This window comes from Eleginops maclovinus, chromosome 16, assembly GCF_036324505.1.
Source record: "Eleginops maclovinus isolate JMC-PN-2008 ecotype Puerto Natales chromosome 16, JC_Emac_rtc_rv5, whole genome shotgun sequence".
Classification (NCBI taxonomy): Eukaryota; Metazoa; Chordata; class Actinopteri; order Perciformes; family Eleginopidae; genus Eleginops; species Eleginops maclovinus.
In genome coordinates, this window is record NC_086364.1 from 558,139 (window position 1) to 680,973 (window position 122,835).

At 40.8% G+C, this 122,835-nt stretch overlaps 4 protein-coding genes across 4 annotated transcripts; 1 reads left to right on the forward strand and 3 right to left on the reverse strand.

The window, feature by feature from the left end:
* Window positions 1-36,716: 36,716 nt before the first annotated feature.
* Window positions 36,717-40,995, reverse strand: LOC134878621 (ADP-ribosylation factor-like protein 4D). The gene is made up of 3 exons (XM_063904781.1): window positions 40,801-40,995; window positions 38,552-39,257; window positions 36,717-37,679 (listed from the first exon to the last, which is right to left on the reverse strand). The coding sequence occupies exons 2-3, from the start codon at window positions 38,993-38,995 to the stop codon at window positions 37,515-37,517; spliced, it is 609 nt and encodes a 202-aa protein (XP_063760851.1). The 5' UTR covers window positions 38,996-39,257; window positions 40,801-40,995; the 3' UTR covers window positions 36,717-37,514.
* Window positions 40,996-45,243: 4,248 nt separating this feature from the next.
* On the forward strand, window positions 45,244-62,866 carry LOC134878555 (coiled-coil domain-containing protein 200-like). The gene is made up of 5 exons (XM_063904661.1): window positions 45,244-45,263; window positions 47,565-47,655; window positions 57,851-57,917; window positions 61,436-61,515; window positions 61,708-62,866. Exons 2-5 carry the CDS (start codon window positions 47,581-47,583, stop codon window positions 61,732-61,734), a joined length of 249 nt encoding a protein of 82 aa, XP_063760731.1. The 5' UTR covers window positions 45,244-45,263; window positions 47,565-47,580; the 3' UTR covers window positions 61,735-62,866.
* Window positions 62,867-67,880: 5,014 nt separating this feature from the next.
* Window positions 67,881-80,369, reverse strand: LOC134878192 (transmembrane protein 106A-like). The gene is made up of 8 exons (XM_063904072.1): window positions 80,216-80,369; window positions 75,879-76,052; window positions 74,882-74,945; window positions 72,590-72,743; window positions 72,182-72,322; window positions 71,194-71,237; window positions 70,541-70,594; window positions 67,881-69,210 (listed from the first exon to the last, which is right to left on the reverse strand). Exons 2-8 carry the CDS (start codon window positions 76,048-76,050, stop codon window positions 69,090-69,092), a joined length of 750 nt encoding a protein of 249 aa, XP_063760142.1. The 5' UTR covers window positions 76,051-76,052; window positions 80,216-80,369; the 3' UTR covers window positions 67,881-69,089.
* Window positions 80,370-81,855: 1,486 nt separating this feature from the next.
* On the reverse strand, window positions 81,856-121,644 carry nbr1b (NBR1 autophagy cargo receptor b). The gene is given in 24 exon segments (XM_063904442.1): window positions 81,856-85,403; window positions 86,426-86,519; window positions 93,032-93,104; window positions 94,351-94,436; window positions 95,126-95,362; window positions 96,793-96,988; window positions 97,870-97,900; window positions 97,903-98,165; window positions 98,522-98,698; window positions 100,904-101,014; window positions 101,274-101,349; window positions 102,845-102,958; window positions 103,095-103,280; window positions 103,372-103,455; window positions 104,146-104,305; window positions 104,935-105,141; window positions 107,829-107,954; window positions 108,715-108,962; window positions 109,045-109,122; window positions 112,899-113,087; window positions 114,661-114,683; window positions 114,772-114,790; window positions 116,030-116,092; window positions 121,425-121,644. Coding segments are annotated over 24 exon segments (3,117 nt in total). The 5' UTR covers window positions 121,527-121,644; the 3' UTR covers window positions 81,856-85,229.
* Between the last annotated feature and the right edge of the window lie 1,191 nt (window positions 121,645-122,835).

Sequence of the window (122,835 nt, forward strand, 5' to 3'; positions counted from 1 at the left end):
CTAAATGTATATCTACATACAATATACATTTCCAATTATAAATCGATTATATCATTATTACTACAATATATATATATATATATATTATTCCTTGGTAAGACAAATATGAAAGACTATCAAATGTGTAGAGTAGTGGATTAAAAAGTAAAATGTTTGCCGGTGAAATGAATTGGAGTAGAAGTATAAAGTAGCATTAAATGGAATTACTCAAGTACAGCACAAGTATGTCAAATTAGGAAGTACAATACTTGAGCAAATGTACTTAGTTACTTTCAACCACTGTTTAAAATGTTTGTCTTAGTACATGCTCATACAACAAGACAACTCAAAGACTACAGACTATACACTGCCTTGCCAAAAAAAAGGTCACACACTCTAATATTGGTTGGACCGCCTTCAGCTTTGATTACGGCACACATTCTCTGTGGCATCGTTTCCACAAGCTTCTGCAATGTCACAACATTTATTTCTGTATTGCATTATTTATTTTTTTGATCTTGTATTGATGATGGGAGATTCGGACCACTGCGCAAAGTCTTCTCCAGCACATCCCAAAGATTCTCAATCGGGTTCAGGTCTGGACTCTGTGGGGGCCAATCCATGTTGTCTCATGCTCCCTGAACCACTCTTTCACAATTTGAAGAAATCCATTGATGGAATAACCTGGTCCTTCAGTATATTCAGGTAGTCAGCTGACCTCATTCTTTGGGCACGCTGCTGAACCTGGACCAGACCAACTGCAGCAACCCCAGATCATAGCACTGCCCCCACAGGATTGTGAGCAGCAAAAAAACATTGCAAAACAATTCAAGAAACACAAGGAGGTTAAAGGTTTGATAATAAAAAAGTACAATAAAATAAATAATAATCCAAAATGCATGGCAGAAAGCGCAGTAAAATAAAATGAATAAATACAAATATAAAATACTATAAATAAAACAATATAAAAAATATTCTAAATAATAAACATTAAAATACCAATCAAAGGCGGATGTCGCTAGTAAGGAGCTAATTTTGTTAATATTATATAAATATCATATCCTGTGAGCCCTTCCTGATATTCCCCACTGTAAATGCACATTCTTCTGTATATTTTGCATATGCACAGCTCTGCCACTTTCAATTCTGTTGTAGTACACAATATTTTATTCCCGAGTTAATTGTCATGCTCACTTGTTTGTAAAGTTATACATATTCTAGACATTTCTATATGTAATTGTATAACAGTTTTTAAAACAGCTTATAACATAGTTATATATAGATAGACACGTGTTCCTTTTTGCCAACTGAATTCCTCTTATTGTGTTTATGTATGCACCTTTTCACACAAAGCGATTTCCTTGCATGTGTAAACTTACTTTACAATAAAGCTGATTGTGATTCAGATCAGGGGAAACCTTTAGTACAGTAGGACATTTCAACATAAATTAGCCCCTGTTTTGATAGATATGTTTAATGATTCATTTCACTCCCTCAGTTTGCCCCCAACACTCAATCAGGCTTCTGTCTCACTCATCTTAAAAAAGAATAAGGATCCCCTTGCATGCTCCTCTTACAGAATCAGTTTGTTATGTGTCGTTTTTAAATCGTTGTCTAAAATGCTCGCCCTACGTTTGGGAACCGTGTTACTGACCATTATCTCCCCTGACCAAACCGGATTCATCAGAAATAGACATTCTTTTTTTAACTTGAAGCGATTATTTAACACAATCTACCAACCTTCCACAAACTCTGTGCCTGAAGCTGTGATATCCTTGGACGCAGAAAAAGCCTTTGACCGCGTGGAGTGGAAATATCTTTTTTATACGTTGGAGAAATTTGGCTTTGGTAATAAATTTAACTCATGGGTGAATTTGTTGTATTCCTCCCCCCTAGCCTCAGTGAGGACAAACAATACCCAATCTGAATATTTCCCCCTCCATCGCTCCACCAGGCAAGGTTGCCCCTTGAGCCCTCATCTATTTGCCCTAGCCATTGAGCCCTTCTCCATCGCACTTCGTTGTGATCCCCATATCATAGGTATTTTCAGAAAAGGAATGGAACAAAGGGCTTCTCTTTATGCAGACGACCTTCTTCTTTATGTTTCCAATTTCTCTGTGTCTATCCCTGCAGCTCTCTCTATTCTTAATTCATTTGGTGCTATATCTGGTTACAAACTAAATTTAAGTAAAAGTGAACTATTCCCTTTAAATAAAGCGGCACGTGACTACCCCCTACATAATTTGCCATTTAAAACTGCGCCAAACAACTTCACTCACTTAGGGATTCAGGTAACTGATAGGTTCAAAGACCTTTATAAAGCTACTTTCGCCCCTCTTCTGACCCGTATACAGGAGGACCTTGACCGGTGGTCAGTGCTGAATCTGTCTCTAGCTGCCCGAATCAATTCTATCAAAATGAATACCCTCCCCAAAATTCTATACTTATTTCAATGTATACCCATTTTCCTCCCCCAAACATTTTTCCGTAAAATTGACACTATTATTTCAGACGTTATTTGGAACAAGAAAACTCCTAGGATACGCAAAGAACTTTTACAGAGACCAAAGGCGCTGGATGGAATGACTCTGCCGAACTTGAGGTTTTACTATTGGGCTGCCAATCTGAGAATTATACAATCCTGGCTACACTCTGATTCGCTTCACTTCCGGCCTGTTTGCCTTTAAATGGAGGCTGCTTCCTGTAGGCCAGCATCTCTCTCAGCATTGGCTCACTTTCCCATTAAGAGCCCCCCCTCTGTTTACACTAAAAATGTAATTGTCAAATCCTCCTTGAGAATCTGGAGTCAGTTCAAACGCTGCTTTGGTCTTCAAACCTACTCTATGTTAGCCCCTATAACTGCAAACCCTGTTTTCCCTCCATCCTTAGTAGACGGTTCATTTACTATCTGGTCCAACCAAGGCATCAACTCATTCAAAGACCTGTATACTGACAACACATTTGTGTCCTTCCAGCAGCTATCTGAGAGGTTTGCTCTACCTAGGCAGCATTTCTTTAGGTATCTACAGATCCGCAGTTTTGTCAGCAATAGATTTCCTCAGTTTCCTAACCTCCCCACTGATTCGTCATTAGACACATTCCTTAAACCAGTCCCCGCTCTGAAGGGATTGATGTCTCATATCTATGTTCAGATTTATTCCCTTCGTATAGTCACCTTAAACTCCATTAACGCTCTCTGGGAAGTAGATCTTGGTGAGGAGATCCCTGAGGATCTTTGGGGGAAGGTCCTTGCTAAAGTACACCAATCTTCTATCTGTGCGAAACATGCACTGATCCAGTGCAAAATTGTGCATCGCACACACTTCACAAAGGTCAGGCTCTCTAGAATCTATAATGATGTAGACTCAACTTGTGACAGGTGTCGCCAAGCACCAGCAAGCCCTGCACACATGTTCTGGTCTTGTCCGGCTTTCCCTTTTATTGGGTCAAAATCTTTAGATCACCGTCGGAAGTCATTGGAAAACCAATTGATCCTAATGCTATGACTGCACTGTTTGGTGTTGCTCCACCCACACTGCCACTCTCTTCCCTGGAGACAACCTATATAGCCTTTGTTACTTTATTAGCCAGACGCTTGATATTGCTCAGGTGGAAATCTTCAATTCCTCCCTCGCATACCTTGTGGATAAAAGAAGTGTTACATTTGGCTAAACTGGAGAGGATCAGATGCTTAATGAGGGGCTCCCTGAGGAAATGTTATAAGGTTTGGGACCCATTCGTTGAATATGTACGGGGGCTGGACATGCCAGATATCTGCCAGGCAACTGACTGACCAATAGTGATTTATGATTTATGTATACACAATGTTTATTTGTATTTATTACATTTTTTGTTGTTGTTTATTTAATCTAATTTTTATTTTTATATTATTATTTGTATTTCTTTATTTATTATTTCTCTATTTCTCTATTGACTGATTTCTTGTCTTTAGTCTTAGTCTAGGATTATATTCTTAGTGTGCTGTGTTTGTCCTGTCCTGTCCTGTCTTGTTTTGGTTCATTTAACTTGCACTGTTAATTTGGCACTTATATTTACCACATGTTATTGTATAGTATATTTGTTTTAATTGAAAAAAACAGAAGTATAAGAATGAATGCCATTGTCCCTTAGAGAGCACCTGCTATAAGTGTGTGTGTGTGTGTGTGTGTGTGTGTGTGTTACCCAGGGACAGGCTGACACATTGCTGGGTGGGGATTATGGTTTAGTACAGAGACAATCTAATTAGTTTAAAGGTCCCATGCCCCCCCCCCTCCCTGTCCCCATACAGAACGCCAAATCCTTTGTGCCCCCTCCCACTGTCACAGGAATGCTTCGTGCTGCTGGCTGGTTCCAGCTCAGTTAGGCTTTTCAAAAACAAACACATCAAAATATTGGGCACTAGTCTGCACTCTGAATATCAGAATGCAGCCGATAAATGTTGGGTCAGAGGGAAGGAAAACCCTTCAATCATTCAAAGTGATCTCAACATACATAGAGGAAATGAAAAGGCAGAAGAAGGAAAGGCAGAAAGAAATGTAAGCTGATGAGATGTGAAAAGACAAAAGAGTTTGGAGAAAATGAGGACAAACAGAGTCATGTCAGAGTTTTACAATATGCTCTCATCTTTCTCATTTGAGAATTCACATTGTAGGTTAAATGCACGGAAGGACAGCCTGCAGACTAAAGTTTCAGATGAAGACTGGAAAAAAGCTTGCTTCTACTAAATTACTACAGTATAAATGGTTGATGCGTACATACTGTAAGTTATTTGCCAGCTTAGTGAACCCGGAGATGTTGAGTAACCCAACGTTTTTTGTTACAAATGTATAGCAAGGGTCTCCAGCACATAGACACTGCCAGATGCTAACTTGCGTATGTTGGGCAATTTGCACAATTAGCATTAGTTGTGTTAGCTAGCATTACATTGCTTTATAGCCTATGTAGACAAAAAAAATGGCTTGGCCGATCTGGACAGTATTGGAGCGGTTGTGGGGCATTTTTGATCCTGAAAATGTTAGAAATGAATACAGCAACCTCCATAATCCCTAAAACCACTCCAAAACTGTCCAAATCAGCCATGACATTTTTAAAATTTTTTTTGCTATTGCCTGTATAAGCTATAATGCTTATTAATGCAAATTATGTTAATTGTGCAAATTGGCCAACATATGCAGGTTAGCATCTGGAAGTTTCTATGTGGCGGGGACCCCTACTATACATTTTTACTTAAACTTTGGGGTACTCAACATTTCCGGGCTCACTATAGGACTCGGGCAACTACACTAATATGTGACCCTGAACAAAAATATACCAGATATATGCACAAAATGCACAGACACTAGGGGAACATTGTCTCACTGTATTTGGCAGTGCAGAAAGATTAAGGTGTTCTGGGAAGAGGTTCGAGGTAAAAAAAACGTGGGTACAGATTTGACTGGATCCAAAGCTTTTTCTGTTGGTTTTATATCCAAAGCAGCATAAATATGATAAACATTTATAGACCAGCTGGCTATGTATTGCATTGGTTTGGTAAAACGCACACAGTACAAACACCACTCATTGGAGACTGATGCATTCAGGCCTCCCATTGGTGAAGATATCCTATATATTAGGGTCCAGACAGCAAGGGTTTGAGAACCTATGGAGGCCTTCATTGATGATGTAAAGGATCCGCATTTATCTGATGGTCAAGAAGATGAATAGATGCAGTGCTGAAGCAGTTCCTGAGACTGTGTAATTGGGTTTTTTCTATTGTGAAAGCCTGCCTCGTAACCAAAACCCTGAAAAGTTTCTGGAAGTTGCACTTTAGACGCCTCATGAGCAGAGCCCAAATTTAGTTTGAGGAACTTATCCCGAGAGCCAGCAGAGAACGGTGGAAACCAAAGCAGAACTCGTGACACACTCACACATGAAACACTATATGTTGCATTACATTAAGTCCCTAAAGTGGAAAAGGACTCTTCTTTAAAAAGTTCAAGCTGTCATAAGAAGACCGTCTGGCTGGCTGAATGACTGGTTCTTGTTAGAAAACTTTTAGAACCCTCAGAGGGTGTGTCTCATCACTTACTTACTCAAGATTTGGAAAAACTTGGTCATACATTAACCTTGAGTAGACTGGACTACTGTAACGTGTCTTTTCAGGACAGCTGATGCTCATACCTCAGTAACAATTGTAATTATGTCTTTTCTTTTATGCATAACAGTTTTCAAATGATTACCTTGTATTACACAGATGAAGTTTTTTCTTACTGTTGAGTAAAAAAAATATTGTGGGAAGAAAAGGATGAAAAAAAGATAAATGAGTGATGGAGAAGAGATTTAGGTCAGGAAGAGCATGAGAAATCCAAACACAGTGAGGGGGCCGGGGACTGCTGCATGATGCCGCTCCAGAAAACTGTGGGCAGCAGTGTGCCTTTGTCTCCAACAAACCAATCTGGTATCTCCCTGTGTGTGTGTGCACCTTACCTCCTGTTCTTAAACAAACATTTTCAATAATATCTTGTGTGTGTGTGTGTGTGTGTGTGTGTGTGTGTGTGTGTGTGTGTGTGTGTGTGTGTGTGTGTGTGTGTGTGTGTGTGTGTGTGTGTGTGTGTGTGTGTGTGTGTGAGCTCATTTATTTACATACAGCTGACATGAACACACAGTTATGTCACTTGCTGTGTACACACCACAAGTATTACATCAGCCTTTGCGAGTGAGTACACACAAACACACACCCAGCTGACAGTAAAATGTTCAGTAATATTAGTATTCTTCCTAAGCTGTGAGAGCTCATTTATTTACACTACGTCACTGCTGTGTACACATAACGTGTGTTACACACACACACACACACACACACACACACACACACACACACACACACACACACACACACACACACACACACACACACACACACACACACACACACACACACACACACACACACACACACACACACACACATTTCTAAAAAGCCTGTTTAATATCTGAAAGGTGAATGTAGGCAATGGGTCATCTAGCACAAGCTAATTCTCACTAACGCTGATGCTCTTGCCTCACGTTGTTAATGTCTGATTGTGCACACTCTTTCATTGCCAGCTGGCTATGTATTGTTCTGGAGCTGATAAAAGTAATATGTTTTGCCCTAACCCCTCCATAAATGCTTCCTGTTTTTATGTTGGATCAACCTCTGCCAGCTGGTGCCTCAAATGGCCGAACACTCACCCATGTTAAAGAGTCAGTTTTTATATAAATATCATTTAAAACACATGTTCTTTAACGTAATTGAAAATGTTGTTGTGGCTATTGGTGCACATTTATTTTGTTGACTGGAATACCATTTTAAATTGGAGCCAGTTTTCATTCCACTGTCTCAACTCAGCTGCTTTTTCTCCAGAACCTGAGAGGGTTGAGAAGTCCCTTGATCTGTTGTCCATTCCCCCCAAGGGACCCATTTCAGCCCACAGTACATTTCAGAGTTCCTTGCCACGGGTATTATCCGTCTGTCCACCGAGCCAGCAGGTTTAAACAGGATTTATTTGCAACTACTTTCGTAGGGCTTCTTTTCCTGAGATCCTCAGGCAAACGTTTTCCTAGCTCAAACAGTGCATCACTACTGCTCTTGTCGTAACAGTCCCTGACCCTTCTTCAGTTTTTAGTGGAAGTGTAAACAATTTCTCATGTCTGTCACATCAACTGCGCAACTACAACAATTGAGATTAGGAACCATTACCGGTCAAGTAAATGAACTTGACCTACACAAAGCCAAGTCCTGGACTATGACACATCCCTGGACTGAATATGCTCTAAATGTTCATAGGATTGTTAGACCTCTTTCTCTATGCCCCTTAACATGTTTCCCAGTTCAAGCCTGTTTTCTACAGGTAGGGGTCTAGCCTGTCCTGATACTCCTGTTCTGTAGTGCAGTGTGTGTGTGTGTGTGTGTGTGTGTGTGTGTGTGTGTGTGTGTGTGTGTGTGTGTGTGTGTGTGTGTGTGTGTGTGTGTGTGTGTGTGTGTGTGTGTGTGTGTGTGTGTGTTCCTTGAAGGTATATTCTCTAAGATCAGCCTTAGAGGTTAATACGTTTAACTCCAAGATCTCTTCAATTTCCCTCATTACCGTATTCCAGAATACCTATTGTTTTGGGCAATGCCAAAAGACGTGTGAAAGGTCTCCAATTAATCTGGATCTCTCCAACAGAGTGGGATAAACTTCTTGTCATAATTATATATTGCAAAGGGAGTTTTGAAATATCTCATTATCAACATCCACGCCAATGACCTACAATTCTTCAAGCCACTTTTTAACTAATATGACCTCATTTCTAACCCTGTTAGCCCCTGATGACGATTTTGCCCAGCCCCCGCTCCCATGTTTGCTTTAATGTCTACTTTTAAGTCCTCCCTGCGTTACTTGACAGCCTTTTCAAAAAAATGTTTTTTAAATGTTTTTCTTTCTACGTAAGATCCTAAAAGGCAAATGTTCTACAAGCCAATCCATTACTCCAGTCTCCTCACCTTTTCTTTCCACTTGACTATATAACACCAAAGACATACTGGATCATGCATGTGTTTGATAAAAATAATTCCATGAATAAAGGATTCCTGTGAAGAAATAGAGCCAGATATAAAGAGAATAGACAGCCCAGACCAACACTCATTGTATTATTAGCATAAGGTCGTACAAAGAGGACCCTAAAATGAGTAGGACAGCTGAATAAAGTGTGTTCCTCTAAACACATTGCACAAACAAAACAACAGAGATGATACATGCAGCTAATAATAAATGAGAAAGGCCACAGGCAGAGAGGGAGAGACCCAAAGTGTTTAAGGCAGGGTTGAAGGGATGTGAGGAATGCAGACGCCAAAACACCAGTTGTGCAGCATTCCCTGAATACCAGATACACTCCCTCCACCTCCCGCTGTTCACCTGTAAGAAACCGGCTTAACAGAAGACATTTCAGAGGTTGTGTTATGTTAAACTACCATACTGTTTATGTTACCTAGGTGACTCTCAGAATAGAAGGGATTGAGGGAGCTTCTTAATCCACAAAGGTCTCTAAAGTAATGTTTAGGTTGTTTTAAAAGGAAAACAGAAACAAATGTGTTACCACAGCAGGAGTTATGTCAGAGCTATCCTTCTTTATGTCGTGATTCGTTATGTCAGTAGGTGGAAGAGCTTAGCCAAGCTTTCTCTTGAGACTAAAGTTTTATGGTACAGATGCTGATCTGACTCCTAAATCTGTATTCACACTACTGTTCACGACTTTTTCACAGCTTTGTTATACCATAATGTCTTCATACTGGACTCCGTCGGGTCCGTTACAACTACACTACCAAACCGAGCCTGCAATATGGCTATCAATTTATGCTAGCTAACGTTGTATAAGCTAACTTGTGGCTAGCCAGAGGCCTTCCTGCTTTTGTCATGTTTAACCAAAATTACAGCATCCAACACTACCTTCTAGCTGTTTCAAAAAATGAAAGGATGTTTTGCTGCCTTTACGAGTTAACAGTTAGCTACCTAGACTGAGAAAAAGTCACCACAGTAGTTCCTGTGTCAAGGTTTGTCAGGGGTCGATAACAGGACCCAAGTGCAGTATTATAAACAAGGGGGTGCAGGTATTGGGGTTTAACGAAAAGCAAGCTTTATTAAATAAAAAGCAGTTAACAAAACACAAAACTAGGGAAGCAGGCAAAGTACAAACAAAAGGTAAAAGTATCAAAGAAAACTAAAACAAACCAGAATGATAGGAGGGCAGCCGAGGGGAATCCAGACAGGCAGACAGGACCGGGAAACAAACGGAACTGGATCACGAGACAAACATAGGAATGACGACGACACAACAAGGAACACAAAGGGAAGACAGGACTAAATACACAGGGACTAATCACAAGACAAGACACAGCTAGAGAGGGGAGGAGAAACACAGGGACAACAGGTGAACACAATCAGACAATCAGACAATCAGACAATCAGACAGGAGAGAAAACACAGACAGGAAGAAAATACAGAAATGACAGACTGGAGGGAAAACATTTCAAAATAAAACAGGAAACAAAACTCTATAATCATGACATCCTGAGCAGTTTTTCAACAACATAAGTGAGTTACCTCATAAAATATGTGATTCCACATGGATGTATGTTTAGATAGGTATGGATAAATTCTATTCCAGCATGTTACTGCCTTTTTGTTGGTGTCACTGTCCTGGTCTGGCTCAAAACAATGGGAACAGACACGAGGTACGGGCAATGTATTTATTATAACTAAACAAACAAAGGAAGCTCACAAAATTAGGTGTGGGATATCAGCAGTGTAGATGTGGATGAGTGAGCAGGATGTAGGGCCAAGTGCTGTACGCCAAAACCAAAAATGATGCCAAACAAATTAAGAAACAGATAGCTGCTCTCAGGAAGGATTAGGCCAGAAAAGAGAGAGACCGGCCAGACACTGGAAAGGGCTTTTTATCCCCAGGAGCGCAGCAACCAGGTGTTTGCAATTAATTCTCCAAGCCAAAAAGGGAGAAGCATTACACTACAGGGAGGAGGACTACAGTCATCACTATGTCAGTTGTTTTTGTGTATTAGGCATTTCGACCAGTTATAATAAATTACTGTTTCAGATCGTGCCTCTTGTTTTATCTTTCCTCACACACCTTGATAGATGCAAAAATGCTGCATTGTCACTGCAGAAAGACAACTCAACAGAAAGACAACTCAACAGAAAGACAAGTTTTTCAGACACTTGAGAATTTGCAAGAGGAGATTAAGAAAAAAGTGTTTTGGAACATTTTCCATTAGAAACGCAAAACTAGCATATTTCCCATCCTTGTTACTCAAGCATTAACATATATATATATATATTTTTTAAACTGCTGCCAGTCTGCTTGCAGCTCTGCAGAATAACACACCTTGGCACATTCATGGCAGAGCATGACTCAGCTGGAACTACAGACAAAGGGAAACCTCCTGCTTTGCCTGATCCTGACAGTACATATTAGATGTTTGCTAATACATAAAATATGTATAAGGATCTCAAAAAAGACGAGAATTAGTATTAATTAATCTATGTATCACTTCAAAATATAGCAATACTTCTAATTTGTGATGCAGGGGCTGTGGACTGATGGGAGACTTTACACATATATTTTGGGACTGTCTGAACATTCAGGTCTTCTGGAGGGATGTTCAAAAGGAAATTAAACGGGTGCTGGGCATGACCTTCACTTCGGACCCAGCACTAATATATTGGCTAAACTGCCCAGTGAGATAACGGACAGAAATGTAGTTTTCTTACTAAGAATTCTACTTCTTATTGCAGAAAAAATGATAACAGTCTTGTGGCTGAAGCCGCAGTCCCCCAGCATAGTCCAATAGCGAAACTGGGTAAAAAAAACTAAATTAATGGAGAAAATGACAGCAAGATTACAGCTCAAAACAGATAGGGTTGATGAAAAATGGTCCCCGTTAAAAAAGGCAACACCAGAACTCTAGCAGCACCTCTTTATTTATTTCTTATTCTTTTGATTCACTGCACCGATGGCAAAGCATTAGTTTTTAACATAATGGTCCAGGTACTGTACGACCATTATGTTGATGGGGGGAAAGATAATGTCTGTAATGTGTTGGTAACATTTGTACGGTGTGAACATTGATAACATCAACAAAATGTATGTCCTTTTGGGGTCCAAGAAGGACAGCAACAATTAATTAATTATAAGTGCAGTTATGTAAGCATCTCCATATATGTCGTTTTTATGTTATGTCTGTGAAAAACAATTAAGTGAAAAAATCAACAACAATATGTATGAGAGGTTTACACATGTCCAGCAGTATATTATCATGACTACAAAATATGAAATAAGCTCTGTGTGGGAAGCACTTTTCTTTATAGACTTTAAATGCAAGCAATGATTGATGTTCCAAACCGACCTAATCTTTTTGATGGCTGCGTCTGTAAATAAAATAATGTGAAAGGATAAAATGATTCTGAACTGAACTCTACAACAACAGCTGACTCACACAGCTTCACCTCTGTAATTAAATCCCTGTCGTCCATACTTCAGCTGACTCTTTGTTTTTATCATGGAGCTTATTCATCTGAGCAGGTGACACACTAACACACACGGTGGTTTTATATGTGTGTGTCTCCTCGTCCCACCGAGGCTTGAGTCCTTTGTTTTGTTCTGACTCATCTTTTCCCCGAACAACAGACCTGCTGTCTTACCATCATACCACCCTGTACACACACACGCACGCACGCACACACACACACACACACACACACACACACACACACACACACACACATACATACAAACTGCGCATATTACTTTCACAGGGGGAAAAGCAGTAAAATAAATCATCAGCCTACCTGGCAGAACAATCAAGAAAACACACGCATGCGTGCGCACGCACACACACACACACACACACACACACACACACACACACACACACACACACACACACACACACAGTTCAGCTTAAATTGTCAAAAGTTTGTGTCATTTCACCCAGAGGCCTCAACAGCTGTTTTCATCATAAGAGACCTACACTGTGTGTGTGTGTGTGTGTGTGTGTGTGTGTGTGTGTGTGTGTGTGTGTGTGTGTGTGTGTGTGTGTGTGTGTGTGTGTGTGTGTGTGTGTGTGTGTGTGTGTGTGTGTGTGTGTGTGTGTGTGTGTCTTCTGAGCATATTTTTCCAGACAGCTGGTAAAGCGAGATGAGGCATTTCAGTTTTGCTTCAGTGCAGTTCACAGGAAAACAATCTTCCAGCCATCAGGTGAGTTTAGTAGAAATTGAAGTTATTGTAAATCTTAATCTAAAAACAAGTTGTTGGGAAATGATTTTGTTGCAAGTCACAAAATGCATATTGTCCTGGCTATTGACTGTCCCCTCTGCAGACACACTATTGCAAGCTAACCTTTATGAAACTGTGAATTGTGGTGTAGACACAAGTGTTAATGTCAAACCTGGTGAACAGCTGCTTTTACTTTATTTTATTTCTTAGTTTGCACTCAGAAGCTGTTATTCAATATTAACAAATGTAAGATAAGATAAGAGTTACTTTATTGATCCCAAACTGGGAAATATTTGTGTTGCAGCCGCATAAAACAAAACAAAACAAGGCTTCCACATAATTAGAAATAAAAAGCAGACAAGCAATTCAAAAATATAAACATCTCAAAATAGATTAGAATAAACCAGCATTAGAGTAAATAATATATGTGGTTGAGTGCAAGGAGTGGAATGTTAAATTAAATAAAAATGTACAGTCTGGTCCTCATACATTTTGGTAGCAACCTATAGGTCTGGACTTGCTTAGCAGGACTTTTGAATCCCCAGTTAGAGAAATACCAATTGGGTTAGGGTGACCTGGTGTCCCACTTTTAAAAAAAATATTTAAAAAAATATATTTTTGGGCAACCAGTGCCTTTAATGAAGTGACAGCTATGAAATGGGGAGACAGAGGGGATGACATGCAGCAAATGGTCTCAGGCCGGATTCAAGCTTGGGTCCTCAGCATGGGGACCGAGCCCCAGTATATGGGCCACCAGCTCTACAAACTGAGCTATAAGATGGCCCAGGTGTCCCACATTTTTAAATCCTCGTCCAGTTTGCAAGTTGAGATGATCTCCCGCACTTGATTGACAGTCGCCCTGCTGAAATGTGGCTTTTACCCAAGAAGAAATCAAGAGAGGGTGATCATCATCACCTGGGTCAAGGGGTCCCAAAACTGTCACTATCCTTATTGCCTACGCCTTACTGCCACTTTTTGGCAGAATATGATGAAACCACGACAAAGAAAAAGGAGATGATGATACAGCAAAGTCCAGGAAATGATTTACTCATGGTTGAAGCCAGTAGTGGGTGATTTTTATTTTTTGTTTATTTTTTTGTCAAAACTTTGCACATGGGTGTGAATACAATTTGAAGCAACACACACCCTGCTAGACTCACAAGCAGAAGAATAATATTGATCTATAGGTACAGTCCTCCTGAAACCAAAGGTGTATTACCAAGAGATAAATAGCAGCAGCTGAGATAACAAACATTTGGAACATATTTAGATCATATTCCAACATACTGTATGCCAACTTCAGTACTAAGACAACACAATGTATTTAGCATCCAACCAGAAGTGCAAAAGAAGCAGTAAGTGCAGTGTTATTCAAGTATAATATACATATATAGTACACAGCTAATGGTTTAGAAATGTTTTTTAAGGGTTAGCTAGATATTATATTTAAATCTAAATTGCCTCTCTTCATCGCGGTAACATGTCCCGCATTGTCCCACACTAACATACAGGCTAGTTGGCACCTGGTCACCCAAATTGTAGGAGAGCCTGAAGTTGGTCATGTCAACCAGCTGTTCCAGAGAGTTTGGCTTATTTATTCTTTAGACTGCTGCTGCTAGAGCTGCCTCCGATCAGAGTCCTGCACTAGTTTGGGTTCCCATGGTAAAAAAAAGTATTTATATAAATTGAAGGGTCTGTTTAACTTTTCTGGAGAATCGGAACAATGATAATGTCACGAGTTCCCCACACTCTAAGTCTGGTTATCTGGTTTTGCATATAATTACTGTCCTGTCATTTCAGATCCTGTCTCCTTCTCTGCCCTGCCACCCTCCCCACAGCAGATAAACCTCTTCCCTCCCCCTGCCAGACGCTGTGTGCTGCCAAGCTCTCCACTGGTCAGTTAGTTTCTGCCTGTTTCTTTAGTGCATTTTGGTTCAGCCTGCCTGTACCGGTGAACTTTACACATTATTCTGTATTTTAACTTCTAAATGAGCCGCTATTACCAAGCATGATCGGGGTTTTTCATTTAACTATAACCCTGAAAAGTTTCTGGAAGTTGCACTTTTGACGCCTCATGAGCAGAGCCCAAGTTTAGTTTGAGGAACTTATCCGGAGAGCCAGCAGAGAATGGTGGAAACAAAAGCAGAACTCATGACACACTCACACACATACTGTATATGAAACACTATATGTTGCATTACATTAAGTCCCTGCGGTGGAAAAGGGATCTTAAGAAGTTCAAGCTGTCAAATGCAGTTCTCCCACAGGATTATAAAGACTATCTAAATGTGAGAAACTTTTAGAACCATGAAAAAACAGCAGAGGGTTGTGTTTCCAATTATAAGTACATCACTAACTTACTCACGATTTGGAAAAACTTGGTCATGCATTAATTTTGAGTAGACTGGACTACTGTAACGTGTTTTTGCAGGTCTCACTAAAGCTGATCCTGAGACCTGAGTAGCTATACCTAGAAATAAATCAGATCACTCCAGTTCTGAGGTCTTTAGACTGGCTTCCTTTCTGTCACACTGATTGGTACATCATGAACCATCCAGGACTCTCAGGTCTGTAGGGGTGGTTCTGCGTTCTGTCTCCAGTCAAACTGAACGTAGAGAGGCAGTGTTCAGCTACTATCTGGATCAAACTAGAACCAGAAATCTAGTCTGCTTTTACTCTCACAGTTTAATCTGTTTGCTACTGTCTTTTATTAAATCAGTAACACATTATGCTATATTTGAACAATATATTGTAGGGCTCACCCCCCTCTAATTCAGCCCTGTTCCTGAAGTGCTGATTCTGTGACTTAAATGAACTAGCTGCTGCTGGCCACGCCCCTTTGGAGCTGCGGCTGGCCACGCCCCTTTGGTGCGTCATGACCTCTCCTCTGCAGAGAGTTTTCTACCGGGAGAAACTCAGCTAAACGCTGCCGTGATTAAACGCCATATTATGTTCCAAACCACATCCAGCATTATCTCTGAAACAGTATGGAGCTCAAACGTCTCTCTCTCGGTTTACCACAAGGACAGGACCTTTATATTACACACAGTCTCTCCAGTACAGCGTTAGCTCTGAGTGTTAGCGATGCTTGCTATTGTCTGTAAACACAGACAATTTTGCATTATTGGGGACCTTTCATTATCTTAAACTGCACTGTCATTTGTGTTTCATACCTGTCTTGTTTTATTGTCTTTTCTGAGCTTTTTGTTTAAATATGTATCTTAGTGTGTTCTTCATGATTTTATTGTGTCTGTAAAGCACTTTGAATTCCCTCCTATTGGAATGATAAATAAACCCGCCTTGCCTGACATGACTGTCAATCCTGTTCAATGACTGTAATTTTGACTCTGATTTCTGCTCCAGAGTCAATAACAGCTTCTGAGTGCTCCATAACGATTCAGATGCGAGGGAAGCTTTTTTTCTGGCAGCTCTGTATGTTCTAGCTGACACTAACTTTCTCTCCGTACACCATGGAGCTCTCCCTCTCTTAACTTACTCCCTCCATCCTGTCAGTCACTGAGACAATTACAGTACCAGAGAAGAACTACACTAGCCTTTCTCCGTCCCACCCAGGCCGTCTCACTGGAAATATCTCTGTGCTCAATCTCTCCGCTCCAGGGACGGGATATTTCTTCAGAAAGATTACCCATCTTTCAGTGCAAGGGGCAGGTTTGGATTGCACCATTTTTACTCTTATATCCATCACCAAGAAGGTGTGCCGGTTAGGTCTACGCTGTTGATGATAGAAAGTTTGCTGGTAGTGATTACAGAGGCTATTAGCCAACGCTTCAAGCCACTGAGGATTTGCTATCTTGATGTAACGGAGGCACACTTAGACTTGTCAGGTGAATAAAAGTCTGATTCAAGTTTCCAGTTGAACACTGAGTCAATTTCTTTCGTCATAGTGTTGTCCATTAAACTATCATCAGTTTTCCATTCAGCAAAAGCATGCCCAGGTGTTTGGTCAAAAACTATTTGGCCTCCCAGCAGAACCCCAGTAAGTGCACATTAGTTCCTATTACACTTATATATCCAAGAGCGCTAACTGGCTCCTACAGTGATCATCTCATGTGGAAGCATCATTAAGATAAGGTAAGATTCACCTGTATTAATCCCCATAGGGAAATTCAGGAGTCTAAGCAGCAACAAAGTGAAAAACTGGACAGTACGGATTCACACAAGGATAATAAAAAGATGAAATCACATTTACATACAGGGGTCTAAGGGAACAATTCAACATTATGGGAAATATCTTTATTCACTCTATTGCAGTGTTCATATTGGCAGCTATTCTAGATTTAGTCTTAGTCTTAGTCTTTAAACGAAAATGGTTATTAGTTTTAGTCATATTTTAGTCCTTTTTATCCTTCATAGTTTTAGTCGACGACAACTCAAAAGGTTTTAGTCCAGTTTCAGTGGATGAAAAATCATTACATTTTAGTCAGCTTTTAGTCAAAATGTTTCCTCTCTATAAACTAATTCAGTTAGGCAAATACAGGTATCTGAAATTGGAATCAAGGTGACAGTATTAAGTGTTGAAATTCGTAAAGCAACATTTCACTCTCTTAACACTGTGTGTAATATCTGGATTCCTTTCCTTAGTTTAGTTGGATATCTCTAGACTCTCACATTGATGCGATGCTGCTGTGCTGTCCTTGCCGATCCGCTAAGGTGCATACTATCTATACTACTATCATAATATTATCATTAAAATATAATATATCAATAATATCAAGTTTAGATTTTGAATTATGTTATAACACAATACAACTAGCCTATTATATATGCCTACCTGGCCTTAGAGATAAGAGGCCACACACAAATAACTTCCAGATAAATTGCTGTGTCATCTTAAAAAAACAGCTAACTGCAGTGTGACCGGATAGTTACTGCAATGCAAGCCCAGCCAACATTAGCCTGGAAGCCAGGCTCATTCCTTTGCTACTGCAAAACGTTTTTGCAAGAAAGGCTAAGCCAACATGGCTAGCTAGCAAATGTGCCACTAGTTGCCGACTGCTCAGTAATATTGACTTAACGTTAGCGAATCGATATGCTTAGTGAGCATTACCACTTATTATGTATCATTACAGTTTACAGTTAGCTAACGTACCGTGGAATAAATAGCAGGATGGTGCGCCTTCAAGTGTCTCTTCAGGTTGGTCGTATTCTTCCCAACTAATTTGTAGCCACATGGTGTCTCTCCTCCTCCCACAGTAACAGTGCAGTGTGTCTTCCTTTCATAAATAAAGTGTGTCCATATATCTAGTCTTTTTTTCCGACCAAAGCCTTTTTGCACTGACGCCATCATCTTGTTATTTTCTCACTGTTTGGACATCATCACTAGTAGATTAGGGATGTGAGCAGGGACGGACTGTAGACACACTGGCCTGGCATCCCACAGGACCCAAAAATCTTCCTCAAGGCAACATCCTTGGCCCACCACCTTGTTTCTCCAATTATGGAGACGCTTATGTCGACTGTCTTGACTTTCCTGCTCCCACACATTCATCCTCTGGTATGACTCATGAAAGAAGACAGCAATATTGTTCATTAGTGAGAACAAGGATCCACTGGCAATAGCCACTTCAGTTGTGTCACCCAGAACCAGGTTTAACACATGTGCATAACACCACACATGCACTTGGTTTGGCGGAAAAACCTTTGTATTGGACTTGCATATTGGATGCACCATCAGTGGCATTACTGATGCAGTAGCTGATGTCCAATTCACATTTCTCAAGGACATCTGCAAGGACCGTGACAAAATCTTGGCCAGTTGATGCTTCACACTTCACCGCTGCAAGAAGCCTTTCCTGAACTGTCTTTGACATACCTTAAGACTAAAGAGCACTGGTCTTGGGATGTTATGTCTTGGGTTGTGTCGATCTGCACTGAAAACATCTGAGCCTCTCTAACCTCTTTTGCGATGGTCTCCTGTATAAGTTGCTGCACTGTAGAGATGACTTTATTCACAGTGGTTTTGGACAAGAATGTCACGAGAGCCCCGACCCTGATCTCCTGTTTGATGCACCTTCTTACTTTTCTCAATGCACTCAGTGAGATGTTCCTTCAGACATACATCATATTTCCCAAGAAGAATTACAAGCTCAAAAAGTTCCCATGGTCAATACTCAGGTCATCCAATGTGTAAGCTGCTTCAGATTGTGTCCCTCTATAGCTAAGTCCTCTCTTACCAATGACTTTAATTATTTCAACAACTCGTTCCAACACTTGCCGTCTTTTCCTTATTTTTGCCTACTCTGCGACACTATTTGGGGACCATGTAGCAGACTGGCTATATCAGCTTTTGATGCACGTAAGAAATATGCTTCAGCACACACCCTATGCATGGCCCCCCTTTCATGCTCCTCTACTCTTTGATTGACATGCTTCCAGTCCTGCATTCCACTTATGAAGGGATTTGTTTCATATGGCTTGGAAAATGCCAAACACACTGTACAATATAACGTGTGACTCTCCTCACAGTATGTGAGCCATTTGCGATTTGTGCCATCTTTACAAATGAACACTCTCTGCAGAGACAGATTTTTGGGCTTTTGCTGGGGGTGATTACAAAAAATTGTTCCAGTCTGTTACTGTCTGACTTTGGCCTTTGAAATGTTGTGAGGCTGAGCATCCTGGCACTTCCCTGCACTCTCCCTGTCATATTTTGAGCTGCAACTATCTTCTTCAACCTGAATAAACAAATGATAAATAAATAAATGAATATATATATATATATATATATATATATATATATATATATGTTTTTAGGCAATGTACATAGCCAGTTGATTGTATAACATCAGATGCTTATCCTTAAAAAACCTATTCAACATTTCTTCTATATCATAACTTTTAATAAACTATACTGTCTAGTAAGTATGGCTGTTCCTAGGATACTTTTAGTTAGGCTCTGCCAATTTGGAAAAAAAGAGGACAGAATAGTGTTTGCGTTTGTGTGTGTGAGAGGGAGAGGGAGGGAGAGGCGAGAGAGACTACTACTACGTTCCGTCTCCAAAACGCAAAAGTATTTTTTGTCATCTTCCCCTTTTTGTTGCACATCAGACGTGACACTGAAAATGATTGAAGTAATCACGCTCTACCCGAAATGACGGTGGTATTTTATTATTTTCCATATTGCAGTTTGTTCGTGATATTTCACGCATTAACGTTGTCAGCCACAAACACGTCAGGATGGACTGCCCTGAATCGTGCTGAAAACTCGATGTTTATAGCAACATACATAACCCAAATAAATAGGTGAGCCTATTATAGCCTAGCCTACTGATGTACTAGGTGCTTCTGCAACTTACCAGCGCCTCTAGCTCTTCTGCGCTCGTCTGTCCCTGCACTACCGGGGGATGCTCCATCTCAACCTCCTTCTCTTGGCCGTCCTCCGCAGTCTTGCGTGGCTCAATAGGCCTACTAAATAGCTCAGTAAGCTTTTGACATTTTGATGCGTCCGCCTCCAATGATTTGGCCTTCTTCTCCTTCTCCTTCTCCCAGCCACTTTTCTCTTTACGCTTCCTACCTGACATTTTCTCTAGACCTATACCTCTTTGTGTGTTTTTTTGTTTTGTTTTATTTCAAGTTTGGTACCTTTCCCCACGTAATCGGCCTGCAATATCGTATTGGCGCCCTCTATGGTTTTAATACCGCTGATCCTTTTTTTCTTTTTCTGATGAGCCGTAGCCCACATAAAGGCACGGCTGTTCTGGACTTTGACAGAACGTCCTACTGGTCAGTCCGCCCCTGGATGTGAGTGACGTGTGCAGATTCCCAGAATGCCAACTTATTCAACCAATAACAGGGATGCATTTTGACAGACAAGACGGGGGAAATAAAATATCCTGCATTTTGAATGTCTGATAGTCCACCATTAACACTTTAGTTCCGTCTCGTCTCGTCAACGAAAACAAATATAGATTTCGTCATTTTTATTATCAAAAATCTATTTTAGCTCGTCATCGTCTCGTCTTTGCCATGTTAAAAAGGTTGTCGACGAACACTTTTCATTGTCAAAATGAACACTGCTCTATTGCAAAGATAACTTCTTACAAATAAGCTTTAAACTCAAGGATTATACATACCTGACAATCCAGGTATTTTGTATTAACGGCTCTTCACACAAAAAAAGTAACCTTAAAAATGATATTGTAGTTTATATTAAATACACGTGTTCTCATTATAGTGATAGCTACTGAACCGAGAAAAACTGTCTCGGTCAACTTCCCAGTTTTCCAAAAGCCGTAGCGAGATATTGGAAATAAACATGTACAAAATTAGAAAAGTCCAACGAATGTCGCCATAGCTTCATTGAAGGTGCTTAGAAAATGATGCAAAGTTGGGCTGGTATCTGTTAATTGAAGTTTAAAATGAGGCTGTTTATTTCTGTGAGACATGCAGCATTGCGTGGGACACCATGTCCGTATGTCTGTTGCTCCATCACTGTGATCCAGATTGAAATACCTCTGTTATATTAACTAATTAAGTCTGGATCACAGCAGGTACCTGAGCAGAACATTCCGGTTACTCAGGCCTCCTCTGCTGCTCCTCTGCTGCTCCTCTTGTTCCCTATTGTCATTCCCTCTCTTGCTTTACACCGTCAGTGCATCACAATGGAAAGATGAGCAGGCTCGGCAGCTGGACTGACGTCAGAGGGCTGTTCCAGCATTCCACTCTGCAACTCCACACCCACCTGAGCTGAGAACAGGCCGGTCTGGATCCACCGCAGCATCCCTGCAGGCGTCAGTCTCTGCAGGTCTGTTTTAAACTCAGCTCAGACGCAGGCTGAAGGATGATACATAACCATGTGGATGTGATGAAGGAGTATTTATGGAGCTGCTGACACTCAGTCAGTCTAAAAACAGGTAATTTACAGCAAGTAGTCTTTAAAACATCACCTTAAATCAGATAGAAGAGAAATTAAGATCATTAACAGATAGCATTACTGATGAACAAAGGTACATGTTCTGCAGTGATGAAAGAGCCAAAGGTCGAATAAGGAGGACACATTCAGCTCATTTTCATTAGTATGTCGTACCTCCGGGACATGTCTCCATACTTTAATGTTCAAAAAGGTCTTTATTTTTCTCATACTGCCATACTTTTCACCCTCTGTCTGAAACCAGAGCCCACCTCCTATTGGTTAGATGACCGGCTCTGTTGTGATTGGTCAACCACTTAGAGATGTCCCACCACTTGCCTATCACAAACAATGCAGGCCATTTACATGCACAATAACCTGTATAGCACACCTCAGGAAAGGGAAAACCCCCAAAAGCATAATAAGGTCTCTTTATAGTAAGTCTGAGTCTATTGATAATAACATTCTGCACTTTTTTTTCCAACATTAAAAAAACCTATGAAGTAGAGTTTATACTGATAATAGAGTGTAATGTAATTCAAAACAAAAGTGTTGGATAATTTACTAAATGTGACACCAGTGATAGAATTACAATTCATCCTGAGGGGAACACGGTCTGGCATGTTGGCTCAAGTTTACCTCTTCAACATTATAGGACATGACTTGTATGCCTGGACTGGTACTGGAGAGGTGTCAGTTAACCTCCTGGGCCCTGCCGAGGTGCCCTTGAGCAAGGTACCGAACCCCCAACTGCTCCCTGGCGCCAGATGCATGTGAATGTGTGCAACCTACAAAAGTGTATAGTGTGTATCAAACTGTGTGTACTAAAAATGCATGTACATTTGTGCACCTACCTGTGTACTGTGTGGGTAATCTATATATATATGCATGTAAAAAACAGAGTGAAAACTGAATTTCCCCCTAAGGGGATTAATAATTCATAGTAATTCATAATAATAGTTCATCTAATTTAAGATGTTTAACAAATCACAACTGGCTGGCAGAGAACTCACTGTCCCATAGAGTACTCCATTTATTCAATATTTCCTTATATATATGTATTCATTTTAGTTTCTATTCTTTGAGCTTATATTCATTTCGTATTATATCTGTATCTTATTGGGTTTTCTTTTTAACTTGGTTTTTATTTCACATTCAGATTGGTTACACATGTTCATATTTTGGCCAACAGTTTTTGTAGTTTCACACACGGTAGCTGTGTCTACATAGCCAACATATGAACAAAAAACGTACAAATAAAAACAACAACAATAAAATAGACATATGAAAATATAATACATACAAATAGTAATAATAAAATAAAACAGCAAAGGGGGGGCATCCATAAGTGTGTGTGTGTGTGTGTGTGTGTGTGTGTGTGTGTGTGTGTGTGTGTGTGTGTGTGTGTGTGTGTGTGTGTGTGTGTGTGTGTGTGTGTGTGTGTGTGTGTGTGTGTGTGTGTGTGTGTGTGTGTGTGTGTGTGTGTGTGTGTGTGTTTGTGTGTAGTTGTGTGTGAGCAAAGGTGCATTCAGAGCCATTCAATACACCTTGATCAGGAGGTTAAAGACCCTGAAGTGCTTCGAGAGAAGTGGGGGAATCAGAATGAACTTGATGGATCAGCACAGTTGCGGCGTGACTCCACCTTTTGCAAAATTGTTTTAAAATGTTTAAACTTGTGTAATGCTTGACGTTACTGCTGCTGTGACAAAATACATCACAAATTTTGGAATTAATAAAATATGTATCTATCTAGATGTCTTGACCTCTGCTAGCTGAAGCATCATATTCTCTACAGCCTTCAGAGGGGTTTTATCTCCTCATGTAACTATTTCTTTAAGATCTGAACCTGATGGTAATCTTATTTTATTACATTTTTGTGAATTAATGGGTGCTTCTGCTTTGATGTTTAGCACTCTTTTATTAATCTGTCTTTGGTTAGATGTTCATCTTTATCAACACTCAGACACTGGAGCAGCCCTTTGTATTTAATTTAATTGTTTCTCTTTTGAAAAATCATTAAAAAATGTAATTGTTTCAGATAAAAGCAAAGAAGAAACGCATAAATATCCAACACTTTTAGTGTTAACTCAGAAGTGACTCTTTCCTGCCTGATGGCATTTAAACTAAAGAGCAGCAGTGATTTGTTTAACTCATGTGGATCTGTTTTTGTTTTGAAAATGGAAGGAACACTGAGTGATTCCAAAGAATGTGTGAATGGCCTTTGAGATCAGCAGCTCGATACCTTGTGTGACATGACGAGTAGCCTGAGGCATGTCAGAGTAGCATGCTTCACATACCGGAGAACAGCCCGAGCTCTGAGGTCATTCCTGAAATAACACTTGCCTTTTAACTTGTGACAGGACACATGGGACCAGAAGACATGAGGAGGATGTCAACTGCATACAACATGAGTACAGATTACTACTGTCACATGACTGTCAGTCAGTAAATCTGTCAGAGAATGGCCTAGAATTACACAAATCAAGAGGTACTTATGATTTTAAGGAATGAAAGTAAATACTTCAACACAACAGAAGTCAATGACTGAACTGTGGAGCAACAAAATACTTTTATGATGACATGTTCCAACAGTTTCACTCACTCAATCTCAACCCACCCAAACGTGTGTGTTTAAAGTACACTGTTGGCCATAAAGTTGGAATAATTTAGTTTTCAGACACATAGATCTTTGAATAAATCACATTGTCCAAATCAATTTATGAGAGATGAAAAATGGAATTCCAACTTTAAGGGCAACAGTGTTTATATAACATTCTTAAATAATGTTGTAACATGGCTAAGGGGGTTAATGCACCACTTTACCAGTCAATGGTTTCGATCTCACCCCCAGCGTTCATCATGAAGGCATATCTACGTTATAGAAGTGTATGTAAGACACTTTGGATGTTACTCACAACTGATGAAAATTAACACACCATTACTGTGGTTTGGACTGCAATTTGATTACTTTTACATTTCAAACGGTAAATGGACTGTATCTACGGAGCACTTTATCCAGTCTTTACGGTGCTTTACATTCTACAAGTCATCATTCATCCATTCATACAAAGTAATGTGCCCTTTGCTCAAGCTAGCCAACATTTACAAATGTTCACACCCCGTTGGCCATCGGAAGCAATTTGGGGTTAAGTATCTTTCCCAAAAATACATCGACATGTTGAGTGCAGGGGCTGGGATCAAACCCACAACCTTCAGATTGAAAAACGACCGCACAGTCACAGCCACAGTCGCAAGATTTGAAAAAACAGAATGCATGATGGGTAAAGGCTGGACCACAAAATCGCTGAAACCAAAGCAAATACTTTTTTATCATTAAGAGCGGCTTATGTATTTTCATGTTGCTTTCCACTGTTAGTTAATCACATGCATGTTCAGAAACAAAACAACAAAAATACATTTTCTTTAAATTGGAAATGGTGCGCCAACATCCTCTTCTTTGGTTCAGCCATTAAATGTCAGAGTAACCGGTCAAGGTGGGCGGCTTGTGTTCCAACGTTGCTCCCGTTGATGCTATGATTGATTTTCAAACAGGGCGCTGGTATCTGTAGTATCCGCCTACCCATAAAGACCAAATTGGGTCATAAAACATTGAGGGCCTGTTTTCAGTTATTTTTTAATTAAAGACTCAGTCTTTATTTGAGGAAATAAGGCAAGCAAAGCGGAACATAAGAGGTTGTGTAACTGTAATGGAGGATGTTCCTCATGGATGGAAGAGTGTCTGACCTGCAGACACATGACCAGTTGTCCTTCCTTGACCTGTTTAGTGCTGGATTTCCTGACATATCTTACAAAGATTGTCAGGCATAGATCAAGCAACAAACAGATTCTTTACCGGCTGATTTACAAGAGGACAGACGGATGTTAATTGGATCACTGTTGTATTTTTCTCCCTTCACTGTCTGCCAGATTACACTTCCAGACACTGGTACGGGCCTACCATGCGTTGGAGGGATCATGTCCTTCTTACATGCAAGACTTGGTCGAAACCATACACTACAGCACTTCGGCCAATCAGCTTACTACTCTCTCAGCGCAAAGCGGAGCCAGGTCCACCTTCAACAAAGCCATGCCTTGTTGCTCCAAAATGGAGGAATATTGTGGACAGCAGATAATCTACACATCTTCTGTCACAAACTGAAGACCCACCTGTTTCGCTTGTGAATAGGTCAGCATTTTTCTTCTTTTTTCTGTTTGAATCTTAATGGTTTATTGCACTTATCGTAAGCCGTTTTGGATAAAAGCGTCAGCTGAATGCTACGTAGTGTACTGTATTTCTACAGCTGTATGTCTCCTGTTTTTCCTGTTCTCTGTCCCATCAAGGCCTCCGCAGCTATGATAGTGCAAAGGTTGCCACGCAAGATCAACAGTAAAAGATTTATGGATTACGCTCCTGCGTTGCTCATGCTCATAAAAAGTGAAAGGCCGGTTTACTGTGGGCGCAGTATGACAGTAGGAGATTGGGATGTGATTGCCTCATATACTATCATTCACTGTAATCCGTTGCAATTCCATTTACAACTGTTGTGAAGTTGTATATGTTCTTATACACAACGCAACGTGGATTCTACAGCATCAAAGTCTTCAATGGTTTTCCTTTGTGCAGTTTGGAGGTTTTTCTTCAAATCCTTTAATATATGGTGGTAGAATTGTGTTTTGGACGCTCTCCCTTCGTTCTATTTTGAAAGTCATGTCTCTTCTGAAATGGTGCGTAAAGCCAGAGCCTCCCTTTTTTACCGGCCCTGCCCTGGGACTGACAGACATGTAGATACTCATCAAAAACCACGGAGCGTTCTACAATTACTGCTGTAGGGAGGGAGGGAAGGGAAGCAGCATGTCAACATATCTCTGTATGGATGTGAAAGTAATCAAATGGAGTGACTCATGTGTCCCTGACTTAAGATCTTTGTCCTAATGAAGGAGTGGTTAGGAGGCAGTTAATGTCTCACACAAAGAAGAATGGATCCAAATGTTAGGTTCTTTGCATGTAAGCCTGGAGCTAAGAGCTTTAGCAGAGGCAGAATGGGAGTGATATAAAGTGTAGAGCAGGGCCAGCTCAACATCTGGTTGTGTGTGGTTCTGATCCGGTGTGGTGAGGCCTGCTGACATCTTCACCAGGGTAACTCCAGAGAGATGTAGCCTCACATAATGGGACACAGCTGGCCACAGCTGCCCTGAGTTGGACTGAAACTGTGTTAAACCCGTCTAAGAATAGATATACACAGATGCTACTTTGGAACAGAAGCTACGCTTATATGCTACTAACACCGGGAAGCTACACTACAGCAACACGAAAGTAGCAATGACACATCCATTGTAACATTACACATTTGCTAAATACTTTAAATAATATGAATAACTTTATTCATACAGCACTTTTCAAAACAACGTCACAAGTGATTTACATGGATAATGCATGCAGTCAAAAATCCCCCAAATCCACCTAATAAAATATACAGCATTTCAACTATAGCAGCAATAATACAAACAAAATGAAAACAAATACTATATGGATGTCGTGTAAAACAGAGTGGTGTCATCATTAGTTAAAATCTCTAATAAAAAGATGAGTTTTGAGAAGTGATTTAAAAGATGTCACTGCCAGCCTCAGATTCTCGGGCTGGGAGTTCCAGAGCTGCGGAGCTCTGACGGAGAAAGCTCACTCACCCTTTCTTTTTAGCCTGGTTTTGGGAACATCTAGCAGAACTCCTCCTGAGGATCTGAGACTGCGCACAGTTCCATACGGGCACAACAAATCAGTGGGGTAATCATGAACCAAACCGTTAAGAGCTTTAAAAGTAATCAGTAAAATCAATTTCAAATCAGACAAGTAGCAAGTGAGGAGGGATTAAAACAGGGGAAACAGCATTTTGCACAAATTGAAGGCGTTATATTGATATTTGGCCTAATCCAGAGTATAGGGAGTTACAGTAATCAAGACGAGAAGAGATAAAAGTGTGGATGACTGTCTAAATCAGACCAGGAGATGAAGGAGTTGATTTTTGAAATTATATGTAAATGTATAGTTTTAATGTTCCAATCTAAAGGCATTAACATATATTTCAGCAACGGAACCAATTAAGACACCACTGCATAATTCCAGAGAGTAGCAATTGGCTTTATGTCTGGAGATATCACTAACCATGACATCTGGTGGTCCTGCATCTACACCTTGATCGACCTGCGTGGCATGGAGAAGCCATAACTGAGAGTTTAAGAACGTTGCAAGAGCAGAAGGAAGCAAGCTCTCATAGCACACTAATGTATTTATTATATTATACCTCTCTGCTGGTGTGCAATGTGTTATCCTTCTTCTGATGCTTTCACTGATAGTCCATCCACACAGGACCAGAGCTGTACATACTGAAGGTTAGATCCCTGCCAAACCCTGTATGCTAAACCCTACAGTCTCAGTCCCAAGTCCACTTCAGGCCAAGTTTTCTTCCTTGTGGCTTGATCCATGTCCCCCCCCAAAAAAAGCATTCTGTAGCATTGTAGCTGTAGCATTCCCAGATGATCTCGTATCCTCCGCCAATGTCTCAGTGGGAGCTGGACACTGTGGCCTGAGGTCTCTGCTGGTCTCCGTCTAACTGTTAGAGGACCAGATGTTGGGAAAAGCTGAGTCATCAGAGAAGCCAGCCTTGCTGCAATCTTCTACAATTATTGTGGTCTTGTGGAAACCTTAGAATGGATCATATTTGCTTCTCTTTGATGAACCGAGGAGAGAATCGAAGCCTCATTGCTGTGCACTTCCCCCAATGGCTGTGATGACTCCTGAGTGACATTCAAATGACTCGAACCGCATTGAAAACCTCAGGAATCATCAGGAGGAAGATGTATGTTCACAAGCCATCAAACAAAGCCAAGCTGCTTGGGTTTTTGCTCCAGGAGAGACATAAAGAAAGCCAACAGCAGAGTGACTGGAGCAGAGAATGCCATCACACATGAAGGCTGTGTAAAGTAGTACACAGCCTTCACCCTGAAGTAAATCAGGGTTATTCCTCCAGTTATAGCTCTCTGAACTCTTCCTAAGTTACAACCTTAGTAATATGGTGTTTTCTTTGCATTATCCAAGAAAAAAATGAATAGTTTTTCTTAATTTTTGCAAATTAAATTCTATAAATTACAACATTTGTATTTGGAATTTGGGGGAAATGTTGTCAATAGTTTGTAGAATAAAACTACAATGTTCATCACTAAATCAACATACCTATAAATAGTAAAACCACAGAATAGGAACATTTTGCAGAGGTCTTTTGATTTTTTTCAGGAGCTGCATACGGCACATATACTGTACATACATTGTTATCACACATAACGAAAAAGCATCATTTTTATTCCAGAACCAAGGTTGCCTTTTCTGGGCACTACCAACGAAAGCATCAACCAATCATCTGGCATGGTTGGGATTCTTATTTTTTAAATTGGAAATCCTACACCCTTTTGCCAACAACAAAGGAAAACATAACAATAATGATCTTTCTTTTCTGGAAAGAGAGAAGCATTTTTGACAGTAGTTGGCTCTTTAATGGAAGCAAATTAGAGAAAAAATCCACAAATGGAGAAATAGATGACAACAATGACTGAAAACCAGAAAAATGGAAACAGACCGGTCACAGATCACCTAAGAAAGTAAAAGATTTAACGACAAGTAATTCAATTAAACGGAGTAAATAGAATGCTGGCTAATACTCTACGTGGAGGGTGGTCCTGTCCATTCTGCTGACTCACTAATCCTGCTACTTACTTATTGCTCAGACTGCTGAGTCGCAGCAGGAGGAAGCCTCCAATCAGGATAATTGGATTGGATTGCAGCGGTAAGAGGGCACAGTAGGACGGACCAGTGATTTAAAGACTACAGGGGGAGGGACAGAGACAGATCCAAGCCTCCACACATCAGCATGGACAATATATTCCATGCTGCAATGTGATTACAGTTGCAGCAGTCAAATGACAAGCTCGGTTACCTAAAAAAAGACAAATCTCTGTTTATTTACATTCAACATACAAATGTGCATGTTGTCTTTCAGTGTTGTTCTTTTTAAAGTGTGTTAACCAAGAACTAAAATCTTTGAATGTGCTAAATATACATCTCACGGTGAACAAACCTCCCATTGTCTAACGCTAACAATGCTAACAATGCTAACAGTTTACAATGAACACACACAGTTATACTTTTTGTAATTATTCTTTTTAATGATTATATAATTGTGGCGCACTTTGTAAAGTGATATAAATTCAGTGGTATTCCCATGGCTAAAAACAGGTCGGAAAATAGCTTGACATGGAACAAGAGCAGTCATTTTTAGGGGAGGAAATGAAGCAAAGCTATAAAATGACTGTCCGTAACATTACATCTTACAGACCAACCTACTTTTTAAGCTACCATACGAAGATGGGATTATTGACCAGATATTTGGTTTTGCTCATTTACCCTTTAATCTCCAAACAGTGTTAACTAATGTTGCTGAACGTGTTGCTTTATGCTGTGTTCGTGTCACTGCCTTCAAAGATCTCAGTAGTTATCTTAGTGGGTACATAGCATCATACTGTACAGCTACACAATAAACGTCAAGTGTTACTTAACTATATTTTCCCTCCAAAGACACACCATCTCAAAATTATAACTTGTTTCAGAATTGTAGTCAAGAAATCATGATTTTGACTGTATCTCATAATCTTTACTCTGTTTGAATATTTTGAGTTTATTCATTTCTAAAATGTCATTCTTTGTCCATTTACAGCCAGCAAATGTCATGTTCTATTATCTGACACTGAATCTAATTCTGCGTTTAGTCGATTAAACCAGCGTTCATTTGAGATTTGCATTAAATTAGCTATTATGCCCCAACTATCTGGAACAAACTCCCAGAATCCTGCAGGTCCGCTACAACTCTTTATTAACTATTTTTAAAACCAGACTGAAAACGTATGTTTTTGCTGCTGATGATGATTGATTTCATATGTCACACTGCAGTGTGGCTTTTATTCATGTATTTGATACCTGTTGTGTTTATTTTATTATCTTTGCTTTCTAATGCCTGTTTTTAAATGCCATTTTATAATGTGTTTCTGCTGCATTTGTTTCTAAATGTCTTTTATTTTATTTTGTAAAGCACTTTGAATTGCCTTATGTTGAAAGGCGCTATATAAATAAACTTGCCTTGCCTAAACAACCAGATATCACTTTTTAAATGTCCGATTTAGCATGTGTAGTGTCATGTGTTACACAAAGGATTCCTGTGGGAGAGAGAAAGCAGGAATAACTCAGATAACATATGGCTCTTGGTATAAAGTAAACCTGGGGATTAGGGTGCAGGTTGTAACAAAAACTGGCTGCTGGGGCAGTGATCCGACCTTCAGTATCCACTGGGTCTCAGTGGAGGGACCATCAGTGGAGTAACAGCAGCTTACATTATTGCCATAGCAACAGAAAGTTATATAAAACAAGCTCTTTGGATTAGTCTACCATTACAAAAGGTTGCATTACAGAAAAATAGGATGAAAAAATTATAAGTGAAACTCAAACTCAAGACTGACATTCATAAAGCTTGATCTTGTGTATCATTTAAAAAGTTCTCTCCATCTTAAGTTGTAGCTGAGCTGAAGATCTCTGTGTCCACATGCCTTTAATAATGGAATATCATGTGGAAAAACAGTTCTAGATAGTTCATTAAACAGCCTTTATAAGAATGACCTGATAAGTATGGGGTGTTTTTTGTTGTTATTTCTTTTAGCATCTACTGTACAGGAAGTACCACAGAGCTGCTTGTAGAATTACAGTGATGATGCCTGTGTGTCTGTGGACAGATTGAGGCGATCCAATAGCATCACTCACATGCATGACACTTTATACAGAGGTTAAGCTGAGATACAAATTAAAGCTGGGTTTGAAAATGGCTGTGGTCCAATCAAAGTTTCTGAAGTAGGAATCAATGATTTTGCAGTGTGGCCGATGTGCTTCTATTACAAGACGGGACCACAGGGTATATTCCCTCAGATGTGCTTGGTGGATGTTGGAATAGCTCCAGAAAACCCCACAGATGTCAGATGTCAGATTAGGGAGGCAATGGCCGATCATTTCTGTATTTTTCCGATGATCCAGCCATGACACCCACTCCATTGACTGTGTGGAGGTGAGAAGGGGGACTTTATTTTCATTCTATAACATCTCTTTCCGTCACTTCTTTAGGAACAGCTAAGTGCTAACAGAATGCAAGAAAAAGTGTGCCATTATCCGCACTTTAAACAATACCACCCCCCGTCTTTAAGACAGTCAGATCTTAAGGCCCAGGCTCCTCCAACAATACAACATACGTATATATTTATATAAGACATACAAAAATAAAATACTTTTAAAGTGCACAACATGCATGCAATTCACTTTAAAATGTTTTTTAAAAATCTGCCAGGGGAGCATGGACCCCTCTAGAGGATTTGGAGTCCACCCTACTCCTAAGACATGTCAACATGACTAAGGCCAGGTAACATGGACCTTGATAACATGACTAACATATTGACGACTCAACCAAAGCTGTGTAGTGGCTTTGATCAGTGCAAAACTCCCAGACTTAGTTATTCATCATCATGCCATCTGAGTTCCTTTAATGGTTATTGTACTACCATGCAGGTGCCCCGAAAATGTTTTAGTGCTAGCATTTGCACGCACAAAGCTCCACCTCACCTCTGGGCTAAACCCACCCAAACTTGAAAACCTAGCTACGCCCCTGCTGTATACAGTATTAAAAAAAATCCCAGTTTGGGATTCAGCTTCTCAGGGGATTTGTGGACAATAAGTAAAACTATGGAATATCTTCAGATTTTACAACGTAGGCATTTTAAATCAACACGTTTTCAGGCAGAACCAAAAGTTCTGGCTCAGTTTAATACAATCAAATCAAATGGCTTGCAATAGACGAGCTGTCTGGAGTGTTTTCTAAAGTCCGCTAAACTCGTATTCCTTCTATTGAAACTCTTCTAGATAAAAACCAGAACAGAGCGTGGCCTCCAGTCAGACAGGGTCACATATAGACTGCAGGTCTGGGTATCACAGTCAAGTGGTAGAGATTAAAAAAAGGAGGGGGGGGGGCGGCATTTGGTATCAGAGAACAGTCTAACAGGACATGTGGGTGGGGGTAGGCTGCTTTCACATTCCTGTGTGACTGGTCTTGCCTCTCTGGATTCAGGAGGCAAGGTCAGCACTGACACCACAGCTCTGAGAGATAAACAGCTGGTCTTCATCACGTTGTTGTTTACGTTTCGTTCACGTTTCATTACTGTTGTTTCTGTGTTTGAGAGCAAGTGTGTTTGTTCTACCTTGCCCAAGGCCTTGCTTTCCTTTCTCCTTCAAATATTTATGAAATGCCAAACTTGATTCCTGGTGTTCTTTGGATTGGATCATGACTCCACACATGTGAACAATTTGTCATCTGCAAGTGCCTTATCAAGAGAGTTGATTCAATAATGTGATGATGAACATAACACAACGAGAAATGCAGCACAGGCTTTCTGTCTTGTCAAAGGCACAAACTGTTCAGTCTAGGACCTTTGACATAAATCCTCTCAAGGATACTTGTGTGTATAACATATTATAAAAGGACATAAGACAAAATGAAATAATAAATATAAAAAATAAAATCAAGCAACAATGCTAAATGAAACAGAGTACTTTAAATTACAGTAAAATAGTGCAGTTATCAGAAAAATAAATAAATACAATAAGCTAAAATATGCATGGAATGTTGAAAGTGACCAAGTTTATGCAGGATTCAGAATCAGAATCAGAATACCTTTGATCGTCCCACAGAGGGGACATTTTCATTATTACAGCAGAGAGAGTCAAAGACAGCTTAATGTTACACCAAGATACTAAAGATATATACATACAATTTACAAAATACACAAAAATAAAAGTATAGCAGCAAGATATGTATTGCACAGTTATTAACACAGCAGGGGGTGTTATAGTCAGTGATGTTACATGTGAGGGGGTCTACCTGGGGCAGCAGGAAGGAAAGACCTGTGGTATCTCTCCCTGATACACCGCGGGTGCAGCAGCCTGTCGCTGAAGGAGCTGCACAGTGCGGACAGGATGTTCTGGAGGGGGTGGGACACATTGTCCAGCAGGGAGGACAGCTTAACGGCCATTCTCCTGTCTCCCTCCACCTCCACAGTGTCCAGAGGACTCCCCAGGACAGAGCTGGCCTTCCTTATCAGTCCGTTCAGTCTCTTCCTGTCAGCAGCCGAGATGCTGCTGCCCCAGCAGGCCACACCATAGAAGATGGCTGATGCCACCACAGAGTCATAGAGGGTCTGAAGGAGCGCCCCCTGCACCCCAAAAGACCTCAGTGTCCTCAGCAGAAAGAGTCTGCTCTGTCCCTTCTTGTACAGAGCAGTCTATGTACATGTAAATATTATTAAATATACAATAACCGAATATAAGATTAACGATTAAATATTGTACAGTGAAGTACATTAAATACTGTATTTCTGAGTATTGGCTATGTTAGGCATAATGTCCAGTGTCTGGCTCCATGTTGGGTGTTTGTTTTTCAATTATGACCGCCTCGTTGTACATTATCCTGCTAACAGCACGGCAACATACTGAAAAAATGTGCTATTTGACTTTTAGTGACTTAAAAATGATCATATTGCTTATGCTAAGAAAATAACATATATAATGGCAACAACGTCATTTAAAATGAACTGCAACATTGATCCATCCAGGTGTTCTCTAACTGTCCACGTGTGTTCAGTTTCTAATCCACTAACAAGTCCTTAATCGCCACAGAGTCCATCTTGTGTTCCAGTGAGTGTTTACTTCCTGTCTTGCTCCGTCTTTTCACCTCTTCCCTTCTCTCCCTTGGTCATTATTTTATTTAGCAGTGGTGTGTTATCGAGTGTTAATAACCTCTGACATATCCAATTTGACCAATCAGAATCAAGTACTCAACTAAGCTGCGTTTATATAACTCTGGCCATAACATCAAGCTCAGAAAAGTAACATGCTCCAAAGTGTGTGTCCAAGATAGATACAAATAATTTATGTATGAGGAAAACGTTATATTCCAAAATCAAAAGTAGTCCAGGCTCCGGTATCAGTACGACCCGGAGCCTCTCATACAGAGTGAAATATGAGCAGTATAGTTTCATGCTGAAAGTCCGCTGCAGGGCCCAAGCAGCTCCGTGATAGGAGCCTGAGCACCTGATAGCATTCAAAGGCAGAGAGAGGTGTGTGTGTGTGTGTGTGTGTGTGTGTGTGTGTGTGTGTGTGTGTGTGTGTGTGTGTGTGTGTGTGTGTGTGTGTGTGTGTGTGTGTGTTTGTGTGTGGGGGGGGGGCCTCCTGGGGACACTGATATTTAACCTGTTTGATCCACAAGTCCTACTACCAGAACAAACTCCTGTTGCCATTTATTTGGAATAGTTTATTACATCTGAAATAAAAAGTTGAATGACTGGAGAAAAGAGAGGCAAAACCAAAACCTACTGTTAACAGACCTCTGGGCTGCACCATGTGTAAAAAATAATAAGTTTAAGTATTTTTATTTACAGCAAATGCATTCATCCCCTTTGGCATTTGTTCATATTATATTCTATGAAAACTTGTAGTTTAAGTAGATTTTTATTTGGATTTGTGTAGTGGATACACTCAATATATTCTAAATTGGTGAAGTAAAAAAACGATGACCTTCAAATGATTGGATGACAGTCCACCTGTGTGCAGTTCAAGTATCACATTATCAAAGAGACCACTTCAGCATCATCAGTTTCTCTGGTTTTATTATTTATAGATATGTTTGAGTTAAAACCCATTTTTTATTATTGTATTCCTTAAACTACCTGACAGCATTTCTCTGTGTTGGAATTCAACACACACTGGAATGGCTGAAATACATGTAGAGATAAAGATTTATAGGCCGAGATCTCTCTGCAGCTCCAAAAGACTTGTATCTTAACACATGCAGCCTTTTAAAACATACTGTGCTTCCTGTGGTTCAGTGTTGCATTAGCCCATAGTGCAGTTTTGATAAAAGATTAAAAACTGGAGTGGCCTGTATAATATGCTGTTTATGCAAGCACTACACATGAACAGAGTTCCTCAGTAACAGAAACTAAACCCTCCCTTGTGTTGCTCCTACAACTTCATCTGCCTCATTTGAACCTTTTTAAAAAATGTTATGTAAGCTACATTGTTTTCCCACTGGAGTTAAAATAACAAACAAACCTGCTGAATGTCAAATTCCAAGACACTTCTAAAAACCAAAATGTACTGCGGGGTCACCTTTCCCCAGTGTTGGGTGCAACGCGTTACAAAAGTAACAGTTACAGTAATGTATTGCTTTTTGCTGTAACGCAGTAATATAACACATTACTTCTGAAATGTGGGTAATATATACCTGTTACAATTCTCAGTAACGCAGTTACATCACATTTTAACCCGAAATGAGGTGGTGTGTTGTTTCTAAGCGACGTAATGTTACCAGTATCACATATTATACAGCCCACTTAAACGGAGCAGGAGTTTAATATCTAGCTCTTTTCCTAATGTTCAGCATGTACTGCCAGATAGATAGATAGCTTTAATTATTGAGCTGCAATAAACTACATTTGAGCATTTAAAGCCAAACTTTAGAGGTTATTTTGGTGAAAGTAACTCAAAGTAATGCAAAAGTAGTGTAACGCATTACAGTTCAGAGACAGTAATGATGTAATGTAACTTATTACTTTAAAAAGACAGTAATAAGTAGTATGTACTGTATTACATTTTGGAAGTAACTTGCCCAACACTGCCTTTAGAGAGGCTCTACTAACAGAGTAGATTTCTTCACATTACACAGGTATTTTTTACTCGTTGTCCACTCCCTCTTCCAGCTGTAAATCTAATGTGTAAAGGCATGTGGCGATGAGTCACTGATAGGATAGTTCCCCAAGATCAGCAGCTGCTCACGCCTAAAGTCATGTTCTGACAACCGTCTGTGGATATTAAGGTTGTCATTTTTAAGATCAAGTACACTTTCCCATAATCAGCTGTCCTTAAAAAAAAAAGAGACACATTTCCAGCAGATAATGCCAAAGTCACTCAATAATTTATTCATGTTGACACTTTACAAAACAAAATGTACATAATATAAAAACCATGTCATGTTTGAATTTACCAACCAACCATTCAGCCAACCCTGAAATACACCGAACCGTGACGAGCAGAAATAACTTTGCTGAGGAGTGAAAAACACTTGCATGTCTGCCGTCTGTAAACGTTGGTGTCAACTACAGTCCCAGTGACATATAACAGGGCACTTCCTAACCTAGAGTCATCTAAATAGCCTTCTTTTGATCAACAAAAGTGTTGTCTAACTAAGCAGGTATTTGGGTGAACATCATGCAACATAGGATTTGACTTAGTGTGACACTGAAAGTTGACAGGAGCTCTGTTCAGACCAGGCCTGCCGCTTCCTGCTGCCACCACACTATACAAGCAGTGGTTCAAAATATCCTTCAATATTGGAGTGAGTGCATCAGCGAGTGTTCATCATATATATTGCAGGTTTCCTCTGTGGCCCCCTCTGGATCTGTAGCTCTCTGCTGTGCTCCTTTAAGGGTTGGGGAGGGGAATGGGGAGAGGGAGGAGTGCTCAGGAGCAGACCATGTCCCAAACAAAGCAGCTCTGTCCAATGTCCACAGAGTGAAGGAAGGTGTTTGGAACAGACTGGAGAACTTTGATCTTTGTTGGAGACATCCCAACTGGTCTGAAGGACGTACCCTCTGGTTTCACTTGTTTAAGTTCCAAAAGTGTCAGTCGGGTCTGCTGAGAAGGTCCTCAAACAGGTAGCGGTTCAAAAGTAATGTCTGTGGGGCCTCCGCCTCATCTCTTCTTCTTGCTGTTTCGGAGCATCTTCTTCCTCTTCAGGATCATCTCGTACAGCTTCTCCAGCCCGGGCTGCAGGCCCTGCCCGTCCAGCGCCGAGCAGCCCTGTGTGTGGTGCAGGGAGGACGAGCTGAGCTCATGGAGAGCCAGAACCTTCTCCACCTGAGACACAGGATACAGGGTGTCAGTCACAAGACATTCTACAAATTCTGATCACTCTAAAGCCATGGGACATTCCAAAACCAAGCTGCTGACAGTAACTTGATGTCACTTACACAGTTCATGAACAGGAACACAGGTTTAGTAATGTCTTCAATAATGGAGTCAAACACACTGAATACACATTTAGATTTCCTGAAGGCTGTTATTTTAATGCAAACGGTGGCTTTCATAACTTTCTGCATTCAAAGAAAATCCCAAACGAGGTTTAACAACAATAACACAATGGGATCCAATAGAGCTACTCCTTCGTGACAAATATATTTGAACGCACAAAGAGGCAACAAAAATACTCACATTGAGACGGTTAAATTAAAACACTACAACATAGTAAAAGTGCACTTCATCATTAAACAGAGCCAATAATGACATGTCTCTTTTGTCCACCCTACATTTAGCCCCAAAGATACACAGAGGGCAGTCAACTCGGGGGGGGGGACCTTACTCTTTTTCTTGTAAGGTCTCCCTCTCTGTTCTTTCGCTTGTTAGCAGACCCTACACACGATAGCAGAGCGAACAGGTACAGGAGGCGTAGAGCAAGGAGATCATTGTCCACTAGTTAATCGATCCCGAATGGCGTCGTGCTCGCGGACGGATAAAACTTTTTTTCAAACGGGGTCGCGAAAATACTTTGGCGGCCGTTAATATACGCGGGCGGCCCGCTCAAGTGAAGTGTATGTGTGGTAAACCCTGTACTCCATTGAAATACATTTGCAAAATGAATGTAGAAATATTTGAATCTCAACCCACTCAGTAACTAGGCGATAATTCAGCTCTATACAACACCACCAAGCCATTAATGCATCAATAATTACCTCTGCAGCTGACGCGGCTCCAGCCAGGTCCTGTTTGTTTGCCAGAACCAGCACCGGCACCCCCTGGTTCTCTGCGGACCGGGCGATCCTGTGCAGCTCCACTTTGGCTTCCTCCATGCGCTCCGTCTCGGCGGAATCCACCACGAACACCAGCCCGTCCGTCCTCCTGGTGTAGGACTTCCAGAGGGGCCTCAGTTTGTCCTGACCGCCCACGTCCCACACCTGTAACGTGGTGCTGTTGCTTTTGGAGTTCCCCATAGGCACTTTAATCCGCTCCATGTTGAAGCCTTTGGTGGGGATCGTCTCGACAAACTCCCGCAGCTTGAGTCTATAGAGGAGGGCGGTTTTCCCAGCAGAGTCCAAACCAATCACCACGATGTGTAAGGACTGGAAGCTGGGGAGGAATGGGGGGTTGGGGGCGATTTCTGTTAACTGGTTCCCCATGTTTAGCTCCTGTAGGTGGAATACTCCTTCTAGAGATGTATAGGACTTGAGAATCAGATTGGAATTATTTTCTTCCTTGAACTCCCACTGTCTCCCTGTTTCACTTGCTGTCAGTGACCTTGGCAGCTAAATAAAGTGTGCCTCTGGAGACACTTTGGAGGCAGCAGGAGAGAGAAGGAGGTGTCGTTTGGCTGGAGAGCAGGGCACACCTCTGTCCTCAATTCAAAGGCTGCTGCAGGACAGAGCTGCAGTCACTGAGGACCTGAGAGAGACAAGGAGGGGGAGGGAAACATCAGTCAGTTGTTTTAACAAGGGCTGCCAGTAATTAGTCTAGCAGAGACTTTCAGTCTAGCTGAAATGCCCTGTCTCGCCATTAAAAGACACGTTGAACCAAAAACAAGGGCTAAAATGATGCAGGGTTTACCGCAGTCTTTTTTTATAGTTTCACCTACTTCTTACCTCGCATCTGTACATATGTGATTTTATTGTGCTTACTTTTAAATGTAATATAGAACATATACCTTTTGTATTTCCCTTCATATCTGGACTTTCCCTTCCCCCAGTGTTACGATTAAAAGATTTCTGATTGAATTTATTAAACTAACTCACTTATATGCTATACTTAATTTGCCTCAAAGGAACAGCTTAAACATTTGAAGCTTTTTTTCCCCACTGCAGCTTCTGTTTTTGATACAATGAATGATGAGCCATTTGCAGGGCAGAAGTCATTGTGAGCAGTTGTAATGTGTGTGTGTGTGTGTGTGTGTGTGTGTGTGTGTGTGTGTGTGTGTGTGTGTGTGTGTGTGTGGTTCTATCTGTCTTCGCACACAACTGGAAAAACAGGGATGAGTAAAAAGAGCCTCCAGCAAAGGACAATCCCGCAAGGTCTGTTTGTAGTGTAAAATAATGTAGACATTCACTCTAACATTTTACTTGGTGTTTATCTGTCATTGAATTAGTGCGAAAGCGATTTGGTGTAGAAATAATGTGTATATTGCGACTGTGCTGAAACAACAGCCAACAACCTTCTTTTTTGTTTAAGTTGTATGCATTTTGAGGCTTTTCAGCTGGGTCTACATTATTTGCTTTTCAACCCAAATAAATTTGATTTACACATTTTTTCTCAAAATAACTTCATTTATGGACTTAGACACCCTGTAGATAGCTTTTTAGTCAATTATAGTTCTTCTATGCACATTTTAGATTCATAAAGCAAAACGTATAAAATCAAACCCTGCATGTAATGTATTTCACAATGATTTTTTATAAAGACCTTAAATTATTGAGAAATAAAAATGCAATTAAACTGTTTAGCAGAATTGAATAAATTGAATTTATTTATAAAGTCCTTGCCCATTGTTTTATGTACTTTATTGAATGTCTGTTGTTTATTGTTTTCTGTATGCACCTATCCCTTTTCGTTGTTTTCTTCAAAGACTCTGAAAGCCGTGTTGTTGTAAAAGTCTTTCTCCAATAAAGGTCTTAAAAGAGTAGTGTCAACTAATGCTAATGCTAAGTACAGCTAGTTATCCAACAGGCTGTAAGCGGTACCGTTTGTAATTCGGTTATTAACTCAGCTTCAAACACTAGCAGCAACATACAAATAATTATCAAACAGGTGTGCATCAACGTTTGATAATGTATAGTATAAAAAAACAAATAACAATTGAATTACGTTGATTAAATCCAATGAAAAAGTATGCAGCTTTTTTTCGTCTGTTTTTTTCGCGGAAGGACACACAGCTCCGCTCCAACAAAGTCAACACAAGGAGGTTATTTGTTATAAAACTGCTGATATATCTCACCTGTGAGCACTTCCAATATTGTTGAGCCTGTCAGCATTGTTGCAGTAAAACGAATTGTCGAACAGTACCGAAGTTTTAACTCCAAATAATCCCGATACGTTATTTTTAAAGCCGCAGCACCGAGACTATGCAGTCCCCAGGTTGGTCCTACTAAGACTGGCAGTAGGAGAGAGGCAGCGCTGGGAGAAGCACCAGCGACACCCCGCTGGTGACGTCACAATAGTGGGAGGGGCAAAGAGAAAGAGGGAATGCCGTAAATGTAAACCCATCCGAAACATGACTTACCAAAAGGATCTAATGCAATATAGGCATTTACATTTCAATACATTTGACCATTTGCAAATATTAATAATAGTGGGGGAGCTTAAAAAAAGCTTCATTATGGCAGGAAAGTGTATTTTCTTACAATAATCTACAATCCGCCCATATCAATCGTGTTGTTCCCTTTCTTATGTCACGTTACAGGGTTAAGGAATGGGTTGGGGTTTATTAGTTGAAGTTTGTTCAAAGTTCCTAAAAAACACATTGTTTTCCTCTCCAAGTTAATTCTGTTTATGTTCAACATGTATAAAAACACAACTATACTTTCCAAACGTCTTAATTGTCGTTATTTGTACAATACTTGGAATATTCTGTATGTTATTTAATGTTAATAAAGCAAGTTGAACTTAAAAATGGAATACAAAAGGTGCCTAAATAAAGTTTGTATTTTCAAAGCAGTCCATCCCTGTGGGATCTTCATTTTCTTTACAGACTTTTCTAATAGTTGGAATCTTAAAAGAGCAGTTGTTGAATTTGCTGGCAGCTAGGGAACAAGTTGGTGTTCTAGCTAGACACTAAATTCTAATTTACGTAAGTAAAAAGTTAAAGTGAGAAATCCAAAAGGAGTGGAATGCTGTTTGTTACCTAATAAGGTGTATTATACTATTGTGCAATAACTATTTTGCATCCTGGTGTAATCAGCATCACGTTTTTAGTTGAATTTGTTCCTAAAAAGAAATTGTAAAGAACACCTTAATTCTGCTTTTGTACAAAATTTATATAAACAACAATACATCCAAATGTCTATACATAAATACATTCTTTTATCCCACATTTTAGTTTTACCAGCCGTTAATGAGCCTTATAAACCCTAAACTCGACGTGTCCCGGCCTGACAGAGGAGGTCTATGACCTGGGGCAAGTCTGGACATGAATCATGGATCAGAATCAGAGAGTACAGTGTACAGAGAGCTAGGGAGTTCTGTGGACATGAACAAAACCAAGTGACCTTCCGACGTTTAATAATCATAGAGCCGTATTTTTTTTGTGTACACTGGAGCTGGTTTATCCTAAATCATACGAAAGTAAACCCCGAGGATTAAATCACCAGTGTATTTATTGCTATATACATTACACACTGTATGTTGAACAAGGTGCTTTAATTTCTTGAATACATATTTTATTTGATATTTTATTGGTCATTTAACTTTAACTTATTTTGTTTATATACATATATATATTTTATTATTTTAATATTGCTCATTCCATGTATAACATCTTGTGTTTTTATTTTATTTGATCTTTTATTGAACATTTTCATTTGAATGTTTTTACATACATTTTTTTATTTTAAAAAATTGAATACTCATTCTAACTTTAAATTCTTATGTTTGTATACATATTTTTATTCTATGTTTCTTTTTTCTATTTGTATTTTATTTTTTCATTTTAAAATGGAGCAACTAAACCCAAATTTCCTCCAGGATAAAGTGTAAAGTATTGTGATTCTTATTGACAGACTGCAGTGAGTGAGATGCGAGCCCCAGATGTGATCTCATGGCTTTAGCTTGATACATTTTCCCACGAAGATAAAGTGCATGAACTTCAGTAAAACAGTCAAAATAAATACCTGTGTTCAGAGACTCATTATGTCTGTTTCACCTGAGAGCAACATGTGTTGAAATTGAAAGGAGCCGGCTGATCTCAGTGACAGGAAGTCATCAGGTCAGTATGAGCCATCTGGGACATAATGGGTCGGCTGTATGGATTTGCATCATAATGATTTCTGTGCTTCTCCCTTGATACCCAGCACTCATTATGGTAATGCAGTAGGCCTGCAAATGTTTGTGTTTGTGTGTGTTTGTAACAACACATGACTGAGGGACTGGAGCCGGGCTGCTTGTTGTGGAAGCGTGGCAGTATTTAACATGAATAGAAGTGTATTAAAATGACACTAAATATAATCATGACATGTTGTTTTAAAAAATTGTTTGGTGCTGTTTGATTCTGCTGTGGAAAATTAGACAAGTAGGATGAATGAAATGGGATGATGCTGTTAGAAGCATTACAAGTATTAAACGTTGGCAGCAAATCCAACCGACTATATTTTTATATTTAATTCAGTTAGCCGTCAATTTAGCTTATATTTTATTTTATTTAGACAACATTTTGCTACAACAACATGTAAGACTTATTTAGACCAAACATTTCAAATGTAATAATGTTTTGTATAAAGATATGATTTATTTCTCCAAATAAAAACATATATTTTTGGGATAAGATAAGATAATAAGATGAAATCTACTTTATCAATCACATAATGATCGCTGGTTCGAGTCCCAGTGTAAGATACAGTAATATAAGATAAGATTATCTAGGGAAAATCAGGAGTTTAAGCAGCAACAGAGTGACAGGGAAAAACAGGACAGTACGTATTCACTCAAGGATAATACAATTTAAAAAGTTTAAAAGTCACTTTTAAAAGGAGATATCACAACAACGTAAAACGTTGATCAGTTGAAAGAACATATATACATAATTGGGATCTGATTGTTTGATATATTGATATGTTAGTGTGCAGATGTGAGGGCAGGTCACAGTAATTTGTACTAAAAGTGCAGCTTTTATGAATGTCCAGTACAAGTTTGGACAAAAACAAAAACATTGAGTGGACTGGTAGCTGGAGAGGTCTCAGATCACCTACTGGGGATTGAGAACTTGTCTTTGAGCAAGAACCTGATCCACTGAACCAAAACCTGGCAGCCACTTTGCTCCAACACCTTTATAAAGTGCATGTGTGTATTTCTCATGCTCATTGAAACCTGCCTTCACTCTCTTCTGTTATTCATCCAGACTGAAGCCATCCTTTCTCACTCTTTTAAAAGTAGATCATCTGGAATAACGACCATCCAAACACAGGTCACCTTCTTTGTCCTGCTAATCCAGGGGTGGGTATTCCGTTTAACTAATCCCAGAGCAGCAGCCATAGGGCCCTCTGTCCTCAATGCACAGGGTAGTAGTGCCCTCTGTTGTCTGCACGAGGAAAGGCAGCCCTGACCTCCCTGTGAAGGCAAATTTAAGTTAAGGATTAAGGTCCTTTAGTTAAGTGAAAGTACTACACTGTACACACCCTCTGGTACAAGAAAAAGTCCTGTGTGGAATAATTTTACTTCCTTCAAAGTAAGTATCATCAACAAAATGTACTTAAAGTACAAAACGTAAATGTTACCAATGCAGAACAATCTAAAATAAATTACAAAAACACCCAATAAGCCAAAAATGATTCAAAATATAAGAGAAGAATGGTGTAATCGTCAACAGACACAAGCAAACTTTCTCAACAAGCTGTTCTTGTATAAACCGTTGGTTAATTAATTAATAACAAAAGATGATATATGAACTGTTTTTCAGACAAAATCAAACAAATCTTGATATAAAGTATTTATTAACTAAAGCAGTAACATGAACATTGTGAAATAACCATATTATTTTATTGTAGTCGAGTTGAAGCCATATACCCAGCCGGTCGTATAAAAGTACCAGAGTGTAGGAATACTCTGTCACAGTAAAAGTCCTGCATTCTAAATGTTCCTCCAGTGAAAGTTGAAAGTACTCTCATCTAAATGTACTTAAAGTAGCGACAGTAAAAGTAGTCATTGTTTGATTGGTCCATTTCAGAATAATATCTCTGATATGTTTTATAATTATTGATCATTAAAGTGTTCTCAGAGCTGGTAAAGGTGCAGCTAGTTTGAATGGCTTTGTATACTGCAGGGTAGCTGCTGGATTTACTGCAGGTGAACTAAAGTCTGATTTAAGGGCTGATTATATTTACCATCATTAATCCAGATCTGTAAAGTAACTACAGGGATTAAATACATGTAGTGGAGAAGTACGTAGCATAGAATGGAAATACTCAAGTAAAGTACTATTTTCTCAAAATTGTAGTTCAGTACAGTACTTGAGTAAATCTACTTAGTTACTTCCCACCTCTGATTGGCTCCTGCCCCTCTAACGTCCTCTGCATGGGTGTCCTCACTGCCCTTCTGGATCTCTCTTTCAGAAGCTGCAGGAGGGCGTTGTGTTGCCTGGAGACTGTTAACAAGGTCAGAGGTGGAGAGGTAAAGAGAGCTGACACCTCCTCCTCCCTCCACTTCCCCTTCACCTCTCTCCACAGAAAACCGCCTCTCTTCAGCAGACAGGTGAGTAACTTATTCTCTCTTATTTCTCTGACATCTCTTTGGCTTCAAAACCCATACTTTGTTTTTCTACAGTAAAGGATAGCATGTTCTTACTCAAAGTAATGCATCTCACCTAATTACACTACATCACATGTCATCACTTTTACTCAAGTACAAGATCTGAGTACTTCTACTTTTACTCAAGAAGATCTGAGTACTTCTCACACCTCTGGTTATAGGCATGGAGGTCTAAAAAAGCAACTTGAAATGATACTCTTCACTTTTGAATCCTTTGCTTGTGTATCTGGTCAACATGCGGCCCACTGTGATAGGACAGTGACAGGGTTTGAACAATGATACAGGAAGAGATCAGTAATCAGAGGAGCTGTGGCAGTGGTTTGGAGTTAAAGGGTATCAGGTAGCTCTACTCATGAGAAACTGGAGATACAAAGACAGAAATAGAGAAGGTTTCCCAACTTTATATCTTGTTTTCTTATCGAGATTTAGCTAACTTGACCTAACCGTTCACGCTTACAGAGCTTTGTAAAGTTTAGCACCTACTCTGCCTGGTGCCGTTATAGGCTGGTACAGATGTCATGTTATACCAGCTTCTCTATGGCTGTGTGCATGTATGTGACAAATAAAGAGGGTTTCATCCTCCGATTCTAATTCTAATTCTAATATGCTGTCTGCGATACTTTAAAAGCAACATTTTTCTCATAATGGGATATATATTCATTGGATTTTTTTGGCCATAAATTACCTAGGAAGAATGATACCACTTATATGTCTGCACAACATGGGGCTGAAGCCAGTCAGCTCAGTTTATCCTAAAGACCGGCAGCAATGGGAAATCACATGGAATCAGAATCAGTATCAGAATCAGTAAGCCAGGGATTTCTCATGTCATGGCGGCAGAGGTACAAATAAAACACAGGTAAAAGGCAAAAAAAAGCAATTAAAATAGACTTCCAAATGTAATAAAAAGTCAAGCACACGTTAAGTAGTGTACCATGGTAAAAGTGGCTTTATTTTAAAAAGTATACTGTGCTGTATATATGTATAAATTCTACAAATTGAAAAAATAAATATAGCATTTATTGCACATAAGAGTATATTGCCCAGTTTTTTTAAATTTACAGGAAGTGACGGACACCTCAAAGGGTCTAGTTATTTTCTAAAGCAAATTTCCTTACATTTTTTTGTGACATAAAACAGAATGCTTAAAATCCATTCAGGAGTGGCTTATGTCAAGCTCTGAAAACACTACAATTCCCGTAATGCAACTCAGTAGCATTCGATAATAACTCTCGAACTCTGCCTTTTAAAGAAAATCTGTTAAACAATCTTCTTCTATCTTTAGAGCGGCTATTTAATGTTAAAACATGTCTACTTTGAGGTGAAAGGGGTCACTTACTCACAAGACAAGGCAGGCATGTTTATTGTTAGCATATTTCTGCATGACACATTCAAAACATATTAAAAGCATTGAGATATATTGCAGAAGACACCCAATATAGACATATAATAAAACTGTCCTTAAAAAGCCAAAACAATACAAATGAAACAAACTGAAATGAACTAATACAGCTAAAAAAAATAAATACAGGAATCAGACTTACAGTGCAGTGTAAGATATAGATAGATAGATAGAATCGGAGGATGAAACCTTCTTTATTAGTCACACACTGTACATGCACACAGCAGAGCACACACAGTGAAATTGGTCCTCTGCATTTAACCCATCCTAGTAATAGAAGCAGTGGGCAGCTATCGTGCAGCCATGAATAGTTCTTAATTTTGACCTGCAGTTTTCTGGGAGTTTTTTCCAGATATTTGGAGCATAATAACTGCTTCTCTAAGTTTAGTTCTGACTCTGGGGACAGAAAGCAGACCAGAAGACCTGAGAGTTGTATCAACCTGGGTTCCAGCAGCAGCTAGAAGAAAGAAGCTAAAGAGCCATGTGTTTAATGTGCTAATGTATGCTAATGTTGTTCTGTCTGCTGGATAAGTAAATGAGCAACTGTTTGCTGATAGCCTTATCAACTGAGCGAGTTATCATTGTATATCCATAGCCTCCAAATGGTCTCAAATTCCTTTATTGCAGGTCTTAATACTCCATTAACATTTGAATTGCAGTCCTGTTTTTATACACTCTAAATAATTCTTCATAATGTGAGAGCAACTCCAGTTGTTGTTGTTGTTGTTCTCAGTCAGATAGCGTGTGTGTGTGTGTGTGTGTGTGTGTGTGTGTGTGTGTGTGTGTGTGTGTGTGTGTGTGTGTGTGTGTGTGTGTGTGTGCGCTGTGAATCCCTCTTGCAGCTGCTTCTGTTTCAGGATGTCTGCGATGCACTGGGAGGCCAGGCGGCGTCAGAGTGCTCTGGAGCGCAGGATGGCACGGGACAAGCAGCAGGTAAATATTATGATGAATGTTTTAAAGCAGTCACTGCTGTGGTGGAATTTAACTGTGAGTATTTACTCAGGTACTGTACTTAAGAACATTTTAAGGTAATTGTTGTTTAATGGGGTTTCGTGATTTTTTTTCTCCATTTTATAATACAAGAATACAGAGAAAAATAACAAAATATTTAAATAAGTAAGATTTTGATAACCTTTCCGAGATCCAGCACCTTATCGTGGTGAAGAGGTTTGTGTGCCCCGATGAACCTGGGGGCTGTGTTGTCTGGAACCTTGTGTTCCTGGTAGGGTCTCCCATGGCAAGTTGGTCTCAGGTAAGGGGCCAGACTAAGATTGGTTCAAACGACCTCATGAAAAACACACTTGAAAGCGAGGATACCTGGCCCGGAGGAAGCCTGGTGTCCCCTTCTGGAGCCAGGCCCAGAAGGAGGACTCGTTGGTGAGCGTCTGGTGGCCGGGCTTGCCACGGAGCCCGGCCGGGCACAGCCCGAAAAAGCAACGTGGGCAACACCTCCGCTTCTCCGTCCCGCGGGCCCACCACCTACGGGAAACAACGATGGGGTCGGGTGCGCTGCCAGAAAGGTGACAGTGAAAGCAGAGGGTCTCGACGGACCAGACTCAGGCGACAGAAGCTGGCTTTGGGGACGTGGAATGTCACCTCTCTGGGGGGGAAGGAGCCGGAGCTTGTGCGGGATGTGGAGCGTTACCAGTTGGATCTGGTGGGGCTCACCTCTACGCACTGTCGGCTCTGGAACCTTACTTCTTGTTGGAGTTTAACCCAGTGGACGAGAGGGTCGCCTCCCTACGCCTGCGGGTCATGGGGGGGAAAACTCTGACTGTTGTGTGTGCTTATGCACCAAACAGCAGTTCAGAGTATTCGGCCTTCTTGGAGACCCTGAAAGAAGTCCTGTATGGGGCTCCTGAAGGGGACTCCTTAGTCTTGCTGGGAGACTTCAACGCACACATGGGCAATGATGGAGACACTTGGAGGGGCGTGATTGGGAGGAACCTGATCTGAACCGGAGTGGTGGTTTGTTATTGGACTTCTGTGCTAGTCATGGATTGGCCATAACAAACACCATGTTCGAACATAAGGATGCTCATAAGTGTACGTGGTACCAGAGCACCCTAGGCAGAAGGTCCATGATCGATTTTGTTATCGTATCATCGGACCTGAGGCCGCATGTTTTAGACACTCGGATGAAGAGAGGGGCGGAGTTTTTAACTGATCACCATCTGGTGGTGAGTTGGGTTGAGTGGCAGGGGAAGCCTCTGGACAGACCTGGTAAGCCCAAACGTGTAGTGCGGGTGAACTGGGAACATCTGGAGGAGCCCCAAGTCCAGGAGGCCTTCAACTCACACCTCCGGCGGAGCTTTTCAGGCATCCCTGTGTAGGCTGGGAAACATTGAACCAGAGGGGACGGTGTTCAAAGCCTCTATTGCTGAAGCTGCGGCGGGGAGCTGTGGTCTCAAGGTCTTAGGTGCCTCAAGGGGCGGTAACCCTCGAACCTCCTGGTGGACACTGGTGGTCAGGGAAGCTGTCCAACTGAAGAAGGAGGCCTTTCGGGATATGTTATCCCTGGGTACTCCTGACACAGTTGCAAGATATCGACGGGCCCGAAGGGCAGCAGCCTCAGCCATAGCCGAGGCAAAGCAGCGGGTGTGGGAGAAGTTTGGAGAAGCCATGGAGAAGGACTTTCGGTCAACACCAAAGTTGTTGGTCCGGACCAGCTTTTTACTGTCGCAAGGATCCTGGGAGTACGCTCATCCGGTCTACATGTGCTTTGTGGATTTGGAGAAGGCGTATGACCGGGTTCCCAGGGAGATACTGTGGGAGGTGCTGCGGGAGTATGGGGCGAGGGGGTCTCTACTCAGGGCCATCCAATCTCTGTACTCCCAAAGCGAGAGCTGTGTCCGGGTCCTCGGTAGCTCGTCTGACCGATTTCCGGGTTGGCTTTTGCCAGGGCCACCAATCACCAATCCCGTTTGTGATATTCATGGATCGGATCGTGGCCGAGTGTGAAGTGGCTGGGATGAAGATCAGCACCTCCAAATCTGAGGCCATGGTTCTCAGCAGGAAACCGATGGACGGTCCACTCCAGGTAGGGAATGAGGACTTACCCCAAGTGAAGGAGTTCAAGTATCTTGGGATCTTGTTCTCGAGTGAGGGAACAATGGAGCGTGAGATTATACAAAAATAATAAGAGATATGGGCGCCTCATATGCTTTTCGAGTTTTACTTCTCTCCTGTAGAGTGGTATATACAGTGCGTGTTAATATATAGGGATTTTTTTCTCCAAAATACTACTTTTTTCCAAATTCACTACTACGTCATACACCCAGACTGTTTTGCCGATGTGGATCCAGCAGTGTGTCTGCTCTACTTTATTATTGAGCAGCAGAGCTGATGGAAACTGAGAAGTGACATGTGACACCCCAGCATGGGGTCAGACTGTTTCCTGTGTCAATCTGACAGCCTGTATCTTGTTGCTGATTTATGGGATGTGCTCTGACAGAAATATATATTAATCAGTCATGCGTAAAGGAACATCAACTTTAAATAAGTATCACAAGATTACAACATTTAAAAGTCAGTTACAGGAAGTCAAAAGAAAGACTAGTCCAAGCGTTTAATGCAATAAAAATGCACGGGTAGTGGACACAAGGCCTCCCGTGCATCTACAATGACTCTTGTGATCTTGGTTTTTGTGTTTCATATATAATGTATTTCAAATATAAACCCTTGACATAACTGCAGGAAGTAACTAACACAGTGAGATGGCAGTTGTGAAACAATATGGATGCAAGCTGCCGTTAAAAGAAGAAGAAGATTTTTAAAACAACTTTATTCGTTTTTTTTCACAACAAAGTCAGAAAAAACAATACATTCCATTAAAATCACCAGTTTTTCATGAATAATAAATACATATTATTTTAACATTGTACCCATAAAAGAGCATCCACATACACACACTACAACAAACTACATCTATCTTTTAAAATCTCAGTATTAGAGAGTCGTTACCCCACAGTGAGCACAGAACCTGCCCAACAGCCCACACATCCAAACAACCCTGCAAATTATTGGTCAGTTTGTAGTATGCATGCTCCACCTTCAGACGCGCTGCCACCAGCCCCCTCAGGCAGAGCACTACATCTGATGAAACCGCTCCTTAGGGTGGCCGAAGAGAAAGGGGTTCCAGAAAGAAAACCACTATCAAACAGTGGCTCCTCAAACAGCCACATCCTAGGACGGGCGTCAGGTGGTCTGGAAAAACTCAGGATCTTCCAGGCATTGATGACTGAACAGTAAAAAGGTTCAAGTCCAGTTATCTTGTACTCAGGGGCCTTGAGCAGAAACAGGTGTTTATCGAAACCAAAACCCCCTGCCTTCCAAAGCAACAGTCGGGCCATAGCCAGCCAGCATGGAGACGACCCATACAGCAGCCGCTGAGCTGCCTGTAGTTGAAAAGCAGCAGTCCTGGCAGTGATGTCCACAAGGCCCTGCCCCCCCTCAGGTACAGGACCGATGCTGGCACCCAGTGATGTCCCGACCAGAAGAAATCCACAAGGAGCCGCTGTAGTTGTTTCATGAGGTCCGGCAGTGGGGTTAATACCTGGAGTCTGTGCCACAGAGATAAGGCGACCAGATTGTTGGCTATGAGAACTCTTCCACTGTAGGACAGCTGGGGTAGCAGCCATTTCCATTTGGACAATTTAGCTTGCACTTTTCCCAGCACTCCCTTCCAGTTCTGTGCCACCATGTCCCCAGTCCCCAACCAAACTCCCAGGACCTTTAAACCCTTGTTTCCCCACCTGAAGTTACCAGGAAGACTGGGCCTATTCTCTACACGCCACTGACTTACCAAACAAGCCTCGCTCTTCTCCCAGTTAACTTTGGCTGAAGCAGCCTTACCATACAGAACTACACTGTCTTGTAGCTCCTGGATGTCTTGCTGACCCTGGATAGAGACAATGACATCATCAGCATAAGCTGATACAACCACAGGGGGGCCCTGAGCTGGCATACACAGGCCCCTCAGCCGGTTCCTAAGCCTGTTCAAAAGGGACTCGATGGCAATACTGTATAATGGGCCTGAGATAGGGCAGCCCTGCCTGATCCCCCTTTTAACTGGTACAGGTCTGCTCAGCCCTCCCCCACCTTCACAATACAACATGCATCAATGTACAGCAACTTCACCCAGGACAAAAAATTCTCCCCAACACCAAAAGCCTGCAATGTGGCAAACAGAAAGGAGTGATCAACACGATCAAACGCCTTCTCCTGGTCAATAGAAATGATACCAACATTTATGTTATACAGCTCACAGACGTCAAAAGTGTCTCATTAAAAACAAATTGTCCACAATTGATCTGCCAGGAATGCAATATGTCTGATCAGTTCCAATAAGAAGTTCAATAACACACTTCAGCCTATTGGCTAAAACCTTTGACAGTATCTTATAGTCTGTACATAACAGGGCCACAGGTCTCCAGTTCTTCAGCAGGGTTAAATCTCCTTTCTTAGGTAACAGTGAAATCACCGCACGCCTACAGGAAGCTGGAAGAGCCCCTTTTCCAAAGGACTCCTTAAACACGTCCAACAAGTCATGTCCTAAAATACTCCAGAAGTGTTTGAAAAAGTCTGCAGGTAAGCCGTCTATGCCTGGAGCCTTGCCCGAGGCCATCTGTGTCACTGCAGAGGCCAGTTCCTCCAGAGTAATGTCAGAACCCAAGGTGTCACTTTCTGCTGAACTCAACTGTGGAAGACCCTGAAGAAGTTCATCAGCAGCTTCCACATCCCAACCTTCAGCTTTGAACAGGTCTGTGTAGAAGGACACTGCATGTCTCCTCATCTCAGCAGGTTCAGAGGTTAGTTGTCCATCTGGAAGACGTAAACATACCACCTGTTTCCTTTGGCCCACAGACCTCTCTAGGTTGAAGAAAAAGGTGGTTGGTGCATCAATGTCTCTCATGGAAGTAAAACGGGCTCTGGTCAGAGCTCCTTTAGCTTTCTCCTGAAGAAAACAGTTAAGCTGTTGTTTTTTTAGGAGGGACTGTTCTATGTTTTCAACAGACACCCACTCTAACTCACTGATCTCCCTCTCTAACTGCTCTATAGCTCTTCTAATGTTTGCAGTGGAGTAGGATGTATACTGTTGGCAGAAAACTCTAATCTGAACCTTTCCTACCTCCCACCACTGACTCAGGGAAGGGAAACAGTTTCCCTCTGATTTCCAGTTAATCCAGAACAATTTAAAATTCTCACAGAAATTGAAATCTTGTAAAATTTTAACAATGAAGTGCTCTATCTAGGTTTTTCTGTAGTGGATAAAACCAAATCTAAGGACATTAGATGATGATCTGTGAAACCAACAGGTTGGATGTGACAGTTCACTGCTCGAGCGATAAAAGAGGCAGACATGTAACATCTATCTAACCTGGCTGCGCTAACGCCTCCATCTAGCATTCTCACCCAGGTGAATTGTTTAACTGAGGGATGTTTCATCACATAGTGTATAACACACTCGCTCTGTGCACTTGTGTCTAGCTTGTCTTTTAGTAACTGAAACAAAGATAAGCGTTCAGAGCCTCGATTGGAAGCGTAAATATTAATAAAAGTGAAAATAAACTGTAGAAGTTCCACTTTCACCATCAAGACTCTACCTGCCACTATCTCCGTGCTGGAAACAAGCTTAACATTTAAAGAGGGGGAGAATAAAACAGCTACCCCAGCACTAAGGTTAGAGCCATGACTGAGTACATACTGACCCCCCCACCACATTCCCCAGTCTGTCTCATTCAGGCTGTCACTGTGAGTTTCCTGCAGTAAGATCACATCTAATTTTTTCTGATCGAAAACCTCTGACACTAAAGCCCTTTTCTGTGCACTTCTACCCCCGTTAATGTTTAAAGAAGCAACCCTCAAAGCCTGCATTAGAGGAAAGACACAGAGAAAGAGAACCGACAGGTACACACAGCAGAGAGGAGACACCCAGTGTTGCATGATCATGTTGAAATTATTTGGACTTTTTCAGTTTCTTCCCCCTTTTGCACCTTTTTTCATGGCAGTGACATGTTTTCTGAGACGATATAGTTTCTTTTCATCCAACAGATCCATCCCTACAATTTTCTGGAGAGTGCTCACTGTCTGAAGAAACTTATTAGTGTCAGGAAAAAAATCCCTCACTTCCGCTGACTTGCCAAAAGACTCATTCAAAAAGACATTAATCTCTTCCAAAGAATATAAATCCGTATTCTGAGAGACATATCTGCAACCGAAACACTGTCAGAATCCCCCTCACCGTCTGTGTCCATCTCTGCTATCTCACTGTTTTCTGGAGCCTGTATCAGCTCTTCTTGCTGACCAGAGCCAGCCGGCAGCTCCTGCTGTGTGTCAACAGCCTCCACCTGTCTCACAGCACCAGTCCTCCTCTGTCCTGCTACAGTATCCTCCACCCTTTTACCTGTACCCACATTTTTAGCTCCACTCACCACACTCTCCACCGTCCCAGTTTCTTCTCTCACAACACTCGTCTGTACTAAGTCCGCAGCCTCCGGGGCCCCGGCAGGTGCAGCCGCAGCACCCGCGGCACTGTTTCCCGCACCAGGGCCCGTGTCGGGCTCAGCCGCCCCGGGATCAGCTGCCCCAGACGCACCAGGTGGAGCGGTGTGCCGTCTATGTGGACATGCAATGCGTTTGTGACCCAACTCCCCACACTTTAAACACTTAACGTTCCCAGAGCTGGCATACACCATGTAGAAACCATCTTCGTGTCCCACACGGAAAGACACATCGAGTGTCTGAGTGGGACAATTCAGAAACATGAACACTTGTCTGTTGGGTCTGGTTTGGCTCTGCCCTGTCCGTAGCTCCTTAACAGTCTCTGTTCCTCAGCGCAGAGGCTCCGGCTCCAGAGTTGCAGGATCCTCTGGGCCACCCGGACAGAGTGTAGACCCAGCAGTGAGCCCAAGGCCTGGGCATCGCTCAGCTCCGGCCCCACTGCTTCCACCACCTGCTGAAGGCTCAGGGTCCCAGATCTGCGCAGCACCACCGCCAGTCCTGGTGTCTCGCTGCAGCTAACGTCCAGCCTGGCTCCATGAATCACAGGCTCTTTTAACAACCAGTGCAGAGAGTCAGTGTTTGGACACCTTTTATGGTTAAAAAGGGCCCAAGACTTAAAAACACCTTGATAAAAGGGAGGTAGCCCACTTAACTTTACAATGGTTAAATCAGTTAAAAACAGAGCAGCATCCAGCCCCAGGTTACTCACGCGTCTCAGAATGCAGCTGCTCGCATCTCTCCACACCAAATCGGCCGGGCCGGTAAGATACCTTTGCAGGAACTGCATTCTAAAAGTGGCTGTTCGGCTGGCCAGGTGGACAAGGCCCTGTCCCCCCTCCTCTCTAGATAAAAACAGCACCCCCTGCGGCACCCAGTGTAGCCCATCCCAAAAGACATCTACCAATTTCTTTTGTATTTGGGCCGGTAGGCCTGAGGGAAGGTCTACACAGGTAAGACGGTGCCACAGTTGGGATGCCACAAGGTTGTTTGAAACCAAAAGTCTACCTTTAATGACATCTGCAGGAGCAGCCACTTCCATTTGGACAGTTTTTCCTCAATCTTCTCTGTGACGTTCTCCCAGTTCTTCTGGACTATATTTGTGTTCCCTAGGAACACACCCAGGTACTTTATGCCATCTCTTTTCCATGTCATTCCCTGGGGAAGAACTGGGAGACCGCCACGCCACTCACCGACAGCGAGGGCCTCACTCTTCTTCCAATTGACCCTCGCTGCCGATGCTGAACCAAAATCTGTCACAATATTGGTTAAAATGTCTGCATCCCTCTGGTCACTAATAAAAACAACGATGTCGTCCGCATACGCAGATAAAACCGTGCTTCCATTAAAACCAGGTAAAACCAGCCCTTGCAATTTAGAGCGTATTTTGCAGAGGAGGGGTTCTAGGGAGAGTGCATGGAGCATCCCAGACAGAGCACAGCCCTGCCGGACCCCTCTACACACTCTAAAAGGAGCACACAGCCCACCGTTGAACTTCAGCACACTCTCAATCTTATTGTACAAACCTTTGATCTTAGCTATGAAACCAGCGCTGAACCCAAACTTCTCCATTACTTTCCAGAGGAAGCTGTGCTCGACGCGGTCAAAAGCCTTTTCCTGATCTAGAGAAATCAGACCAGTATCAATGCCCAATGAGCTGGAGACCTCCAAAACATCTTGAATCAGGTGAACATTGTCCACCATGGACCTGCCGGGCACACAGTAGGTCTGGTCCCGATGGATGACTTGCTCAATAGCTCTCCCCAGCCTGGTGGCCAAAGCCTTGGACAGAATCTTGTAATCCACACACAGCAAAGACACAGGGCGCCAGTTTTTGATGTCCTGCAAGTTCCCTTTTTTTGGCAGCAGCGTGATCACCGCTCTGCTGCAGGACATTGGCATAGAGCCAGAGGCCAGACTCTCATTAAAAACGTCTAACAGGTCATGAGACAAGATGTCCCAATACACTTTAAAAAACTCAACCGAGAGGCCGTCGATACCAGGAGCCCGCTGTCCCTGCATGCCTTGCAGTGCGGCCTGCAACTCCTGCGTTGTCAACGGCCCTGCGAGCTGTGAGTTGGCCTCTTCAGAGACCTGAGGTAGTTCCGCACAAAACTCCTCTGACAGCGTTTCGTCCTCGTTGTATTCACTTGTGTAGAGGGTGGAATAAAAACTCACAGCTCGCCTCCTGATCTGGCTTGGCTCTGTTAATTCCTGCCCTGTGTCTGACAGCAGTGAGTGGACTACCCGCCTCTGTCCATTCTTTTTCTCCAGGCCGAAGAAGAAACTAGTGGGAGCATCCATTTCACTTATGTTTAAAAACCGGGACCTGACCAGTGCACCCTGAACTTTAACGTCCAGCAGGCTGGCTAGAGCCATCTTTTTCTCTTTGAGGATTTCAATATATCCTCGATCTCCTGTGGACTCGCTTATTGCTTCTAGTTCCACTATATCACTCTACAGGTCTTTCATAGATCTGATGTTGTCCTGTGTGACATTGAGGGTGTGCTGTTGACAGAGCATTCTTATCTCAGTCTTGCCATGGTCCCACCACTGCCTAAGACTGCTAAACTCTCCCTTCCTCTGTCTAAAAACACTCCAGAAATAAAAGGGCCTCTTTAAAATGTTTATCAAATGTTAAAACCGAATTAAAATGCTAATAAGCACTTCTCTGTAAAACATTTCTAATAAAAACATTACATAGAAGCAAAGAGTGATCTGTAAAACTAGCAGGCAATCACGGTGTGCCCCTCTTCCCTGCAACCAAAACACTTCATAACTGACGAGGTTGCAAAAATCACGTAGTCATAATCATCTACTTTAACGTGAAAACGGAGGTTGAGCTCCGCGTTCCGATTGTTAAGTAGTATCATATAGACCTGTCTGCGATGAGACACCACGTGCTTCAGTAACTGAGACTTACACCCAGACAGCATCTTCTTCACCGGAGAAACAAGTTTCCCGTGTCTGGATAGCTCTCTACTGAGGAACTCATCAGTTATGAAGGGAGGGACGTTGGACAGAACCACTTTGGTTGCGGGGAGCGTCAGCGGCTGCACCCGCACAACCGTGTCCGACCTTATCTCCCACAGCCAGCCCGATATCCTCCACAGTGCATGGGAAGCCGGCCGATATTTTGATGCCGTGCTTCCGCGTGAGTTTGGCAAAGTCTCCATTTACCATGGCATCAGACGCCGGCCGGCGAGACACCGGCAGGAGAAGCCCGCAAAACACCCCAAAACCACCACCAAAAGACACAAAAAGTAAAGCAAATGAAACTACCATTCACAAACTATATTAAATTAACACCCATAAACAAAATATAACGCAACAAGTGTCGTTCTTTTCTTCAACTCGCACTCCGAAAATCTCCCAGCATGCACCGGAACAAGAAGAAGAAGAAGAAGAAGAAGTCTTTGTTGTATCTCAAGCAACATGTAGTTCTGCTGTGTTTACCTTGTCTGGACCAAGCCACTAAATAATGGTAAGGGGCCCTGGAGGGGATGATTGCACTGATGCTAGAGGTCTAATAAAGGTGGGACGATTTAATCCATGGTCTTCCTAAAAACTGCTCTTTCCCACCTCTATCACTGTGTTTGTAAGGATTGGTCTGTTTTCTCACTTACAGCTGCTGCAGAAAGCTTCTGAGACCAGCTGCAATTCAACCGACTCAAACTCAACACAAGAGCAAGCAGGTAGCATCATCATTCTTCACTTTGACACATACAGCTCCCAAAAGATGAAGAGACCACTCCACATTTTTATGAAATGTCAGCATGTATTTCAACCATTCCAGTGTCTGTTGAATTCCAACACAGAGACATGTTGTCAGTAGTTTATAGAATACAATAAAAAAGGAGAAAAATTTAACTCAAAAACATACCAAAACAGGGAAACTGATAATGTTCAAGTGGTCTCTTAATTTATTCCGGAGCTATATATATATATACATATATATATATATACACTGTATGTTTAGCACAGAACATCTGTTTAATTGATTGCATCAAAGGTTTGGTTTAGACATATTTTCTCTATAGGTAAAATAATAAAATGTTTGGTGATCTTCTGAGTTTTCTTCTGGCACCATCATCAGGTCAAAATGTGATTTTTGTCCAATAATCAAGCCAATATTTCCTTATACCTAAACATAAAAGACATATAAGGGCTTGGAACCAGAGGGGCGTAAGTGGCATTTTGGGCGAAAATGAGTTCTATATGTCAAATTAAAGGTCTTGATGAGCTCTATCTAGTCGTGCCAAAAAGAGGCATCAGAAATCAACCTGTATTGAATAAAGTAACAAAACAACCAAGATGTCACAAAAGTTTGAGCATTGTTTGGAGCCAGAAGGGCGCAAGTCCACTTACTCCCTTCTGGCTCTGAACAATACAAGAGCCTACAGTATTTCTCAGAGCCAGAAGGGCGTAAGTGTAGGTAGTGCCCCCAAACAGCACTAACTAAAATGGAAAGATTTTTCCAGGAAAGATACAAACAAGCTCTACTTGGAAGGATCTCTGAATTTGCCACAAATGTATGCACTGTATAAAGAGAAATGCGAACAGGAGTGGAAGATTAAACCAGAAAAACAAAGTCTTTATAGAACAGTGTTTGACAATGAGTTCAATCTTGCCTTTCACACTCCGAAGAAAGATGCATGTAAACACTGTGAATGGTACCAACGTTTAGAAGACACTGAGAAGACTAATCACAAGGATGAATATGATGCCCACCAGTTAAGAAAGACCCAGTCCAGAGAACAAAAAGAAAATGATAAAAAGAAAGCAAAAGAACATGTGTCATACAAGGCTGTCACTTTTGACCTGGAACAAGTGCTGACCACTCCCTGGAGCAGCGTAAGTAGCCTGTTCTACTCACGCACGCTAAGTACGTACAACCTCACTGTGTATGAATTAGACAGTAAAGATGTCGAGTGTTGCGTGTGGCATGACGGGGAAGGCTGGCCGTGGATCTTCAGAGATCAGCACATGTGTTTACAAGTACCTTAAGGAACTTAGTCCTCATGTAAAACACGCAGTTCTTTATTCAGATACTTGTGGTGGACAGAACAGGAATGCTGCCTTTAGCCTGATGTGCATGCATGCTGTCAGCTCACTGCCTCTCTCCACTATTGACCATAAATACATGGAGTCTGCTCACAGCCAGATGGAGTGCGATAGTGTGCATGCTGCAGTGGAAACTGCAAGAAGAAAAGTTTCTATCTACTCCCCTGATGGCTACTACACACTTGTGGAAAGGCAAAAAGAACAACCCATACAGTGTACATGAACTTGGACACAAGGACTTTCTGGACTTCAAGTCCCTCTCCAACCACTTACTCAAAAACAGAATAAAAGATGAGGAGGGACAAGCAGTTCATTGGCAGAAGATTAAATGGTTCCGCTACACGAAAGAGGAGCCAAAAACAATCTTCTTCAAGTATGATTTCACCGCCCCAACCTTCTGAAAAGTGACGGTGGCACAACAGGCAACCAGAGGCACCAGAGGCACCAGAACCACACACCCCAGCTCAATGTATGAAAGTCCTCCAGGGATCAGTGCCTTAAAGAAAAAAGACCTACTCACCCTGTGCACCAACGGCAGTATTCCTCACCTATTATGCAGAGTTCTATAACACTCTGACAGTGGGCAGTGAGTGAACAGATAGCCTAAGTGAACTGAAAAGTGAAATGCTTAAAAAACAAGAGAACTGAAATTAAACAGTTTGAAATTGACACCAATCTCAGAATGAGCACTGAGGGGAGATGAGAATTGAGCGAAATTGCGTAGGAAAGCAATGGCCAGGCTAAATTGGAATAAAACTAAATTGAAAATTGAAAATAGTAACAAAGCAGAATGTGTCTATTGTATACACTAGTTTAAATAAAATGAAAAATGAATTACTTATAAAGTTACAGTGTTTTTAACCAATGTTTTGACCAATCATTTCTGCATTGATCAGCAGATAGCCCTATTTGTCTTTAGAAGAATTGGAAATGTTTGGTGGCAAAAAGGCATATCTGATGTTTTTGCCATATTTTTAAGATTTTACAAGGTTTTAGAATATGTTCATTGTGTTAATATGCCATAATATTTTTACTTAACGACTAACTCATATAAGTATGTATGTGGTTGCAATGTTGTGGTTGAAGGTTAATAAATACAGTTGATTGAGGTGTGGTCAAAATTTTGTTTTGGCTGTCCTGTAAAGTTTGTCAAATGCCACTTACTCCCCTCTGGTTCCTAACCCTCGATATGATTGATATATATTAAACGTTGTGAAGCGGTCCCACAGGAACAGTTTTAAACATGTGACCATAACTCAGTAAGTTATTATTAAGTATTTCACAATTTGGTTAGGTTTAGGAAATATTGAAGTTTAGAAAGTAATGTAGGAACGTTTTTCACATTTAGAAACCCAACATGGTGGGATTTGGTTTCACACCTGTACCTTGGTGTCTTGGGTGAAAGTCTTGTCTATGTTTGACCCAGCCATGCAACCCGACCCCCCTCCCCATGTGGAGCAGATACAGCCTTTATTTGTGTACAATGACATCCTAACCTTGGCTCATAACCAAATATCTGTAAAACCAATCACATTCCCATGAGCCAAAGTGGTGTGTTGTGCGTTTGCAGACCACCTATAAGACATGTCTATATTGTTTTTACGTCTCTTATGAGAGTTTTCAATCTTTAAGTAAGGTGTTATCCTCCTGTGTCTTACATCTTTTTAATATATAAATGTATTTATTGTTTTGAAATGTGGTAAAGAAATACAGATGAATTGGATGCATTAACAGATGTTAGCATGCTAACATGCTGCACTAAGAGTCGGTTTACACATGAGATGAATTTGCTTTGGTATAAATGGTGCACACAAACACACAGAGATAAGAATAAGTAGCAAAAAATAGGCATGAAAGATATTCTAAGACTATTGTAACAAATAAAAAATAAAGACAATATTGACACAAAATATAATATTAAGTTGTTTGCCTTTCCTACATAGAGAATTCATACATTTCTTCATTTACAATGAAGAATTAAAAGTTGCAGTTGCTGGGAAAAAGATTAATAAAGGTTGTGTTTGTTGGACAACTAGTGAGCAAGAAGAAGGCTCTGTAGAGATGAAGGTGAGCAGAGTAGTGATGCTTCACCCTGACACCCACCTTTCACACAACAGGAAATATGTTTTTCACATGTGATTTTTACCAGCTGAGGTCCAGTGTCCCCACTGTAAGGGCATCCTGAAGACACCTGTCCATCACAGTGCCAAGGTGCCCAACAGATACTCGGTAAGTATCTACAACCCCACTGTCCTAAACCCCCCTCCTCTCCATGAGTGACATCACTGAAATGAAAGTGTAGGGTAGATTTGCTACTGGTAACACTGTGTTAGTTTACAAGAGGCACAGCCCTTTACAATCTACGTTTACACATAAATATAAGAGTACAGCAGGTGTTTCAGTATTCTCTGTTTATCTCAGTCTCTACAGTACACCCAGCAGTGGTGAAGAAGAAGAGGAAAAGCGTCGTTCTCTGACAACCTCACTGGATTACTGGACCTTTAAGAGAGAAGAAATAACTTCCCATAGCAGCAGGTGGCGGGAAAACCTGAGGATATATAAGCCGTTGTTACATGAACGAAGCAGTGTTTCCAACACTGCTAAATATCTGAGCCTTTGAATCATTAAATGAGAGGGAGATAAAAGAAAAAAATGTAAGATCCTGTGTGTGCCCTCTTGACATTTGCTGTGTTTTTCTTCTAGAGCACTGATTTGGTTTAGCTTGAGTGATTTCAACTAATATCCTGCAGAAATGAAATGAGTTCAGCTAATACTGATGTCAGTTTGTAATGTTTCCAGTAAGAAAACCTTCCTCTCTCTCAGAGCTCTTTTCACCAGGATGGAAACATGTGATGACCATTCAACAATAATAATAATAATTACTTACATTTATTTAACTTAGGTTGGAAGGCTAATCTAAACTAGGTGAGTTTTCATGGTTGACTTGAAGAGATCCAGAGAAGGGGCGTTCTGGACTTCAGCAGGGAGGGAGTTCCAGGGGGTCAGGGCAGCCATGCTGAAAGCACGATCCCCGAATATGCAGAGGTTTAAACGGGGGATGGAAAGTAGGCCAGAGTCTGAGGATGGCAGAGTACGGGACGGGATGTATGGGTGGGGGAGATCTGTGAAGGACTTGTAGGTGAGGAGGAGGAGTTTGTAGGTGATGAGGGACTTGACCGGGAACCAGTGGAAGTGACGGAGCAGGGGTGATGTGCTGCCGGGGCTTAGTGTAGCAGCAGGGTCATCAGAAAAATCACCAGAAGCAGAAAGACAGGAAGTGAACACTAACAGGAACACGGTCTGGGCTCTGCAGGGTTCAATGACTTGTTCGAGAAAACCTGGATCAGGGTCTGCTGTTTATTTTAAATGAAGTTGTTGTTGTCGCAGTTCCAGCCGTTGGTACTCAGTGGAACAGATCATTTTTTCCCCTAGAAGACACAATATGATCATTTTTAGGTCGATAATATAATTTAAAATTGATATTGAGAGTCAAGTCATTGGTTTATTTAGTAGCCGTGTAATAAGCGGGAGAATGTACAACGAGGCGGTCATTAAAGAAAAAAGATCAACATCCCTCTGCGAATCCTTACTTTCTTGCTATGCCATTGATGTAGATCTTTTCTGTCACGTTTGCTTGCTTTTTTAACCCATCATGAACTTTGGATATCTTTTAAAGGTAAATAAAATCCCTAATTCCAACCTTTACCTGCTGTCCCAGTTGTATCCCTCCATGTAGGTTTTCACTATTGAAAACGTCTAAATCAGTGGAGTTCAAACCTTTTTCACAGAGGGACACACAGAAACACATACTAAGGGCTGGGCCCCTCACTAGAGGTGAGGTATATTGCCTCATAAGTTAAGTTATACGTTAGCAAAATCAATCAGATGTAGGTACATGATGCTTGATACTTGAAAAGGATTTAAGAAAAAACTGCCTACATCCCAGCTCTCCATGGGGGTTGATTTATTTATTTGGCATGTCATTCCTTAAAACATAAGCCTCAGATTGCTGATAATAAGAGGAAATAGGAAGGTATATATATCAAGCTTTTTATGCAAATAAGTTATTGGGCTTTTTTTTATCAACTAAGAGTTTTTAGAAAATGTTTCAACTTTAATTAACAGAATGTATTTGAAAAGTGGGCTTAGTTTTATATATGTTTACATATATACTTAAGAAGTACAATATAAGAAAACACAAGTTTCAGGTGTGGGCCATATAGAGTGGTGCAGGAGCGAGTCCTAAAACCCAGAAGTGAGTTAGCATTTTACAACTTCTGGTTCCCTCGTCTCAGAGTCAGTGGGATTTCTCCGTAGGATTTCGGAAAAATGGCTCGAAATAAGTACAATAAACACATCACTAGTGATGTAGAGCACCATTCTTTTTTTTGTAACCAATCACTTCTCAGAGGGGTGTGGCCAGCCGCAGCTCATTAGCATTTAAAGCTACAAACACAGAATCAGCACTTTAGGAACAGTGCTGAAGCCAAGGGGTATGAGGCATGCTACAATGATCTGTTTGGTGTTTCAGACAAATACTTCAGAGACATGTGTTGTAGACCTTTAAATATATATATATATATATATACTGTATATAGATATAAAAATATATATATACAGCCGTGGAAAAAATTAAGAGACCACATTTAAATCTTTATCTCTACATGTATGGCAGCCATTACAGTGTCTGTTGAATTCCAACACAGGAAAAAATTGCCAGCAGTTTATAGAATGCAAAAAAAAAAAAAAAATGTAACTCAAAAGACGTACCTATAAGAAATAAAACAAGAGAAAGTGTTAATGTTGAAGTGGTCTCTTAATTTTTTCTGCAGCTGTACATGTATATACATATATATGTATGAGGATGGTAAAATGAATTTACAAAAGGTATATATATAATAAATATATATATGAAATGTTTGCGTACAATCCCCAACATGAAACAAGGTGGTCGAGATCTGTACAGTTAATATTCAAAATCAGTTCATTCAGCTGCTGGATTTACTCCAGGTGAATTAAAGTCTGATTTAAGGGCTGATTATATTTACCATCATTAATCCAGATCTGTAACTAAAGGTGTTAAATAAATGTAGTGGAATAAAAGTACACCATTTACCACTGAATTGTAGTTGTGTAGAAAAGCAAAGCATAGTTTGTAGGCGCTGTATGCAATGTGAGCGTAGTTTCAGACATCGTTAATAGTTAAAAAAATAAAAATAAAAAACTTCTTTAATTTTTTTCCCTTTTATTTACGGCGCCCCCGCATGGATGGATGCGTCGTTAGCATTCACCTATCACTGATTCTTGAAACTTTGCCAAAAACATGTCCCACTAAGAAAAGTGCTAATTCTGTTGGAAATGAATAACATTTTCATGAATAAAAAGAATCAAGGTTATAATCAGAGGGTCTTTTGCACAGATGTAAGGTTCTTTCATAGTTTTAGTTTTATTTTTTATTAATTTAATGATTATATAGGGGCCCATTGCCTACAAAATCAGTTGTCCTCGGATAGGAGATAATCATTTCAACTTGATTAAAAAAACTAAAAGTAATAATTTAATAGAATAATATTCTTACCACATGAAAGAGTACATTGTTATATGTATTAAAAACTACAAACAGTGAATTTTGAATAATATTTACCATTATTTTGTGGTTGCTCAAAATGCGTCCCACATATTCGTCACCACCGTCAGATATTAATAAAAGGCAATAAAATCAGCCAACTACAAGGGCAACTACATTCCTGAGGACCCCCTTTTCAAACCTTCAGCTTTACTGTATGCTTCAAGATCACTCAAGCTCCTGTAAGTTTGCTATTTTCTCTAAAACTTGTACATTTTTTATCTGACTGCTACTGTCACAACCATAACATGTCAACACCGTCTCTTTTGTATAGAAAATATTAGATTAGATTATGACATAAATGTAGACTTTTTAAGACGAGGTCTGGGGTAGCTAGCAAACGAGGGGAAACAAGATGGCTAATGTGAACAACTCATGCATGTCATGTAAAAGAGTAGGTTTTTGTCACCACCGTCAGACATCACCACCGTCAGGTTTTCTGTCTGACGGTGGTGACATACTGTCTGACGGTGGTGACAAAAACCTCCAAATTGTCCTCAAGGGAGGCTAAAGTATATTTTTTTACCACAATAACAATACACTGCATGCTACTACCACCATTGATGAACCATATATATATATATACCATCGGCCTATCGCCCAATCCTAGGGGATGAGGTGTGCCTTCTCTCTTTCTAAATTCACTATTATGCCATGTTCATTTGGCTTACGTCATGGGGGATGCACATAGTGCACCTACTACCTACCTACATAGCACATAGTACACCTACAATATCCCTTGTAGGCTATGCACCTCCAATGACTAAAGCCAAATGAAAATAGCATGACAACATTTAACCAAATATATGTTAAAACAATATATTTCCACACTTGAATTTGTCATCTGGTATTGGTAAGACTACTCTGACTATACCTTATAGGAGGCTGAATTTTCACTGGGGTCAGTAAAAAGTAATATATGTCAGTGGTAACCGTCAAACCTTAAACTCTTAAGTCAAAGTGTTCAATATGTCACTCCCGCTTTAGATGAAATGCAGCTTTTTATAGTAATTACACTCAACTTTGACTTTATGTCAATGATAGCTTATTGCGTCATTGAACCTATATGTTTCTTATTGAATGTTTGCCACAGTGTTCACAATTGTTATTTGTTATCTGTTCTTCACGTCCAATATACAGTTTACAGAAGAATATTATGTATTATTTTATGAGTAGGGGGCACTAGATGACAGTTTAAGATGATGTCAGTGAGGAATTGTAATCACTTTATTTTTTAACTATGATGATATTTGATGATATGGGGGTGGGGTACTTTTATTAATGATATTGCTTAATTGTACCTTAAGTTCCTTAATGAAATGTTTATCACATTTCTCACAATTGTTATTTGTTGTACCAAATTGTTAAATAAAGTTGTTAAGCAAGGCATTGACTTAAGTGGTATACATTTTGGAATTGTATGTTGTAATGAGGACACTGTCACCACCGTCAGATTAGTGTCACCACCGTCAGAGGGAGTTTTATTTGTTTTAAATGAATATGCGTGTAATCTGTTTCTTCAGTGCTGTTGAGTTATTAAAGTAATAGTCTCTTTTCATACAAAAATGTGTTTTTTAAGTAAAAAAACATTACTTTGTCTGTTTAAGCTAAAAGTTAACGTTGTATGATGTAAGATCTTTTAAAGGAGCACACGCGAAACAGTATAAAAAATGAGCAAAAGTGAATATTCAACATTTAACAGCATATATGTGTACTTAGAATGCCAGATAATGATTTAAAAGCTCTAAATACATATTAGACTAAATACAAATAAAAAATAAATCACTTTTTATTGTGTCTGACGGTGTTTACAAAAACAAAGTAATGACTGGAAAAACCTATTTTATGAAAAAAATACAAAATGAGGAGGTTGCACCGGTACATTGCTGAACAGCCAAGACCTTGGTCTATAATGATATAACTTCAGATTTTGTAATTTCACAAACTTTTTACTTTCAAAATTAAAACCTGTTTTATCCAAATTCCCAAGAATCAGTGCTATACTGCCTATTCCTGCTCACTGAATACTGCCAAATGATGGACAGGAAGTCACAGTTTTGATGTGATTGGAGTTGATGGGGAGCCAGCCAGGTCAAAACCTTTAGATCCCTGGATTCCTGAATCAAAGATTTGAGAGATGACACCTTACCTTTTTCCTTCTATGGCGGAGAGATAAAACATTGTTAAAACATCTCCAAGCCCAACTCGCAAACACCCTATTTCCTTGTTTGTGAATTTCAACCTTCCTTGAAAGAAACTCTTCCTTCATTCTGTTTCTGTTGAAGGAATAAGACAGAACCGTCATGGCTAGTAGAAACATCATATCCTCTAGTGTAATAATGAGCTGTACATACATTGATCTTTTCTCAATACTGTGCAGGGAATATCGGTGACTTTATTGAAATTCTGATGTGAACTCTGGTCCAGGGCAGGAATCACTTGCTAATGCTAAACACCGACTAAGAATATTACCATAAACCAGGAAACAATTACCAATGGCTAATGTATGGTATGGTAACAACCCTTCTTCTGTTCTCCTCTCAAGACATGGCCGATGTAGGAGAGCAAATCAGGAGAGGCAGGATTAACGGGTTGGTATGATGTCTGTTACACATCCAGCAGTAGTTATTTATTTGCGGCTTAATTCTTCATTTAGCTCTATGTTTAGTCTACCAACTCATTTAGAAAATATGTCTCCAAAGCTTCTTTACTTTCTCCATCTGTCATATTGCACACAGTATTCATTGTTAATATTAAAACATTGCGGCTTTGGCCCCAGCCGTGGCGCAACTGGCTGGGGCACCTGCACCGTATGCCGGCGACCCGGGTTCGATTTCCAACCCATGGTCCTTTCCGGATCCCACCCCGTCTCTCTCTCCCACTTTGCTGTCACTCTCCACTGTCCTATCCGATTAGGCAAAAAAAAGCCCCCCCCCCCCCCCACAAAAAAAAAACAAAACATTGCGGCTTTATACATTTGTTGAAGCATTTTATTGGTGTGTTGAGATTGTTGTGTAGGTATCATCAGAGTATATGGGAAATGCTTAAAGCCACCATCTTCAGCTGCTGTGCGATTACGCAATAACATAACTCAAATCATTAGGATGTTTCATTAGTTTGTACTTTTGCTACAGAATTTTCTCTTACTTATTTGCATTACAACATCTTTTTCAGCTCAGGACAACACAAAAACATTGCTTCTTAAAACGGCATTCACTTAGTTTTTTAAGTAAGGCATAATGTGCAGCGAGGCGGTCATTAATGAGAACAGCGACACTAACATGGTGATGCAGGATCCTCACAAGAGGTTACATTAAATGAAATTCTTTCTGCAGATTGTTTTGACCGGATGTGAGCCTCCTTAGCAACGGTCTATTATCCTTAGCAACGCTCGTCAATTATTCTTAGCGGCAGTCTGTTATCCTTAAGAAAGGTCTGTCATCCTTAGCAACGCTCATCTGTTATTCTTAGCGGCAGTCTGTTATCCTTAGCAACGCTCGTCTGTTATCCTTAGCGTCAGTCTGTTATCCTTAAGAAAGGTCTGTCATCCTTAGCAACGCTCGTCTGTTATTCTTAGCGGCAGTGTGTTATCCTTAGCAACGCTCGTCTGTTATTCTTAGCGGCAGTCTGGTATCCTTAAAAAAAGGTCTGTTATCCTTAACAAAGGTCTGTTATCCTTAACAAAGGTCTGTTATCCTTAGCAGCTGTCTTTATTCCTTAGCAGCAGTCTGCTAGCGAAAAAGAGCAAACCTCTGAATATCCAAACTGACCAATCAGTATCAAGTATTCAACTTAGCCGTGTAATAAATACATTTCACGTCAGGATCCTTCATCACCATGTTCTTTTCTTTATATTGATTAACATATGACTTCATTGATTTATCAAATTAATGCATTGCATCCGCTAAGAAAAAAAACAATAACCCGAACCATAAATCCTGTCCATGTTAGCCTTTTAGCATTAGCTACATGAGGTTCATTCTTCATATAGTCACTCAATTCACATTAACTTTCCAGGTCTTTAAATCCATACATTTATCCAGGATGAGTGTTAAAGGCATCCTGATATCAAATTAAGATGATCCAACTTTTAAGGGACATAGAAAAGAAAAAGAGTCTGTCCCCAGTTTCTGTCCTGCCTTTACCTCTATGTGCTCATTAATCCACCATCTATCCATCAGGGGGGTGGGGGCTGCACACTGTGTGGTATGGTGCTGTTTGACCCACAGTCGATGTACTCATATGTCTCCAGGGATAGCTGCTCATAGTGGACCAAGTAGTACACTGTCATAGAAATCCTGCGGGGAGAGGAAGCCAAACAAAGCAGAAATATACTGATTACACCAAACAGAATTAAAGGAGGAATTATTAACGATAATTTCAATCCATAAAAAACACTTTGTACGATAAGGACCTAAACCAACAATGAATGTATTCCAGAAATAATTATTGTGATTTTTTTGTTACGGTCTGAAGTATCTTCTTCCTGTATGCCACATAACTACATTGTTTTACACACTAGTTTAAAAAACAGATTAATAACCCACATTTTTGCAAAGTGTGTCATACTTTCATTTTATTCAAATATTAAGGGGCCATATTCTGCTCATTTTCAGGTTCATAGCAGTATGTAGTGTCTCTACTGGGACATGTCTCCATGCTTTAATGTTCAAAAAGCTCTTTATTTTTTTCATACTGCAGCACCTCTTTTCACCCTCTGTCTGAAACCAGAGTCCAGTCTGCTCTGATTGGTTAGCTGGCCGACTCTGTTGTCGTTGGTCAACTGTTTAGAGATGTCCCGCCCCTTAGCCTCTGACGTACAGTACAATGTGTTGGAGCATTAGCCAATAAAATCGTGAGTGTTATATATTGATGTCATTATGTTACAGAGGTAAACAAAGGAGTCCAATGGAGGCATTTCAGACAGGGAGTAGTGGGAGCGAAACTTGCCTGAAACTTAATGACATCATTTTTGTAACACTCGCGCTACTATTGGCTATCGTTCCAACAGAGGGAACACCCCAAAAGCAGAATAGGGCCTCTTTAAATCTTCTTCGGGTTTGTTGACAGAGAAAAAAAACAATGCAAAAGAAAAACATGGTGTAATAGCACTATCTGTCCTTTACAAATCAAAGAAACAGTATCAGGGAGTGGAAGTAGTGACATCTACACCTCCTTACAGACGGTTCCTGGAAGCTGCATGGAGTTAATGAGTAACCGTTTGAGGTATAATCAAATAAAGCTAGATTTGTTGATGAGTGTTTGATATCTGAGTCACATGAGCTTCACGGCACAATTTTCGGATTGCATTACATTGTTTGTTTTTTTCTTAGGTTCTTTAAGGTCCCTGGTTTGAATCTTTAACATGTTTCTTCAACAAAATCATAGTATCAATAAAAAACAATCAAGTAAAACAATCGGAATGTTGCATTCATGTAAGACCAATCGCTAATATACTAATTCTAATTTAGAAAAAAAAGAATGAATTTATTCTATGCTTGTAAAATCTGATGGTTACTTAAGAGAAACTGTTTAGCTGTCTCAACCATTAATCTTACCAACGATATTTTTCTGACCCTGACATTTTCTCTGTGTGGTGCCTTGATATACCACTATGACGACACTTACTGTAGGTGCAGATACAGAATGTGGACGGGCAGGGAAGCTTTCCTACAGTAGTCACTGCGGAGAAAAGAGGAGTAAGAACAGCTGATGAGTGGTATGGCCAAAAATGTGCAATGAAATAGTACGAATGACATGAATAAAATAACAATACATGTTGAAGACTGACTAAGCAGGTGTCAAACACATCATATCCCAGGAGGACAAAGCTAACTCAAAGTGAACTCTACGTTTGGTCTAGGTCCTTCCTGAGTGCAGCATATGTTTGCATATACTCCAACTCCCTCTGGCTTTGTCCACAGAACTCAGATGCTCTGCGATAAACCATGCAAACCACATAAGAAAAGATAGTTTTACAACTTTCAACATTGGAATCACTATTTGCATGTGTTTAAGCTCCTGCACAGCCAAGAGCTTCATGTGACTTTGCCTTTAAGAGTTAAATCACAGAATCAATAAGTCTAACTAATTATTCTATTAACAAGTTAACTGAATCATTTCTCACATCCCAGGGAATTCCAAGGTAGAAGTACTGTGCTCTTTGTTAACCCTGAGCTTTAACATGTTGGTTATTCAACAAAAGACACAACATGCTTTTATTTTGAAAAGCTGTTGATGCCTGACAGATTTGCACAAGGTCCGTAACACAGGCAACTCACCTCAGATCAGGGTCTGTCAGATTAACGGGGATCATAAAGGAGTACTGCAGGAGGGAACGAGACAGAAGCAGATCATTCCCATTCCCACATCACAACATCAATAAACAAACACATTCTTTTAGAGTCGAGGCGTATCACGAGATGGAACGTGTGCGCGAAATCAGGAGACTGCCTTCTGCAGAGTACCTCAGGGGGGGAACCACTTCCTTCCCCCACATTGATAAAGTGAAATCATTTTAATACCTGCCTTTAAAAGTTTTTTACATTGGTATTTATAACAAAAACTATTCTAAGTCCAACTTGTTGTTGTCCTGTTTTCATCTGTTTAGACGTCTAGTCTTCTAGTGTTGTTTTTATATATTTATTGTTGTGCTTTCTTTTTTATTTATACCTCTTAAATGTGTGAATATATGTGTCTATACGCGCCCTGGCCACTTTATTAGGCACACCTGTTCACCTAATGCAAATATCTAATCGGCCAATCACCTGGCAGCACCTCAATGCATTTAGGCATGCAGACATAGTTAAGATGACCTGGTGAAGTTCAAACAGAGTATGAGGAAGAAAGGGGATTTAAGTGACCTTCAGAAACTGCTGATCTACTGGGACTTACATAACCATCTCTAGGGTTTACAGAGAATGGTCCGAACAAGCAGCAGTTCTCTGGGCGACAAAATGCCTTGTGGATGCTAGAGGTCAAAGGAGAATGGCGAGACTGGTTCAAGATGGCTAAAAAAGTTGACTTATTTGAGAAATAGCGACTCTTTTTTTCCTTTGTGGGTATGAACACCAACCAGAAGACTCTTGCTCCCACATCTTGGTATGAATGAGCTTCACCTGTCAGTCCGACAACCAATGAGAGAGCAGGAGGTACTTAAGACAAGACTAAAAACAAGCAACTCCTTCAATTTCTACGGTGACGTCACCAGCGAAGTTCTGAAAAATACATTTTCAATTCATGGGACCTCGATGAGCTCAGACGTCTCACCATGATGTTGGACAGGGGTTGGATGGAGGCGACGTTCTTAATCGAAACTGTTCCCACCACCATGTCGAAGTTCAGGACCCGCACCGTCAGGTCGGTGGCCTGCACCCCCAGAAAGTTGTGGTTTGTGATGTTCATGACGTTCTACAAGGAAAACACAGATGATGTTTTAACACATCGCCCTCAGAAAATGTATCCGCTTCACTGTGAGGCTGGAACGGAGATGACAGCAATGTAACTTAACACGAGGTCCATGGAGGAAAGCTCACCTTAGTGATGGTATGCTATCAAAAAAGAGCAGACTGCTGAATAACCAATCAAAATGGTGTATTCAGCTAACTTGTGTAGTGAAATGATTACACAACCTCTCAATCCTCTCCATCACACTCCTGCTTCTCTCTCTCTACCCACCGTGATGTTGATCTGGACATCTTCCTTGTTGAAGTAGACGAAGGAGGACTTGACGGCGACAGGAGAGAGCAGGACAGAGCGGGGGAACAGGAAGAACAGCACCAGGGAGCTGACCAGCAGACACAGCGCCACGGACACCGCCATGTACAGCTTCCTGAGGAGGACAGCAGAACATCATCAGTCCACTCAGACCAACTGCTTCATTCCCGTCCATGGAATATGGGGGGGGGGGGGGGGGTTGTTGCTTTCTTTTTAAGGCCCTAAAGTGTTGAACAGACTCCCTTTGAATCTTAGAACAGCCACCTCCATTGGAATATCTTAAAGTAAATTAAAGACCTATGTTTTTAATTTGGGGCAATTGTAATTTCAGTAGTATCACTGTTCATGTTTTATTGCTTTATGGGTCTGTGATATAACTCTTTCTGTTTGTTTATACCTTGTTTTTAATTATCTTCCTCACGTTTTTTTTTCCTGTCATACTCTGTAAAGCACTTTGTGCTGCATCAAGCATGAAAGGTGCTATATAAATAAAGTGTATTATTATTATTATTATTATCATTTACACTTAATATGCTCCGTTAAAACCTCATATTTCAGATGGTAGACTTTTGCAATATTGTGCAATAAAGCAATTGTAGTGCGCATTTATCACTTATGTAAAAAAAAATAAAAAAGCAGGAACATTTGTATTTTTATAAGGTTTTATAACTTCGATATGTTATTTATGTCACTAGGTCTTCTGTTTGTTTTTTTTAGCTATGGTTGTGTAATTATTTGTCTTTACTTTTATTGCTTTAGAACCAATGTGTGCTTTTCCTTTTAATCATTGCTTTCCTTTTTCTCACCTGCTCTGCCACTTCATCTGTAACACTGTAAAGGTTCCCGCTGTGGGAATAATAAAGGAATTCTGATTTTGATTGTATGATGGATAGTTGTCCGGTCACCAGGGCGCATCATATCCTCTTTACGCCTTGAATAAGCTCAACTATATCCTCAGGGCACAGCCGCAGTGCGCTGGTGGTGATCTGAATATTGGCTTGTGCACTGTGGACTTGAGCATGTAAAATACTCGGCATGTTTTTTGCAAACTGCAAACATTATTTTTCTTTAGACATAGCGTGGACAAAGTGATAAACCCGGGCCGGAGAGCCAGGTGTGTTGCAACGGGGTAGGCAAAGTAGGCAATTTCCCAAAGAAGGTTGAATACATTGGTCCACAGCAACGACAACATGGAAATGGCTATGTAAAACGCACTGCAATGACATCTCCAGAACCCCCCTAAATGGGTCCCCATGCTACTTGCGAAGGGGGCCCCCAAAGACGGTTGTTAACATTGGTCCCCAGCAACGACAACATTAAACCCCCTTACATTTCTTGCCATGTAGAAGACACTGCAATGACACTTCGGGAATCCCCCTCAAGGGGGCCCCATGCTACTAGCACGCTGTCAAAAGCTTTGTAATTTCCGCCCAAAGATGAAACAAAAATACCCCTCAGGTCTCTTCTGCAGGGGGCCCCCAGAGTGCCTTGAAACGCCCCTGAGGAGAGCCTATCTTTATGGGTCAATGTTCATCAGTCTACCCTCCTTATCCACCCTCAGCCTAACCAGGGAGAGCATCAAGTATATGGAGCTAAAAAAGGTGGGACGTGTCAAAGCTACATCGGTCCACACCGTGTTCAGAGTCTTTTAGGATTGATAAGCGTTTGTTTTGAAGAAAAGTCTATGCGGAGGAAGGAGTATTGTATGATAAAACCCTGCACATTATTCATGTCAAACCTCAATGATGCGTGTTGAACACACACTTTGGTAATTGACTCTTATTGACTTATTGCTAATTGGTTTTATTAACAAGTCAACTCGAGTTATATCTTTCATTTCCAAGATGTCCATCTCCAACTCAAAAAAATGTGATACAACATATTTTCTGCTCTGCTAGGGTCACTTCGTAAAAACACGAAAGGGTCCAATGAGAGATACAGCTCCGTAAAAAATGAGACACATTTTTCTTAAATCTTTACTCTACATGTACGGCAGCCAGTCCAGTGTCTGTTGAATTCCAACACAGAGAAAAATTGTCAGTAGTTTAGAGAATACAATAAAATAAATAAAAATAATAATTGAACTCAAAGACATATCTATAAAAAATAAAACAAGACAAACTAATGATGCTGAAGTGGTCTCTTGTCGTTTCCGTGGCTGGATATGCGCACCACAGAACCCGCACCATGCACTCGTCGGCTGTCTGATACTCTCCATAGATGTCTCCTGAGACTAAGTATTTATTTTCTTACGTGTGTCTGGGTCTCAGCCTCTGGTCATTGCAGGGGATGACAGCCACCAGCTTGCTCTCCTGACCTGAAACACACATCAAAGATCACAATGGAGACACGGATTTCAGTTCAGCTGACAAAAGGAAGTCTTCATCAGACCCCAGGACCAGGTGGAATGTCTTAAATATTACTGTCAACACAAAAGCAATCACAATGCACAACTTCTTTCTCCTTCATTAACGAAAAGGTCCTGAGGATATGGAAATTCAAATCCATATCATGGCAGATATTTATGCAAGTGATTATGATGTGAAATTGCTAGTGTGGTCGCTATGCTGTTTCCTAGTGTAGGGCTTCAAATAACTGATTTTTGTTAGAATTATCGCTGATTACTTTCAAAACATCCTTATATTTTGGGTAAATCATTTTCTATATCTTGAGTTTTTATTTTAGAGTTGTTTTTCTTACTATTTTCCTCTTCATTAACAGTGTTTATGTATGCATCATGTACACCCATCCTTTGTGAGAAAGCTGATCACTACCCAATGCTTCTCATGGTAAGAAGTAACAGGTGCTTTTGTTTTATTAATAAAGTAAAAGAAACCTAAGAAAACAGAATGATCAGTTGTTGTATTGTAACGTTGACTTTTTATTTGACTTTAATAGTACTATGGTTGCTTGGTATCTCTAACAGGACAATGTGAACAGCATCCAAGCTATCAGTAATGAAGTATGATCAAAGCTTTACTGTGTGTGTGTGTGTGTGTGTGTGTGTGTGTGTGTGTGTGTGTGTGTGTGTGTGTGTGTGTGTGTGTGTGTGTGTGTGTGTGTGTGTGTGTGTGTGTGTGTGTGTGTGTGAAGAAGAAGAATCGGAGGATGAAACCCTCTTTATTGTCACACACATGCACACAGCAGAGCACACACAGTGAAATTGGTCCTCTGCATTTAACCCATCCTAGTACTAGGAGCAGTGGGCAGCTACCGTGCAGCGCCCGGGGAGTGTGTGTGTGTGACCGACCTCTGGGTATGCGTCCCGTTCCCTGGCAGGTGGGACAGTGCACTGTCTCTGGAGAGCTGTGTCTCCTGCTGTCCTCCTTCTGTATTATTGGCTGGCAGTCATTGTCCTGGCCACTCCCACTTTGTGGTAAATCCGCCCCCCTACCCTCACACTTGCTGGGAACAGACCCCATACCTAGAGAGCCCAACAGAACATGTCAGTTAGTAGTCAACTACAAAACGACTACAAAAAAATTGGATCTTACATTTCATACAAATCACAATCTAGTGATGTCATTTCGAATTACAGATGAACTCTTTTGAATACCGTCTCTATGGTTCCTCTTTGGTTTCCATACCGAGCTGTAACCAGAGGTTACTTACTTATTTAATTACATCTTGCATCTGAAAATCACATTAGCTTCTACCAAACCTTGGTTCTGTTTTTTTCCCATAGAACAATAACTCTGAGATGTTGTGCATTTTAGATATTTGAACTACAAGTGTCACTATAACTGTAAAATTGAATATGTACATTATATTTGTGGAATAATTCCTTTTATAAACAGATCTACATTTTACACAACAAATTGTACTCAACTTCACAAAAAGAAACATAAAAGGCCTATTCTTTCCATGTGAAATTAACCAGTGGTGGAATATAAGTACATTTACACAAGTATTATACTTAAGCAGAAATTGAACGTTATTGTACTCCAACTGAGTATTTACATATTATGCAACTCTATACTTTTACTCTCAATTTGGTATGTTTTACTCCACTACATTTATTTTACAGCTTTAGTTACTATCTACTTTGCAGACATATGTTATTATAAAAAAGGGATTTTCATCTCAAATGATGGTGTATTTTACACAGCAATAAATAAATAATTAAATGATAGCCTATCTTGACTAGATGCAACATTAAAGTGATGAACAAAGTAATGCGGTCAAGGTTGTGGTAAAGGACCCAAATGCAGAGAAACAAGGGGAGGGGGGTAGTTCAACCCCCCATGAACTAAAAGCGAGCTTTATTAAAAAAAGCTCTTGACCAAACACAAAAGGCAGGGTACGAAAAACAGAAAAGTAGTAAATAAACGGTGACAAACCAAGGGACGCAGAAGGACAAGGGAGGGAGAACAGGACATGCCACAGGGAACCGACGGGACAAGAGGGGGACAGAGCATCGGAGGATGAAACCCTCTTTATTAGTCACATACATGCACACAGCAGAGCACACACAGTGAAATTGGTCCTCTGCATTTAACCCAATACTTTTGAGTCATTTTTAGCCTGCTTCTGCAGATGTTGTTGCTAATGTAACAAATCTTTTATGATGGTTCTAATTTGTCATGGTTTTGTTTAAAAATGGTGTTAACATGGGCACCAGTCTGCACTCAATGTACAGTTCCACAAAAATTGTTGAACACATAGCAAAAGAGATGAAGAATAAAATAGTTCACAGTATTGTGACGTCGTCAAGCAAGTTGTCTGTTCTCATTGACGAGGCTACATCTATCAGCCACAAATCTGCAATGATTGTCAACTTGAAAGTCTCAGTGGATGGAGCTACTCCTGAATTTTTGTTCCTGGAGCTGGTTGAGCTGGAGAGCCAAAGGGCAGAAGATATAGAAGAAGCTCTGCTGAACTGTTTGGACACTGCAGGCTTCAGTGATGAGTGGCTTCAAAAGAACTGGGTCTCATTTGTTTCCGATGGAGCCAGTGTCATGTTAGGCAAGAACTCTGGTGTGGCAACGAGGCTGACTGCAAGGAACCCTAACCTGTTCACATGGCACTGCATGAACCACTGTTTGGAACTGGCTGTATCTGATGCTGTGGATGAGATTCAGGCAGTCAACCACTTCAAAGTGTTCATTGAGAAGATCCACAGTCTCTACAGGCAGTCCAATAAAAATTCACTTTTGGAAGCAGCACAAGAAGTGGGCTCACAAGTCCTGAGAATTGGCAGACTTTTAAGTACGCGATGGTGTGGCCAGCAGCTTCCGTTCTGTAAAGGCTGTGTGGACATCATATGAAGCACTCAACAGACACTTTGAAAATGCTGCAGGTGACCAAACAAGAAACAGCAAAGAGAGACAAACTTATAGAGGCCTGGCACGTTGAATGCAAAGCAAGGAATTCCTGTGTGACCTCGGACTCATGTTTGATGCACTGTTTGAACTTGCAAACCTGTCTCAGCAACTCCCGGCCCATTCAGTCACACTCATGAGAGCAGAGCAGCTTCTGAAGTGCATCATCAGAGTGCTGGCATCATTCAAAGATACCCCAGGGGAGAAAACAGAGGAAGCAGTGACTGTACAAACTTTGGGACATTTAGGATCTGTTCCCCTGGAGTCAAATGCAAAGCTCACACCAATCAATGCAAAACAATTCTTACAGAGTCTGATCAACAACTTGGAGAAGCGCCTCTCATTTGAGGGTGAAATGCCATCAACACCTGGTATACGGCATGGTGAGGCACAAGTCAAACAGCTGTGCAGGCGGTTCAAACTTTGTGAAAAGCAAGCAGTCAATGGTATGAGAGATTTCCTAGAGCACCCATACAGTGAGCCTGAAAGCCTAATACCACTCATACAATGCATGCAGACCATCCCTTGCAGCACTGCTGAGTGTGAAAGGGGTTTCAGTCTCATGAACAATATTTGCACAGATAAGAGTTCGTAACTGTTGTTGTCAGATGTAAGTAATTTGATGATAATCAGCATCAATGGGCCACCTGTATCACTTTTTGAGCCAAGAACAAGTCACAACATGGCTGAGAAGCCATCGCTCTGCCACAGAAACAAGGAGGCAATGCACACCTCAGATGCCTGAGTACAAACATATTTGGAAAGTTTTGTAGGCTACCAGGCTATCCACCCTCCCTCTGCAGTGACTTAGCCACCCCACTCCTATACTCCTTACCCCTCCACAAGGACACTGCCTGCAAACCAGGTGAAACAGGAGCTTGGCTGTCTCTAAGAGTTCCACCCTTTTTTCCAGGGCTTGTGGACTAACACAGTGAATCCAGTTTGGATACTTTTTGCCTTTTTGAACTTTCATTTATTGAGGTGAAGTTTATTTGTTAATTAATTGGTTTTGTCTTGTTTGAAGCCAAATTGAGGTGCTTTCTTGTTCATTTAATAATAATAATAATAATAATAATAGTAATTTATTCAAAATGATATGTTCATTGTGATTACTACTGATAAGCCTAAATGATCATTATTGTTCATTCATTGACTGTTGACAGTATTGTGTTGCATACAATAAATTAACATAAGAATGAGAATGACATCATCAGTCTGGCAGCTCATCTACCATTTGCAGAATAATTAGAAAGCCTGGTGGCTGTAGGTATGAAGGATCTTCTGTATATCTCCATCCTGCAGTGAAGAGAGAGGAGCCGTCCACCACTGCTGTTTCTTTGGACCATCATGGTGTTATGAAGTGGATGATCTGAGTTGTTTACAATAGCCTCTAACATCTTCGGTGTGCATCTCTCCACCACCTCCCAGTGTGTCCAACCAATCATACAGCCAGCTTTCCTAACTGATTCGTCCAGTCTCATTGCATCATTGTGTCTGATGCTGCCTCCTAACAGGAGGAGGCAGCATCAGACACAAGGTAGTGATGGTGCTTATGGGGTGTTGCTCCAAGATGGTTGTTGTTCTGGGACGGGTGAGTACGAGTACAGACAGTATACCCACTACAACAAACTAGACTACACCACTGCTGAAAGGGTAAATTCCCCAACATTTACACCAGTTAAAATATTTGTTAAATGCATTTGTAAACGTTATAATTACTACTGAATAAGAAAATAACCTACGGAGGTGGGAGAAGTACTCAGATCTTGTACTTGAGTAAAAGTAGAAGTACTAGAGTGTAGCAATACCCTGTTACAGTAAAAGTCCTGCATTCAAAATGTTACTCAAGTACAAATAGAAAGGCATAAGCAATAGTATACACTTAAAGGAGCAAAAGAAGTAATCATTAAAAATATAAATAATAAACTGAAGTACAAGTCTCTCAAAATTGTACTGAAGTATAGTAGGCCTACTTGAGTAAATGTACTCAGTGACTTTACACCACTGTAACCTACTGACGTGATTACATTAAAGAAGGACTCTGTAATGCGTTTCATATTCACATGTTTATGTATACGTGTTTCGTATTCCTTCAATAATTATCATATTGATATATTATCATTTTTACTAAAGGACAGTTTGACATGTAGAAATGATTTCCGCCATTAATCTAAATCACTAGTTGTTGACATGTTAGCGTGCTGCTCAGTATTTCCGCTTCTCTCCACACGTGTCTCAGTATAAAGTCTCTGCGCAGACAGTTTACCTGTAGCTGAGCCTCTGATGAGATGTTATAAGCTTTCTGACTCCATGTCAGTCCTATTTCTTTCCCTTTGGGATGAACAATGACTTCCGCTCTGCTGTTTGGCAACACGGGAGGCAGGAGGAGTCACGCGGTTCCCACAAAGCGTCACCGCCCTAAACACAACACACTGACACTTCCTGTCACACCTTTCAAAGTAAAACTCTGAGGTATCACTTTTTAGTATCTGAAGAAGGCTATAAAGTGAATTCAATATTTTAGTGTAGTTGCCAGCTCATAAAGTCTTAAACTGAACCTGGAAATGTTGAGTACACCAAAGTTTTATGTTAGAAAGACAACAAATTGCCGTTTTAACCAGAAATTGGCAATATGTGTACTCTCTATGGGCTGATTACTGCCACTTTCTGGTTAAAACTCCGATTTTTTTAAATCCTGAAAATGTCATAAATGGTCTCAGCATCCTCTAAAAACCCCAAAACCACTCCAAAATTGTCCCAATCAGCTAATGCTAATTGTGCAAATTGCCCATCATATGTAGCTATGTGAGCATCCGGCAGTTTCTATGTGCTGGGGACCCTACTATACATTTCTGACATAAAACGTTGGGGTATTTAACATTTCTGGGTTCACTATAGGACTAGACTATTTACTGATACAGTAAGTGATTTTATATGATATATTCTTTTTTAACAATTCAACTCGAGGGGATTGTTTTTTTGGAAGTTGCCGGATTTCAGAATGAAATAAATGAATTAACATAAATAGCTCAAGTAAGAATGTGTATGTGTATAGATATACGAAAAACCTAATAAAACAGTATGTTCTGCATTTGAAGAAAAAACATTGATACTATACCTGGGCGGTCGTGGTGAAGTCCATAGGGATTTGGCTTGGTAACTGGAAGGTCACCAGTTCAAGTTCCCGAAAGACCAGGTGCTACTGAGGTGACCCTGAGCAAGGCACACACTGCTCCCCGGGCGCTGTACATATGGCAGTCCACTGTTCCTAACACTAGGATGGTTCAAATGCAGAATGTAGATTTCCCCTCTGTGGGACCAGTAAAGGTATCTTTCTTTTCTTTCTAGTATGTTTGAAGAAATGCAAATAATATCATAGTATGTTATATAAGAAAAAAGTCATCATTAAGTATGTCGAATATTTCATGTAAACAAACATCCAGCAGTATAGTTTGTCGAAAAATATAGTATGTTAAAAAAAATCATAATATTGAGTTAATTAGGTCAAAAATATCATGACAAAATGATATTAAAGTATGTTTAAAAATATGAAAAAGGTTATGGTATAGTTTTCTGAAAATAAAATATAATCTGTTAAAGAAAACATAAAAAATAGGCTTGGTATAGACTGTTGAAATTATCATACAAAATTGAAAGTACAATATAAAAAAAAATACAGAAAACTTAAAAGTATATAATGTTGAACAAAATGATATTATAGTATGTCAAAAAAATTATGAAAATCCTAGCATAGCATGTCCGAAATATATATAAAAAAGTCATACTATAGTTGTAGTTGTGTATAGTATGTTAAGGCGGTTCTTCACATGAGTGTTGGAGCTGAGCTTCCTGCTTGTCACACATGCTTTCCTTTAGCAGATGTCATTAAACAGGAAGAAGAAGCAGTGATCTTTATCAGTGTAATGACTTTAATTGGAGGCATATTGATTTGTACATGTTCATAAAGTGCAACACGGAAAAAAAAAGCTTAAACTATCCAGTTTTCCTCTCCCTCCATAAATACTTGACAAGTATTCATACCTCAATATGAAAATACTTCCCCTGCCCGTCGCTTGTGGAACACATACACATTCATTTAAAGCAAAATGACTTACAGTACAGTATGTGAATCTGTTGACCTTTATCCAGTGCACATTTCAGCTAGGTTCACCGCGCAGGACTTTGGATCAGACACGTGCAACAAAGTTCCATTAATACCCACTTTTTGTCTTTAAAGGGACTGTGGTGAGAGTCAGAGCAGGGAATAAATGATGCATCATGAACAGGAAACTCTGGATGAGTTGAAGTAAACTATAGAAGAACATGTTTACTCAGAACTCAGGGCAAACCCAAAGACAACCCCTACCTCATGTTTCACAATCGCTTTTCAAATATCTCTCACCAAGACACATTTAAATAGGGTTATGTGGTCATTTTCTTTATGCACAATGTATCGTTAGTTTGGTAGAAACTCAATGTCCAGGAAGGCAAATGAGCATATTTCCCTAAAAGTTGAACTATTCCCTTTTAACTAAGACTTTTATTTAAATGTGCAGCCTGGCAAAAAAACTAAAAAGCTGAATTATCATATCAAGGTTTTTTAAAACCACTGATTTATATATAACATATGAACAAAATGATAATCCTACAAGCGTTTATTAAAGTACGTCTTCAACTCCAATCCCAAATCCTCCTCTATCAACCTTGTAACATTTTTACAAAAGGAAACACTAACACACACATACAGCAGAAATCCAATCACCATACAATAAGCCTAAAATACAACATCACCACCAAAGTCTTCAGGCATTCCAAGCAAAAACACCCTAAACCATCTTAAACTCAGCTGATAGTCATAGCTTCCAACTAGAGGCCTCTGTACAGATTCTTACATTAGTGAAGGGAAACAAACACGTTTTTACACTGACTCCAGTTTGAGTTTGAAATGCTGTAATGTACACATCCTTAAGGATCAGCCTCGGTCGGAGGAAAAGATGCACAGAGATAAGAACACACTGCTGAGGGGATCCCACTCAACGTAGCTCAGCCGTTACACACACCCAGTCTGACTGATCTGGTAAGATCTGTGTCACGTGTGTTAAGTCATCTTTGAGCTGATTCATATCTATAAATATGTACATCAATTAATATATTCAAACATTAGACTTTATGCATATTTTAACAGTTTTTTTACGTTCCTCAAGTTTTAAACCTATTTTCTTTTGCTGGGCAAACAATATTTTTTCTGCTCTTGACCACGAGTACATTTCTCTCTCACTTAAAGAAAGAGGTAAAACAAATCAGTGGTGAGTCCCACATATTAATGGGCTCTGAACAAATAAGAACAAATCGTGGAAATGTGTTAGTTTGTAACTTCCTGCACAATGCCCATCAAACAAACAAGTTACTTTGAAGAATAAGACCTTTAGTCCGGGATCCTCAGCCAGCTAACCCCGTCCAGGGAATGTGTGTAAAAGGCAAGAGTTTATATTTTACTGTGTCCCGTACGCTTTTAAGTGCAAACACCATCTCCAAATCCAGAGTCTAAAGGGGGAGGTTTTCAGTAGATTATGCACACGGTACAGTGAGAGATGTGTATGCTTGAGTGATATGGACATCAGTTATAAAATCAATAAATTAATGATAATAACGCAGCCCATATATTCATTTTAAACCAAGCTCATTAAAAACCTCTGCTCTTTACCAACAGGAATGATAGGCAGGTGGCTCCAGTGCTCCAGAGGAAAAGTAATTCTATATCACAGTCTAAAGCTAAAATGTCTGCTTTTGGCTAAATACCTGATAAATGAAGGTGTTTCCTTACTGCTCACCTACATCACAAGTAACATCATCGAAAAATCTCAAAACCCTCCTACTGTTTGATTTATAAAATGACACATCCTTATATTGACTTATATACAGTACATGGTGGATATGCTCCCATACCCTAACCAGGGTGATTGTACTAGGTAAATCTTCAAGACTTTAAATTGAGTAATATAGAGGCCAAGCTGAAACCTGAACCTCCCTCATATCTGCATCTTTAGTCCTGACCCGACTGAACCAAACTGGGACTGTTGAATTATGGACCCGGACACAAGACAAGACCCAAACCTGACCAAGCTAGACTAATTCAAAGCACTGCTGCTCGCTGTGTCTTGGGCACGGCTTGTCTACTGTGTGGCACACAAGAATTTGATAATCTGACAAAGCCAAAGTATGAAAGGGAAGCTTTTCTTAATAAATTACATTTTAGAATTACAGAACCAGAGCTCAAAGTATTAAATTGCCACAACCCTATATTAGCAACGTCACCAAGTGTTGTGCCCAGAACCAGTTTGTTTTCCTACATTACATCCAATTTATCCCTGGAAAATCTACATTGGGGACTCTGAATTTTGCACAAACATGACATAAAGACGATGTTGAACGTGCCAAAAAGCAACTCATCCAACCTGCTAGCATTTTAGAGACTGCACCCAGCAACACAGGAGCCACCATGCTAACACAGCGTGATGTTAAAGGAAGTAGATCAGTGCTCTGAGCTGTTTGGTGCACGGAATTGGATATTTCGTGTGTGACCATCTATGAGGTGTGACTATTGTAACCAAAGTGACCGTGGAGTGAATCACGCCAAGTATAACCTCTCTGCTTTGTTCTGTATCAATGTCCCAGGTTAAAGGGCAAAGCAGGAATATGCTATGTGTAGCATTTCAATGCTAACAAAGCATAACCACAATTTGGGAATATTTAAAGCTAAAGTTAGATTACTTTACACCATGGGGTTGGAACAGTGTCATATTTGATCCTGTTAGCATACTGTGTCACATGTAAGTACATATTTTCTGCTCCTGAAAGCTTTTACCAACTGTGTAGTTCTTGTTGGTTTCTAAAAGAAATGGACCAATGGTTTTGTTGCAGGCTGCAGTGGGGCTCATGGGAAATGTGATCTTGATTTTGGGAAATGCTAAATGCTACACATAGCGCTGTCTGTTATCTCTCTATAATTCCAGTGCAAAGCAGCCTAAGATAAAGGTAACTCCACAGATATTGTTTGATGCTCACGATATCCCAGAGAGTTTGCTGGAATGTCTCATTATATGGTCATAGAGAAGATTGATCTCCCTCCAACTGGACCAATCAGAAGAGAGAAGTGTAGAAAGAGGAAGGCAAAAAGGGAGATGGGCTGAAACAAATCCTCTCCTCCAGTCTCTCCTCTAATCTCTCTTCATCCATCATCTCTGGTCTCCTCTCCTCTTCTCCTCTTCCTCTCGCTCCTGTCAGTAGCGTGTCGAGTACCAGTCATTGTCAGTCATCTGAACCAGCTCGTTCACCACGTCCAGCAGGACGAAGTTGTATTTCTTTAACAGCCGCTGGTTCAGAGGCCGGTCCCCGAAACCCATCTCCACCAGCACGGCCATCATGGTCTCCTGGGTGGACGCATCCACAGGAGGCTGCAGAGAAACAATAAGCAGTCAGTCCATGAATCCTTCTGCTGGTGATATGAAAACAGATTTCCCATAAATATACGGAGAACAAAAAGAACCATCCAATAAACCCGCCCCCTGAACAGCTTTGGGTTTCTCCACAGGTTGATCCAGAGTTTTCAAACAGTGTGGATGGTAGGCTCTACTTTTAAACCAAAAAATGGAATATTATATCAAATAAATCCTGTTTATATCCACTGTGGTGTGTTGTGTTGTGCCACTTTGTGGAAGCCTGTTGGGTGTGCTGTTTAATCTTATACAATTAAAGTTTAGGCTAATGTTAGCTGCTCAGTAATGCTCTACCAGAATACTACACCAGTTCCAGGCCAAGAGAATGCCAAGTTTGGCAAAATGCCACTGAGTTCTCTTATTACACTCAACAATTGCCATCTTTTCTACGTAGCGGAATTGGCGCGATGGCGTTGCTATGGTAAACAAAGTACTATACAAATATAAGTTATACATGTGTTTTTATTTACTTTTTAAGTAAATTGAAAGGTATACTGGTGTTGAGAAGAATACACCATTATTTTTGGGGTTGATTGAGCGGTCTGTAATGATTTAATACTGCTAACACAGTGATATTGAACTCCTTTGAGAGCACAGGAGCCATTTGTGATTTGAAACATCCCTACACAATTAATATGCACTGCAAAAGTATCTACAGTGTAAGAAATACAGTGGGAATTATCCAAATTGAGACACAGCAAGAATGAAGAATATGGATGGCATAATGAGGCAACAGGGTATTTAAGTGACCTCACCGGTACAGGTGCGAGTGATTGGGGCTGTGATGAGGAAACAGTTTTTGACGGTGTTGCCATACGTACGCTGTTTGTAAATTGTATTTGAAGCTATAACTTCCGTCGTCATTGGAAATCGCACCCGTCCAACTAGTAAGTCATAGTTTAGCAATCACTCTGTGATATAGAGTGGCACTAGTCCCCACCATAACCATCAATGACATTAGGTGCTTGATTTAGTCTGACCTGTGTGGGGCCTTGTCCAGTGAACAGAGCTTTGTAGGCCGAAGCAGCCACTGACAGCGCTCCCTTCACCAGGCCGCTGGTGATGCCTGGGTGCCTGAGAGGGGACAATGAAGAGGTTATGTCCAAAACGTGACTCCCACCTGACAGCCATGGCAACATCTTCTACCAGCCTTTCTACAGAAAACAACGATGAATTCAACTACAAGTTTTGAATAAAGCTTAATTTGAAACAGTGAAATGTGAATTTACACTATTTAATGACAGCGTGCCATCCTGACAATACTGATCCAATAAGAGAACTGACAACCCCTTTTCCACTGAAATGAGCTCTGTTCTATTTCCCTGTTGGGGCTGGTTTGGACCGCAGTTGATTCAACTTGAAAAACACTTAGGAACCCGTTTGCTGATGCACCAACCAGAGCCAAGAACACCAACTGTACACTATTTTTGGACTGGGCTCATGTTGCTCTTTGACCTATAAAACCAGATTTAATTGCAAACACAACTACTCAAATGTTATAGACTTTTCCAGAGTGAGGTGGCAGACAGTTAGCCACCATGGTTCAGTAATGCTGACCGCTGGAGAGGTACCTGCTCTTGTTTCCTAACGCATATCGCAATGTCTTTTTCAATGTTTTTTATAGGATGAAACCAGTGCTCTGTTTATTTAAATGTGCTCTAATTATTACATTTTTTCAATGACATTAAAGGTGCCATAGAAAGCATCTATCTGGTATTTTAAACTGTTCTCTGATGTCTACGAAGAAGCTATATAACTTTGGTTGATCCAAAAAATGTCCGGATGCAGTTTTACAGGCCAATGGCCTTATTTGGGGCTCATTTAAATAATTAGGACGAGCTCTGCTCTGATTGGCTTGTTTACAAGGAACAACCTATGGCTTCCTCAGAGCCGACAGAAGTAAGTGAAGTTTGGAAACTGTGAGAGATGAACCATGGAGGCTATTGGCATCCAACCTTCCATGTTGGAGTCTTTATCGGAGGAGGAAACCGATGAATTTGAAGAACAGCCAGTTGGTCGGAGATTGGAGAGCAACGTTACGGAGTGGTAAGTGTTAGCGTTAGTGTTTCCAGTAGCTGGTGTATGCAAATGTTGGAGCTGGACTACGGTGTGTTACGTCACACACAGGGATTGTTGTAATTCGCCCGTTTTACCGCTGTCATGGGCTATGTTTCCATTCAGTTTAAACACTCCGAAAAACCAAGGACACAGATGATTCGTTTCCATGAAGTTTACTGGGAAACTTGTGAAACTGTAAACACAGAACAATGAGATACAATCAAGCTAACCAAATAGCAAGCAACGGTAAAGCAGAAAGCTAACTTTAGCACTAACTTAGCCTAGCAACAAAATTAGCGTCTTAGCCGTCTGAATATACTCGCAAACTCAAAATACTTGACGACGTAATGTTATAACATGCATTTATGCTTACAGACTTTGCCTTAGCAAAGAGAGAGAAAAAATAGCCTTTAACTGAGGAGCTGATGACTGGATGTTCTCACGCAACTGTATTTGATCGCGGCATGGCAAATTTACTTCCTGTCTCCCAGCATGCACTGCTTATATATTGCCATGGTTGCGAAAATAAACAAATAGCATTAGCAGAGTAACAAACACATTTCTAAAAGGCATAACAACCGCTGTGATATGCAATATTCATGATTTGCACGTGAAAGAGGAAACAATGGTGTTTGAGGTTCATGGTATCTCAGCTCAATGTACCGAACTCTCCTTATTCAACTATGCCAAGGTAAATACAGTTTTCCATTCTATGGCACCTTTAATGAATAATCGTAATGATCTTGATGCCTATGTCCAAATTATTGTAATAATATTTTTGGGCATAACCATGCAGGAGTGTGTATTCAGCGGCTCAGCAGGTAGTTAGTTGCTTTTCACTTTCCTTGAGCTAGTTTGTAAGGAAATGGTCATTGAAAATGCCACCTTGAAAAGTCATGGAAAGGTTTGGATATTTGAAAAGATGTGTGTACAATATCTCAATATCATAAGATGTAAATAATGCAAGTTTAATGTAACTATTCTTTAAATCTTATATTTGATACAGATAAATAGGAGTGGTGCAGTTACGCATGGATAAATAGCCTTAATACAAAAATCATCATACTGGTGTTATATAGAGTGGGACTTCAAAATATTGTGATATACTTTATATCAGAGGTGCCCAGTACGTCGATCGCAGTCGAGTGGTAGACCGAAAGGGCAAAGCTGGTAGATTGCGAGTCATTTATAATAACAAAAAATCCAGAACAAAAAAACAAAACAGCCTGTTAACCCAGAATGCAAAGCGATAGAAAATCATTCAAGTGCCACGAAAACTCAAATTACGTTAGAGACTTATTTGTAAAGCAAGCGTCACCCTGCCAAAGAAAGGTAACATGGAGAGGCATTATTGGAGTGTTCATAAGACATACGACAGCGACTTCCCTCCGAGTAGTGAGTTGAGAAAGAGAAAGGTGAGGGAACTTCAATCACAATTAGCTCGACAGCAGTCACTTTTCTTAAAGCCGACATCCACCGCAAAGGCAGCCACCGAAGCATCTTTACGAGTGAGTCACGCAGTCCAGCAGTGGCTCAGTCAGTAGGGGCTTGGACTGGGAATCGTAGGGTCGCCGATTCAAGTCCCCGAACAGACTTGAAATATGGAAAGTGGACTGCTACTTGGAGAGGTCCCAGTTCACCTCCTAGGCCCTGCTGTGGTGCCCTTGAGCAAGGCACCGGACACCTCCAATCCCCCCTCCCCATTGCTCCCCGGGCGCTGCACAATAGCTGCCCACTGCTCCTAGTACTAGGATGGGTTAAATGCAGAGGACCAATTTCACTGTGTGTGCTCTGCTGTGTGCATGTACAGTGGGGCAAAAAAGTATTTAGTCAGCCACCAATTGTGCAAGTTCTCCCATTTAAAAAGATGAGAGATGCCTGTCATTTTCATCATAGGTATACCTCAACTATGAGAGACAAAATGAGAAAAAAAATCCAGGAAATCACATTGTAGGATTTTTAATGAATTAATTTTCAAATGATTGTGGAAAATAAGTATTTGGTCAATAACAAAAGTTCATCTCAATACTTTGTTATATACCCTTTGTTGGCAATGACAGAGGTCAAACGTTTTCTGTAAGTCTTCAGAAGGTTTCCACACACTGTTGCTGGTATTTTGGCCCATTCCTCCATGCAGATCTCCTCTAAAGCAGTGATGTTTTGGGGCTGTCGCTGGGCAACACAGACTTTCAACTCCCTCCAAAGATTTTCTATGGGGTTGAGATCTGGAGACTGGCTAGGCCACTCCAGGACCTTGAAATGCTTCTTAAGAAGCCACTCCTTCGTTGCCCTGGCGGTGTGTTTGGGATCATTGTCATGCTGAAAGACCCAGCCACGCTTCATCTTCAGTGCCCTTGCTGATGGAAGGAGGTTTTCACTCAAAATCTCACGATACATGGCCCCATTCATTCTTTCCTTTACACGGATCAGTCGTCCTGGTCCCTTTGCAGAAAAACAGCCCCAAAGCATGATGTTTCCACCCCCATGCTTCACAGTAGGTATGGTGTTCTTTGGATGCAACTCTGCATTCTTTCTCCTCCAAACACGACGAGTTGAGTTTTTACCAAAAAGTTCTATTTTGGTTTCATCTGACCATATGACATTCTCCCAATCCTCTTCTGGATCATCCAAATGCCCTCTAGCAAACTTCAGACGGGCCTGGACATGTACTGGCTTAAGCAGGGGGACACGTCTGGAACTGCAGGATTTAAGTCCCTGGCGGCGTAGTGTGTTACTGATGGTAGCCTCTGTTACTTTGGTCCCAGCTCTCTGCAGGTCATTCACTAGGTCCCCCCGTGTGGTTCTGGGATTTTTGCTCACCGTTCTTGTGATCATTTTGACCCCACGGGGTGAGATCTTGCGTGGAGCCCCAGATCGAGGGAGATTAGCAGTGGTCTTGTATGTCTTCCATTTTCTAATAATTGCTCCCACAGTTGATTTCGTCACACCAAGCTGCTTACCTATTGCAGATTCAGTTTTCCCAGCCTGGTGCAGGTCTACAATTTTGTCTCTGGTCTCCTTTGACAGCTCTTTGGTCTTGGCCATAGTGGAGTTTGGAGTATGACTGTTTGAGGTTGTGGACAGGTGTCTTTTATACTGATAACGAGTTCAAAAAGGTGCCATTAATACAGGTAACGAGTGGAGGACAGAGGAGCCTCTTAAAGAAGAAGTTACAGGTCTGTGAGAGCCAGAAATCTTGCTTGTTTGTAGGTGACCAAATACTTATTTTACCGAGGAATTTACCAATTAATTCATAAAAAATCCTACAATGTGATTTCCTGGATTTTTTTTTCTCATTTTGTCTCTCATAGTTGAGGTATACCTATGATAAAAATTACAGGCATCTCTCATCTTTTTAAATGGGAGAACTTGCACAATTGGTGGCTGACTAAATACTTTTTTGCCCCACTGTATGTGACAATAAAGAGGGTTTCATCCTCCAATTCTAACGCTATAATAAAACATAAAAAATCATTTAAAGATGGAGAGATGGTGAAAGAAGCCTTTGTAGAAGCAGAAGACGCCTTGTTTCGATTACAAAAACAAAACAGAAATAATAAACGCTATCAAGGCTGTTCAGTTATCACGGAGAACAGTCACACGTCGCTGTGAGGTCATGGCTGAGGATTTGACCCAGCAGCTCATAAAGGAAATAGAAGACTGCGAGTGTTTCTCACTCCAACTAGACAAGTCCACTGACATGAGTGATACAGCGCAGTTGTGTGTTTTTATAAGGATGGTGTTCAGAGACATGACGGCGAAAGAGGAAATACTGACTATTCTGCCAATAAAGGAACACACTCGGGGCGACATTTTCCGGACATTCAAAAACTTTGTTGACAAAACTAAACTCCCCATGTCTAAGTTGAGTTCCATCAAAACGGATGGTGTGCCTGCGATGGTAGGACGTTGTAATGGCTTCATCTCAAAATGCAGAGAGGATGACGCATTCCCTGACTGTCTTAGTTATCACTGCATCATACACCAGAATGCACTGTGCAAAAATGCTGAACATGAAAGAGGTCATGGATGTGTCACTTAAAGTTGCCTGTTCTATTCGGGCAAGACCTTTCAAAGACAGCTGTTTCGTGCATATCTGGAGGATGCCGACTGTGTTCACATTGACCTCTCAACTCTACACACCGACGTAAGATGGCTGAGTAGGGGCAATTTTCTCCAGAGATTTCGAGTGCTTCTACCGGAGATAAATGAATTTCTGCATGGCACTAACCTTGCGGAATACAGACGTCTTGATGACGAGGAGTGGCTCTTAGATCTGCCGTTTTTAACAGACATTACAAACATGTTGAATGAGCTGAACTTGGAGGTACAAGGGAAAGACAAAACTGTGGTTGACATGATCAGCTCAGTTAATGCCTTCAATATACAGTGTGTATCCTGTATCGTAATGTAGCCTAAATATATTTAAATTTTAGGCTAAATCGCCCAGATCAGTACTAATGACATCTCCTTACGCCATTTGTCGCTTAAAAGTATTAATTCCAGGGGTGGTTCTAAGGAGGGGGGGCAACAGGGACCAGTGCCCTCGTTATGCTGACCCGGGACCCCCCTGTGGCTCCCCTCCAAAAAAAAAAGTTTATAATATTACAAACTTATGTAACTCATTCCAGTTGGACCCATTAGAGCAGCACACCACCACTGGCCGACTGACGAGAGCAGGCTGTTCCCTTTTTACTTCCAGTAAGATTCAAGCCTAGACGTTGAGAGACTAAAAATCATTAAAAAAAACTCAGGATATTGTTGCTGTAATCTAAAATAAGAGAAGAGTTCAAGTCGGATGTACAGTAGAGATTGAACACATTATATTCAGTATTGCAGCAAATTCTTTAACAGTAACTAAAACAAGTACTGTAAATAAAAAAAGTAACAACGAAACAAAGAACTGTACATTTAAGTTCAGATTACTGTTTTTAGGTTTATTGTATGCCATTACTTTCTACTGTCTTTGTCTTTTTTGACCAACGTTTATTGTGCCCCTCTCATAAAAGAACTGGCTCTAGCGTGGCCCCCCCAGTAAAATTGCTGTGAAACCGCCACTGAATAATTCATTGTTTGACTGGTCCCCTGATGCATATATCCCAATATATGTATATTTTTGGTGGTTGTGCAAATATGGCCGAGTTAAACCAATTTTGAGAGGTCGCAATCGGGTACCAGTTCCAAACCGGCCCCGGATCTGCTTTGGTGGAAAAGGGGTATCAGGGGGATCCTCCTATAAACTAGTGTTCATCATAGGAAGGATGATTTGTTTACAGCTGAACTCAATGGGAATTTTATACCAACTAGTCATTACCAGTGACCAAGCTTCTAAAACAACTATTCTGACAAAGACTTTATTCAAATACATCTTCTGACCTACTGAAATGAATTCATGTAAGCCCGGGGCCTTGATGCAACCAGCATTATTTAAATTGCTGATACTTAGTATATATGCTGGCTTGAGTTTGAGTTTGAATGTATGTTTGTGTGTGTGTGTGTGTGTGTGTGTGTGTGTGTGTGTGTGAGACCTGGGGTCCTCAGGGTTGTCCTCCCCTGTGTCTCCAGTAGCTTCATTATCATCAGTCTGTTCAGGACCGGATGCTGTGGCACAACAAAACCCCATGTTATCACAAATGAAGCATCCTCATTTACAGCACATCTCTCCACATCTACCACATCTTTTCGGGATCAGCGGGAATAAGGACGTGCTCAGAGCTGACTAGGTGCAGGACCTGTTAACACCTGTGATTGTGAACAACCAGGCCGTACATTGGATTTGGTTCACAAAGCAATTATGCGAGCTCACTGTAGAACTCTACTTGATGTATCCATTTGAAGCCGGGGCTGGGACTGACAGCCTTCTGTGAGACGTTGGATGAGTATAGGAAAATGAAAGAAAAGACTAATTTTGTTGGCCGTTTAATATTAATTAACCCCATTATTCGAACCCGCAGCCAGAAAAAGGTTTTCAGCACTGGCGGGAATATCTCAGGAAGAGCGAGCTTAAGTTTCACTTTCAATTGCACGATATAGCCCAGCGCCACACCTTCATCATTCTTTTTTTTTGTAGGCTGACCATGGAGGCCAATCACTGGAGGTGTAGGCAGTGTACTGGGGCCCTCTGGCTAGTTTCTGACAGAAAATGAGAATGGCAAAACTAACCTTCTTTACATAAAAGAGCAATGGCTTTTTTTTTGTTGCAAATATTGTAGATACATGTTGATTTTGAAATATTTTCTTTTTCCCCCATGGTCAGCAAGACTTGAAAGAACTATTCTGTGATGTCTAGAGACGTGTAGACTACTTTTCACTGTGGGATATGAATACATTTCTGAGTGATAACATTTCCATCTTGTTTTTTCTTTTGTACTTATGGTCTCATTACTATTTGTACATCCATGTCACATCCCTGTAGCCTATATATGCTGATAGCTTAGCTTGTTGTGTATAAAACATGTATATTACTTGATTATGCAGCACAGGGGTCATGTGTTAATAGCATTTTTACCCAAAAAAGACCAGGTGAGCCAAACATATGAAAAAAGGGTTCAGACCACAGTTTATTGAGCTCCATGTGGCATTAATATCTGTATCTATCTTTTTAACCTGCTAAAGGCACCTGCAAATGATCTGAAAGTCCAAACCATTGGAAAGAAATACGCTCGCTGAATGCTGGACCAACATGACCTCACTAGGTCTGTCTCTTTTGGTCAGAAAAAGGTTTGGCTGTGTATCCGGACTGTAGCCTGGGGCAGGTTCCTCACCTGGGTTTCAAATATATCTTAAATTCCTGAGGAACAAGGCACATCCTTCTTGTTATTTCATCATGATAGAGGGATTCGCTTACCGCCCTCAGTTCGGTACAGTTCAGAGCCATCCGCTTCTCCCTCAGCAGCAGCAGGCTCTACATCTGTCTCTCCACCGCTATCTGGACTGCACCGCATCGAGAGCAAGATATTTCAAAGGGTTATAAACAGTGCAACAAATTCCAAGTCACCCTTAAAAAATGTTCCCACAAAGAAAAAAAAGAAATGCTGCACATTTTCAAACTAAAGCTGAACTCGAACATGGAAAACAAAACAATGCACATATCAGCAAACCGATATGTTAAATTAGGACTTCTTTAACCACAAAGTCAACAATAATGGCAAACATTAGTGCTTGTTACAGCAGACCTCAGCACTACACTTTTACAGTGAATAACCATGCTGCCTTTTCAGGTTTCTAAAAACCAAAATATATTTCGGGGGAATTAATTTCATCCCTCAAATAGGTTCAGTGATTTTACCGTAATACCTCAGTAAAATGTCACTTAAACAGCCTGGTCTTAGGTTTTTCTAAGAAAAGCCTGCCATTAAAAGAATCCTAAAAATATCAAAATAATATAAAATAACTCTCAATCACTGTGGTTTATCTATGGAACTTATTTCAATGTTTTCTAGATTTAGGTCCCGTTTTCAATGCTACATCTGACACTCAATGCCATAGTTGGACATGAGAGAACTAGGCAATTAAAAGTAAAGCATGTCCTCCGCCTTTTCCAAATGCTGTTCCAGAAGTCTGCAGCTGAAGGTGTGCAGTACATGAGGCAGCTGTATTTGTATCCCGCCCTTCAGACTGACCTCGGGGTGACGGTGGTCAGGGCCACCACTTCAGGCGTCAGCGGCTCGTCGTCCAGCGTCTGGGACGTGCAGAGCATGTCGTTGGCGCTGCTGTTGCCCGACACTAACGCCGCCGCGGCCTCATCTGCCTCATCCATCTCCCCCTCGGGGTTGGGGGCGCCTGGTTGGTCGGGCGATGGAGTTTCTGGGTCTGTGGGGGTCTTGGCTGGGATGTCACCAGGCTGAGACAAAGCTGAACTGCAATGAAGAATTGTACAGAATATGACAACGTGCAGCCCGGAGTGACCCCTGGAGGTCCTGGTCTACTAAGATAACATCTTAGCCCTTAAATGTGTCGCCTATCCTGGGAGACACAGCCATTTGGCCATGTGTTAATAGGTGTAATACTGTGTCATTACAATGTAATAGGGGTTGTTCATTTATAATAGGGGTGTAAGGCCAGTGTGATATGCGTATGATATAGGTGTAATAACGCAGTACTATAGATGAGAGTAACACATGCCTCAAACCAGGGCAAAATAACAGCCACGCCCACTTTTTGGGGGAAACATTCGCTGTCATTTGAATGGCGGTAAATACAGATTCTGAAGTTTTCGGCAATGACATCAAACAAATTCAGATAACCGCGCTTTTTTCTATCTACAATAAGCCCTATTATGATGGTCAGACAGACAAATTACAAAAAAATGTCAATGGGGATGGATGATCTGTGTCGATTTAGAGATTAATTAAAATAAATAGGGGATGGATGTCCGGTGGGTCTGCCGGTGAACCAGTGGCAGGCAGCAGGCTGACACTGAAACTGTGATTTCTGAATTACATCCTTTCTTTTACTCCTTTTTCTGTAGAGGAAGTAAAGCAACCGTAACTCTGTTGTTTGAGGTGCAATATACGACTCAGCAGCTTTAAGTCATTACAAACTATTATTTTCCGCTTCGCTCTGATGCAGTATTTTCACCAGAAAGTGGGAGGGGCCGTACTTTCGCCAGGGAGTGTCATACGTGTTTCTCTCATAGTTCCCTATTGATTTAAATTAAACTATAAATTGACAGATTATTGATCTCCAATTACATTTTTAATAGTTTGCCTGTCTGACCATCATAATTGGACTTTTTGTAGATAAAAATGGCGCCGTAATCTTGATTTTTTGACGTGATTGCAGAAAACTTCAGAATCTGTATTGACCGCAATTCAAATGACAGCGAATGCTTTCTCCCAAAAGTAGGCGAGCCGTAATTTCGCCAGGAAGTGGAGTAGGTGTTACTCTCATCTATGGGTGCAATAAGGAAGTAATATGGGTGTCATACAGGTGGCTGTAATAGGACTGTTTTAATGTGTAATATGGGTGTAATTACATTGTAATATCGGTGTAATGAAGACAATACCAATCAATATGTAATTTAAAGGTAAACAACATGGTTCTTATATTAACACGTTTTTTGTCAATTAGTAAAAATAAAATGTTAATCAAGTTAATCACAAAACAATCTGTGATTAAGCATGATTTATCACAGATTTAAAAAACTAGTATCTCTTGTAAACGTGGTCCACAAAATATTTATGGTAGGGGGTTTGGGTTGAACTAGGTTTCCAGATTTTTCGTGAGCCTTACTGCTGACATACTTTCCTGTTTTCTGAAGTGCAGAGGGACAGGTGGTGTCTCGTACCTGTACATGGACTCCCCTAGCGGCCGACTGGTGTCGAAGCAGTCTGGGAGGATGATGATGTAATCCTCTGAGGAGGTAGAGGAGGACCGGCTCCTCCTCCCCTCTCTCTTCTCCTCTCCTTCTTTCTCCTTCCCCTCCTCCGACCCCTTCTCTCTCTCCTTCACCCTGGACTCCATGTCGGCCTCCGCAGCTTCGGCTATTTTGGGGTCAACCGAACTGATCAGTCACAGACCATGTGATCAAAAAACTAAAGACAGCTTGGACTTACAGGACCAAAACCACAGGGTGGCTACGAGGGGGGCATCCTTTAAAATCCATCCATGATTCACTGAGAAGGCATTTCTGGGACTTTTTTTGAGTGAGGGGATCTTTAAGGATGACAACCAGTGTTGTCATCCTTAAAGATCCCCCTACTCACTTTAAGTTGAGGCTGAAAACATTTATTTCTACAGCTGCTAACCCAGAAATTATTTAACTAGTTTTGTCTTCTCTCTGAACTATTGTGTGTTAATGTTGATGTAAAGCACTTGAATTGCCTCTGTGTCTGAAAATGTGCTATATAAATAAACGCACCCTACCTTCCCTTAGTTGAGTAAATGTACTTTAGTTACTTTCCACCACTGATTATAACTTATAGCTACAGATGATTTGCAAGTATTTTAGATTTTAGATCGAGTCCACACTTCTGCAATGAACGTTTACTTTCACTAATGCTACCTTACACTTCTACCTGCTACACGTATTCTACTTTAAAAAATAAATAATGTTATTGTACTTATTGCTGATGAGTACTTTTGTACATTTTAATTTGTGTCATTTCTATCTCTTATATTTCTTGCATGCCTCTTAATTAATATTTGCCTCTTCACTTTTGCTGTAACAAGGTAAACTATTATACTGCTGAACAAAACATGGAAGTACCATAAACGTTTTCTGTCAAATAACTTATTATCTTACTTAAACTTATTTTAACATCCTTTTGTTCAGAGAATCCTTCACGTCCCCTCTGTTGGACTAATGAAGACACTGCTAATTGAAATCCTGAAGTGTTGTGATATGATGTCAGGTGGAGTTTACCTGTGGCTGTGTGCTCCTGCAGGGTGGAGGCCCGGGCAGGGCAAGGAGCGGGGTCGGTGCAGAGCTCGGTCCTGGAGCCGGTGCCACAACCAGGGGAGCAGGCAGCGAGGCTTTGATAGGGGGAGGGAGGGAAGCCTTCAGTGTGGCGGGGGCTATGAGGTTAGAGGTGCTGGGGCTGCAGTCTTCGCTCTCCTCTGTCCTCATTGCTTTACTCTTCACACAAGAGGAGGAGGAGGAGGAGGAGGAGGAGGAGGAAGAGGAGGAGGAGGAGCCGCCCTGAGCAGCAGGACGCACCACTGGGGGCAAACAGGAAGTCCACTGTTAGATCCTGAACTGTGATACTTCTCTTATTTACAAGCAAACACATAGAACGATTTCCAAATGTAATTTATATATAATATAATAAATAATGTCCTCATATACAATATTTTTTATATATATACAAAATATTAAATAAAATGTATACACATGAGTTTATATTACATGTTTGGACAAACTAAGTCAATAAACAAGAAGTATAAAAGAATAGGTTGATACATTGATTGTTTTTTCACTGCTCTTACTTTGATAAAAAATATGAAATAAAAGACTGGAAGGAAATCTGAGGACAAATTAAAAGCAAGCTTCAGATGAGTCGCCCCAGCTGACTGACCTTTACCGGTCCCCTGGCGGGGCCCTCTCAGAAGGGCGTGGTCTGGGGCCTCCTCAAGGGTCATTGAGCGAATCACAGTCTCACAAACAAACTGAGTCCCGCTGATGTCATCCTCCCCTTCCTCCTGAGCCGGGACTCCTCCCCCCTCTGCTCCGGATCCCGCCCCATGAGGGACATCTGAGTCACAGGAAGTTGGACAAATGTTATTTGGGCATTTTAGCATCCATTTGAAAAAAAAGCATTTATTCTGGGGTGAAAGGATGCCCTCAATGACTTAATTTCATCTGTTTATTTTCTGCATCGCTCCATAAAATACAGACAGACAATGGAGTCTTTAACCTGGAAAGTGTTTTCGGGTCCTGTAGTTTCAAAGTCAAGAGTTTTTTGGTTAGACTCCTGTGAATATAACCTAACATTTTGCTCTACAACATAAAATGAATCTGTAAATACCCCACTGGTGAATGTCTGAAGCTTTTACTTGTCCTAAAAACAGCAGTTGCTAACAACTGACTAAATAGGACTGCTAACATTAGCAGCCTTTAGCTTAGTGGTGTTGACGTGAATTTGCCTTCTGTTGATTGGATTTAAATTGCACTTTAAATATTATGAAAATGGTGTAAATATGAGGAGATTATACTGCTGAACAAAACACCTACTATAAACATTTGTTTGTCAAATAACTTATTCTCTGCAACATTCTAAAATCCAATGGAAAACCACCTGTGCTTTTGTTCAGAGAGCCTTTCACTGCACCACAGTATTACTGTGGTCTATGTAAAGCTTTAGGCTAGGCCACTAGCATCAAGACAATAACTAAATTATATGATTTGTATTCGTAAAATTGCTTCAGTACATCACTTCTACAACTTATTTTTAACTTTGGCCAGTTGCTAGAGTACTGGACTCCAAAGAGAATTGATAACCATAGATAGCGCTTGGTGATGTTTCTGAAATCAGTCTGTTGTTTCATGACCAAGCAGATGTTGGTCAGGGGATATTTGTCTTTTTCTTTGCGTTAACAATAAGTAATTATGTTCATTTGGACAGTTCACATACATTTAAAGCTCTGAATGTGTTGCTCAATGATCCACCAAGAACCTTGAACAAATATGAATATCAGTATCCTCATCCTCCTAGACATCTCTGCAGCTTCCGACACCATCTCCCATACAATACTGCTCAACCGCCTATCCAGTTACCTTGGCCTAACTAGTACAGCTTTATCCTGGTTACACTCATACCTCTCCAACAGGTCAGTTTGTCACCATCAGGAACTCTAGCTCTCCTCCAGCCTCAGTCAACCAAGGCATGCCACAAGGCTCAGTGCTTGTCCCTCTTCTCTTTACCATCTACATGCTTACTTGGTCATATCATCTGCCAACATGGTCTCAATTTTCATTCCTATGCCGACGACACCCAATTCTAAATCAGCACCCACCCATTGACTCAGCTCCCTCCCCTTTCACTAGTCAACTGCTTCTGCGACATTAAAACCTGGATGTCTAATAACCTCAAACTCAACAGCAACAAGACCAAGCTCATAGTTGTGGCCCCGAAAGCACTACTCTGGAAGGTTGGAGATCTCCTCCCTAGTTGTTGCTGGATGCACCATCCACCCTTTCTCTGACGCTCGCAACCTTGATGTTATTCTGGAGTCCACCATCTCATTCAGATCCCACATCTGGTCCATTACAAAATCTGCCCTCTCCCACCTTTAAATCATATCCAGACTACAGCCCTGACTCCCCAAGCAGAGACCCTAATGCACGCCTTCATCCCCGCAGTCTGGACTACTGCGATGGAGTCCTGTTCAGGGCAACCAACACCGCCCTGGACCGACTCCAGGACAAGCAGGACTCTGCTGCTAGGGTTCTCACCCACACTAAGCCCTAGCAGCACATCACCCCTACCCTCCGTCTCAGTCAAGTACCGCATCCTCTACAAACTCCTCCCCCTCACCTACAAATCCCTCCATGCATAAGTCCCTTCATACCTGATCGACCTCCTGCACACCTACACCCCGACCCCTCCTGACAGCTGTGGTCTTCTGATACAGGTCTGTACCCTCCGCACCAAACAGAGCTTTCAGCGTTGCAGCGACCACTCTCTGGAACTCCCTCCACCTTGTAATCAGGACTGCTGACATCTGTTTGTCAAGGTTTTCAGCCTCTGTAACTCCGTCCTCTACATTTTCCTGACCAGCCTTTGTTTACTTCTGTTTTTTATACTCTTATTTTCTTGTCCGTGTTGTGTGACTGTTTCCCTTTTAGTCCCCCACCCCCAGGGCCCCTCATGCTTTTGTAAAGCGTCCTTTGGTTTTTGAAAGGTGCTTTGTAAATCCAAGTAATTATTATTATGATGATGAATAGAAAACTCCTTTACCCATAATGCTATTGATGACTTCCGTCTCTTCGTGGATGAGACCCAGAGAGGGACTGCTTTTGTCCTGCAGGTGGCCATCTTGAGGCAGAGGGGACATGCATGGGGTCATGTCTGAACGGATAAAAGACATCAGAGACTGAAGTCTGTTCATCAGCCAGGCACCGGCAGTGTAGCACTGATTTATTACCATTCATAATCACAGTAAGAGCTTCAGCCAAAAACACTATATATACACATCAGTAGAGGATTGCGTTTGTTTTGACCACGACGATATATGTCTGTATAGTTGATTCAAACAGTATTAATATCAGCTTTCAACACACTTCTTTGACCAAACACCAACCAGTGGACACACATGAAGTCCTCTTACCAGCGGGCGTGTTGTTGGGGACACTCTCCAGCTCCTGCACGATGTTGATGTCCAACAGCTCGAAAGACAGCAGATCCTGAGAGACCAGCAACAACAGAGAGCTAGTCAAACACCCTGAGCTGCATTATGGGAAATGTAGGAGGCAGAGTTTTAGGAGTTTGACCTACAGTGTACTACATATAAAAAGTCAGGATTCCAGCCTTTTGTGAGTGTGACAGACCACAGATCACTGGACCTTTAAGTCATTTATCAAGTCAGATTCTTCAATGTGAGAATGTGTTAGCTTTTGTCAAATTCTACTTTTTGTACAATTGTTTCTAAGCAAAAACATCCTCCATTTTCTGCTACTTGCACTTCTACCCCTTTACGACGGAGAGGTAAATGCCCTGCAGTATTCAAAGCCATTCAAACTAGCTGCACCTTTACCAGCTCTGAGAACACTTTAATGATCAATCATTATAAAACATATCAGAGATATTATTCTGAAATGGACCAATCAAACAATGACTACTTTTACTGTCGCTACTTTAAGTACATTTAGATGAGAGTACTTTCTACTTTCACTGGAGGAACATTTAGAATGCAGGACTGACAGAGTATTCCTACACTCTGGTACTTCTACTTTACTCAAGTACAAGATCTGAGTACTTCTACTTTTACTCAAGTACAAGATCTGAGTACTTCTACTTTTACTCAAGTACAAGATCTGAGTACTTTTACTTTTACTCAAGTACAAGATCTGAGTACTTCTACCACCTCTGCCCCAGGGTATTTTAGGTAGTTAACATTATTTCTACCCAGCTTCATCAATTAAATTATCCTGAAAGGGAACATTCTACATAATGAGTATTAGATTTTTGGCACTTTAAGTCTATTTAACTGAAAATACATCAGTGCTTTTACTTGATTAAAAAGCAGAATGCAGGACTTGTACTTGGACTGGCTGCATCACCGCCTGGTATGGCAGTTGCACCGCCCTCAACTGTAAGACTCTACAGAGGGTGGTGAAAACTGCTCAGCACATCACCAGGATGGAGCTGCCATCCATGGAGGACCTCTACACCCAGCGGTGTAGGAAGAAGGCCGGTAGGATATTAAAGGACCCCCATCACCCCAGCAAGACTCTGATCTGTCTGCTGCCGTCTGGCAGATGGTACCGCAGCATCCGGACCAAGACCACCAGACTCAGAGACAGTTTTATACCACAGGCTATAAGACTGCTGAACTCCTGAGCTGTGTGAATGTCTACTCACATCTGTTTATAATACACATATCTATATATTATACATATCTGCCATATACATCTGTTATACGTAATATATGCATCTGTCCATACCTCCTCATTCAACAGTGTAAAGTATATGCTGTGCATATGACCAATAAAACCTTGAAACCTTGAAACCTACTACAGTATTACTACACTGTGCTCAGAATACTTTTCCCTTCTCAGTGTGTGTTAAATATGAGACAAGAATTAGAATGAGGGCCTGTGGTAATGATTTTGAGGAATATGCATTATTAAAAATCTACTAAACAATACATTTCATTTTCACGGAGGCAGGTGTTGTTACTTGAGCAGTGAGCAGGTCCACAGAGGGGATGTAGTACTCCTCTTGGTCCACGGACATCAACGGTTGCTCCGGAGCGGCACAGGCCTTTCCATCCTTCACCACCGGGTTCTTACCCTGCAGAGAAAGTGATATTGTACACACCCTTATGTGCAGTGTGTGTATCTATACACCACTGTGCATTTCTGTTTCGTATCCATGCATCTACTCATCTCCGACAGTCTTATCAGAATCCTGTTTCCATTGGTTGTACCTGCGGCGTGACGCAGGGTGACACCAGGATCCCGTCAGCCATCATGGGGGCCGGGGCCAGAGGGTCCACCACGATGCTGCACCACACCCTGGGGCCAAACTGCTCTCCGCCGTGGGCCAGACGCCAGTGGGAGGTGTAGGAGCCCTCCACCCCGGGGGCACACAGCGCTACGCTCACGATACCAACCTGCACACACACACAGCAGGAATATGCTTACCACATAAAGAACATGTGTGTGGGGTACAGCAATGTTTATTTGTAAAATGCAAACCCTCACCTGTCCTGGCTGGAGGAACGGGACGGACACTTCTCTCCAACGATCCCCAGAACCCACTGCCAGGTTTCCCCACATGAACTTCAGCTGAGGGAAGCAGAACCAGCAGAATGTGATCAGAGTCAGAAATGAGTTGTTCAATGTTACTGCATAGCAGAGAGTGCAGATAAATGTTTTTAAATGTAATTTTATAATGTGTTTCTGTTACATTATATCTTAATGCTTTTAATGTTTATTTTTGAAAAGCATTTTGAATTTCCTTGTGTTGAGATGTGATATATATATATAAATATATATAAAGTAGACTAACCTGATAAGTAGACTAACCTGATGAGGCATAATAATACAAATCTAAAACGTATACATCCACGGAAGAAAAGAGAAGTGAACATATAAAGTAATGCTCCCTGATCAAAGGTAGTTCATGTATCCTGTAGTATATTTGTTAAAGCTCTATCAATCAAATAAAAAGTTATTCATGGTTTCCAGACATTGCCCGTAGATTTGGGACTACTTTAACCCGCTTTTTGAGCAGCTTAACTGGTTATCATTATCTTATATTTACTCATTGCATATACAAAAAGGTTTTTAAAATCGAATTGGCAGATCCGAGTCCTTTCATTCTCCCCAGATGACGAACCCATAACCAGGGTTTTTCTCGAAAATATAGCATGAGGGCGGTCAAAAGTAAGGCCCCGCCCACTTTCTGGTGAAAATCCTGCATTAGAGCGAAGCGGGAACCAATATTTCGTTCATGTCTTAAAGCTGCTGAGTCACCTTGGTATCGGCACTCCAGCTGATTGTCCCAGTGTTCCTCATCTTCCAGTACTTGATGAACTTGGTCCCTGGGCGTAGTCTGGTTCCATCTGGAAGGTTCTCATCCAGAAAAGTGGCCGTCATGGTTGGAACCACCAGGGGACAAGGACGCTTTGGACGCCTGGGAAAGAAATAAAGTCCTCATCTTGATACAAAAGTTCAGACCAGGTTTGATCACATCCAAGTTGTTGAAATAAACCTATTGTTGATGTAGTTGTAACATGCATCTGCCATAGAGTTCAGCACTGCTGCGCTCCATCATCACAATATGATCGGTGTTTAATACGAGAAATTCACGTTTGGTTTTATGACATAGTATACGTTGGGAATGTCTGAAACTTATATGTGTTAAGAAGAAGAAGACATGCTTTATTAAACTTTATTCTTGCTCAAGTGACCAGGAGGTGAACTGCTACCACACGCCGTATTTTGGTCCGATCAGGACGTGAACCGGCGACCCATACGAATCTAACATCATCTGCCTTTAGCTTAGCAATGTGGACATGAAGTCATGTGACCGTCATGTAATCTGTTTACAGCATTATGTTACATTCCACTTATGTGTTTGCTAGCCCACTAGTGACTCAATACGAAGATATGCTTTTATTGATAGTATAAACTATTTAAATAGCAAATTAAATATGTTTTAAATTATTTAAGCTTCTGCACAATGTTCTACAAATAGAAAAAATCCCTGGTTCGTGAAATGTTTGAGAACATTTTGATTTGGGTCTTTTTTTTGTATCTTACTCGGGGCTGTTGTGCTGAGTGGCTCGAGGCTGCAGCAGGACGGGGGAGGAGTTTCCCTCGCGGTGTGAGGAGCTCCACTGTATGCCCCGCCTCTCCATCCTCAGCTGTTTCCGGATCTCTTTGACCTCAGCCTTCAGCAGGCGCTTCTCCGCTTTCAGACGTTGCTTTTCCGCCTTTCGGAAACTGCGGTCCCCTCGCCTGTAGAACCTGAGAGGGGCACCAGGGTTTGAGCCTCTAGGAAAATGGCTCCTATAAATCCTAAGATGTGCAATAATTAAAACCCTCTTGCAAATTGTCCCCCATATATCTTGGACGTGATGAATACCATTAGCAGGTTTTTTCTGTTGATCCAGTAATATTTATTTTGGTGAATGAATCAACAAACAAAATGAGGGTTGCAGTCAAGTAGTTTTGTTTGATGGAAAGGCTTCTTACCTAGTGAAATGTTTGAATCATATTCCTAAGTCCTGATGAACTCTGCTTCACATGCAAAGCCAAAAATAAACAAACCCTTAAACCAAATAACTGGATACTGCTGTTATCCTGTGAACATGTCAGAGCTCCAAAAGCTCTATCTGTGACCCCAGGGACAGATGAGAGGTTTGTTTTTGGAGCAGAGTTGGATTTTAAACGCTCCATTTAGCGCTCCCCTAAAGGCCTGGGACAAATTCAGATAGTAATAAATTAACAGATTCTAGAATAGAATCTGTGGCTGGCTCTGAATATGATCCACAATAAATGTGTAGTGTTAAATGCATGAGTAATAATAATCAAATCATATTAATACAAGTCCTTTCAAAACTGTAAGTGCACTCATTAAAGGGGCCCTATTCTGCTGATGTTCAGGTGTATATCAGTATGTAGTGTCTCTACTTTAAAGAGTCCTCTCCTGCTGATGTTCAGGTGTATATCAGTATATAGTATCTGTACTTTAAAGAGTCCTCTCCTGCTGATGTTCAGGTGTATATAGTGTCTGTACTTTAAAGAGTCCTCTCCTGCTGATGTTCAGGTGTATATCAGTATTTAGGTCTCTACTTTAAAGAGTCCTCTCCTGCTGATGTTCAGGTGTATATCAGTATATAGTGTCTGTACTTTAAAGAGTCCTCTCTTGCTGATGTTCAGGTGTATATCAGTATGTAGTGTCTCTACTTTAAAGAGTCCTCTCTTGCTGATGTTCAGGTGTATATCAGTATGTAGTGTCTCTACTTTAAAGAGTCCTCTCCTGCTGATGTCCAGGTGTATATCAGTATATAGTGTCTCTACTTTAAAGAGTCCTCTCCTGCTGATGTTCAGGTGTATATCAGTATGTAGTGTCTCTACTTTAAAGAGTCCTCTCCTGCTGATGTTCAGGTGTATATTAGTATGTAGTGTCTCTACTTTAAAGAGTCCTCTCCTGCTGATGTTCAGGTGTATATCAGTATGTAGTGTCTCTACTTTAAAGAGTCCTCTCCTGCTGATGTTCAGGTGTATATCAGTATGTAGTTTCTCTACTTTAAAGAGTCCTCTCCTGCTGATGTTCATGTGTATATCAGTATGTAGCATCTCTACTTTAAAGAGTCCTCTCCTGCTGATGTTCAGGTGTATATCAGTATGTAGTGTCTCTACTTTAAAGAGTCCTCTCCTGCTGATGTTCAGGTGTATATCAGTATGTAGTGTCTCTACTTTAAAGAGTCCTCTCCTGCTGATGTTCAGGTGTATATCAGTATGTAGTGTCTCTACTTTAAAGAGTCCTCTCCTGCTGATGTTCAGGTGTATATCAGTATTTAGGTCTCTACTTTAAAGAGTCCTCCCCTGCTGATGTTCAGGTGTATATCAGTATATAGCGTCTGTACTTTAAAGAGTCCTCTCCTGCTGATGTTCAGGTGTATATCAGTATGTAGTGCCTCTACTTTAAAGAGTCCTCTCCTGCTGATGTTCAGGTGTATATCAGTATGTAGTGTCTCTACTTTAAAGAGTCCTCTCCTGCTGATGTTCAGGTGTATATCAGTATGTAGTGTCTGTACTTTAAAGAGTCCTCTCCTGCTGATGTTCAGGTGTATATCAGTATGTAGTGTCTCTCCTGGGACATGTCTCCATGCTTTAATGTTCAAAAAGCTCTTTATGTTTCTCATACTGCCTGTGCTGCAGCACCTCTTTTCACCCTCTGTCTGAAACCAGAGCCCAATCTGCACTGATTGGTTAGCTGGCCGGCTGTGTTTTGATTGGCTAACTGCTTAGAGATGTCCCGCCCCTTGGTCTATCACAAACAATGTGTTGGAGCCTTTTCAGACCATTTACATGCACCAAAACCTATATAACAGCCTACAGGGAAGGGGAAACCCAAAAATCAGAATAGGGCCTCTTTTAGTGATTGTTTGTTATGGTGCAGAAAGAATAACCTGTAAATGATAGTATAGCGACTATTGTTAATTTAGAGGTGGAGTCAAGATCCACATTTCAAAAATATTATTATCACAAGCACAAACGCTACAGCGCAGTTTTGTTAATGGAACATAAAAAAGAAATAAAAATTGTGTCAAAGAAACACATACAAACCATTCAAAGTAAATAGTCCAAAGTTAAATATAAGAAAACATCTGAAATAGAACAAGATTAGATTGAATAGTTAATATAATTAATTTAATCATATTTATGTATTTATTTCCTTTTTATCATCATTTTCAGGTCACAACTATAATTGATAAAACATATCAATATTGTCCTTCAGCCTTCAGTCATTTCTGTGGACAATAGAGAGGTGTGTAAGGACTCACTCCCATGTAAACATGATTATTTACATTAAGCTTTTTTTCCCATTGTGTCAAAGCTGGATAATCCAGGGTCTGTTAAACAGCCAGCTGGCTTTTCTAAGATATCTAAAACCCTGAAAATCCAACAAGAGTGCGCTGCCCTACCTGCTGTGGTCCGGAGCGGGAGATCCGTGTTCTGGGATGGACAGAGGAGTCCGGGCTCTCACCAGGTTGTGACTGGGATCATGAGCGAAGCTGCAGGGCTCGCACAGAGTACACGACGTACACACACTGAACACAGAGGACAGAGAGATGAAGGGGGGGGGGGAGAAAGGAAAGGGAAAGAGAGAAGGGGGATTTTGGGTAACAAGCTGACCTCTGTTGAGTGTTCAGGTAAACAGAAACTGAATCATGAGTCTAAGTTTCAGATATCAAGGAAAGGAAGCACTTGTGTTGGGTCTACACTGTGTTGCCACGCCTCTCTTCTTCCTTCCAAGGTCTATATGTGGCATTATTATCTTTACCATTTTAGAATAAACCTCACCAAGACTTAGAACACTGGGAACAATGACAACATGTAAAACTAAAACTATTAGTTGGGCAGTACCATCGTAAAAATAGTAACCAAAAAGTTCTGTATCTCCTTTGTTCATATGCAATATAATGAACAACTGTCAGAAGCTTGAGGTTAAAGGAATAGTTCATCATTTCAGAGACATGTGCTTTCATCCTGAGCGTGAGATGATAGCTAGATATTTTGTTGGACAATGCGAATAACTTTAAGCTATTAAAATATAAACATGTGGTTAATATACCCCAGAATCCCACAAATAAACAGAGGAGACATGTTTGCCATCAATTGATAAAGTATTAATATTAATCCTGCTAATTGTGCAATTAACCCAACATATGCAGGACAGCATCCGGCAGTTTTTGTGTGCTGGAGAGCCCTACTACACATTTCTAACATTAAACTGTGGGATACTCAACATTTAACACTGCTGGAAGCTAGACTATAGTGCAGTAACACTGAGCTGCTGTCAGCACGTACCTGCACTGGTAGCCTCCCCCGGTGGTCTGCCCACGGCAGGAGGAGCAGGGAGGGGTGGAGGAGGATGGAGCTCCGGGCAGAGTGGAGGAGGAGACCTCAGGGACCTGCTGGGCCTCCGCTCCTCCTGCAGCCTCCCCTCTACCTCCCCCACCTCCTACTCCTCCTCCCAGGGGCTTGTGGATGCAGCACTGTCCGGAGAACTCACGGCAGATCTTCTCCACCGCCTCACGCACCACCTGGTCCTTAAACTGGAGAGAATGGAGGAGAGCTGAGCTATTGTGCTTCTGTTTAATCTGACCTCTGACATGTGCTCCATCAGGTTGTTCCTACCTTCTCCATGTACGAGGTGAACCAGGCTGGAGGGGTCTTGTCTTCTTCTTTGGTTCCCTTCACTTCCTTCAGGATCATCTGATCAGCAGGAGAAATTAAATCTATTGGATGACTCACAAACACCTTTAGCACATTATTGACATTTAACCTGCAGCCTTTATTCAGTAGATACCATTTACGCTTGAAACAGTGGTGTTAATATGTGGGGATTATCCTGCAGAACGAAACATAAACAATAAATGTTTGTTTTCTACAGATTTGAGGTGAGTTATTATCAACAAACTGCCATGTATGAAAAAAAAGTATCTCTTTTCAAATAGATAACCAAAAAACTCTATATTTAACTGTATTAAGTGTTGTTACATAAAGACTTAAAGCTGATTGTATTGGAATGTTTCTGTATTACGACTTATCCACATCTCAAACTCAATTTCTACTTTACAGCGATGTCACACTCTCTCTCGTCCAGAGGCTTGTAAATTGAACTGACAAAATGTATGAATCTGTGAATAGAAATATTTAAGTCTAAATCTTGAAGTCTCTGGCAGTGCAGAGCCAAACAAAGTCAGGCACTGGGTTTGTCATGAGAGCTGTGATGTAGTGATGCCCCTGTTAGCTATAGTTGAAGTCCAGTGATGTCATTGGGACCTGAAGAGGAACTCTATTTGTAGTAGAACTGTTGTAATGTCATTGTGTGGTAGAGGTAAAATGTCATAAAAGCAGAATTCACATGATTAGCAGTAAAAGCTACCCTCGGCATCACGTACCGCTCAAATTTGTCGCAGAGTGCTATGCTCAAAGTTCTAATTATTTAAACTTTGACCTGGTTACTGCTGACCTTTCGACGCGCAACCAATCAGATGACAAAAACCTAAAACGTTCTATTAGTTTATTCCACAAAATGTATATTAAAGATTAGTATAGAGTATTATATTTTACATTCTGTTTAATCTTATTGGAGCAGAAGTGGCTCAGTCTGTAGGGACTTGGCTTTGGGACCTAAGGGTTGCCGGTTCACGTCCCGATCGGCCCAAAAATACACGGAGTGGACTGGTAGCTGGAGAGGTGCCAGTTCACCTCTTGGGCCACTGTTGATGTGTCCTTGAGCAAGTCACCAGACCTGCAACTGCTCCCAGGCACTGGCTATGACTGGCTGCCTCTCCCCTCTGGACCTCTCCAAAATGCATGTGTTCACATGTGTGTATTTGTACTGTGTCTTGTATAACAAAAAATGCATCTATATACTTGTACTGAAACTGAATTTCCCACTTGGGGGGAAAAATAAAGGTTAAATTATTCTATTTTAAATTGATATTGCATCTTTATTCCTGCATTTTCACCTGTTGTGTATATGATAATGTAGTTTGCATTATAAGTAGGGCTGTCAGTTAAACGCGTTATTAACGGCTTTAACGCACCTTCCTTTTAACGGAACTATTTTTTTAACACGCGTTAACGCGTGTGCGTTCTGTGTCCCTCGGCCCGCTCCGTATTTTAAGAAAATATCATGAAACCATGGTAACGTTGTGGATCACAGCAGAGACACACTACAAATGGAGAAAGAAAAGTCACTTTTGAATCGAAAGTTGAGCTATAAAGACTCGAAAAGAAATAGTAATACAGTGGGGAGAACAAGTATTTGATACACTGCAGATTTTGCAGGTTTTCCCACTTACAAAGCATGTAGGGGTCTGTAATTTTTATCATAGGTACACTTCAACTGTGAGAGATAGAATCTAAAACTAAAATCCAGAAAATCACATTGTATGATTTTAAATAATTAATTTGCATTTTATTGCATGACATAAGTATTTGATACATCAGAAAAACAGAACTTAATATTTGGTACAGAAACCTTTGTTTGCAATTACAGAGATCAGACGTTTCCTGTACTTCTTGACCAGGTTTGCACACACTGCAGCAGGGATTTTGGCCCACTCCTCCATCCAGATCTTCTCCAGATCCTTCAGGTTTCGGGGCTGTCGCTGGGCAATACGGACTTTCAGCTCCCTCCAAAGATTTTCTATTGGGTTCAGGTCTGGAGACTGGCTAGGCCACTCCAGGACCTTGAGATGCTTCTTACGGAGCCACTCCTTAGTTGCCCTGGCGGTGTGTTTCGGGTCGTTGTCATGCTGGAAGACCCAGCCACGACCCATCTTCCATGCTCTTACTGAGGGAAGGAGGTTGTTGGCCAAGATCTCGCAATACATGGCCCCATCCATCCTCCCCTCAATACGGTGCAGTCGTCCTGTCCCCTTTGCAGAAAAGCATCCCCAAAGAACGATGTTTCCACCTCCATGCTTCACGGTTGGGATGGTGTTCTTGGGGTTGTACTCATCCTTGTTCTTCCTCCAAACACGGCGAGTGGAGTTTAGACCAAAAAGCTCCATTTTTGTCTCATCAGACCACATGACCTTCTCCCATTCCTCCTCTGGATCATCCAGATAGTCATTGGCAAACTTCAGACGGGCCAGGACATGCACTGGCTTGAGCAGGGGGACCTTGCGGGCGCTGCAGGATTTTAATCCATGACGGCGTAGTGTGTTACTAATGGTTTTCTTTGAGACTGTGGTCCCAGCTCTCTTCAGGTCATTGACCAGGTCCTGCCGTGTAGTTTTGGGCTGATCCCTCACCTTCCTCATGATCATTGATGCCCCACGAGGTGAGATCTTGCATGGAGCCCCAGACCAAGGGAGATTGACCGTCATCTTGAACTTCTTCCATTTTCTAATAACTGCGCCAACAGTTGTTGCCTTCTCACCAAACTGCTTTCCTATTGTCCTGTAGCCCATCCCAGCCTTGTGCAGGTCTACAATTTTATCCCTGTTGTCCTTACACAGCTCTCTGGTCTTGGCCATTGTGGAGAGGTTGGAGTCTGTTTGATTGAGTGTGTGGACAGGTCTCTTTTATACAGGTAACAAGTTCAAACAGGTGCAGTTAATACAGGTAATGAGTGGAGAGCAGGAGGGCTTCTTAAAGAAACACTAACAGGTCTGTGAGAGCCGGAATTCTTACTGGTTGGTAGGTGATCAAATACTTATGTCATTCAATAAAATGCAAATTAATTATTTAAAATCATACAATGTGATTTTCTGGATTTTTGTTTTAGATTCCGTCGCTCACAGTTGAAGAGTACTTCCTCTACATGCTTTGTAAGTGGGAAAACCTGCAAAATTGGCAGTGTATCAAATACTTGTTCTCCCCACTGTATGTACGTGCTGCAAAGTGAATTAAGTTTCCTCCAGAGTACGCCGAGTTTGAAATATCACTCGCTGACCAAGCATAGCGCTGATTCAGAGACCCCACAGAGGACAACATAATAGCTAAATGGTGGCTACAGACTGTAGGTCAGTGAACACTGTGCAGAATGAGGCTCTGCTAGAGTCAAAACGACCTTCTTAGGAGCCTTGGAGAGCCGCCTCTGTAAAAAAGATTCATAACTTCCGTCGCAGATTGTTGCAATAACAAAGATGTTTACTGTCTTGAATAAATATAATTACATTATTTATAATTAATAATAATTATAACATAATAACTTGTAATAAATAAACATTAATTATTTATAATAAATAAACATTATTTATTTATTATAAACATAATTTACTATTAATTATAAAGCAATCATATTTATCCACCTACAAAAACTTGAAAAATATCCTTTTTAAGGAACATTTAGAACAGATAAATAATGTGCGATTAATTGCGATTAACTATTTTAATAGTCTGACAGCCCTAATTATAAGTAATCTAACGGTAAAAATGAATCAATTCCAGTGAGTGTCAGCTGAGGGATTTTAACTGCTCTGATGGAACGCCCAGTGTCCAGTGTGAGCGGCTGTGTGGGGGGGTCTCACCATGCCCTGCTCTGGCACCGCAGCCTGCACTTTGCGGCTGACCACCTGGGTCAGAGCGGGGCAGTGCTGGGGGGGTCTGAAGCCCCTCTTGGGCTCCGTGTTGCTGGTCTTGGTGGTAGGGACCCTCGCCGGCTGGCCTCGAGTCTCGTACACGTTCATGTGGAGCCGGTTCCCCTGCCTCGCTGCACTCTGGGAAACATAAACACGGGTTAGTCTTCCCTGCTGACATACAGTACTTATTGGATCAATTTCTCACCTAAGCTGTCTTAGTTCTGAAACAAGAAAACACGTTGCTAAAGCAATCTCCTGGAGCATTAGCACCTTTGGAGACAGCAAACTAAGGAACAATCAGTCAGAAATAAAGATATTAGCTGACCAATGTCAATATGATATAACAAGGGCTATTTGGCACACGGTGCAGGAATTACCGATAAAACCCGGAAATGAGTTAGCATGTTAGCACTTGCTACTAATAACTTCGTCTCCTAAATGTTGGAAAAGGTCAACAAAAGCTGAAGAGATTTTCACTTTTTGTTTTACCACATAAAATATGTCAGTAAATACCCCACAGATGAAAGTCTGAAGCTTCTATGTGTCAGAAAAACGGTGGTTCAACAAGTGTCTTAACTAGACTACCTTATGTCATCATGGGGGAACATTAGCCACCTTTAGCTCAGTGGTAGTTATAGGCTAACATTAGCTTTTTACTTCTGGATATTGCATTTACGCTACAAAAATCATAAAGTGGTGTTAATATATGGAGGTTATCCAGCTGAACAAGATATGTAAGTATCCTTAACTTGTTTGCCACAGATTATTCTCTGCAACAAAAATTACTTTTTGTCAAAGGAACCCATGCTGTTCCTTTGACAAAAACTTAATGCAGGGGTGCCCATACTACGGCCTGGGGGCCAACTGCGGTCCTTTGTCCATTTCCAATCGGCCCTCAGCCAATTAAGAAAGTATTATGGAATATGGCCTTATATTGCACTTCTTAAATATATACGTAAACATACATTTCACAGTATTCATTTGTTAATAAGCCTGATGTCAAATACATTCAGTCAATTCAAGTTGAAAACATTCTCTAACAAATCTTAGGCCAACAACTTATTTCCAGAACAAGTTTGAAATAGACTCTTCATATTTCCCCTTATCAGCAATCTGAGGCTTCTGTTTTAAGGAATGAGCTGCCAACAAAATAAATGAAACCCAAGGAGAGCTGTGATTGTCTTAAAGTATATTCAAGTATCAAGCATCATTTACCTACATTTTTTCTACTAACTTATCATTTTACTTATGAGGCAATATACCTCACCTCTAGTGACAAGCCCAGCCATCATATATTTTTTCTGTATGTGGCCAACAGTTTGAAAACCCTGCCCCAACAGCATACCTACACAGCTATTTAATCTCTCTATTTCTCTGCAGTGTTCTGAAACCGAAATCAGACCTCTCTGTTTGAAGCATCATTCAACAAACACTTCAAAACCTGAGAATTGAACATTCCCTGTTTCCATTATTACATCCACTATACCAACCATTAGTTTACCTAGCTTCTTTTAGCACATGTGCTGCATGGATGTAGACGATTTGTCAAGTGGAGAATTTGTAAAGGACCTCTTAATTTGGATTGAAAATAACCAAACCAAGTGGCAGATAATGAATGGTCATATTGTATACATGAAACAGCTCAGACGTAATGTACAGCACTTCTTAGGTTCCCATCATTGAATAGCAATTGAACTTGAAATGGGCTTACCTTCAATGCCTCCTCATAGTCGGCTGGAATAAATACAGGAACATTTATGAACACACATTCTGTATGCAACACAAGTTAATATCTCATAGATTGTTTTGTTTGTTTGCTTACCCTGGCTGTTGATGGACACCTGGAAGAAGAAAGGGGGAGATTCTCTGAGTCAATATGTGAGGTTCAGGTTCAGTTTGTGATTGGTTTAGTGATGTAGTTTCAGGAGTTAACATTCCACCAATTGTATTGATATGAAGATTATTACCTCCTTTGGGGAAAAAACTACTACAACAGTTATATTATGTCTTTTTCAAGTGTGAGAAAATACCCTAACGAGGGCAATACTGTCGCGCTGATCTTGTATATAAGATATATCAATTCTGGTGATGGCAAGATGGCGCCGCGGATGTAAACAACCACACAACTTTTGGGTTATGTAAAACAAAGCTGTCTCTGCCCTTTGTTGCTCTACTTGACACCATCTTCATATTTCTGGAGTCATTATACAGTTTTTGACCAACAGAAATATTGTTTTCTGGCATCACTTTAATATTTTTCGGAGAAAATCTGCATTTTGGTAAGAGAGCGCAGCGCCTCTGTTGCCTGGTTTAGACAAAACCCTGCCCTAATGATGTCAAACCATAGACAACCATAGACACTGGAAAGACACATAGAAACTGGACTTAAAGAATTTAAATGAACAGGAAACAGTATTTTTTGCTCAGTAATCTCAGTCTCTGTTGCAGCAGTTCTGACGGGTATTTTCTCTTTCTACAATTACAAATGTGTTGTATGTACATTACTATTTTCTTTGAGGTCCCCTTCAAAAGTACTGTTAAGTAAGGCTGCACAATGAATCAGAAGTAACTCAAATATTAGACAGAACAGAAGAGGTGTTAACTCAACACACTGACAGAGGTTAGCTCTGAAGCTAGCTAGCACAGGAGCTATTAACAAGGTTTTAGTGTATGGAGAATAAACATTTTATATACATATTTTACAAGGGCTTGGTAAAATAATACTGAGCCCAAAACATTTGAAAAAGAAAGAAATAACTCTAAAAGTTTTCTTCAGATCTATTTGACATGCGTTTTTGACAGTTACATAACATGAGCGATGTAGCATATTTAATGTACATTTTCCTACTTAAGTGTGCTTTCATACTGAGTGTATTAAATACATATTTCTTAGTTATAATACATGATGTTCTGTTTCTTGTTCAGAATAAAGAATAATAAGAGCTTAGCTGTTGCGACAGAGATTATTATCCGGTTAAATGTGACAATAAATTATGAGGGTAGATTTCAGGGGATATTTCCCAGCCTTAAAAAAAACAAGAAGGAGACAAACCAGAGTGATTCAAAGTGGATTCTCTCACCTCCTCGTTCTCCTCATCGAAATATGTCAGCTGAAGACTGCACAGGCCAAAGGAACGCTTCACCTGCACACACGCACACACACACACACACACACACACACACACACACACACACACACACACACACACACACACACACACACACACACACACACACACACACACACACACACACACACACACACACACACACACACACACACACACACACACACACACACACACACACATTTTAAACTCTGCGCTAATAGTATTGGCATATTTTTAGACCGTGATATTCTTCCACCGCTGCTTTTTGCTGACGATTAGCGTTTTCTCTTTATTGTGCTTCAACAGAAACCAATAAATTCTGCTGTTGAAAATATCCCTCATTGACAAAAGTCAAACAGCTGATGGTAAACATGCGCACCAGACGCTCCTGCATCTCTCTCATCGATGAAACAACAACTCAGAGTGAAGTCTGACCTCTGTGACTCAGCAACACTCACACAGATGAGTTCTCCAAGGCTAAGCCAGCCACGTTAGCCTTTTAGAATTACAAATATTTTTTATTTTACAAAAGATAAAGCAATTTTCATGAGCACATAAAAAAGTCAGGGCTATGTCCACCAAAAATGTAAAAAGAGAACTGGATCAGCGATGGACGCAGGATTGCTAAGTGGCGTAAGAAGTCAAAATGGCCTGCAATCGGGCCCAACTGGGTATTCGCACTTGCATTCTCCTTTTGCCCCCCTGCATCCAATCCACTGTCCTATCGACAGTCGAAGCCAATCCCGCATTTAATTCAATACTCCACAAACCTGAGGTAAAGTAACTTTAGATTCATATTTTAGCACATATCGTACCCAATTTACTTACATTGGGAACGAGTCGTCTGTAAATCAGCGGATCATTTTTTAAAGACTGAATAAACCACCTGGTCTGATCCCTTCTAAAGCCCTTATTTGAATGCTATCAAAGTTGCAAAATGCGCTTAAAGCTGAATCCAGAGTTATTTTGCCTCTCCATTCATCTGACTGAGCGAGAGCGGGAAATCGGAGGCGGGGCTTAAGTGAAAGCTAAACTGTAAACTGATTAGTAAACACCTCAATTTATCTTTATCGCTCTACATGAGAGCACAGAAAAATACTGATTCCATCTGCAATCTTTCTCCACCGTTTGACCCACAGGTGGCTCCTGGTGAGATCAGTTGTGACAGCTCATCTACAGTGGGGCAAAAAAGTATTTAGTCAGCCACCAATTGTGCAAGTTCTCCAATTTAAAAAGATGAGAGAGGCCTGTCATTTCTATCATAGGTATACCTCAACTATGAGAGACAAAATGAGAAAAAAAAATCCAGGAAATCACATTGTAGGATTTTTAAAGAATTAATTGGTAAATTCCTCGGTAAAATAAGTATTTGGTCACCTACAAACAAGCAAGATTTCTGGCTCTCACAGACCTGGAACTTCTTCTTTAAGAGGCTCCTCTGTCCTCCACTCGTTACCTGTATTAATGGCACCTTTTTGAACTTGTTATCAGTATAAAAGACACCTGTCCACAACCTCAAACAGTCATACTCCAAACTCCACTATGGCCAAGACCAAAGAGCTGTCAAAGGAGACCAGAGACAAAATTGTAGACCTGCACCAGGCTGGGAAAACTGAATCTGCAATAGGTAAGCAGCTTGGTGTGAAGAAATCAACTGTGGGAGCAATTATTAGAAAATGGAAGACATACAAGACCACTGCTAATCTCCCTCCATCTGGGGCTCCACGCAAGATCTCACCCCGTGGGGTCAAAATGATCACAAGAACGGTGAGCAAAAATCCCAGAACCACACGGGGGGACCTAGTGAATGACCTGCAGAGAGCTGGGACCAAAGTAACAGAGGCTACCATCAGTAACACACTACGCCGCCAGGGACTTAAATCCTGCAGTTCCAGACGTGTCCCCCTGCTTAAGCCAGTACATGTCCAGGCCCGTCTGAAGTTTGCTAGAGGGCATTTGGATGATCCAGAAGAGGATTGGGAGAATGTCATATGGTCAGATGAAACCAAAATAGAACTTTTTGGTAAAAACTCAACTCGTCGTGTTTGGAGGAGAAAGAATGCAGAGTTGCATCCAAAGAACACCATACCTACTGTGAAGCATGGGGGTGGAAACATCATGCTTTGGGGCTGTTTTTCTGCAAAGGGACCAGGACGACTGATCCGTGTAAAGGAAAGAATGAATGGGGCCATGTATCGTGAGATTTTGAGTTAAAACCTCCTTCCATCAGCAAGGGCACTGAAGATGAAGCGTGGCTGGGTCTTTCAGCATGACAGTGATCCCAAACACACCGCCAGGGCAATGAAGGAGTGGCTTCGTAAGAAGCATTTCAAGGTCCTGGAGTGGCCTAGCCAGTCTCCAGATCTCAACCCCATAGAAAATCTTTGGAGGGAGTTGAAAGTCCGTGTTGCCCAGCGACAGCCCCAAAACATCACTGCTTTAGAGGAGATCTGCATGGAGGAATGGGCCAAAATACCAGCAACAGTGTGTGAAAACCTTGTGAAGACTTACAGAAAACGTTTGACCTCTGTCATTGCCAACAAAGGGTATATAACAAAGTATTGAGATGAACTTTTGTTATTGACCAAATACTTATTTTCCACAATCATTTGAAAATAAATTCATTAAAAATCCTACAATGTGATTTCCTGGATTTTTTTTTCTCATTCTGTCTCTCATAGTTGAGGTATACCTATGATAAAAATTACAGGCCTCTCTCATCTTTTTAAATGGGAGAACTTGCACAATTGGTGGCTGACTAAATACTTTTTTGCCCCACTGTAGTTGCTACGAATAAGAGAGGGATGCAGGAAGAAAGGCTTTTATCACTTGATTGACCAGTGTGGTCAATCCATAGAGAGACATCTAGTCACACCACACACACTTTACGGCTGTCATTATTGAGGGGGGGCTCATTTTTAACATTTGTCAATGTTTTGGTTCATTAACAAAGACATTGTTAGTGAAAGTGTTTGAAAGAAGGACACTTTCAAATGTTGTTCCTCTACCTGATGCTGAAATTGACCACTAAAATAATTTGCTTGAATGTTTCTGTTATTTCTCAAGGACGATTTACATTTAAGGGTTAGGGGGGTTAGGGTTGTGTTGTCCATGGTGACTCAGCACCCACAGACACACATTGAGTCTGCTGTCTCACACACACTACATGGCCTTTTATTTCTTCACCAAAATATTGTCTGATTGTATGACTGCGCACTTTATTTAAGCACTTGTATTCAAGCAAATGTCGTTCCACTGTTTTATTTGTAATAAAGTTCTGTGAACTGTATGAAGTGCTACAAGATGTTTATGGAACTTTGCTTTATCTAACTTGGAGAATACAAGGAAACCTGACAGATTCAAGAGGATAGTAGAACCGGAACAGGAATATGGTCACATGAACATTTCTTTACATTTTCCAAGGGCTAAAAATGTGTTTTTAAAAAAGGGAAACATAAAAAAACGCTACAGATATTTAATGAACAGTTTACATGAACATATTAACTTGCTTTATTAAAGTACTGGGAAAATGATGGATGTTAACGGGACGGTGATAAATGCAAATACTGGTACCACTGTTCTGATCGCATTTAAAGAAGGCTTAACTCGATTTATTTATTCTAACTATTATATAAAATAGTCACAATGGCTGACTGTAATACTTAAATGGGCACCACCTCAAATAACAGTAAAAGGCTGAAAAATGTTTTGTTTTTTTAAATAGATTCAGAAAAAAAAGATAAAAAAGGGTCCCAAAAATATGATAGTGAGTGAAAAATGTCTGAAAAAGACTATAAAAACATCAGGAAATATTTTGGGAAAAAAATGGGTGAAAAGGCAAAAGAAACTGATGTATATTTTACTAAAAAAGTGTTATGGTATTTTTAACCAACAAGTATAACACTTAAACACATACAAGTTTGAAAGTTTAACTATTTTGTTGAAACAACAACTTAAAAACCGTTCCATTGTTGACCGGTTGAATATTGCAACACTCTTTCTTATCCATGGTGGATGAAAGGAGACATATTTCCTTGATTACTCGGTGCATATATAGAAAAAAATGCAAAGTAAAGTAATACAATATTGATTTTGGTTCAAACTGGCTCAAAGCCATTATATTTACGAACCTAAGGGAGAAGAATCCATGATTTGTACGAAACGTAAGTCCCAACCAACGCTACTGTTCATAATGATCAGACCTCTTTACCCTACAGGTGCAACTGGCCATCCTTTAAGTTAAATTGGTATAAAAATGATTAATAATCTGTCACTTTGTACTATGGTCACATTGCGTTTCTTTGTGGTTGCATTGAGTCTCCTTTTAGTCATGTGTGACTATGAAAAGTCATGCCAATAATCCCATTATTGTCCTGAAGCATTGTCACATTAGTAAATATTAAGCGGAGGAAATGTAGTCTTCAGTATATCTGACGGGGCATAAAATGAAATCAGAAATATTCCCCCCTAAAAATGTTTTTAAAAGTGTCCCAAAAACATCTCTATAGAATATAAATATATAATAAATTAATAAATAAGTGTATATTAAATCAATTCATACATAAAAATACCTCAAAAATGTGTGAAAAGGGAAGATTTATCGGTCACTTTGAATTAATTTTAAATGTCTTCTTTGCATCTCTTTGTAGTTGTTGTGAGTCTCGTTTTAGTCATGTATGAATATGAAGAGTCAAATGCAATAATACCATTGCTAACTGCTGCCAATGATGAATGAGAAATGTTTGTATTCAGTATATCTGACAGGGCATGAGGGCAGGAGTTGTCTTTTGAATTATGTAACGAGATGATGTATTCTTTTGTACTGATGAAGAATGACAGCAAGTAAACATGGAGCTGCTGAGTTTGCATTAACAGAATATAAAAACAGGGAAAGGTCAGAGACAGGAATAATAACAGATAACACAAATGATATAAACAGAGCAATGCACAATGGGATCAGGCCTCCACACTTCATAATCCAGATCCCTGAGTGATCAGTGTGTGTTGCAGTGATGCTGTTGTGTAATGAGCAACTCCATCACCTGTGTGTCCATGCAGCCCACAGACCTGACACTGAATACATTCTAAATGTGTGATGGTAAACAGTGTTTCCATGACGACAGCTCACCATAATAACCCTGTAAGGACTAGAGCATCCTCTCTGTCCTCTGTGACACTGTGATGCCTGCTGTAAAGGGACACGCCGCTATGCATGACGGTAATACTACAGTTCTACATCCCCCTTATAGCATATCTCTGCTGCTGGTGGCTGGTGCCCTTAAACAGCGGTCACCATCACAGGCAGCGTGAGAGTTTGAGGGATCGGTGTGTGTGACAGCGGCCCGGGCATCGCTCCCTCTCTTACCATGGCCTCCATCGACTCCCAGCTCTTGGTTTCGGATCCAGACAGGAGGAAATTCTTGGAATTTCCTCTGAAATTCACCTTCAGGTTGATGTAGAAGTCCATGTCTGCGCCTTACCGCATATTACACACGACGGACACGGCCCAACGTAGGCTGCTCGGGTTAATCTCGCCCTGTTCGCTCCACCGTGATTTATCCGACGGGGGATGAGGCGTATTCTGTGTTTACATCAGCGTCCTGGCCACGCCCACCCTGCATCATGTGTCCGGAAATAAGAGTGACTCTTCCGGTGTGCAGCTTCTTTTTTGTTTTATAAATCCAATATATTTCTAATAAAATAAATATAAAATACTATACAAATAAATAATAATAAAACACTGGTATCATTATTAAAATAAAATTGTTTGCATGAAGAATAAAAAAAAGAAACAAGACAACAACTGATTAAACGCATTAACTGAAAACATGTCTTAATACATTTATAACAATAATAATAATATTAATAATAATTAAAATAATAATAATAATGTATTTTATTTAGGTTTTAACCTAAAAATAATAATATTTGTGATTTATGGATGACCTTTCAAGCCATAAGAAAAAGTGGAGAAACTTGTATATATCATATTCCATTAAAGAGTACATAGACTTCTTCTTGCACTATTTTAATTTTATTTGTATTTACTTGCACATTTTGCAACATTCTCTATTCATTCTCTTCTGCACTATTTTATTTCTATTCTGTTATTTATTTCACTATATTAATTGGTTTTATTTGTTGTATGTTGATTTAAATCTGAGGAAAACAGTCAATATATTATTAAATATATATTTATAAATGTTGTAAAATGTGCTAAAAATACAAATAAGGGATAGACTAGACGGGATGTACCCAAAAAGTGAATGTAAGGAGCATTTATGGGTACAAGTTGGGAACCGGCCTACTTTACATATTTCAAGGGTGCTGAATCCAAAAAAAACCGGTACCCGAGCGAAATTTTGAGTTTTTGACCTTCTAATTTGCATATCAAAATGGCCGCCAAACTCCCTATCTTGCTCAGTCGTTGGACCATTTTCCCCAAGTTTTTTTTGTAAGTAGGCAATCAAAGATGATGAATTAAGTGTCTAGATCTATAGTCTGGGGTCAGAGCAAGGATATAGTGGAGGCTCAGTGCCTTTTTTATGTATATATATATGCAAAATACCAACTTTTAAGGTGAAATTAAGCATTATTTGTGTCATTTTTTAAGGCCGACATAAATATTCAGTCAATATCACTCTTAAATGTTCCCAGTGTATATATGATATGTGATGTATTCCATATTACATAATAAACTAAGAAAAACACCATTGCAAGTTGTCTGAGAATTCATTTTTTTATGCAAACAAAGCATAATGCTCTTAATTCAAACA

Excerpts from the sequence above, each read along its gene's own strand:
- LOC134878621 (XM_063904781.1), bottom strand. The coding sequence starts at position 38,995 with ATGGGGAACCAGTTAACAGAAATCGCCCCCAACCCCCCATTCCTCCCC. Across the intron at positions 37,680-38,551 it reads GAGCCGCGTCAGCTGCAGAG|GTGGAGAAGGTTCTGGCTCT; the intron begins GTAATTATTGAT and ends CCTGTGTCTCAG.
- LOC134878555 (XM_063904661.1), top strand. The coding sequence starts at position 47,581 with ATGTCTGCGATGCACTGGGAGGCCAGGCGGCGTCAGAGTGCTCTGGAG. Across the intron at positions 47,656-57,850 it reads TGGCACGGGACAAGCAGCAG|CTGCTGCAGAAAGCTTCTGA; the intron begins GTAAATATTATG and ends TCTCACTTACAG. Across the intron at positions 57,918-61,435 it reads CTCAACACAAGAGCAAGCAG|CTGAGGTCCAGTGTCCCCAC; the intron begins GTAGCATCATCA and ends GATTTTTACCAG.
- LOC134878192 (XM_063904072.1), bottom strand. The coding sequence starts at position 76,050 with ATGGGGTCTGTTCCCAGCAAGTGTGAGGGTAGGGGGGCGGATTTACCA. Across the intron at positions 72,323-72,589 it reads ATGTCCAGATCAACATCACG|AACGTCATGAACATCACAAA; the intron begins GTGGGTAGAGAG and ends TTTTCCTTGTAG. Across the intron at positions 69,211-70,540 it reads ATTCTGTATCTGCACCTACA|GATTTCTATGACAGTGTACT; the intron begins GTAAGTGTCGTC and ends CTCTCCCCGCAG.